At 41.4% G+C, this 144,179-nt stretch overlaps 2 protein-coding genes across 6 annotated transcripts; both read left to right on the top strand.

Annotated features, from left to right (window-relative positions):
• Positions 1–1,045: 1,045 nt before the first annotated feature.
• On the top strand, positions 1,046–26,682 carry KLHL26 (kelch like family member 26). Of its 2 annotated transcripts, XM_087952684.1 has the most exons (5): positions 1,046–1,313; positions 14,749–14,931; positions 22,361–24,625; positions 24,760–24,960; positions 26,478–26,682. In XM_087952684.1, exons 1-3 carry the CDS (start codon positions 1,243–1,245, stop codon positions 23,940–23,942), a joined length of 1,836 nt encoding a protein of 611 aa, XP_087808810.1. In that variant the 5' UTR covers positions 1,046–1,242; the 3' UTR covers positions 23,943–24,625; positions 24,760–24,960; positions 26,478–26,682. The 2 variants fall into 2 exon arrangements, with proteins under 2 accessions (XP_087808810.1, XP_026543407.1); XM_026687622.2 differs by lacking the exon at positions 24,760–24,960.
• Positions 26,683–43,889: 17,207 nt separating this feature from the next.
• Positions 43,890–136,684, top strand: CRTC1 (CREB regulated transcription coactivator 1). Of its 4 annotated transcripts, none has more exons than XM_087951660.1 (14): positions 43,890–44,167; positions 98,510–98,626; positions 99,292–99,429; positions 99,980–100,041; positions 103,618–103,712; positions 105,883–105,968; positions 106,812–106,855; positions 109,252–109,472; positions 110,809–110,945; positions 112,340–112,597; positions 116,303–116,404; positions 128,125–128,211; positions 130,805–130,985; positions 133,255–136,663. In XM_087951660.1, exons 1-14 carry the CDS (start codon positions 44,021–44,023, stop codon positions 133,464–133,466), a joined length of 1,887 nt encoding a protein of 628 aa, XP_087807786.1. In that variant the 5' UTR covers positions 43,890–44,020; the 3' UTR covers positions 133,467–136,663. The 4 variants fall into 4 exon arrangements, with proteins under 4 accessions (XP_087807786.1, XP_087807793.1, XP_087807781.1 ...); XM_087951655.1 differs by having other exon boundaries at positions 43,999–44,167; positions 130,790–130,985; XM_087951667.1 differs by lacking the exon at positions 116,303–116,404 and having other exon boundaries at positions 43,930–44,167; positions 133,255–136,684.
• Positions 136,685–144,179: the final 7,495 nt, after the last annotated feature.

Genomic DNA, 144,179 nt, shown 5'->3' with positions numbered 1-144,179 from the left:
GGGAAAACTCCATATATCCTAGGTGCTGGTGGTCACCACTTGAAAGGACACAATTCGAAATTCTGTACAGGACACAGGGCAGGGAAGAGAAAGCAGCCTGGACGTGTGTGGAGTCTGTTCCCCTGTTCAAGGAACATCTGCAGCTCTTGCGTCAGCCTTCACAAGCACCATCCATGAAAGACTAACAGCAGTTGGAGAGTAAATTCGATCAGGGTTAGAACATATAATAAATAATAAGAGTTGGAAGGGGCCTTGGAGGTCTTCTAGTCCAACCCCCTGCTCGAACAGGAAACCCTATACCATTTCAAGTTAATGGTTGTCCAGGCTCTTTTTGAAAGGCTCCAGTGATGGAGCACCCACAACTTCGGAAAGCAAAATATTCCACTGACTGACTGCTCTCACAGTTAGGAAATCTCTTCTTAATTGCAGGTTGTTTCTCTCCTTGGTTAGTTTCCATCCAATGTTTCTCACCTTGCCTTTTTGTTCTGGCACTTTGGAGAATAGGTTGACCCCCGTCTCCCTCGTCTTTTTTTGCTGCAACACCGGCTAAGGCCCCTTCGTCCTAAGTAACCCCTCGTCTTTTTAACACCGGTTAAGTCCAAAGTGGCTCCTCCGGGGCGACTCCAACCAATGCGCTTGCCAGGCTTGTGCAAACCCAACCAAAGGAGGCGCCGTGTGAACGCAGCCGGGGAGGGGACCCGGGTCTACGCCTTCCCAGCGGCTCAAGGAGCCCCTTTGGTGAGGCGCAGCGCTGCCCTTGTGAGGCGGCTGCAGAAAGCGCAACCGAGGCCCCCTTGGCGCGCCCTCTCGCCCCGGGACGCGTTATTTTCACGCCGCTTTAATAATTAATAATAATTAATAATTAATAATTAATAATTAATAATAATAATAATAATAATAATAATAATAATAATAATAATAATAATAATAACAACAACAACAACAACAACAACAACAACAACAACAACCAATTCCTCCCGCTTTATTCTTTCTTCCTTCGAATACAGAGGGCGCCTCCTTCCCCCCACCCTCTCCTGCTTTCCAGGGGTTCCCCCTTTTTGGGTTTTGCGCGCGCGGGAAGCTTCTTCTCCTCCCCGGACGCTCGCGCGCCCTGCGCTTGGGGACGCGCCGAGCGCCCTCTGGTCCGTCTCTCCCGCGCCCTGCCCTTCCCCTTCCCGGCGTCCCACTCCGGCCGAGCCCCTGGCTGGGGCGGCCTCCAGCAAGCGGAAAGGCGGCGGGAAGATGGCGGAGCCCGGCGGGGCCGAAACCTTCGCCGAGCGACCGTCCACGCCGAGCGGCAGCAGCCTCAGCAGGTGAGGACCGGAGGGAAGGACGAATCCCTCTCCTGCCTTCTCCCCCGCACCCAGCCGTCTCTAGTCCCACCTCCTTGGGGAGAGGGGGGAGGGCGCACCTTCTTCTCCCCACACCCCCGCACGGGACTCCGCTCCCCCCACGTCGGAGAGAGCCCTGAGGACGACGCGGTGCCCTCTTTCTCCCGCGGCCGGGTCCTCCCCCCGCGCCCCGCAGCTGTTTTGCATTTTAATTTTGATTGCGCTTCTCGGATATCTGATCCACCTCTGGAAACTGGGCGGGGCTGTTGCCAGGAGGCTGTCGGAGTGTGTGTGTCGGGGTGGGTGGGGGGGTTACCCCAATGTACTGTATTGGCACGTCAGGTTTAATTAACCAGGTTACCGCATTAGCCCGTTTTCTACCTTTTGCACAGGATAAGGAAGTGTACCCACCTGCTGGCTGTGCACTCCAGGCTGAACTAGGATAGAGCCCGGCATAATTAAAGCTAAATCAAGGATAGGGCTCTGTGCAAATGCATGATGACTGACCTGGTTACGTAGGTTGTGTGAACGTGGGCAATGTAATCCTGGGTGAAGGTGGATCATCTTCCCCAGCTGTCATAGTTCCATATTCTTCTCCTCCTGTGTCCATCTGTCAATGGTATGATGAACTCCAGATCTGCCTATGTGTAAGGATCCATAAGGCTGGTGATGATGGAAGGTGTAGTCCATCACATCTTAATAGTGACTTGGGAGCTTTTGGGTCTTGCTTCCACTCCATAGTTCTCTGCCCTAGAAATATTTTTCCTCCTTTTAATGTCCTATGATGGTCCTTGACTCTTTTGTTTTGCCTTGTAAAGGTGGTTCCTCTCTCCTTTTAGTGCAGTCACATTTGTTGCTGAATGACTTCCCAGCAACCTCAACTAGTGTGACCCAACATCTGGAGAGCTACAGGTTGCTTTCACACAAAATGTTGATCACCCTTGCTAAATTAACCCAATCCTTTGCTGCTGTCTAGTGGCTGTGTCAATTTTTATAACCTAAAAGCAGGGGCTCTCAACCTTTTCTTCACCACGAAAATACCTTTTGTGGCCACAGACCTTGGCTTCGGACCTCCAAGACTTAAGATTTAAATAATAACATTTCTTCAAGCCTTCGTGGATTCCCTGTGATGACATTGCAAACCCCTCAGGGATTCATGGACCTCAGGTTAGGGAACCACTGACCTAAAGTATAGTTGTGGATCTCTTGGTGTCTTCTGAGCTTGGTTGTTTGCTTGTAGACGTTTCTAGGTAACATCATCAGTGCTAGTAAGTGTGAGGTTTGCTCCCTGTTTATATCCAGTAGCTACTATATAAACAGGGAGCCATTCTGGTCTAATGGTTAAGGCAAATGACTAGAAACAAGGGGACTGTGAGCTAGTCTTGCCTTAGGCATGAAATCTAGCTGGGTGACTTTGGCCCAGTCATTCTCTCAGGTCAACCTACCTCACAAGATTGTTGCTGTGGGGAAAATAGGAGGAGGAGCCAGAGTATTAGTTATGTTTGTTGTCTTGAGTTATTTATAAAGTAATAAAAAATATTAAAGTTGGGCAATGAAACATCTGCAAGCAAGCAACCAAACTCAGAGAGAGCACCAAGGGCTCCATGGTTCAACCCTCAGCTAAAGATATTCTCTTCTGTTGAAAAATATGGTGGTCCTAATCAAGTTAAAACATTCTCACTTATTTTGACTATTATAAATCATCTCCGGGTATTTTGTGTTGTGTGAAGCCAGTTGCTATGCATCAGAGATGTCCCTTTATCTCATTATGTGATCATGTCCCCTGCAGCATTATTTTTTCTGCCCTCTCTTGTTTTTCCTCATATTTCCTATTTTCCCCTCTCTGGGAGGTCCTGGCTGTTCTCTGCTTGCATTTTTGTCCCGGGAAGTGAAAGGAGGCTTACTGGGTAAGAGGAAGGACCAGGCTGGTTCAGCATGCTGGTCCCACAGTAGCCACGGGGATGTCTTTGGGGAAGAAGCCCACAAGCAGGAGGAATGTTGTAATTTCTCCCATCCCCATCTAAGTGAAAATGCTAGGCATGGCTACTTTCAGGACCATCAAACATCCACAACTTTTTCGGTTATATCTATTTTAAAAAAAAACCTATCGAAGTTCATCTAGAATCTAGATAAAATTATCATTTCATCCAGTGACCTGTGCTCAGTTTCACTGCATTCCCTTTCTTTATTGATCATAATCTCCTACAATTCTTATTCCCTCCACAAAAGATTCTACAGTTGTTTTCCTTTAATTGCTCCCTTGTCCCCATTATGTTTCCTGGTTGTAGGTTCTTTCCATAATCTTTTATTAAATTCTTATTTCCTAGATGAACTAGAAAATAGATCCCCTGACTCCCAGGTAGAGATTCCTCCCATTTGTTCTTTTCCACCTCATTTCTTATTTTCCCTTGAAGATAATTATGTGTTTTTTTCACAATTATTCTCTTTATTCTGCTCAGCTTTTTCCCTCTCTCGTATACTCCATTGGCCTGTGAAAACCGCTTGGTTTCAGTTTTCACCTAACCTGCTATATTATACACTTTAATTTCCTTATTTGCCTGTGTGATTCTCTCCTCCAGTCTCTTACATGTTCCCCAATACAGGTAGTCCTCAGCTTATGACCACAGTTAGGACTGGAACATCTGTTGTTAAGTAATGTGGTTGTTAAATGAATTGCACTCAATTCTTTTTGCCATGGTTGTTAAGCAAATCCAGCTTTCCCCATTGACTTTGCTCAACAGAAGCCAGCTAGGAAGGTCTTAAATGTGAACCCGGATGCTGTAACTGTCATAAATACACGCCAGTTGCCAAGCATCCAAATTTTGATCTCATCGCCATGGGGATTCTGTAACAGTCATAAGGTTCAAGTGGTTGCTAAATAAGTGGTCCTAATTCGAGGTATTTTCTTTAGCTTTAGGTGGGAAATGAACAGACGAAAAGATCTACTTCCCAGCCTTGCGTTAGACTTAGAGCTAGTTTGGTCTAGTGGTTAAGGCACCAGGCTAAAAGTCAGGAAATACTTCGCAGGGTTGTTGTGGAGAAAATAGGAGGAGAAATGAGTATGATATATGTTCACTGCCTAGAGTTACTTATAAAGTAATAAAGGGGGATAAAAACATCTTTTTAAAAAAGATGCTTGGCTTCTTAATTGTTTTGTTCATTGCAATCCTTAATATTAGAGTGTCCCATTCAGTGCTCTTGTATGATACGTTGCTATCTTGCTAAAATTTTAATAAATAGCATAAACACCAGGATCAAGTTGAATTCTAAATATATCTACTTAAAATAGCTAGATTCCTCTGTGGTTGTTTTAATTGTGCCCATTGAGTGTGAGAGGCCTGAGTTTTACAGGCTCACAGGTGTGTGTGCATTTTATGGTGGATTATTTTCTTGATTTTCCGCCAAATGATTTACAATTAGCAGGTTTAGACTGATTAATGTACAATAGGGATATCAACTTTGTTCCTACAGCATTAATTGTTAGCAGAGGTTAAAGTGGGTTAAACTCCTAATGGTCAGCGTTCCAACCAAACTCTCCATCCCAATTCAGTGCTCAGAGACAGAGGCCATCCAAATAAGAATTTATGAGAGAAGTCATATTGGCACATCTGGGAAAACCCAAATCTGAATTCCCGCATTTTCCCTGCTATACTAAACTCACACCCAGCTCCCTACTGATGACCCTCGGGAGTCACACTCTCCCATCCACTTCCATTCTGAACTCCCACCAAGTCCAGCCACTCCCCTCCAAACTCCAGCAGCTTGAGCTCTGGCGAAAGAATGTTGTTGTGGCTATCGCCCCTTCTCACTTCACTCTCATTCCCACAGCTACCCATCCTCCCTTGTGGCAGCCCCAGGTCCGATTCAAGATGGATCCAAGATATTAGTGACACTAATATCTTAATTTGGAATTTCTAAAGTGTGTCTGATAGGTCCTTAAATGGCACAAATTTGGACAGATTGATCTTTAACCTGATTTAGGTTTTTTTTAAAAAAAAATTGAAGCAGATGAGGCTGGTACTATTTTGGGCACTTTCTGAGTTTCAAAATTACAGTATATAGGGATTTCAATCCAAACATCCTCTTTCAGGCCTTGCGGCCTTGCCACATACAAGTTGAACTTGAGTTACAATCATAATGGAGCGTGTCCATCCTGGTTGCAAGTTGTGACAGTTGTAAATCAGTCATCGACATGCAGCATTCATTAAGCAAATGCCGTGGTCATTAAGTGAACCAATGGTCTTAATATAGGCCAGTTACAAAGCAGCTGATATGCAGTTACATGAGCAGCCTTCAGAACATAAGAACAGGGTCGTAAGCACTCCAGAGTGGTCCATTGTAACCAGTGGTGGGCTGCAACCAGTTTAACAACCGGTTCTGTGAGTGCGTGCTTTGCGCGCCCAGCATTCAAAATACAGCAATTTGAAGCTGAAATGCTTACCTTCTAGGGCAGCCCCGGTAAGTAGAACAGCTGAGGTGAATCAACTGAGCCAGAAAGAAGGAAAGGATAGGGCAGGGGCAGATGGGCGAGACCAGCTGATGGTCAGAGCTACCAGTTCACTAGAACCAATCCAAAATGGCAGCATCCCACAGATTGTAACTTTGAAATTGATTGTAAGTCATGTTTGCCTAACGAGCACAAAAAAGGTTGTGAAATTGGGTTGGTCACATGATCCATCTGTTTTATGACCATCACAAGAAACTTAACAACTGTGATTGGCAGGCTCCATTGTGGTCATATATTAAGTATTATCTGTAGACTCTTTAGTCACATTTATTGCAGTAGATTATGTCTGTCTTATCACTTGGTACCTGATTGTTATCTAATGGGTTGCCACAAAGAAGGGAGAGTCAAGCTATTCTCCAAAGCACCTGAAGGCAGGAGAAGAAGCAATGGGTGGAAACTAGTCAAGGAGAGAAGCAACCTAGAATTAAAGAGAAATTTCCTGACAATTAGAACAATTAATCAGTGGAACAACTTGCCTCCAGAAGTTGTAAATGCGCCAACACTGGAGGCTTTCAAGAAGAGATTAGACACCATTTGTCTGAAGTGGTATAGTATTTCCTGCTTTGAGTAGGGGGTTGGACTAGAAAACCTCTGAGGTCCCTTTCAACTCTATTATTCGGTTATTTTGTTTTTAAGCTGGGTTAGGAAAAGAATGAACAAAACATTCATGGTACATCTGAGCAATAGTGCAAAGGTATTATGGGACCATTTGAAAGTGATGCCACAATATCAGAAGTAGGGATTGTATTGTTTTCCTTAACAAAATAAATGTGTGGAACCCATAAGTCCTTCTTATGAAATAGCAACTGTGAGGAAGTGAAGACATTGATTCTTATCCTTATGAAGTTTTGATCCCTATTGATTCACTCCTTTTGCATATAATTGTAAATGAAATAAAAAGTAAATAGGGTCTTATGTTACTTTTAAAAAAATGTCCTACCTTTTTGCTTATTAGGCATGAGATTTATTCATTTCTTGTTTAATCTGTCCTTGGAACAACATAAATTCTAGTTTTATAGTAAAGGAACAATTGCAGTGTGCATTATATGCATATAGAAAAAATTTAGCAGGACTCTTGCTGATGTGCAGAACTGGCCAGATTTAGAATATAATCTAACTCTAAATCCTTCTAGGACTTACAGGTTATCTTGAATTATATCCTATGGGCAACTGGAAAACAATGGAGGTCTAGAGTCCATCCTGGTCAAAACCTTGTCAATTATAATTTTGCAGGGATAGACCCCAAATTGCATATTACCACAATCAAAGCAGAATCAAGGTGTAGATTACCTTTTCAAAATCTAGCCAGCTGGAAAAGGATTGAAGTTGGTGCATTATTTATTGATTTGTTTAGGTAAAATGGATATGTCTTGCTCATCCTAAATGCAGAACACTTTGGGGGTGGGGGCTAACAAACCACACCACAGGAAAATACTGGAAAAACAATATAAACTCCTGTGAACAGAATAAAAGTTGAAGTGAAGGTGATGAAACCTGCTGCAATTTTACAGATATGCATTCATGGCTGGACATTGTGATTGTCTAAACCAGGGGTCCCCAACCACCGGTCTGCGGACCGGTACCGGTCCGATGGAACAAGTCCTACCGGGCTGCTGGTTTGCTGGGCACCGCCATCTTTTTGATGAAAAAGTGCTTCCGGTGAGCTTTTCCGGTAGAAAGCTCACCGGAAGCACTTTTTCATCAAAAAAATGGCGGCGCCCAGCTAATGCCGGTACTGGGCCGCGCCATAAAAAAGGTTGGGGATAATGGGCCGCGGCATAAGAAAGGTTGGGGATCACTGGTCTAAACCATCAAAACTGCCTGAGAGTTATTTCTGCATTGGCAAGAATCTGAAAAATATGTTATTTTATAGTCTGAACTATCCTTGAGTTACGTGCTAAGAAATGCTACCTAACTGTAGACTTATAACATAAAGGGGATTGATGGACTTGGAAATACATTAGTTCATTAAAAGGGTGTTCTGTTAGCATTATTCAGAAGTTTGGCCTAATGTTTTCCGAAGAGGAAAAATTAGTATTGGAGGCCAACTGTGAAAGAGAACTTGCTGACCTACGGTTTTTCCATTAGAATGATCCTGTGCTTTCTTGCTTCAGGAAAAATGACAAGTCTGAATAAGACATAATATACTGGAGAGGATTTTTTTAAAATCACATGCAATAGGGCAGATTAAGAGGGGGAAAACTAGGCTACAGACAGTCCTCAACTTACTACTATGATGGAGTCTCCTGCATCATTCATCCCCAATAGCCTGTCCCTCTGTTCAACAGTGAAAGGGCAAAAAATATCCTGCAGGAAGCACAACTCCACAACATAGTCCTTTCAGCAGTCCCAAGAAGGCTCCACGCCCAGTTGCACTATTCAAGTGACCTTGAAGACACAGACAAATCTCCAAGTGGTCTCAAGGACTCTCTAAAATAATGCAAATGACCCGCTGTCTTCAAAGAATAAAAATCCTTCCATTCCCCATCATTCAATCAGAGCTGAAGAAGCTTCTTGGATGAGAAGCGAAATGTCTTCAAAGAAAAACCAGAAAGTCCAGTTGTCTCTTGAAAAAGCACCTTTGGGACAACTATGACCTGGATGACATGCACTTTGGGATGAACACCCTTCGAATGGTGTAGGGATAAGAATGGATTTCCAAAGAATTTTAGACCTCAGGAACCATTTGTGCTTCAGTTTGAGATGCAGACAACACAGACTCATCCCCAACAGCCTGTGCTGGTCTTCAACAGAGAAGAGACACAGGGCAGAAAGCATCCCGCAGAAAGAACAGCTGCATAACACAGTCCTTTCAGCCGTCTCGAGAAGGCTCCATACCCAATTGCACTACTTAGGTAATCCTTAGGTGAACACAGACAAGCCTCCAAGTGGCCTCATGGACTCTCTAAAAGAATGTAAATGACCAACTGTCTGCAAGGAGTATAAATCATTTCCCACCATGGAGCCAGAGCTGAAGAAGCTTCTTGGATGAGAAGTGAAACATCTTCAAAGAGAAACAAGAAAGTCCAATTGCCTGTTGAAAAAGCACCTTTGAAACAATATGTGTAGCTGATTTATGCTCATGTACTTTCCAGATTTGAAAATGACCAACACGTCTCTCCCCTGGCCCCCTCCCCCGGTGAAATCCCGAGGATTGGGGGTTTGCAAGGGTATTTAGCAATCAGGTGTAAAGATCTCAAAAGTTTCAGTCATTGTAGCTACCTCAAAATCATCTGAAGGAGGCTGGGTATTTTACATGTTTTTGTCTTTATTTTTAAATTGTCATTTACATACTAACCATTAACTGGGCAAATTTTTTCAACCAAGCTACCTCATATGGGCAGAAGTTACAGAAGTTTCCAAAATCTGGGACGCGTGACTCACGTGGAATTGAAATGTGGCCAATTTTATGAAAATATTTTTTGATATAAAAAGTTATCAAAACAGTTTATGACATTATACAAAATGTCATAAAACAGTCTTGTGCTGATATTTGACTGTGCTATATAGTTCAAAATGGACTATTTTCAAGGCAGATACATCTCTGAATATATCCCAACTTTTCCAGTGAAGGCAATACAGGTAAGCTCTTGACTTACGACTATAATTGAGACTGGACCTTCCATTGCAAAGTGAAGTAGTTGTTAAGGGAGTCATTCCAGATTTTATGACCTTTTTGGCCACAGCTGTTAAATGAATCGCCTCAATTAAGTGAATCTCATGGTCATTAAATTGATCCATCTTCCCCTATTGACAGTTGGAAGCCAGCTGAGAAGGTCGCAAATGGAGATTTGGGGACCTTGGTAAAATGTTTACCAAAAATAAGAAAATAGGAGAAATGTTTTCTGAGATGTAAAGGCTTAATAGGAAGGCAATATATAATACATGGTCTGTTGATAGGCATGAATGTTGAAAGAAACAAAAATAGCTTTGTACAAGAGCACTCATGGTTGTGAGGAATACAAAGAAGTTGAATGCAGTGGGAAGGGGGCACTGGAGAATTGTATGTGGTAAAATAAGAAGGGAAAGGGGTCAAACATAAGTAGATGCTGAATAATGTGATTTGTATGTAAAAGTAAGGGACTACATTGAAGTGGTGCAGTTACGTAATGAGAATGAATGAAGATTAAGCAGCAAACAAAATACATTAAGAAAAAATACAGATAGTTCTCATTTAACTACTGAAATGGGATTAGAATTTATGTTGGTAAGCAAAGGGGTCATTAGCTGAAACACCATGTGATCACACCCCTTAATGAAGGTAGCTTTGAGTAGTCACGGTTGCGGTCATTAGGCAAGGATCTGATGCTTTTCTTACCCTGTCATGCTCATCTATCCTTCAACTCTCCCCAATTGCCTATTCCCCCTCCACCACCACCCTCTCTGCTTTTTTGGCCACTCTGCACTCCTCCACCCTTGCTGCCCCCAGTTGACCTTTATCTTCTGTTGCTGATAAGGCATGCCCAGCCTGGCTTTGCAAAGTTTTCCCAAGATCTTGCAAGGGCTTCTCAAGGCTCAGTGGAGTTCAGGGTGGCCAAAAGGGCTAAGATAGAACATAGAACATAAGAATAATAGAGTTGGAAGGGACCTTGGAGGTCTTCTAGTCCAGGCCCCCCCCCTTTTTTTTAAATAAGGGCCCCTTCACCTTTATTTTTCCCCCCCCCACACCACCCCAAAATCCCACCCCCCCCCCCCCCCCCCCGGCCCCCCCTCCCCCCCCCCCCCCCCCCCCCCCAACCAAACCCCCACCCCCCCCCCCCCCCCCCCCCCCCCCAACCCCCACCCCCCAACCCCCCCCCCCCCAACCCCCCCCCCCCCCCCCCCCCCCCCCCCCCCCCCCCCCCCCCCCCCCCCCCCCCCCCCCCCCCCCCCCCCCCCCCCCCCTCCCCCCCCCCCCAAACCCTGCTGAAGCATGAAACCGTAAACCATTTCAAACAAATGGTTGTCCAGTCTCTTTTTGGAAAGATCCCAGTGATGGAACACCCATAACTTCTGAAGGCAAGCTATGCCACTGGTTGATTCCTCTCACCATTAGGAAATTTCTCCTTAGTTCTAGATGGCTTCTCTCCCTTGGTTAGTTTCCATCCATTATTTCTCTCTTGCCTTTTGGTGCTTTGGACCCCTTCATCTTTGTAGGAGCCCCTCAAATATTGGAACGCTGTTATCATGTTTTATATATCTTATAAGATGGGGGGAGACAGGTGGGTGGCGAGTTGAAGCACACCCTGTGGATGGAAGGAAGGAAGGAAAAAAAGAGGAAAGAAAAAAGGAAAAGAGGGAGGGAAGAAAGAAGGAAGGAGGGAGGAAGGAAGGAAGAAGAAATAAAAAGGGAGGGAGGGAGGAACGAACGAACGAAGGACAGAAGGAAAACTAAGGAACGAAGAAGGAAGACCTGGGTTCTATTGTTGAGTTGCTACTGTGAATGCCTAATTCCTCTTTTTGGGTGGGAGCCAATGGAGGCATTGGTGGTGGGTTCTCATTCCCAATACCCTATCAGCAAAACTTCAGTGCCTCTGGCTGTAGCTGCTGAACCCCAGGTGGGTTTCTAATAAGACCTCCCTTCCATTAATCACTGATGCCGGCCTTAGGGAACAGTCTCTACCCACCTACCCCACCCCGGAGGCTAAGTTAGCCCTATCCCTGTTACTACAGGTAGTCTTCTGCTTACGAGCACAACTGAGCTCAACATTTCTGTTGCTAAGTAAGATAGTTGTTAAGTGAGTTTCCCCCCATTTTATGACCTTTCTTGCCCGTGTTGTTAAGTGAATCTCTGCAATTGTTAGTAACATGGTTGTAGAGTGAATCTGGCTTCCCCATTGACTTTGCTTGTCAGAAGGTGATCGCATGACCCCTGGGATACTGCAACCATCATACATATAAACCAATGGTCCAGATTTTGATCACACGACCATGGGATGCAGCAATGGTCATCACTGGAAAATGGTCAGTCACTTTCTTCAGTGGTGGTGTAACTCTGAACAGTCACTAAACGAATGATTATTATAAGTTAAGGACTACCTGTATTCAAAACCTATTTGCAAGACTTGGTTGTGTCATCAGGCTTGTAGTGTCCCAAGGAACATTTTAAGATGGCTTCTCTATTATGAGTGATATTTCTGTATGGTTTGTATATTTTATTTTTTAAATTGCTTTTAAATTTTTAAATAAGGGTTTATATATATATGTATTTTATAATGAGTGTTTTATAATGATTGTTTTTTGTGGCTTTATCGGATTGTTCTATATTGCCCAGAGTCACTTCCAGTGAGGTGGACGACTATATAAATTTGATCAATCAATCAATCCATCCCTTGAGGGAGAGGATTTGATTTTTAAGAGAACAGGAAAAACTGAACAGTTTTGTACACTGCCAACTACTTGAAGGCCTGTCCTTTTAGTAGGGAAGGAGTAAAGGAGTCTTTAGCAGTTGTTTGAAAAGTGGTGGATTATGATTCATTATGTACCATCAAGTTGTTTTTGACTCCTAGTGATCAGTGTTTCTCAACCCTGGCAGCCTTGCAGATGGGTGGTCTTCAACTCCCAGAATTCCCCAGCTAGAATAGGTTGGGAATTCTGGGAGTTGAAGTCTACCCATCTTCAAGCTGTCAGTGTTGAGAAACACTGACATATATACTAGATCTTATCCAGGAGAATCTAGTATTTGTTCCTTCATGTTGCTGCTGGTCGTCGTCTTCTACATTTCCCAGTATTAGAGCCTTTCCAGAAAAAAAAAAAGCTAAGCTTTCTTAAAAGAATAAACTCTTTTTAACTAAAAACCAAGTTCCAGTTTCTTCCAGGATCCCAAAGTAAGTTCTAAATTGGTTGAAACAGTACTGTATGTATGCAGCTAAATGCAAACATCACCAACCAATCACCACAATCATGGCGTGTGGGCTTTGGCAAAGAATCACTCAAGGTTTTCTTTTGTGCCTTTCCTGGAACCTCTGCCAAGGAACAGATGCTGTTCTGTATTTTTTCCCCCAAAACTATAGTAACACAAACAATGGGACTGCAAGGCCACAAGGCGTAAAAGTGTTTTTTTTTTTAATGCCATTATTTCACATTCTGCAGTGTGACTTCTCTCTCTCTCTCTCTCTCTCTCTCTCTCTCCCAGGGCCCCCATTCCTCATTCTAAAGTCTTTTCAATGAAAAGGTCAAATTATATCATGCTACCGGTTGAAACCATAGTTTCAGCTTGGAAACTGTGAGTATCCTAGACCAAGCCAAGTCCAAAAATGCTAGAGAATTCCTGGAAGCCTGGCACTCAAACAATCAGCCGTCCACAGGCACATGGACATAAACAACATTTACATACCATTCAAAAGAGACAATCAAAAAGCTAAAAAGGAAACAAAAGACGAATACATCCTCTCTTCAGCAATCAACACCCAGATGAGCAGAGATTAGCACCAAAATTAACATTAGATTAACAATAAAAAAGCAAACAATACCCCAATCAAGGAACTGCCAAACATGCTAACAGTAAACAACAGCCCAATCGAGGAACCACCAAGACCCTTCTGACCAACTCCGAGAGGGCAAGCCATGAGTATATAAAATGAGAGCAAACCCAACTCCCTCCTGGCACTGATGATGTTTCCTAGTTAGGTAATGAAATGTCTGCAAGAAAACCACCAAGCTCAAGGACCCCATATATCACGCTCAGTTTCATATATTCCAAGATTACTTTTCCTGTCTTCATTTTTATTAAAGAAGTGTAATGTATGCGTGTGTATGGTTAGGGTCCATTGGTAATCTTAGTGGAGTTTGAAGCTGTTTCTTGAATTATGACCTTGAAGAACGCTTATATTTTTGTAAGAATATGGGGCCTTGTTCCCTTCATTCCTGTACAAAAAGGGGTAAAACAGTGGTTCTTAACCTGTGGTCTGCAGACCCCTGGGGGGAGCTTGATGTCACAGGGGATTCCATGAAGGCTTAAAAATTGTTATGATTTAAATCTTGAGTTAAGTCTTGGGGGTCCGTGGCCATGATGCATGGCCATAAAGGTTGCAAACCACTGAGTAAAAGGTTTCTCCAATTTGAGAGACCATTACAGAGTAAGCAGTACTAACACTTCCTTGCAAATTGGTGGTCTGGTAGTTTTGAATAGTATATATTGTCCCTAAAGTGTGTATAAATCTGTTCCCTTCTCTACAGTAGTCCTTGATTTATGACCGGCCATTTAGCAATAATTCAAAATTATAACAGACCTCTCTGGGATACTTACAATCAGGATTTGAAGTGCTGACGGCTGCCCTGGTCATGTGATTGCATTTGGGGCACTTGGCAGTCAGCCCTCATTTATGGCTGCTTGTAGCGTCCTTCAGTCACATTACCATAATTTGTGATGTTTTTTTGGCTGGAAACCTAAAAACGTCCATTGCAGACAATGGATCTGCTTAATGACCATGGCACTCATTTAATGACTGTAGGATTAGTTCAACGATTGGTGCAAAAAAGGTAGTAAAATCAGGTTCAGATACATGGTGACCCACTTAATGCCTGGCACAACTTAACAACTGTAATTCTGGGCATCCCAAAGGTGCTTTTTTCAAAAGGCAACTGGCATTTCTTTTTTTCTTTTTTTTCCTTCTTGAAAACATTTCGCTTCTCATCCAAGAAGCTTCTTCAGTTCTGCTTCTTGAATGAGAAGCAAAATGTTTTCAAGGAAAGCAAAAATCAAGAAAGTTCAGTTGCCTTTTGAAAAAGCACCTTTGTGACCTGGATGATTGAGAATCTCCTGCATAGATGTAATTCTGGGTGATCGGTTGAGGACTGCTTGTATGGTACAGCTGGAAAAACTGTAGGAAAGGGTAATAAAAAAAAAGGCCTGGAGCTACCTGTATGACCAATTGAAGAAAGAAAGAAAAAAGCACCTTGTAATTTATCCCTCTCTCTCCCCCTTCCTAGCATGGCGGACAAGAACAGCACATTGAAATGCACTTTCTCTGCTCCGGGCCATAGTGTTACCCTTCTGCACGGCTTGGCTTCTCTGCGGGCTCAGGCCCAGTTGCTGGATGTCATCCTCACCATCAACAATGAGGTCTTTCAAGTGCACAAAGTTGTTTTGGCAGCCTGCAGTGACTACTTCAGGTGAGAGGCTCAAATGTCCGTAGGGAAGCTGTTTTCTGCTCTTTCAAACCACATTGACGGAGTTGGTCGTGGACAAAATGGTGGGTTTGTGTCAGGGAATTGGGCAGCCGATGGCCAATTATAGATATAAATTACAGATATTCAGAGTTGGAAGGGACCTTATAGGTAATCTAGTCTAACCCCCCACCCAAGCAGGAGACCCTACACCATTTCTGTCAAATGGCAGTCCAATCTCTTCTTGAAAGCCTCCAGTGATGAAGCTCTCACAACTTCCGAGGGCAACTTCTGTTCCATGGGTTGATTGTTCTCACTGTCAGAAAGTTTCTCCTTATTTCCAGGTTGAATCTCTCCTTGTTCAGTTTCCATCCATTATTCCTTTTCTGGCCTTCGGATGCTTTAGAAAATAGCTTGATCTCTTCCTCTCTGTGGCAGCCCCTCAAATATTGGAAGACTGCTATCATGTCTCCCCTGGTCCTTCTCTTCACTAGACTAGCCAAGCCCAGTTCCTGTAACTGTTCTTCATATGTTTTGGTCTCCAGTCCCCTCATCATCCTGGTTGCTCTTCTCTGCAGTTTTTCTAGAGTCTCAACATCTTTTTATAATGTGGTGACCAAAACTGGATGCAGTACTCTAGGTGTGGCCTTACCAAGGCTTTATAGAGTGGTGTTAGTATCTCACTCACGCCAAATGGAGTCAGAGATTCTGAACTTTTGGTTTTATATACATTTTATAAAAAATAAATATATTTCATCTCTATATCCAACCGACAAGATACTCAGGCACATCATGAGATCATGAGGTAAATTGTCAGGTAAATCACAGAATAGCATACAGAACACACAGAAGAAAAAAAGGCGGGAAAAATGGGAACTCCCCCTTTACACCCACAGCAGAGCAATCATAATTAGATTATAAATAGATTGCCTCATGCAGGAGCCAACTCTCTCCGACCAACCTGGTCCAGTTACTAAATTTATATATCCAAACAGTTTGCAAGCGAGGGCTATTATTAGTCCTTGACTCACAATCATTATTTTAGCGATTGTTAACAGCAGTGTTACGACCAGGAGTGGGATTCTACTGGTTCGGACCGGTTCGGGCGAACTGGATGTTAAATTTGCATCTGGTTCGCTGAACCAGGATTTGAACCAACTGGCTGGCTCCGCCCACCCTGCCACTCCCCTCCCAGGAGTCTCCACGCAGCCCATTTTCGATGCAGGTAAGCGCAGTGTAGGCTCTGGGAGGGAGAAAATCGGGCCGTCTGGAAGTCTGTTCCGGAAGTCCTGTTTCTGGCTTCCGGAGGGTCTCCAGAGTCCGGGGGAGGCCTGAGGGAAGCCTCCGGACGCTTGGGAAGGCAAAAAAATGGCCCTACCGGAAATTCCTGCAGGCCACGGCCACCATGGCCATGCCCACCCAGCAACTGGGCAGTGAACCGGTTACTCGGATTTTTGAATCCCATCCTTGGTTACGACCAGTCCTTGCATTTATGGCTCTCGTAGCATCCCCCAAGAACACATGATCAAAAGTCAAAACTAGCATGTCTTTATTGCAGTTGCAGCATCCCAGAATCATGATTGCCCTTTCTGACTTTCCCAGATGGCTTCCGATAAGCAAAGTCAATGTGGGAAACCGAATTCATGTAATAACCACAAGATTCATTTAACGAATGCAGTGATTTTCTTAACCATGGTGTCAAAAAAGGTGTAGTTTGCCGTGACTCACTTAACAACTGCCTTGCCCGGACAGCTGACAAGCGCTGCGCGTGGGTGCGCAGCATTTGAAAATCCTCTTCTTTCCTGCTTTTTCAACCTCAGCTGTGCTGCGCAAAGCAGTTGAGGTTGAAAAAGCAGGAAATAAAGGACAGCCAAGAGCCCGGGCGGGCGGGTGGGCCAAACAGACGACCAGAAAGTCATTGCACCGAACCGATTCGGTGTCAGCTGCTCTTCAGAGCTACCGGTTCTATAGAACCGGGCTGAACCAGTAGCATCCCACTCCTGCATTGGAGATGATCAAGGCTCTGAATCATTACTCAAATGCAGTTGGATTCACACCTGTCCAAAGTGACCTCCGGATGTTGACCATCTCTTACCTGTTTCTAACTTTGTGCTTCCCATCTTGTCTGTTTGTGATTACGCTTGCCTTATTTGTGCCTGCTGTGTATGTATCTGTGAACATCTGCATACACCTTGGTCCTTGTTTTTTGATTGGTGTTTGTTTCCCTAGTAACATCAACCCCAGAGGTTTATTGCTCTTTATAATAAGGCACAATTAAGGGGGGGGGCAGAAAATCTCCCACCAGACACTAATGGCTCTGTCGGATTCTGTGCACCACAGGTTGGCACCGGTGTGGCCTTGCTGCTGAGCTATAATTGCTTCAAGGGTTTCTCTTGTAACTTGGGTGTTTGGTAGGGTTGTCGTGGAGGAACAATGAACAACATAATCTTCCCTTTGGTTTGTAGCTCTGGTTTTGATGCAAATGAAGGGTAAAAGAAAAGAGGCAGCATTAAAGATGATTTGGCAGCTGTTGCTCTACTCTGGATTTCAAGATTACAAGACAGTTTTTCTTCAGAAATCAGGATAATTATAAGTTGACTGTGCTTTTCTTGGTATTCAGCTCTTTTTTTGTAGCAACAAAGCATTTTCAGTCCTTCCCTATAAGAGGAGGGAAACAGCAGCTCATAATTTTCTTTAGGGGGCGGGAGGCTAAAACATACAAAGAACGGTTGCAGAAACTGGGTATATTCTAGTCCAGGGGTCCCAACCTTTTGGACCCCAGGGACCACCAAACTCATAATTTTAAATCCCGCAGACCAGAGACCATGGGAAAATCCAAAAAAAAGTCAGCAGGAAAATTCCTTACCCCATTTTCCTACTGATCAATCATTCTTTATTTGGGATTGCAGGATACCGTCTCCAGCTCCGTTCTCTGGGGGAGAGAGACTTTTGGCTTCATGCAAGGAAAGCAGGAGAAGCAGCAGAAGTCTTTCTTTCTTTCCTCCCAAATTCTGCCAGAAATGAGTCTTTGTGAGACTTGTTGTGCCGGCACAGCCTCTTGGAGCAGGATGCCTTGCAGGGTCCCAAAGACTCATTTCTGGCGGAGTTTGTGGGAGAGAAAGAAAGACTTTTGCTGCTTTCCTTGCATGCAGCCAAAAGCAAAAGAAGAAAGAAATGGAAAGAAGCAGCCTGGTAGCCAGGCAAGGCGCGTGGGGCCCTTCCCGCCCTCCCCTCGCTACCTCGTCTTGTTCGTAATGCAAATGACGCAAGCCTTGTGTTCCCGTGGGCCATGTGGGCAGCGCAGCCTTGTATTCCCACGCAGCTTGGATTATTTGCTTTGGGGGTGACATTTCTCTGCAGACCACCAAAATTTTCTTGCAAACCACCCGTGGTCTCCGGCCCACTGGTTGGCGACCACTGTTCTAGTCTAATGAAGAGGACTGAGGGTGACATGATAGTAGTCTTCCAATATTTGAGAGGCTGTCACAAAAAAGTGGTGGTTGACCTATTCTATAAAGCACCTGAGGGCAAGACAAGAAGTAATGGATGGAAACTTATCAAGAAGAAAACCAACCTAGAATTAAGGATTAATTTCCTGACAGTGAGAACAATTAACCAGTGGAAAGGCTTGCACTTCAGAAGTTGTGGGTGCTCCATCACTGGAGGTTTTTAAGAAGAGATTGTCCAGAATGATATAGGATCTTCTGCATGTACAGCTGGGTGGGACTAGAAAACCTCCAAGGTCCCTTCCAATTCTTGTTATTCTGTATCTTACAATTAATCCTTGACTTATTATCACAATTGGGACCAGAATTTCCATCGCTAAGCAATGATGAGTTAAATAACATTGCCCAGCAAGGTGGGTGCTAAGTGAGTCAGGCCCCATTTTACAACTTTTTCCATGGTTGTTAAATGAACCTTTGCAATCTTTGTTTCAGCATTCCGAGTAATGCATCTTCCAAAAGCAGAACTCTGAGGCAGGTAGATTCCTCAAAGAACATGTTTGTTGGATGCATCAGATTGGCACAGCTAGTGAAAACCAACTCTAAAAGTTCCCACGGTTTTTCCCTAATTAAAAGAGCAAATATTTCCCTCCCCAGATGTCACCGGTCACATTGTCCAATGAAAGTAGCTGGCAGGCTGCTTGGTCACTACTCTCCTCCTTCAACTGTCACCTACTGGGATGACCTTGGTTTCCACAAGAAAACTTTTTGTTTTGACTGTTAGCCAGTCTACTTACTTCCCCTTCCCTTCTCCTTCTCAGAATTCATGGCAACTATGAGGCGGCAAAAGATGGCTTCAGCCAGGTCCGCATCAGAGTTGACACTTTGGATAGGTCCTTTGCACTTTGTTGTATGAATTCAATGGAGCACTCAGAAAATGGCAGCCGCTCTTGGAATCTCACCATGTGGCCGACCGAACAGTTGTGGAAACCTCAGGAGATCTTCAAAATCTGCAGAGCTCGGGTGTTTTCTGCAACACTGTGCAGATTGCATTAGCAAAGCAGAATGAACGCCATAGCCCTTGAGTCTGCTTCTCCCACCCTCCAGACTTTTCCCACCCATCCCCACTGGGTCCCTGCAGGGCTTGGGCTTCTTCCCCACATCCCATCACGCTTGCCTTTTGAAGATCTCGGGAGCTCTGGAGCTTTCCACAGTGCTTTGAGATCCGGATGACAGCGTGATATGATTCTGGAAGCAACCATCATTTTCTGAGTGGCTGCACTGAATTCTGGTCACTCAGAAAATGGTGTCCACTTCTGGAATCGCACCATGCTTACCTGATGTCGCGATTCATTCTGATTCCCTCACTCGGTATGTACAGTGGTGCAGAAAGCTCTGGAACTCGGACAGGTCTTTAAATGATTTATTTTTTTCAGGATTTATTAGTTTTGACGGCTGTTTACTATTTTCTGACTCATTGCCTCCAACTTAAATCCTGGAGTTACGACCCCAATTGAGCCCAATGTTTATGTTACTAAGTGAAACATTTTGGTAAGTGAGTTTGCCTCAATTTTACGGCTTTTCTTGCCACGGTTGTTAAGTGAATCATTGCATTTGTTAAGTTAGTAACACGGTTGTTAATTGAGTCTGGATTCCCCCTTAACTTTGCTCTTCAGAAAGTCTCAAAAAAGGAACCCCATGACCCCGGGACACGACAACAATCATACAACAGTTGCCAAGCATCCAAAATTTGAATCACGTGACCATGGGGAATGCTGCAACGGTCGTAAGTGTGAAAAATGGTCATAAGTCGCTTTTTTCAGTGCCATTGTAACTCTGAACGGTCACTAAATGAACTGTTGTAAGTCAAGGACTGCCTGTATCGGCTGTATATGAGCCGCTGTGAAAGAGAACTGTTCTGGCTCTCTTCTCCTCTCTTTACGGAGGCGTCTGTTTTGATACGTCAAGGAGGGCTGGATGGACTGATATAGCAGGGTGGTTTTTATGTTCTTGTTTTATGTCCACTAAAGCAGCTAAAGTACTGGTAGTCCTCAACTTACAATTATTCATTTAGCAACCATTTAAGGTTATAGTGGCCTCATTAAATGGTTATTAATGAAAAAAAACTGACTTACAACTGGTCCTCGCACTTATGACCACTACAGCATCTGCACAGTCTCACGATCAGAATTCAGGGGCTTGGCAACAGGCGTGTGTTTACAAGGGTTGCAGTGTCCCAAAGTCATGTGATTACCACTTGCAGCCTTCTCCGTCAACCTCTGACAGCGAACTCAAGAGGGGGAGCTTGATTTGCTTAATAACTATATGTTTCACTTAACAACTGCAATGGTTCGCTTAACAACCATGGTACAAAAAAAAATTGCAAAATTGAGCATGACCTATTTGCCCTTGCCTTGGTTAGCAAAGGAATTTCTCATCCAAATTGTTGTAAATCGAGCACTACCTGTAATTCTCTTTTTGTAATCAGTAAAGTTTCTTGTGAGATTTTTCTCTCATATCAAAAAAAGGACTCTGTATGAATGCCTATATATATTTTACAGCTTCCTATTGTCAGCGTTCCAGCAACCCTCTATTCCAACCAATAACTCCGAGACAGGCATCTCTCAAAGTTCCTTTTATTTGGATAGTAACTGGCACATCTGTGGAATCCTGAATCTGAAAGTTTGGGGCTTTCTTGCAAAAGTAAAAACTACAAAATCCATCCTCCCTTAGCCATCATCACATCACATAGCCCAATCACCATCCGTCCCAAAGTAAGATTCCCATTTCATTATGCGCAACACTCCGTGACCTTGAACCAGCAAAAGAATTTTATTTTGTCTAACTAGATATACTCAAATGAATTCCCCCCACTTCCACTTTCTCAGGCTCAATTGTGGCAGCGTGGGAGCATCGGATCTCAATATGGCTTCCAAAGCTGACACCTATGCTAATACATATCCTACAGTTCTATTTTAATAGAGACACTTGAGACAGTCTTTAACATAAAGCTAAATCGAAGTTCATCAAAGCTCATTTAAAAAGGCAGTGATTTGAGAAGATATAAAGGGTTCGTCAACGTTTCATAGAACCAGAAAAACAACATCTGCACGTGTCGGATCCTTCTGGAAGGTCTTACAAGCTGGTGTAAACAAGGAAGGGTTGAGACAGATTTTCTGAGACAAGGAGCACTTAGCCTTTGCACAGGAAGGAAACTTACATTTTTGTTAGTCATTTATAATAATTTAAATATACTTATTCATTGAGTAAACAACCTCAAAGCAGATTCACACATAATTCAAAGTGAATTATGACCACAACTGGGACCAGAATTTCTATTGCTAACTAAGCAAGGCAATTGTTAAGTCAGTCCTGCTGCCCGATTTTACGACCCTTTTCATCACGGTTATTAAGCAAATCACTGTAGTTGTTAAGTGAATCATGCAGTTGTTAAGCAAATTTGGCTTCTTCCATTGACTTTGCTTGTCAAAAGCAGGCTGAGCAGATTGCAAATAGCAATCACATGATCTTGTGATGCTACAGCCATCGTAACCATATATCAGATGCTAAGCGCTCAAATTTTGATCAAGGGACTGTGGGGACACTGCAATGGTTGTAAGTTCAAGGACCTGCTTACTTTTTTCAGCGCCATTGTAAGTTTGAATGCTTGCTAAACAAATAATCGTAAGTGGAGGACTATATGTGATTTACTTTGATGCATCAATCAATGAAAAGGCAAGTTATTTGTTGCACACTTTTCTTGGTTGGCAACCTGTGGAAAATTTATTTATCTGTCAAATTTCTTTCTTTCTCAATTTTACTTATTAAATGTATTTATTTATCAAATATATTTGTTTCTTTGTTTTTTATCAAATTTATTTGCCATCTGTCATGTAGTTCAGGCGACTCTGAGCACCTTATATTCCCCCTGAATATAAGTCCAGGAATGGTGAATCTCATCCATGTCGTCTCCTGTTCTTTGATTCTTTCAGGGCCATGTTCACTGGTGGGATGAGGGAAAGCAACCAAGATGTGATTGAGTTGAAAGGAGTCTCTGCCAAGGGCTTGAAGCACATCATAGAGTTTGCCTACAGTGCCGAAGTCACCCTTGATCTGGACTGCATCCAGGATGTGCTGGGAGCGGCTGTCTTCCTGCAGATGGTACCTGTGGTGGAGCTGTGCGAGGAGTTCCTGAAATCAGCCATGAGTGTTGAGACCTGCCTTAACATCGGGCAAATGGCCACCACCTTCAGCCTTGCCTCCTTGAAGGAGTCCGTCGATGCCTTCACCTTCCGCCATTTCCTTCAGATTTCCGAGGAGGAAGACTTCCTCCACCTTCCTTTGGAACGACTCGTCTTCTTCCTTCAGAGCAACAAGCTCAAGAGCTGTGGTGAGATCGACCTTTTCCGGGCTGCCATCCGATGGCTGCAGTACGACCCAACGCGCTGCAGCAGTGCCAGCCAGGTTCTCTGCCACATTCGCTTCCCGCTCATGAAATCCTCGGAGCTGGTGGACAGCGTCCAGACCTTTGACATCATGGTGGAGGACGTCTTATGCCGGCAGTACCTCCTCGAAGCTTTCAACTATCAAATATTGCCTTTTCGACAGCATGAGATGCAGTCTCCCCGCACGGCGATCCGCTCCGATGTCCTCTCTCTCATAGCTTTTGGTGGCACGCCGTACACCGATAACGATAGGACCGTAAGTGGCAAAGTCTACTATTTGCCTGACAGCAGCACACGCCAATTCAAGGAGCTGACCGAGATGGAGGTGGGGACTAGCCACACCTGCGTGGCTGTCCTAGATAACTTTGTTTACGTGGTTGGGGGACAGCACCTGCAGTACCGCAGCGGCGAGGGAGCCCTTGACATCTGCTACCGCTACGACCCCCACCTGAACCAGTGGCTGCGTATTCAGGCCATGCAGGAGAGCAGGATCCTGTTTCAGCTGAACGTGTTGTGTGGCATGGTCTATGCCACGGGGGGCAGGAACAGATCCGGCAGCTTGGCATCCGTGGAAAAATATTGCCCCAGAACCAACGAATGGAGCTTTGTTTGCCCCCTCAAACGCAGGACGTGGGGCCACGCGGGGGCCACAGTGGGAGGCAAGCTGTATATCTCGGGCGGGTATGGAATATCCGTGGAAGACAAAAAAGCCTTGCATTGCTATGACTCTGCACTGGATCAGTGGGAGTTCAAAGCTCCCATGAACGAACCACGGGTCTTGCACGCGATGGTCAGCGCCAACAATAAGGTTTATGCCCTCGGGGGCCGCATGGACCATGTCGACCGTTGCTTTGATGTCTTGGCCGTGGAGTATTACCTACCAGAAGCCAACCAGTGGACGATGGTGAGCCCCATGCGGGTAGGACAATCTGAGGCTGGCTGTTGTTTGCTAGAGAAGAAGATCTACGTCGTGGGCGGATACAATTGGCACTTGAACAATGTCACCAGCATCGTGCAGGTGTACAACACGGAGACGGATGAATGGGAGAGGGACCTCCACTTCCCGGAATCATTTGCTGGGATTGCTTGTGCACCGGTGATTCTACCACAGCCAACACCCTGGAGGTGACCGTCGAAAGCCACCTGGTCCTCTGAACCATCCTGTGCATGCTCTTGCCTGGCTTGTTTTGCAAAATAAAGTTGTGTATTCATGGCAGACAGGTGAACGTTTCTGCCTACACTCTCCTGGTTTATTGTTTTCCAGCAGCCCCTTCCGACCCTGTTGGGAAGGGGAGTGTGATATGGAAGGCTGTCCTGAGTAGGGAATCTTCTCAAGAAGCAGCCGGTGGTGCACAATCCGGTTTCTCTTCCCTAACAATATCACGTCTGTGGATGTTGAATAAGTTTAATTCTTAACAAGTTCTTTCTTTAATAAGTTTAATTCTTTTCTTTCATTTATGAATAACTGAGGGTTTCTCTGTATCTCAAGAGTGCCATTATATGGAGGTGTGTGGTAGTTGGACAATTTGAAGAAAAGTCAAGAAGATTAAGATCATCCGGAACTTCCCAAGATCAATAAGACGAACAATTGAAGGAAGAAGACATCTCTAGGTGTCAACAACCTATGAATTCGTACAGGAGTATTTTCCTGAAAAGCAGCTTTGAATAACTGTACAGAACATACCTGTTCTGTGGTTAGACATGTTTCGGTAAGACATGTTTCCCTATGCGGAGATTTAGGAAAGTGCCAAAAAGACTCCACAGAAGCTTGGAATCTATGGAGTGGAGGCCAAAACGGGATTATTAGCACAGGTAAATATGACTTCCATAAACTGACAGTATAGGTAGTCCTCAACTTACAATAGTTCATTTAGTGACCATTTGAAGTTACAACGGCACTGAAAAAAGTGACTCATGACCGTTTTTCACACTTACACCTGTTGTAGCATCCCCTGTGGTCACGTGATCAAAATTTAGATGCTTGGCAACTGATTCATATTTATGATGGCTGCAGTGTCCTGGGACGTCATCATGTTTTCTAACCTTCTGACAAAGTCACTGGGGAAGCCAGATTCACTTCACAACCATGTTGTGATCACTTCACAACAACTAACTTAACAATTGCAGTGATTCACTTAACAAATGCGGTAAGAAAACTCTGGCAAGAAAGGTAAAATAGGACAAAACTCACTTCACAAATGTTTCATTTAGCAATAGAAATTTGGGGCTCAGTTATGGTCGTACGTTGAGGACTACTGCTTTTTTTGTTGTAATCATTGTTGAGGGAGATACATGGAGACTCACACTTTAATATGGATGTGTTCCTGGTCCGCATCCTTTCTTGACACTCGAACACTTTCTTGAGTCAAGAATGTTCGCTATTGGCTAGGATGGACAAATGCCGTCTGAACAATCGCTTGATGGGATGGTTATATTTATCATTCCTCTTAATTGTCGGTTATGGAAAACCCTTTATATGCCTGCAGCTGCTTGGAAAGTGAGATGCGCAGAGTAGATTGACATTTCATTCTGCAGGGTGAACTCTGGGGATAAGATGTGTAACGTGCTGAATGAATATTAATCTGCCAGTTCTTTGCTCGCATCTGCTGTGACTACAGTACTGAATTGGCAGATTATTTCGAGTACAGGTGGCGCTCGACTTACAACCATTGGTTTACTGACCATTCGAAGTTACAATGGCACTGGAAAAAGTGACTTATGACTGTTTTCCACAGTTGCATCCATTGCAGCACACACACCCCAGGGTCATGTGATCAAAATTCAGACGCTTGGCAACTGTTGTGTATTTATGTCAGTCGCAGTGTCACTTTCTGTGACCTGACAAGCAAAGTCAATAGGGAAGTCAGATTCACTTAACAACCAGGTTAGTAACTTAACAACTGCAGTGATTCACTTAACAACTGCTTTGCTTAGCCATATAAAATCTGGTCCCAATTGTGGCCGTAAATCGGCTTATTTTTTTTCTAGCACTCAATGCAAAGCAGCTTCATAGCTGCCATTTTAACTTTCTTCAACGCCTTGATCATATTGGCACCCCAGGGCATTATGGGAAGTAAGAAGCCAGAGTCAGCCAGTGAAATGCCAGTGCTAGAATGTCTGCAAAAGGGATCCTTGAGGGGGAGGGAGAAACCAGAGGGTGTTTGATGGTGGGGAGGGGAATGCTTGGTCTAGAAGTAGCTGAGAGATTTTCAGTCATCCAGGTCATGATTGTCCCAAAGGTGCTTTTTCAAGAAACAAGTGGACTTCCTTTGTTTTTCCTTAAAAGCCTTTCACTCCTCATCCAAGAAGCTTCTTCAATTCTGACCGAGTGGTATGGAATGGAAGAATTTATATTGTTTATAGGGCACAGATAAACCTCCAAGTGGCCTCAACGAACAACTCTCCGAAAGAGTGCTAATGACCTGATGACTTCAAGGAATATAAATCCTTCCATTCTCCACCATTCAGTCAGATCTGAAGAAGCTTCTTGGATGAGAAGTGAAACGTCTTCAAAATGAAGACAGTCCAATAATTGCCTCTTGAAAAAGCACCTTTGGGATATTCCCTGAATAATTGTAATGCCTGTACTCACCACTCTGTCAGAAAACTGCCGCTAACACAATTGAAACTCATTTCTTCCTTTGGTTTTTCTGTATTTAAATAGCCACGTATGCTTCAGCGGCAGCCTGGAACAGCAAACGAGGACTTTGCATTAAAATACATAAAGCCAGTGAATTGCAGCTTTTCAGAAGAAACTTGAATGTGTGCGCTTGGGAGTTTCACATCTTGCTGATCAGGTTTGTTTTTGTGTTACGGAACATGAAATTTGGAGCATCTTCCAAGTGTGGAATAAAAACATACTTTTCATATATCGACCTCCTGAATTATTTCAATGCACAGTGTACAATCTATTTGCTTGATTCTTTGTTTCGCCCTGGGAAAGGAACCAAGAAAATGCTGAGATATCGTGTTTATATGCAATAAAGCACATTTGCTAGAAAAATAATGTGTGTCTAAATTGTGTGTCTAAAACTTCAAATTTTGTAGATGCTTGAAGTGAAATAATGCAGATAGTCCTTGACGTAACAACAGGTTGCATTGTTCAAAGTTACAGTGGACCTCCCTGGGCTACTTATGAACCAATTTGAAATTATGATGGCTGCCTCCTTCTTTTCCCTTGCAGCCATATGATCACATTTTGGGCATCCAGCCCGTTTAGAGCTGTTTGCACATTTTATGTTGTCAGGGACAATTGTCTGTGTGGATCTTCTACTCCATCTCTTTGGGGAAAGAGAAGGTCATTATCCCAAAGGTGCTTTTTCAAAAGGCAACTGGACTTTGTTTTCCCTAGAAGACATTTCACTTGTCATCTAAGAAGCTTCTTCAGTTCAGTTCTTTAGAACTAGACCTAAAAAGAAATTTTCTGACAGTTAGAAAAATTTATCAGTGGAACAACTTGCCTCCAGAAGGTGTGAATGCTCCAACACTGGATGTTTTTAAGAACAGAAGGGACAACCATTTGTCTGAAATGGTATAGGGGTTCCTGCCTGAGCAGGGGATTGGACTAGAAGACCTCCAAGGTCCCTTCCAACTCTGTTATTATTATATTACCGTATTACAACATTTTTTCCTGGAAAATGGCATTTGCTTCCTGTTTCTGGCAAAAAAAATGCCCATTGTGGACAATGGATATGTTACCCATTGCCACATTTTGCTTGCCGACTGCGGCTTTTGCTTAATAACCATGGTGTTTCACTTAACAGCCACAAAAATGGTCACAAAATCTCTAAATGGTGTATAGATTCAGCATATTGCCTCCAAGAATCTGAGTCCTCATTTTATTGACTGCGGAAGGATGGAAGGCTGAATCAACCTTGAGCCAGTGAGATTTGAGCTGCCAAACTGCTGGCAATTGGCAGTCAGCACTATTGGCCTGCAATACTGCATTCTAACCACTGCACCACAACATGAGGCTGCATGTTGCCTACAGTTTGCAAATAGACAGCTGAGTGTACAACAAAGATGGCAATGTTTTGTTCAGAAGGGACACTCTTAAAGTTTGGATGGAAATGAAAAACACAATGGACAGAGCAAAAGTCAGGAAGAATCTGGTACAGTAGTATTTTTTAATTTGTTAGTCCGATAAGATGTGACTGAATGTCCTTCTGATTCTGTAGACTTATCATGGCTGTCCTACAGATAGGCAGGGCAGTGATGCAACAAGGAGCAGAATGACTTCACCCAGATTAGTAGAATAGGGCTGGGCAATCTTTAATATCTACCTTAGACTTTTCCCAGGTCTTAATGTCAAGACTGCTCTGTCCCCTGTACAATTTATTTTTTGAAGATAGGGAAAACATTTACTGTCCTCCCATCGTCTGGCATTTCAGGATTTTCCAGACAGTTCAGTCAAACCATCAATTCTTCCAGCATCAATTCTTCCGTCGTTGTCCTAGAATAGATGCAATTCAACTGCTCCCGGAGATTTAAACACATTTTAAATATAGAGGAATCTCTTTTTCAGTTTCACACTTAAATCCTTCTTTCTGCCCTTCATAATTTATTGGTGGAATGCATTTCCCCCCTTGGAAAAATAGTAAGCAAAATAAGAATTAAAACATTCAGCCTTTTCTTCTTAGTTCTTAGTAATTTTTGTTCTTCATTGAACAGCCGATATACTGATTATGTTAATTTTGATTGTTTCTAAAGAAGCCCAATTGTTCTTGGTATCCTTTGCTAATCAACTTCACAGCTTTCACTTTCTTATTACAAGCCAGCTCTACCTGTCTATATTCTCCTGCCATTATAAACCAACTCCCTTTGCTTTTCCAATATGGCTCCTTTCCCTTTTTTAGGTTTTAAAACCTTTTTCAGATTTTACTAAGCTTTGGGGGGTAATTACACTGGCTTCTTTGGGGTCCTCCAATTTTCTCCTCCTCACTGCAGTTGTTTGTATAGATAGTCCTTGACTTACAATAGTTTATTTAATGACCATTCAAGGTTATAACGGCACTGATAAAAGTGACTTATGACCATTTTTCACACTTATGACTTGCAGCATCCCCATGGTCAAATGATCAAAATTCGGTCGCTTGGCAACTGACTGATATTTATAACGGCTGCAGTATCCTGGGATCATGTGATCCCCTTTTGCAACCTTCTGACCAGCGAAGTCAATAGGGAAACCAGATTCACTTAACAACCATGTCACTAACTTAACAACTTAAGTGATTCACTTAACTGTGGCAAGAAAGGTTGTAAAATGGGGCAAAAATTCACTTTAACAGTCTCACTTAGTAACAGAAATTTTGGGCCCACTTGTAGTCGTAAGTTGAGGACTAGCTGTAATTGTGTTTTTACTATAGTACTTCTGTGATGACCCGGGACATGGCATAAAGGCAACACAGCCAGAAAATAGGTATGAGTCCCTTTATTTGCTCCAACTTTGCCCCCAACATTCCGGTTACTCTCCGGCCTGGAGAAAAGCTCTCCCACGAACCTGCAACAGCCTCTGGCTGCAGATACTCCAGTCCAAACACTATAAGCAGAATGACTGCAATCAATCACTCCAGCAGGGCAAGATAATGAGTCCAATAATTCCAGCAAGGCAGGTAAGCACAAAGAAGCACAGCAATAATTCACACAGACATGAGGAATGCCAGGAATGCAGGCTAAAACTCACACCACTAGATGAATTCAGTGTTCGCTCCCGACAACCGCCCCTCCCAACTGCCTCACCTTTAAACTCCATCCCCAGGTGTGCCTTGTGAAGGGAATCGGGACCCTTTCCTTCCTCATAAGCCACGCAACCCATGTTGCTCTCTTCTCTGTTCTTCCCTGCGTGCCCTAGGACAGTGATGGCTAACCTTTTCAGCTTGGTGTGTCGAAAATCGGGAAAAAGTGTAGCCTTCCTCGGGTCGTGTGTCACTTCAAGAAATATCAATAATTTGGTTTATGACGGACTGGGCTGGGGTGATCACACAGGGCTGTGAAACTCGTCTCCCTGGTCTCAGGGCTGCAGGTGCAGGATGTGGGGATCGGAAGGCCACCTTACAGGGCTGTGAACCTCATGGATCTCCTTTCCTCCTGTAGCGTTCCTGAGGTAATGAAACTGACAAACCTCAGTTTATGGCGGTTAAAACTGGTTCTCTGCTGCAAAGATCTCGCGGCAGCGGTGACACCACGCCTCCACGCAACAAGCAGGGAGCAGGGATTGGAGCAGAGCACAGGCAGCCTCTAAATGTGCAGGTTTTCCCCACACCAACAGGCGTGTCAGTCAAAGTGCCTCGGTGTGTCACGAGTGACACGCGTGTCATAGGTTAGCCATCACTGCCCTAGGATGAAGAGGGGGTGGGCCTTGGTCTTCCTCTGAACCCCCTCTCCCTTGTTCTACCTCTCCCCTGCTCTTCCCAGCCAGACTTTGCCCTTCCCCAGTTTCCTCCACAGCCAACGGGGCCACTCCCACTCCCTGTCAGCTGTTCATCTTCCTCCTCGGATTCAGACGCCGATGGGAGCATGACAACTTCCTTGCTTAAGAACTCTCATAATTTTTCCACTTTTATTATTAACTTATTCTATCATGTTTTGACCTCGCTAAAATCAAAATGGTTATACTCTTTTTTTTTTTTTGGAAATAAGTCTGTGTTCACTCCTGGTAAATGCCTGGACTGATTCCCTACAGTTTTCTTGACAAGATTTTTGGGAAATGGTTTGTCACTGCCTCCTTCCTAGGGCTGAGGGAGAGGGACTGGCTCAACGTGACTCAACTGGCTTCCTGTTTAGGACAGGACTAGAACCTACGGTCTCCAAATTGCTAGCCTCTGTGCTTTAACCACTGCGCCAAACTGGCTCTCATACTCTTTAAAACAAGAATTTCACTTTCTTCCAACCTACTTGGCATTTCCTTAACCAAGTGCTTTGTATTGGTTTCTAGTCAAGAATAGCGGGTTTGCTTGCTTCTTCCAACACCCACTGAATGAGAAAGCCAGCAACAAGACACGTCAGGAATTTCTTGGAAGGACTGAGCTCAAAGACATTTGTATCCGAACAGATGTTGGGGCTAATTGATGTTTCCCATCTCGATGACTTCATGCCTCTTGCAAAGATCTGCCGTTTGTTTTGGGAAAGCATCATCCACATTTCCTCTGTAATTGGTTGGGTGATAGTAGACCTCCTGGGCCATATTGTTTCCATTTCATCCTCCACTTATTTCAATCCAGATGCTCTCCAAAGCATTGCCAGGTTTATCTGTTTTTCTCTCTCTCTCTCTGTCTCTCAGCAGGAATAGCTACAAATGCTCCTTCACTTTCTTTTGCTTCTGTCTTTAGAACAAGTGGCATCCGTAATTTGATATATACCGGTCCTGGTGCCATCTCACCAGGCCTCTCAGCCTCGTTCAATCACATTTGCCCTCCAGTGCTAAAAGCTCAACCTCATTGTGTTCATATTCCATACTCTGAGCATTAGATAGTAAAGGCCATGAACTTTTTGAGCCAACGGTTTATTTTATTTTATTTTAATTTGAGTGGTTTCAGAGACCTCGTTTCGGCAACGGTCCCATTTATTACAGCGCACAAGTCTTTATCTGAGGTTGTTATTGCAAAGTCTGTTGAGATGCTCAGTCATCCAGGTCATAGTTGTCCCAAAGGTGCGTTTTCTGGATTTTCTTGTTTTTTATTTTGAAGACGTTTCGCTTCTCATCCAAGAAGCTTCTTCAGCTCTGACAAGATAATGGGGAATGGAAGGATTTATATGGAAGGATTTATATTCCTTGCCAACAGCTGGTCATTTGTATCCTTTTAGAGGGTAGTTGAAGCACTTGGGAGTTTATCTGTGCCCTCAGGGTCACCTGAGTAGCACTCTGTGTGGGTGTAGGAATGGATTTCCAGAAGAAAAATTGCAGACTCCAGCTGTCTGCAAGGAATATAAATCCTTCCGTTCCCCACTATCCTGTCAGAGCTGAAGAAGCTTCTTGGATGAGAAGTGAAATGTCTTCAAAAGAAAAAAAACAAGTAAGTCCAATTGCCTCCTGAAAAAGCACGTTATTGGGTGTTATTGCAAATATTTAATCTTCATTCCTCTCTTTTTGAAGTCCTCCTTGGTAGATATCACCTTCAGCCTATGTGCATAGGTCAGCAGTTCTCAAACTATGGTCCATGGACCCTTCGGGGATTGCAATGTTGTCATGGGGTCCGTGAAGAAATCTTGAAGATTTAATTCTTGAGTTACGTTTTGGTGGTCTGTGGTTAGGGTCCATGGCCACAAAAAGTATTTAAAAGGGGCCCCCGAGAGAGGGCAGAGCTCGCGTCGCAACGATATGGCATGCGATCTTGGAGGTCTGAGATCGCTGCCGATATCTTTGCTCCTGGAGGGTCCTATCGGATCTAAACTGTCCCAAAGAGACAGTGAAAGTGTCGATTCCAGGGATACCGCAAAGTCCCTGGTAGATCCAGGAGAAGCTCTTCTTGCCAGCGGCAAAGAGGCAGCCATTAAAGCTGCTGAAATTGGGACAGCTCCGAAACGGAAGAGAACAGAAAGAGAGAGTGTGCCGGTTTGGTGAGAACTTTTTTTTTATTCTAAGATCTGAAAGGACACCGTAAGGAAGAGAAAGAATCTGTAAAAGTTTTGACAGAAGTGATTAAGCAGCAATTTTAAACAGGAATGTCAAAGTAATGTTTTTTTTTTCCTCATTGCTGGATTTTCTATACACAATCTTGTATTTTAAAACTGGACTGGTTTTTCCGTTTACATCTATTTTTTCTTCTTCTTTTTGATTTTGTAATATTTTAGGCTAGAGGCTCCCTTTAGTTATTTCTTTTTTTAAAATATCTGTTTCTTTCTTTTATTAATTCTTATTATATCTTGCTCAGAAAAGGAGGGGGAAAGTGAGAGCAAAGAAACTTTGTAACACTGCCAACTAGAGGCTTGAAAATATTCTATTTCTTTGTGACCAGACAAAGCTGACAAAGAAAGAACTGAGACTCTTTTTCAAGGACATTGCTATTTGATAAGATAGGGGGAAGAGCATGGGAGAGTATTATTGCAGGTGCTCTTCTGGGTTTCTATCAACAGCTGGAGTCTGGTGTTGAAACCTAGGGGGAAAAGATAAGTTTTTGGAGAGAGAGCTATAATAAGAGCCTTGGATAATTAAACAAAGTGCAGTGTGCCCTTTTTACTTTTTCTAAGTTGTGCTTTCCCTCCTCACCAGCTTTATTGTATTTCATTTTATCTTTTTCTTCTTCTAATAACTATATGGGTTTTTGGCTTCGTTGGAGCTTGTCTTTGTTTTTCTTTTTTTTCTTTGGAAGTCCAATCTCTATGTTTGCTTTTTATTTTAAAGGGAAAGCCTTAAAAGCCTTCCCCCCTTTCCTGGTATTTTTGTTTTTTCATCTACCTTTCTGGTTCATTCTTATGCACTCTTTTCTATTTGAGACCTTTCAATTGGATTAAAGTGTTGAAGAACCTGAAGAATTTTCCTTTTCCTTTTTTTCTTTTTTTTCTTTTCTTAATCCTTTTTCTTCATCTAACTATTGATTGGATTAAGGTATATAAGAACCTGAAGAAATTTTGTCCTCCCTTTTTTTTTTCTTTTATCATTATTATTGGGCTTCTTTTTTTCTACTATTTTTATTTTGAACTATAATTGGTTACTTCACAATTGGATTAAGGTTTAGAAGAACCTGAAGATTTTGAATTGCTTAAAATGAGTAGGAAATTCACAGCTCCTGGTCCTTCAACTTCTATTTCTTCCTCTCCACCATCTGGAGGACAACGTTCAATACAGACAATGTTAAAGCAAGAAAAAGAACAAGAAAAAGTGACTCTGCAGATGATTATTTATTTATTTATTTATTTATTTGATTTGCCAATTGTTTACAAGATAATAAGTATAAATGTATACATAGTTGTGAAAGCTGAAAAGCTGCTGAAATTGGGACAGCTCGAAACGGAAGAGAACAGAAAGAGAGAGTGTGCCGGTTTGGTGAGAACTTTTTTTTATTCTAAGATCTGAAAGGACACCGTAAGGAAGAGAAAGAATCTGTAAAAGTTTTGACAGAAGTGATTAAGCAGCAATTTTAAACAGGAATGTCAAAGTAATGTTTTTTTCCTCATTGCTGGATGTTCTATACACAATCTTGTATTTTAAAACTGGACTGGTTTTTCGTTTATATCTATTTTTCTTCTTCTTTTTGATTTTGTAATATTTTAGGCTAGAGGCTCCCTTTAGTTATTTCTTTTTTTTAAATATCTTTTTCTTTTTTTTTTATTAATTCTTATTATATCTTGCTCAGAAAAGGAGGGGAAAGTGAGAGCAAAGAAACTTTGTAACACTGCCAACTAGAGGCTTGAAAATATTCTATTTCTTTGTGACCAGACAAAGCTGACAAAGAAAGAACTGAGACTCTTTTTCAAGGACATTGCTATTTGATAAGATAGAGGGAAGAGCATGGGAGAGTATTATTGCAGGTGCTCTTCTGGGTTTCTATCAACAGCTGGAGTCTGGTGTTGAAACGTAGGGGGGAAAAAATAAGTTTTTGGAGAAGAGAGCTATAATAAGAGCCTTGGATAATTAAACAAAGTGCAGTGTGCCCTTTTTACTTTTTCTAAGTTGTGCTATCCCTCCTCACCAGCTTTATTGTATTTCATTTTATCTTTTTTTCTTCTTCTAATAACTATATGGGTTTTTGGCTTTGTTGGAGCTTGTCTTTGTTTTTCTTTTTTTCTTTGGAAGTCCAATCTCTATGTTTGCTTTTTATTTTAAAGGGAAAGCCTTAAAAGCTTCCCCCCCCCCCCTTTCCTGGTATTTTTGTTTTTTCATCTACCTTTCTGGTTCATTCTTATGCACTCTTTTCTATTTGAGACCTTTCAATTGGATTAAAGTGTTGAAGAACCTGAAGAATTTTTCCTTTTCCTTTTTTTTTCTTTTTTTCTTTTCTTAATCCTTTTTCTTCATCTAACTATTGATTGGATTAAGGTATACAAGAACCTGAATAAATTTTGTCCTCCCTTTCTTTTTCTTTTATCATTATTATTGGGCTTCTTTTTTCTACTATTTTTATTTTGAACTATAATTGGTTACTTCACAATTGGATTAAGGTTTACAAGAACCTGAAGATTTTGAATTGCTTAAAATGAGTAGGAAATTCACAGCTCCTGGTCCTTCAACTTCTACTTCTTCCTCTCCACCATCTGGAGGACAACGTTCAATACAGACAATGTTAAAGCAAGAAAAAGAACAAGAAAAAGTGACTCTGCAGATGATTATGCAAGGAATTCAAAATATTCAAGCAAGATCAGAGAATATTGAACAAAGAACAGAGGACATTGAACAAAGAACAGAGAACATTGAACAAAGAACAGGGAAAACCGATGAAAAAGGAGAACATCCAACAAATGATGTTGAAGTATGATGAGAGATTCCAAAAAATTGAAGAAGATAAACAAAGAGACAATAAGATTAGAGATATTGATAATAGATTAACAGTGGTTGAACAAGATAAAAGTGGTATGTTGAGATAGGAGATCTATCTTAGATTCCAAAACGTAGAGGAAGAAAAAGGACAAAACTTAGCTGAGATAATGATAGAAATACTGGCTGAAGCTTTGGAAATAACTCAAGAGAAGATGATGGATGGAATAGATGAGGTTTATCGAGTTTTCACAAGATATGGATGAGAAATAGCTTACCAAGAGAAGTTCACATTAGATTTACAAAGAAAGCCATTAAAACGCAAATATTGCAAGTGGCAAAAGAGAAAACATTGAAATATAAAGACAAAGAGATTGTGGTCTTGAAACAAATACCCAGAAGAGTGAGAGAGATGAGAAGAGAATACCGATTCCTGACTAAAATGCTACTTTAAAAAGAGGTGAATTATAGATGGCTGATTCCAGAAGGTTTAATGTTCACATGGCAAGAACAGAGACATAGAATTGACTCAATTGAGAAAGCGGAATTATTTTATACAGAATTTTTTGGAGGGAAAGAGGAAGAGGCAGAAAAAGAGATCTCACTAATTGAATTCCAAGAGGACTGCCAAATGGCGACTGAAAAAGAAGGTGCAGTAGGTGGAAAGGTGGAAGCCAAAAGAACAACGTGAACTAAGATCTACGAGAGCTGCTAAACCTAACTATAAAATATAACCATGGAAGAGAAAAAATTGGTTACAATTAATATAAATGGACTTAACTCAGCCGTTAAAAGAAGGAAAACCTTTCATAAATGAGAGAAATTAAAATTTGATATAATTTGTCTACAAGAAGTACATATTAAAAAACAATATGAACAATTGTTGGTACAGCCAAAATTAGGGAAAATATTTACTTCCTTGACACAATGTAAGAAAAGAGGAGTGGTTTTATATATTAAAGAGACCACCCCAGCAAAATTGATTTATACCAATGATGATGATGGAAGAATACTAATGGTGGAAATAATGGACAATAATACGAAAACACTTCTGATTGCAATTTATGCTCCGAATGACAAACAAGAAGAATTCTACAAAAAATTACATATGAAAATAATCGAACTGGACTATGCTAATATAGTTATTATGGGAGATTTTAATGGAATTGTAGACAATAAATTGGACTATACAGCACAGAAAACAATAAAGCAAAACAGAAAGACTCTCCCTAAATCTTTTTTTAAAATGGTAGATGAAATAAACTTAAAAGATACATGGAGAGAAAGAAATTCTAAAACTAAACAATACACCTTCTATTCAAATAGACACTTATCATGGTCCAGAATAGATATGATATGGATGTCAACAGAATTAATAACTAATATTCAAGAAATAAATATTGAAACAAGTACTTAGGCAGATCACAATCCAATGACAATTAAATGGAAAGGACAAAAAAGATCTAGATGGATGTTAAATAATACTATTTTAAAGGAAAAAGACTTCACACAGTGGATGGAGAAAGAATTGGCTTTTTCTTTAGAGAAAACAAAAAAGAAGATACATCAATTCAGAATGTATGGGATACAATGAAGGCATATGTTAGAGGGTTGATAATAGACTATACAAGGAAAAGGAATACTATGAAAAGACTAGCCTCTAAGGCCTTAGAGGATGAGCATAAAAGACTTGAAAAAGAGCTACAGAAAATGCCACAGAAAAAGGACATCAAGCTAAAAATGGATATAATTAAACACAAAATGGGTCAAATAGAAAAAGAAGAATTAGCACAGAAAATTAGAGGTGCTAAACAGAACTACTTTGAAGACGCAAACAAACCAGGTAGATGGTTAGCATACAAATTGAGAAAGGAGAAAGAATCAAGGAAAATATTGCAATTAATAGATGACCAAGGCCAAGTTTGCCATGGCAGTAAAGAGAAGAAGGAAATCATTCGAGACTTCTATGGGAAATTATATATGCAAGATAATATTGATGAGGAAAGAATTAAACAGTACTTACAAAATGCTAATTTACCTCAGATACCTAAAGAGATTGAAACAATGTTAGAAAGCAATATAACGATGATGGAGTTAAATGAAGCACTTAAGAAGCAAAATAATGGAAAGGTACCAGGCCCAGATGGACTTCCGGCAGAATTTTATAAAACATTACAAGAATCGTTGAATCTTCCATTGCTAGAAGTTATGAATGAAGTTATGTTAAAGAAGAAGATACCTAAATCATGGTCAGAAGCCTATATTACACTTATTCCAAAAGAGGAGGCCGACCCATTACAAATTAAGAACTATAGACCCATTTCTCTACTAAATGCAGATTATAAAATCTTTGCTTCAATATTGGCAGAAAGACTTAAAAAATATTTAAATAATTTTATCCATCCTGATCAAAATGGATTTCTGCCAAAGAGACAAATTAAAGACAATATGAGAATAATCTTGGACACCTTGGAATACTACGAGGCACATCCTGAGAAACAAATGGCTCTGATGTTTCTAGATGCACAGAAGGCATTTGATAACGTGAATTGGCGATTCATATTATTACTGTTGGAACAGATGGGTTTTGCTAGAAAATTTATTCAAGCAATAGAAGCTATATACTATAAGCAAACGGCAAAGGTAATGATAGAGGGAGAGCTGACAGACTCTATCAACATAAGAAAAGGAACAAGACAAGGGTGCCCACTATCACTTTTGTTGTTTCTGTTAACTTTGGAAGTGCTAAACAGAAATATTAGAGATGGAAAGAATATAAAAGGAATGAAAATCAAAAAGGAAGAATTTAAGCTGCAAGCATGTGCAGACGATCTGGTTTTCATCTTAGAAGACCCTTTAGAAACAGCATCAAAATTGATAGAAAAGATAGAGACATATGGAAAGGTGGCTGGTTTGAAAATAAATAAAGATAAGACAAAGATCTTGACAAAGAATATGCTATTAAGACAAAAGGAAGAACTGGCAGACCTACTGAAAATTCAGGTCATGAATAAGATCAAGTACTTGGGGATATATTTGACAGCAAGATGTAGTACATTAAAAGAGAATAATTATATCAAACTTAAACAGCAGATAGCGCTAGATCTGGCGAAATGGGGAAATTTACAACTGTCACTAATAGGGAGAATTTCAACAATCAAGATGAATATATTACCCAGAATTTTATATTTGTTTCAAACAATTCCAATTAGGCTTGGAAAAGATTACTTTGACGATCTAAATAAAATTGTGTTGAAATATATATGGCAAGGTAAGAAAGCGAGAATAAAGTTAAAACTTTTGCAAGATGCTAGAATTAGAGGAGGATTTGGTTTGCCTAATTGGGAGTTGTACTATCAAGCTACAAATCTGATGTGGGTTAAGGAATGGATAACACTAAGAAACACTAGATTGTTGACATTAGAAGGACATGATTTGTTGTTGGGGAGGCATGCTTTTTTATGGTATAAAGGAACTAAAACACAGGGGTATTTTAGAAGACATTATATATGGGAGTCTCTGTGGTTAAACTGGGAGAAGATTAAAAGACAAATGTTATTTGAAAATTCCAGTCTAGTTATCGACTATTGAAGCATTTTCTTATCCTATAATATACAAAAATGAACAAACAGTTAGATATGGTGAAATATTGAATGAAAAGGGTGAACTCAAATCTATACAAAAACTAGAGGAACAAGGTATAAAGATGAATTGGTTTTCATATGCGCAAATACATTCAAGGTATGATAAAGATTCTAAAATGGAAGGTTTCTATGATAAATTGACTGATTTAGATAAGATTTTGACAGGTACTGATGAAAAGGTGATTAAAAAACTGTATGGATATTTATTAGAAATTAAATTAGAAGAAGAACAAGTTAAAGAAACTATGATTGCTTGGGGGAAGAATTTTGGATATGGGATCGATTTAGAGAAATGGCAAAAATTGTGGTCTCAAAATTATAAAATGACAATGTCAACAGCATATAAAGAAAATTTGTATAAGATGTTTTACAGGTGGCATTTTCCCCCGACAAGAATAGCAAGAATGTTCAAGGATAAATCCGAAAAATGTTGGAAATGTCATCAGACACCTGGCTTATATTACCATATGTGGTGGACTTGTGCGGATGCTAAAAAATACTGGACTAAAATCCACATGTGGTTGGAAAAAATGACAAAAAAACATATAGACTTGAAACCAGAGATATTTTTATTGGGAATTTTACCTGAAATATATAGTAAAGACTTGAAATACCTGATTGTAAACGTATTAACAGCGGCTAGGATTGTATTTGCTAAAAACTGGAAAAATGAGAAAATACCATCACAGGAGGAAATCATTATGAAAATATTGGAATGTGCTGAAATGAGTAGTTTTGACATTTGAAATTAGAGAACAAGAGGATAAACAACTTTATAAAATTTGGGATCTTTTCTATCAATGGTTAGATAATAATATACAGTAATGAAATACGTAGACTTTTAGAAAATAATAAATATATAAAGATGTACTTCTTTCTTATTATATCTACAAAATGATTTTAGGATAAATTTGGGATGATAATATGAACTGTTATAAAATAAACTAAGTAAATTATGATTATCTTGTAAAACATGAATGAATAAAAGTATAGTCAAATGATTGATTAATAATGATACTATGGTATTTAATTTTTGATTGAAAATATGAGATTATATGCAATGTAATTGTAATTGAAGACTACGAAATGGAAGCACAAAACAATTTGTAAACCAACCGACACACTGTATGTACACATATGGAAGATAGCTTGATGTTTTTATGTTTTGTTTGTTTATGTTTGTTTTTAAAAACCAATAAAAATTAAAAAAAAAACGGGGGGGCATGATGAAAAAAACATTGGGAACCATTGGCATAGGTCATCTCTAGCCATCTGTAAAGTTACCATTCAAATGTACAAAGGCACTGAAAAAAGTGACTTAGGACCATTTTTCACACTTACTACCTTTGTAACATCCCCATGATCATGTGATCAAAATTCAGATGCTTGGCAAGTGGCTCATACTTATGACCATTGCTGTTTCCCAAGATCATCTGCTCACCTTTTGCAATCTTTTGACAAGCAAAATCAACGGGGAAGCCAGATTCACTTAACAGCCATGTTACCAACTTATCAACTGCAGTGATTCACTTAGCAACTGTGGCAAGAAAGGTCGTAACCAGGGGTGGGATTCTACCAGCTTGCACCTATTTGGTAGAACCGGTTGTTAACATTCTAAGCAGTTCGGAGAACCGGTTGTTAGAAGAAATTACTGGGCTAATCCTGTATGGAAGGCAGGAAGGAAACATTCTGGTGTTGCTTACAGAAACTGCCTCTCCGTTAACCCTTATTACATTCTTGGCAGGACTAGACTTCCTGTCTCAGGAACTTCTCTGGAGTTTTTTTTCCCCTCCTTTGCTTTGCTTGTGTGGAGTGACCATTCAAAGTTACAGTGGCACTGAAAAAGGTGACATGACCGTTTTTCACACTTACGACTGTTGCAGCATCCCTATAGTCATGAGAGGCCAGGCGAGGAGATGCATGCCTCGATGTGAGTGATATTGAGTTCGCCACACCCAGCCAATAACATGACCACCAAGCCACACCCACCAAGTCACATGACCACCAAGCCACGCCCACCAACTAAGCCACGCCCACAGAACTGGTTGTTAAAAAATTTGAATCCCACCCCTGGTCGTAACATAGGGCAAAATTCACTTAACAAATGTCTCACTTAACAACAGACAGTTTGGGCTCAATTGTGGTCGTAAGTCAAGGACTACCTGTACGTTATGACCGCACCAAGAAGAGTGCCAAGTCAACAATTTCCCATATGCCTTTTCTAACTGTTAGCAAAGCTAAGTTAGTAGAATTGCATCCCAAGGACAAAACCTGTTCCTCCAACACAAAATGCATTCTTTTCCCCCATAGGATGGTGTATATGTGGGTCTACAAAGATACCAGTGCTAATCTCTCCAGGGAAATGGCAGTCTTCTCTGCCTCTTATATAACAAAAGTAAGTGGCTGAGTCACTCTGGGTGTCATATCACAGATGTGTGAGACCTTGCACACAACTTGTATATTGCTGTCTGGCTTTGGTGACATTCTATCCCACTTTTAAGCCAAAATTGCTACTCAATAGGAGCTTAAAGCCCAGCATCACAACAAAAATGTGACCCGCAATGGAGGAAAAACAAGGTTAGTGCTGTGATAATAAAGGTTCTGCTCTACAAAAAAAATAAAAATTAAATCTTTCATCACTCCTCCATAACAACCTCTTCTCAACTCTATTCTCACATACAAGGTTAATTAAATCTATGTCATCAATTTAAATAAACCCTGGATTAAAGTAAATCAATAAGGATTTTGTTCTGTCTCCAGTGCCTTCAACTTGGCCCAGGCTTGTGAAGAATGTTCACCTAGAAAGGGATGCCAAGAACACTATAATTTTTGCCCTTTGTCTTGTTTTAAGCTTTTGGTGAATCCTAACTAAGAGTTGTGGCTGGTCGGAGATTGGATGACTGTAATAGAGTAGATGTCCTGAATCATAGTTAATCACCCCTTACTGCACAGGAAAACCAGTTTTCAATCATTTGTTTCAGTGGTCCTGTAGGAAGTTAGCACCCACACCTCTTCTAGAAAATTGAAATATCCTAGGAAATATTAAAAAGGCAGAATATTTTCTCTAAAAAGAGTAGAAACTCTGAAGCAGAAACTTACCTCAGAAGTAGAAGCTCACCCCCACCTTTTTTAATGGGTGGGACATTAAGGCCTGGGCCAGAATACTTTACATAACAAAGATCTCCAGGTAAAGCTATAGCAATTGCTCAAAAGCCTTTTCAGGGCATCATCATCATCCAGCAAGGCTCAACCAAGCCTGGAACTCAGGACAACCTACAGAGTTGCCCCTGCATGGCCTCATGGGAGTCTGAAAACCAATCAGAATACAAGCTCCAATTCAAATCCCAACAAAGGTTATAAAACTCAGACACTCTCAGCAGCTCAGCCCTTCTTGACCTTCTCTTCTCACCTTGAAGTATTTGGTCATCCTTCCTTTTCACTTTGGAGCTCCAAGCCATGTGGTCCTGCTGTCCACCATTAAACCATCTTTCCAAACAGCCTCCATGTTTCCAGTGTCTTTTTCCCCACTTGGAACTGAACCCAGAAGGATTTTTCTACCAACAGTCTGGTCAAATATTTCCTCCATTGCTAGCCACTGAAATTCAGAAGTATCCTTTTTCTAATTCAGAAGGATTAATATAGCATATAAATGCTGATCAATGTTATAGTGTAAAAGTACTCTGTTATTAGCAGTATCATATATAAGTAGCACACAAATCTGGATATTATCTAGTGCTTGTTGTCCTAATATCATTGACTATTTATTTCTGAATAATTTATTTACAGTTTAAATTACTCAGTTTCCAAGAGATCAGAATGATTAAAATGAAGAATTGAAGCAACCAGAATACCAGATGTTTGTATGCCTTTATTTATACATTTTTGAACTGTCAATCTCCCTCCGAGAATGCATTTCAACTCCCAGAATTCCCTTGGTGGCATGGGATTCTGGGATCCCATCTTAATTCCCTGAGTTCTGGGAGTTAAATTCACACAACTTAATGATTGCAAAAATGAGAAACACTGGGTTATTTTATAGCTTTGAAAAGAGTGTGCAATAAATCCATGGAAAGAGCCTCCATAGTTAAGAGAATGATTGTACTGTATTAACATATAACTGCTCAGGTAGGTTAGTTTGTTCTAAGTTTGTTAAACAAGCCATGGTAACCTGGGTTGATAGGAGAGTCTTTGAAAAAATCTTGAAAGTATACAAATATCTTAGTGTTCTTCTGAATCCATTTCATAGCCAGAGTTTAACATTGGTTAGGGGTTCATCCTTAGCTTGGTGCAAACTACTTGTTGGCTTGTTGGCTCATCTAATTATTCTCAATCTTAAGAACTTGAAGATATGTGGATTTCAACTCCCAGAATTCCCCAACCAGCATAGATAATGAATGACTTGGGAATTCTGGGAGTTGAAGTCCACACATTTTCAAGCTGCCAAGGTTAAGAAACACTGAACTTAAGACTAAGCTGCTGAAGATGGTGCAAATGGAGAAAGTATCCCAAAAAATAAACAAATCCACGCACCAATTTAAAGCTATTGGATAAATGCAGCTACTGAGGAATAGGAAAGAGACATGTGAAGGGGAATTTTTTAAAGAGAATAAAGTCCCCCTAATAAGAAAGGACAACTAGAGAGAACGGAGACAGACAGCTTCGCTCTTTAAACAATTTTGGATAGACGCTCTGAGCATGCGTGACACAGCCCGCTTACTTGCCTGCTAAGTGTGAAGGGGGAAATGAGAAGAACCGCCGCGCAAGCGTAGAAAGAACTACTCGGCCCATAGAGATAGGGAGGAAAAAAGTCCGTTGTGCGCCTGCTTCAAGGAGTTGCGACGAAGCCAAGGAAAGTACCGCGCGTGCGTCAAAGTGCCTCGCCTCCAGGTTGGCTTCGCAAGTCGCGACTCTGCCCTCCTTCCACCTCCCTTTCCCTAGTCTGCCTGTTCTTACGCCTGCGCAGTTCGGGCCGGGTTTTTTTTGTTGGCTCGGGCAGCGCACGCGCAGATTTTCAGAAGTCCTAGCCTTTCAGGCGCTCACTTCGGCCTCGTCTCTCTCCTGGCGCGCCTGCGCAGTTGGCGCCGCCTGGTTGGTGGTGGTGTCTGGAGCCCGGTGGGAGGGGGAATCAGGGGTTGGGGGAGAGGAGGAGGAGGGATGCGGACGGGGAAGATGGCGGCAGCGTCGTCGAACAACCCGCGGAAATTCAGCGAGAAGATCGCGCTGCACAACCAGAAGCAGGCCGAGGAGACGGCGGCTTTCGAGGAGGTCATGAAAGACCTCAGCCTGACGCGCGCCCACCGGGTGAGGAGGACCCGTCGGAGGAAGGGAAGGATGGAGAGCGGGAGGGACCGCTGGACTGACGCGCTGCCCGAGTCCCCTCAGAAAGGACGGGGGGTTGCATCGAAATTCGCTCCTCTTCACTGTGGGGCTTAGGCAGGGGGCCGTTTTTTAAAATTTCCTGAGGGGAGGTCGGGGGTGTCTAGGGGCACCCTCTTTTTTCCTTTTCCCCGAGAAAAGGGGAGGTGTTTAAAGACCACCCCCTCAATTTGGGGTGGGGGGTGAGAGAAGGGATTAAAATAAGTGTGGCGTGGGAGACGCCGGATCGGCATCCTTTCCCCCTCTCACCGAGTGGGTGTGGGGGGGAGAGAGAGAACTGAGGGGGAGCCCGTCGTTTCAAGTTGAGGGGGGGCAATTAAAAGGGGGGGGGCTGACGCCCCCTGATTAGGGATGAAGCTGGGAATCAAAACAAAAAAAACAACACCCACCCTGTTTTAGGAAAAAGGGAGAAGTTAAGCCCCCGGTTACAAAAAAAAAAAAAAAATCCCGTCAATGTTGTGATTATTATTATCCTTATAAGTAATGGCTTATGTTATTTGCCAACGGGCCTTAGTATTTGTGATCGGAAAGGCAGGAGGATGTCGTTTAATACGTGTAAAAAATGCTGCATGCATTCTCTCCCCTTGCAAAAGGAATTGGAATTAAAAGACATTGAAATTAAAAGGTGCAGACTTTGGGTGAGAGATGGAGTGCAAAGATGGGTAGACTAAAGAAAGGAGGTCAAGGGGGATGAAATGACCTACCTGTATGCTTATCTTGGTACAAGGATGGAAATTGTGCTTTCTCAATCTATCATGGAGTTATTAAAAGATGGATGAAGGATAGACAGACAGACAGACAAGCTTGGAAGGTGAGTGGGTCAGGAGAAGGAATCTTAATTCCTTTCTGCTTCAAGTGAGGGATACTGGATTAATAAGAATAGGGGTGGGGGAGCATGGGAGTGGAGTTAACCCCTCCAAAACAGAAGGGATCATAACACCTTTGTCTTTCATTTATTAAATATCATAGGAATAAAAGAGAATGAGTGGATTTTGATGAAAGAGGTCATAATGACGAACTACTCTTTCCTCAAGGGATGGGCCAAATTAAATTAATATTTCAGATATCTAATCATATAGCAGGACTGTTTTACTATTATCCTTCCTACTCTTATTGGTATCTTATTACTATCACTTTGTTGGTTGTATCTTATGATTTATGATTGTATCTTATGATTTATCATTTTGTTTGCTTGTATGTGTATGCATACTGATAGCTTGTGCACCGGAGACAAATTCCTTGTGTGTCCAATCACACTTGGCCAATAAAGAATATTTTGTATAATGGCAAATATGGGGAAGAGGTTAGCAGTGCCTATAATTTTAGGCAGATAGTCCCTGCTCAATGTATAGATAATAATTTATACATCTTCTTTATAAATATATGAAGAAGTTATAGAGTAAATCCCCTCCAAATGTAAGGGAAGGAAATAATAGCAACTCTCTTCCCAATTTATGGGCAGGGAATTGAAGAGTCTTGTGTATATTGGGAGGAGTGTTTAATTAAAACATTCAAGACGTTGTAATTACATCTCATGTTGTTATGTTTGTAGTGAGGAGGTTCATAGCTCCCATTCTCTTATTTGTATAAAAGACAGGGCAGTATTGAGGGATAAAGCAGTATTGTGTATTTGTGGAAATGGAACTGGGAAGGAAATTAATTAGCCCTTAATTTATGCATAAGGGAATCAATTCATTCTCCCTGTGTGCGTTTAGGAGCAAATTAAGAAAAGGGGGTTAAAAATCTTTTCCTGGATAAAAGAGAAATGTGAAAATGAAGGCAATGCAAAATTAGAAAATGCTTACATCCTGTGTGTGAATTGTTGAAAGGATGACTTCTATCCATCTTTCCTTTTAGATGGTATATATTTTCCTATAGGAAATTGTGAGGGCATTGTGAGAAGAGGCTCTCTTTCAATTTGTTTAAGCAACTGCTTAATGTTAGATGAGCAGGGAGAATTACAAGGAAATTCCAATCTATAGTATGGAATATTTATTCATTTAAGGAAACAGGTATCCAGTCTTTAAGAATCTGTTACTGGGTTTTGTAATGTGGGTCAGTGTGATCAAGTATCACAATACACTTAATGAAGTATGAATTGTCATCAAGACACTGCTGTTACATCAGGGAGAATCATTCTTTTCCATGCTAGAATGCAATTAATGCTCTCCTGCTTGGGTGGAGTATCTGGATTTGAACAAATAGAAAATATCTTTCCCTTGTATTATGTCTGTCTCTGGCTGGAAATATATGAGATCAAGCATATTTAATATCCACTTGCTCTTACTGAAAAAGAAAACGTTGGAGAAAATAATTTTATTTCCTATCCTTGCAGAGTTGTGTAATTGTGAAAATCAGAGAGATCAAGATAGTGCTTCTATCATTTTAGTGTATCTTATCTATTCAACAAAGCACTTTAAACAGTTGATTCCTTAGGAGTTGGTTTGGGTATTAGCTTATGTAGATTGCTTTATAACTACCCCAGGAATTTGCAATGTGTGTTGTAGCTATATTAGTAATAAAATGTTACTAGAACTTTGAATTGTGGTACACAGCTCTTTTCTGAAGTCACTGTTCTTTCAGTGAGAAAAATTGGCTTTGTGTTGAAATTAAGTTATTAACTAAAGGGGAATGTTACATTTTCTAAATGAAATATCAACAGAATGATTAGCTATCATCTTCTAAGAAATGACTTTAACGATGGGAGAATGTCTGTTGCAATGCAGTTAGATGCTTATAAATGTCATAATTAGAAATATTACAGTGGGACAAAATGAACCTTCTTAAAATGCTGGTTGTCATCTAAAAAATTCTACATGGCCCAGTTACTTGGGAGACTGCCTGTTTCTCATAGGATGTGCCCAACCATTTTGTTCTTGCAGGGTGGGCACACTCCATAAACAGTTTTGTCTACTGGGATTCCAGAATCACACATTATTTGCAGTACTTTTGCATTCCCCCAGCCATCTGAATAGCCCCCAGAAGAGAAAATTCAGAGATTATTGTTGAGGAGAATGAATACCTGGTTCCTCACACAGCCAAGGAAGGTGAACATCTTTGTTTCACTCCGTCTGGTCTGTCCTTTCCACCTTTTCTCTTTTACTGATTTTATATGTCTTTATTTCTTTGTTGTGAGCTGTCCAGGGTCATTAAGTGGGGTCATTAAGATAAGTTTAATAAATTATTTTATTTTACAAATGCAACTTTATTTAATCAATTTGTATAAGAGCCCATCTCAGCCAAGTGATTGAATGGCTTAAATTCTAAAACTATAAAAGTTAAAATAATTAAAAACAATAAAAATCATTCAAGAAATAGAATTCTTTATTGGCCAACTGTGATTGGACACACAAGGAATTTGAAGTGATGGGATTTGCAGCATGTCCACAAAGAGTTAACAATGGAAATAATTTAACCAATGACTTTGTTTCAGAAAATGGATGGGATGAGCATAACAGGATTTTACTTTTGCTATTATCAAGTTATAGCCTGCTATCCCATGAAAAGGTCACCAACACTGTGCAGCATTTTTTTGAAATAATATAAAAAAGGTGCTTCAAGGTATATCGGAGGTGTGAACATAGCATCTGTCTGCAACACTTTGAAATAGCAGTATCTTTTCTTCGGTTTGTGTTGTTTTCTGCAGCTGCCATGTGACCTTAGGAAAGATAGATCAGCTAAGAATTGTGAACCCATGCCTCTAGACACCTTTTTGGAATTAAATTGAAGGCTCTGCATGGCTGCACTCATCAGTATCTCCTGTTTGGCAAAGAAAAATATTTCTACCAATGTTTGTTTTTAATGGTTATTGTGGTTATTATAATTGTATGTCAACCAAAAGGAAACATATTTATAATAAATGAATACATATGGTCTAATTTTTGGTGGAGCCACATTGTGTGCTTACAGTGAAGATTCATGCTGGTAAGGGCCATCCTGTAAGTTCTTCCCACATATTAAAGATTACAGCCATAAAAGTTCCTTCAGAGTTGAGATAAAAATATTTGATTTTTTCCCTTGTAAGAGAAGTGGGATGATCAGCTTGTAAATGCCAGCAGGATATTTGGGATCCTAGTTAGTGTAAAGACATCTAATTTATTAGGGGCACCTCAGAAGAAGGCACTAAGAATGAAGTAATTTGGAATGTGGTATAAATTACATTACAAATTGGAACAGTAGATCAAAGCACACTCTTCCCTGTTGAGTGTGTGTGTTTTCCCATTTATGGATCTTTTATTGTAGTAACTTCTTGCAGCCTTAAGTCTTTATATAGAATAAATTCCTTTATATATAAAGTCATTTCCACATTTTGGTTAAATTCTTAATACTGATATTTCAATACAAATGCTATATTGTATTATCATGTGTCAGAATATAAGTATTAGAAAAGCTCTGGGCCAGAAGTAAGGCAACACAGATTTAAAATATCCACCTGATTATGAAGCTTGCTGGGTGATTTTGGGCCATCTCTAATTTATCTTACAGGGCTGATATAAGATTCCCCCCCCCCTTGTAAATTTGGGCTAAAACTATATATGTTACTTTGGATTTCTGAAGGAAAATAAGGATATGCATTTGAAAAATCAAATAAGACCCATGATAGGGAATTCCAGTTGTATCCCATAGTATCTGACAACAAATTAATATCTAGCTACACAGTATGAGCTATTTGAACCAGTCTGGACTCTGCATTTCTTGTTACCTTCACACTGGTGTTCATTGTTGCAGAAGAACAGATGTAGTTGATATAGAGAATTAAACAGGACGTGCTGTGGGGTGTAGGAGACATTTATTGGGCTATATTGATGGTAGTGGTTTATAGAGGGCTGATGAAAGTGATGTAGCTCTGTGCTCTGCTGTTTAATGTGCCCTTTTCTATGAGTTCTTAATGTCATTGACAACATAGTTAAATCAGTGTGCTACTTACTCTTACTGCATTTGGCAAATCAGTAAGAGTTATGAGGGTTTCTTCTCCCTCCTTCCTCCCCCCCCCCCTCCTTAAGCAAACTTTCTGATTGTTCTTGTATATTGAATAAATTCAAACATAGAATTGTAGCATCCATGGCAAATGCAGTGCAGATACGGCACTGTAATATTATTGTAATATCTTAATTGGCAACCAGTGCTTGAAAATACATTTTCCTCCAGCTCCTCCTAGTCCCTTGTGGTTTTTGCAAAAAATAAAATAAAAAATCCAGTAACTATGAATTACAGAGTGATTATTCAAGCTGTGAGTCTGGCTTTATACTCATCCAGGAACAGGTTTTTTAAAAATAATTTTTATTGTACTTTTCCACATTAAAAAAAACTCATTTACAATCTTCGCAACATTGTGACATTGACATTTCCATTTACATATTTCCATTAATTTTTGTTTCTACTATCTAGCCAATTATACCACTTTTCACAGACCATATAATATTCCATACCTTCTCTATCTTGCAGTTCCAATGTGAGTTTGACTATCTCTCTGGAATCCATTACTTTCTTTATTATCATACTTTTGGAAGGGTTACTAACTAGTTTCCAATTCTGTCCATAAGCAATTCTTGCCGCCGTCAATATATGTATTATAATATATTCCTCTAATTATTCCTAATAGAAACATTTCAGGTTTAAATGCAATTTAGAGACCAATAATTTCTTGTAACCAATTCCTTATTTTATTCCAATATTTTCTTGCTTCGGGACATGACCACTACATATGAAGGAAGGTACCTTGTTTGTGCTTACATTTCTAGCATTCTGGACTCGAATTTGGGTATATTTTTGCCAATCTTGCTGGTGCTAGATGCCAACGGTAAAACATTTTATAAAGATTTTTCTTATAGGCAGCAGACATTGTTAATTTGTAATTTTTAGTCCACAGTTTCCCCCATTCCTCTAACTGAATACTGTAACCAAAATTTCTTGCCCAGGCTATCATATTTCCTTTAACTACTTCCTCTTCCCTATCAATTTTTAATAAATAACTGTACATTTGATTATAAATTTCTCTTCTGGTCCTAATAAAATTTTATCAATTTGTTATTGCTCTTTATCAATGCCAAATTCTTCTATATCTTTTTTGTATCTCACCTGCAGCTGTAGGTATGGCCACCAATCTATAATTATTCCCTGTTCCAGGAAAATTTTACATGGATTTTTGAAAAACGAATTTCCTTCTTAAATTTTATGGAGCCTTGTTTTTTCACTGTCATTCCTTTCTCTGTATTATCTTGCACTTCATGTCCATTAGTATTTGTGTGCTTTTTCTGAGGGTGTAAGATAGCCAAGTAATAAACAAATTATTACATTTATCATTTGTTTTCCAGTGGATATTATAAATGGATGTGCCAGGGTTCAGCTACTTGCTAATATTGTTAATGTTACTTTTTGGTAGCTCTTTATTTGAAGTAGCTTAATTGTTCTGCTAACTTGGTTTTTGCCTCTGCTCTAGAACAGTGGTCCCCAAACTTTTTTGTACCAGGGACCAGTTTCAAGCACAAACACTTTTTCAAGGACCGGGGTGGGTGGGGGGAAAGAGTCCGAGTTTGGTGGTTTGCTTGCAGACGTTCCATTACCTGGCTAGGTAACATCTGATGTTGTTACCTAGTCGGGTAATAAAACGTCTGCCAGCAAACCACCAAGTTCAGGGAGCGCCTCGGCCCTGCCTCCCTCAGCCCCATCCCTCAGGTGTCTCCCTCCCTCCCTCAGGTGTCTGCCTCGTTCCTCTCTCAGTCGCTCTCTCGCTGCTCCACCAGCCCAGGAAGAAACTGCTTCAAAGAAGCCGGGGTGTGTGTGTGGCTTTTCCTGTCGCCGCAGCTCCTCCGAAGCGCCCGTTTACCCCCACCCCGCCCGCCCGCGCGCGGTTCAATCCACAGTGCTCCGTTCTGCCTGCCTGCCTGCCTTCTTCGTTTCGGAGCAGCTTCGGCTGATAAAAAGAGGCGAATAGTTATTATTCTCAGCCGAAGCTGCTCCCAAACAACCAGACAGGCAGAACGGGGCACTGAATTGAACCGCGGGCGGGCGGGGTGGGGGTGAACGGGCGCTTCGGAGGAGCTGCGGCGACAGGAAAAGCCACCCCCCCCCCTGGCTTCTTTGAAGCAGTTTCTTCCTGGGCTGGTGGAGCAGCGAGAGAGCGACTGAGAGAGGAACGAGGCGGGAGGAAACCGAAGCCGCTGAGCCAGAGAGCAGGACAGGCTTCGGTTGCTTCCTCCCTCCCCTTCTTTCATTTGTGTCCTTGATCCCCGATCCCAGCAGCATTCACCGAAGGCGAAGAAAGCCGCCATTTTTTTAATTTTTTTTTTCTTTGCGGCCCGGTACAGAGTGCTCCACGGACCGGTACCGGTCCGCAGCCCGGTGGTTGAGGACCCCTGCTCTAGAAGATCTTCAGAAGAATTTATTCCTTCAACTCCATACTTACTTCAGTAAAATCCCTTATCTCTATGATTGAAGCATGCTAATGTTCCTTTTTATCTGTATCCCTTGAATGGCACCTAAGGGGATGCAAATCCTTTGCATTCTTTGAAAGGCTCTGAAATTTTGGTTGAGAATCATTTGGGCAATTGATTCATATGTTTTCATGACAGAAAAACAATGCTGCATAGAGCTTTATTTGTCATTTTATGCAGCATTTTAAAGATACCTTCTTGAAGCAATTGCAACCAATTCTTTTTATTATTATCACATTAATTATTGCAAAAATTATATTGCCGAATCATAAAACTCTGGTAAGTATGCAACAATAAAAATAATATATAGGAAATAAGTCGTACACAATTAAACTACATTATGGCTCATCAATATAGCTCATCAATATATTATGTACCAAAATCTTGCTTAGAAAAAAAGGTTTGGCATCATCATAAATGCAAAAAGGAGAAAGGGCCAGGCATATTTTGGGGATAGAAAATTCCATTTGTTTCAACATTTCTCATGAATTGAGATTTCTCCAGGTTTTTTAAAATATAAATTTGGTGCTTCTTCCATTCATCTTTATAAAAATTAAATAGCATGCCACAAATGACCAACTAAGCACAAAGGAACAGTCCAATATCCATTTGCATATTTTTCTATTCACTCCACCTGAAGAATTTAACCAATTATGGAATATCTGAGCCAACAAAGAGTAGGCTATTCATATTATCACCAAGAGTCAAGCATAAGGAAGTTTTAACAATTGATTTCAAGCATTTTGAGTTTTTGCAATAAAGATGCACCAGCAATGGCATTCTACATTTTTAAAAAATTATGTCAAATAATTGATGAATTAAAAAAATACTTGACATATTTTTAAAATATCATTACTTTAAAAATAACACAAGAATAAAAATTCTGTTCATGAGCACAAGTGTAGCAATTATATTCCACAAAATATTAAAGGTAGGACTTCTATGGAGATTCTCAGTCATCCGGATCATAGTTATTCCAAAGGTGCTTTTACAAAAGGTACCTGAACTTTCTGGTTTTTTTTTTTTTTGAAGACGTTTCGTTTCTCATCCAAGAAGCTTCTTCAGCTCTTCTCATAGCTGAAGAAACTTCTTGGATGAGAAGCAAAATGTCTTCAAAGAAAAACCAGAAAATCCAGTTTCCTCTTGAAAAAGCACCTGTGGGACATTAAAGGTATGAGTTTTTTTTTAATGTGTTGTGTGAATGTTGCCTAAATAGTTATGAAATATATGGTAACTGCAAAAAAACAACCCTCTTCAAATTGTGACATTTTTCCTTAGTTTGGTTAGGGTGGGATCAGTGGTGGGATTCAGCCAGTTTGCATCAGTTTAGGAGAACCGGTTGTTAACTTTCTGAGCAGATTGGTGAACTGGTGGTTGGAATTAATAATTAGGGCAGAGAACTGGTTGTTAAATCCCACCACTGTGTGGGATGCATAGTTTATCCTTCTGTCAATTGTCACAGACACTCTTTGAGGTAGTTTAGACTAATAAGTGTTGTCCCAAGGCAATGAGCTGCTTAATTAAATATTCAGTTTGGGTCCACATAGAACTAGCCTTACTCCTTATTGTTGATGAGATTTTGAATCTATCCATTGAATGATCATTTGGTGAAAGTGATTGTGCTATGGTGCCATAAAGTCAGTCAATTGGGCTGATGGGATTGATGGCAAACATACACAACTACTGTGTCTGAAACTGGAGCTCTTATTCTCCTTGCATTGGGGATTTTGTTGCTTGTCAGCTCTGCACAGCGAGGCTTTTGCCTTGCTTTAACTTCAACTGTGTTTAAGTAAAATATTGCTAGTTAGAACAGAAGGTGCTTTAGGACATTATCCCCATTCATGTCCTGCCAACTAATTGTTTCTTCATGACTGAACAGAGAGCACAACCATTCATGTGGTTACTTTGCCAATTGTAGTGTATCCTCTCATCTTCCTGGTAGGAAAATATATTGTAAACAGTCAGCAGAGCTTCACAAAAGAGAGTGACAAAAAAGTCAGTGAAAGAAAGAAAACATGTTTTGCAGGGGGGGAAAGTATTCAGAAAACACATCATATGCGCACCTGGTTTGTCTTGGCATGGATTCTGTGTGTTTCATGGACATGATTTTGATTTCCTCTGCACAATAATATTTAAGAGAATAGGTCTGTGGAAGCATCTTCAGCTTAGTGCTAAGTACAGGTTTGCATGCCTGAATTCAGTCTCCAAAGGATTAGGTGACAAATTATGAGAAAGACTTTTACTTTAACACTTGAATTGTTAATTCTAATCATGTTTTGAATCTAAAATGAACTTGGTAAAAGGGATGTTGTTATTTGTATCTTTAGGGTGGATGGGTTAAGAAGATAAAAGTTTCTTGATGTTGAACACCCAAAGAATATATGTCAGAGGCCAGTTTCTAGTGCTAGTGTCATGCTTTTTAGCTCACAGCCCAATCGACTCACGGGGTTGGGGGGAAAAATAGGCAGGAGCATTATGTGTGCTGCTTCGAGTTGTACAAAGTAAAGGTAGGTTATTATTATCTGTTCACAACAGTGTGAAGTCACAGCTGCGAGTGGTGTTTACTGGTGTTGGCATTCAGATGCATCAAGTTGTTCCCATTAACCTAGGATGTTCTAATCTAATGTATCAAAGTAGTGTATGTGCAGATTCAGCAGTGTGGTCTTTTTGTCACTGACAGATGGAAATTTTGTCAGTGTGCAGATTTTCTAAGTGCTGTTCGATTTTTTTGGTATGATACCCAGTGTCCCGATAATCACTGGGACCACCATGGCATGATTCAATTTCGATTTTCAGATCTTGATACTTTGTGATCTTTTCCAATTCTTCGTCTTCTGTTCAATCTCAGTTAAATATGATGTGTTATGAGTTAAGACTTTTCCAGTTTGTGTTCAGAAATACCACGATATTTTATATTCTCACCAAGTTTTCATTACCAGAACTTGATAATTTTTACAGATGTTCTAGTGAATCATTTTGGCAACTGGTTTTTGTTTTTTTTTGTTCTCTATAATCAGTTTGTGGTATCTTCTTGCATGATCTGAGCATATAATGTGGTGATTCTCCTGCCTCTTTCCACAATCTGCACTTTGAATTATTTCATGATTTTTCAGTTTTCTGACCTTGATTGCAATAGTTTAAATAGCTTGTTCTTGAACAAGCTAAATCAAGCCCTTGGTTTCTTTTGTTTTTAATGTTTAATGCTCCATTTATAAGGCATTGCCAGGTTTTATCTTTATCCCATTTCCCCTCAATCTTTGTCAGCATTCTGTTTGGATTTTTTTTACATTATTTCGATATTCACCACTTGTTTCCTGCACATTCAGTAAATTCCAATTTTAATTTGCATCAATGCTTGTTCTTGACTGCCTTTTACATAATCAGCCAATGCACTCTTTTCTTCTTTGACAGGTTTTTTTTGACCTGAGTTAAACTTCCGTCTCCATTTCTGTTGGGCAGGATAATCTACCAATATCACTAGAGTGACATAGTTCATAGGGAGTATCATTACCTTCCTTTTTTCAACCTAGATTGTCTAATTCAGCTTGTGTCCAGTTAATAATTCCAATTGTGTATTGTATCAGAGGTATGACACAGATATTGATGGTTTTGGTGATGTTTCCACCATTCAATTATGTTTTTAACACTTTTCTCACTTGTATATATTATTTGCTAATCACATTTTTTACCTATCCATGCTTGATGTTATCCAACTGTAAAATGCTCAGGTACTTGTAGACTTTATCTTGATGGCTCCTGATGGTTTGGCCATTCAGTGTTTAAATTCCATTACTATTTGTAATGTCCTTAAATCATGCTACTGTAACACATTTCTCTTGGCCAAATTCCATTGCTATATTTGTGCTAAAAAAAATTACGGTATTTGTCAATGACTGGATTTCAGTTTCTGGTTTTCCATAAAGCTTCAAATCATCCATATAAAGCAAATGTAAGACTTAGTAGCACTTTTTGCTATTTGGTAACCAAGATTTGTTTTTGTCAAAATCACTGAAAGTGAGATCATAGGTAAAGGTAAAGGTCCCCTCGCACATATGTGCTAGCCGTTTCCGGCTCTAGGGGGTGGTGCTCATCTCTGTTACAAAGCCAAAGAGCCAGCGTTGTCCGAAGACGTCTCCATAGTCATGTGGCCGGCATGACTAAACGCCGAAGGTGCACAGAACGCTGTTACTTTCCCACCAAAGTAGACCCTATTTTTCTACTTGCATTTTTACATGCTTTCGAACTGCTAGGTTGGCAGAAGCTGGGACAAGTAACAGGAGCTCACTCCATGGAGCGGTATTGAGGATTCGAACCGCCAACCTTTCTGATTGACAAGCTCAGCGTCTTAGCCACCGCTCATAGCAAAGGCAAATAATAAAGCTGGTCCTGAGTTACCCTGGAAGATGCCTCTCCTAATGTTGACAAATCCATATTTTTTTCATCTATAACTACCAATTCTGTCTTCCACTGATTCATTTTTTTTCTATTAACATTGTAAAGTTTTACTGGCACCAGTTCTTTCCAAACATTTTATGATCCAACTATGTGTAATGAATCAAATGTCTTTTTATAATCTTTCCATACCTTATGTATGTTTTTCACCTTTTGCTATTGTCTAAAACCATTTACCAATCAGTAGTTGATCTTTTGTACTTATACTTTTCATTTATTTCCTTTCTGTTCTACTGCAAGAATGTTATTTTCTTCTAAATAATCTTAGATATTGTCTGTTATTATGCCAGTGAATAATTTAAATATTGTAGGCAAATATGTTATTGACCTGTAGTTTCCTGATGATGTCCCTTTCCTTATCTTTTGGAATCAGATGGATTTTATCATTTATTAACCAGTCGCTGATATTGCCTTTATGCAATAATTCATGAAGCTATAACTGTATGTAAGCTAATCAGATATTTGAGCCAAAAGCCATGCAGTTGGTTATTTCCAGGAGTTGTCCAGTTTTGAATCCTTTTCAGATAACAGATAACAGATAATCAGAATTGGAAGGGACCTTACCAGGTCATCTAGTCCAACCCCCTGCCCAAGCGGGAGACCCTACACCATTTCTGACAAATGGCAGTCCAATCTCTTCTTGAAAGTCTCAAGTGAGTTTCACTTGATTTTTAACCATTTCTGCTGTTGTTATTAGTTCTTCCATTTGATTTTTACTAAATTAATCTTGAAATTCTTTTATCCATCCAGCATTTTTATTATAGCTTTTCTGAGTCTCCCATAGATCTTTTCAAAACTGGATTGTTCTCTTTTTGTTTGGTTTTCCATTTTCAGAATTTTTTATTCCCATTTATACTTTGGTAAAATAATCTCTGCTCTCATTGAAATACCATAGCTGATTTTGCTTAAATTGGATTTGTGCATCATAATGTTAAATTTTGCCTGCTATTGCAGTTATTTGCTGTTTTATTATTTCCAAAGTTGCTTCAATTTTTCTGCTGCTAAGCCAATTTTTTTTTTATTAGGCTAGACTTGATCGTTACATTCTTCAATTTTTGTTTTTTCGTGTTCTTTAAATCACTCACATCTGGTCTTAATTCCTTTACCTTGACCTCCAATCTGATCTTCCATTTTTCAATTGAATATGATTTTAATTTTGGATTTCTCATTTCGTTATCTAGTTCTTCTGTAACCATCACAACTGCTGTACTGAAGCAAGCTGATTGTTCTGTTTGATAGATATTATTTTAACTCCTGCATGGGCCTTATTCACATCCTTCATTAGGTGCCAGGTCTTTTTTTAATGCTCTGTTCAAGGCTGGCTTTCTTTTTTCTTTTAAATTTTCTTGATGGGGAGTCAGTTCATGGGTGGTTTCAGTGCTGGCCTGTGCTGCTCTGTTGTTGTTGCTTCTTCTAAGTTATCAGTTCTTTAGTTTGTATCAGCTTTTCCCTTTATACTTGCAATTTGTTGATATCTGAGTCCCTTCCACTAGTCGTCTAGTATAGTGGTCGCCGACCAGTGGGCCACAGCCCACTGGTGGTCCGCAAGAAAATGTTAGTCCGCAGAGAAATGTCACCCCCAGAGCACTCCCCAAAGCAATTAATCCAAGCTGTGCGGGAACACAAGGTTGCACCACCGACATGGCCCGCAGGAACCTTCCCCGCTCACTCATTCCTTAACTGGCAAACTTGCCTGCTAAGTTGCTGTTTTTCCTTTTTTTTTTTCTTCTGATCATGAGCTGTTCTGCTGTGCCGGGAGATTTAGATTAGCTAGGAAGCAGGAAATGGTTGGATTTCTTGCTTTCTAGCTAATCTTTAGATCTTCAGCTCTGCTTTTAAGCACAGCCGAACCTCCCTTAGGACTGAAAGTTCTATTCAGTTGCAGACTCAGATAGCTGATGGCAGAAACACAGATGTCTAAGTGAATCTGTGATTCTGTGTGCAACTCAATCTGCCTGTCTGCCTGATTTTGGGTAAAAGTTGCTCTTTTTTTTATAAATAGTCAATATTTACATGCATGGTGTGTAGTGAGTTAATTTTGTGAGTTTGCTTACTAGCAAATTTTTATGAATTTGTTTGCAAGCAAATTTTATGTGACAGACTCAGGTAATAGCAGAAATATAGATCTCTGAATCTGTGATTCTGTGAGCAACTCAATCTGCCTGCCTGTTTTGCCTGATTTTGGGTAAAAGTTGCTCTTTTTTATAAAAAAATAATAATAATTACATAAATATTTATAATATTTACATACAAGCCATGCCCAGCCAGTCACATGACCACCAAGCCACACCCACAAATTAGGCCATGCCCAAGAACCGGTTGTTAAGAAATTTGAATCCCACCCTTGGCTCTGTGTGTTTGTGTGGGGGTGGGGGGGTGGGGGTGTGTGTGTGTGAGAGAGAGAGAGAGAGAGAGAGAGAGAAAGGTTAGATCAGATCTCTCTCTCCCACCAACGTCAGTAAGCCACCGTCAGTCAAAATTCATATTAGTGGTCCCCGGGATTTAAAATTATGAGTTTGGTAGTCCCTGAGGTCCAAAAGGTTGGCAACCCCTGGTCTAGTATTATTTTGGGGTCTTCTATTTTCAGAATTTTTCTGAATCTCTTCCATCCCTGAATATTTTATTTCTGGTAATGAATCTCCTTTTGTCTGCTAATAGTTGTTCAGTGATACTTGATTCTGGATAAATTCTTTTCCAATGTTCAAACATTCTCTTTAAGTATCCCCACCCGCTTTGTTGGTTCCGATTTATAATAGCAGGCAATAATGGTGTAATTTTCAAACAGTATACTTTTGTCTGTGGTTGTTTTTTCCCCCCAGTAATCTTACAATAGTAGGCCTTGGTTGCTCAACCATAGCTCTTGAATCTTGTTGCCCACTTGTCGACATATGCTCGGGAACTTTGACATCTAACACAATACTTGTTGATCCAGACAATCCAGTTATAGGATTCTTTTTCTTTTTTCTCATCATGTTAAATGGATTAATGGATATACTTAGTTTTGGCTCTACCACTGAGGCCTATCTGGCATGGGTGACCTTCTGGTAGAATACAATACTGCGAAGATAGCTCTCAACCACATCAGAGCATGGCAGATCAAATCTCACCAGGCTCAAGATTGACTCAGCCTTCCATCCTTCCGAGGTCAGTAAAATGAGGACTCAGATTGTTGGGGGCAATAGGCTGCTTAGAGAGGGCTGTCAAGCACTGTGAAGCGCTATATAAGTCTAACAGCAGTTAATTATTACTTTGGTTTGTTGCACAATCAGCCAGATGTTTGGACTGATTGGTATTTTTATCCACCTATCAAATCCTTCCCCAGGATCTGGGGGTAGGCAGATGTTGTTTGATGGTATTAAAGGTATTGTTGCAGGGTGTTAGCTGTTCTGCGTAAAGCTGCAATTGACTGATGATAATTTTATCAGTGGTGATTATGGTGTTTTAAGTAGTGCTCCAGACGTTTTGGAATTGCATCTAAGGCACCTATTACTATTGAGATTATCTTTGCTTTGTTTTGCCAGACTTCTACTTCTATTTGCAGATTTTTGTGATTTTCTCCAGTTCTTTCTCTTCTCTTCTGCTGTCTCCAGGTATTGCCATGTCCACTGTTCAGACTTTCTTGTTTTTCCTATTGGCAGTTGTTAAGTCTGGAATGTTATGGGGCATTTGCTTGTCTGTTTGAATTGCAAAATCCCAGACCACTTTAGCTTCATTTTCTATGATTTTGTCTATTTTGTGGTCCCACAAGCAGCTGGTATTTCTTGCAGATATTCCAGTGTACTTATTGTTGCTGCTTTTTCAGGCCATAGTTTGTGATCATTCTGGTTATTTATATTTTCAGTTTGCAACAATGTGTAGTCAGTTTCCAGTTCTTTAGCTGGTGTTCTTCCCAAAAACCTAGGATATCATCGTGAATCCAAGTAGTGCGGCCTTTTGTAATTGACAGATGGAGATCTTTGTCAATGTGTGTATTTTCTAAGTGCAATCCAAGATTTTTTTGGTATGGCACCCAGTATACCAATAACCACTTGGACCACTCCTGCTAGTTTATGCCATAATCCTTCAATTTTGATTTTCAGATCTTAATACTTTATGATCTTCTCCAAATCTTTGTTTTCTATTGTACTGCCCATAGATATTGCCACATCATAATTTCTTCTTTTCAAACACAGTTAAAGCTGGTGTGTTATGAGACAAGACTTAACCAGTTCATATTTGGAAATTCCACAATATCTTTAACCTAAGCAATTTTGACTACTTTTTCAACTCTTTACTTTCCCACCAATTTTTCATTACTGGCACATGATAACTTTTACAGATGTCCCAGTGAATCATTTTGGCAGCTGTGTTACAGTTGTTTGTTTATAATTAGTTTGTGCTATCTTCTTGCACAAGCTGATCTACTGTTCTACCTCTTTCCACAATCTGCTCTTTGAATCATTTGATGATTTTTCAGTTCTGGCCTTGATTGCATTTGTTCAAATATCTTGCTTTTTCACAGCCAGAATAAAGGCTTCATTTTTTTTTAATGTTCCAGTTGTGAGGCCATTGCCAGTTTTTATCTTCATCCTTTTTCCCCTCCATCTTTTGTAGAAATTGACTATGTAGTGCTTTTCCTTGCCAGTATTCTGTTCGTGCTTTTATTACATTAGTTCAATATTCACTTTTTATTTCCTGCACGTTTTGTAGGTTCCAATTTTTAACTTGCATCAATGCTTATTCTTGGCTGTCTTTTACATAATCAGATAATGCACGCTTTTCATCTTTGATAGTTTGTTTGACCTGAAGTAAACTTCTGCTTCCATTTCTGTGGGGCAGAATCTACAATATCATTAGAAGGATGTAAAGCGTAGTGAATAGTCATCAGTTTTCTTGTTTTTTTGTACCAAACTATCCAGTTCAACTTGTGCCCACTTAATAATTCCAACTGTATCATATCACAGGAATAGCCAAAGTTTATTCCATGGTCATGGTCATGTTTCCACCACTCAATTATTATTATTCATGATGGATTGGAGTAAGTAAGACAATTGCTTTCATCTCTGTTGATGTTTGGATTTTCACACATGAAAATCTACATATAAGATGCCTTTAAGATATGAATCCAGTAAAGTGTAAAATATCCTTTTCTTGAAACATTATCAGGATACAATGGCACTGAAAAAAGTGACCTGTTGCAGCATCCCCATGGTCATATGATTAAAATTCAGCTGCTTGGGAACTGATTCACATTTATGACTGTCATAGTGTCCCGGGGTCATGTGATCCACTTTTGTGACCTTCTGACAAGCCAAGTCAGTGGGAAAACCAGATTCACTTAACAACTGTGTTACTAGCTTAACAACTGCAGTGATTCACTTAGCAACTGTGGCAAAATATTATAAAACGGAGCAAAATTCATTTAACAAATGCCTCACTTAGCAACATAAATTTTGGGTTCGATTGTGATCGTAAGTTGAGGACTACCTGTAATGTTTGAATCTTGGCTTTTGGAACGATGGGTGATAATAGTTCTACCCTTGGGTGTCTTTAAGCTAATTTTCTTTTCATGCTTTTTTTTAAAAAAAGATGTGAAGTTAGAATCTATTGACATTAATTTCAGTATCTATTGCTCTATTTTTTATCCTATTTGCTTTTTTGTGGCAACAAGATGCTTTGCTATTCCATGTCTGGGATGGTGCATCAGAGTTTGCTCTCGAGTATTCTTCCTTGTTGACTGTATGCCTTGTCTTTTCCCTCTCCCCCTAGTATTTTTCTTCATTAAGCATTGTTTACCATCATGCTTTTACTCTCCCTCGTTAACAGCTCAGACTGTGGGCTGTTGTCTCACCACATACACCCTTCTTCATCTTCAATCTGGAATGCCTGTTTTCTTTCATGGTCCTCGCATTGCTGCCCCCCTCCCCCCAGCTATGATTGTGGATGCAATCTTGTGTTGTTGGGCGGTGATATCTTTTTATTTGGTCTCTTATTATGATTTGATTAGAAATGCAGAGCTTTATTTCAGATCCTCTTTCCCTGGAAACAGTTTCACTGTGAAGAACAGATAAGCCTTTGAATGAGGGGGTGGAGGGGAGGCGGCTAAGTGTTAGCAGGCAGTATTCTGACATTCTGCTGTATTACTTAGTGTGGGAGGCAGATGGCTGATGATCAGGACCGTGCAGTAGTAAGGATGCTTTGAAAGAGGAGGGATTTGCTTTTGTGGTACACATCTCTTAAGTAGCGGGAATCCATCTTGTCACAGTGGGGGTATTAAGAGAGAAATAGTGCTTTGAAGTGAACATATGAGTGTTGGTCATCAGGAGGAATAAATGGCTATTCCTAAAAAGAATTCGTCTGTAGAATGACTCTGCTCTGTTTTGGGTCTCCCCCCCAATAATTTTATTGAAGATTATACTATAAAAGAAGGAATAGTTAGTTTACTTTATTGTCATTGCACCTCGTACAACAAAATCAAACACCATCTTCAGTGCACATCATGACCATGAAAATAAACACAAATACTCATCCTTCACACTCCACACATTGAATTTAAAACCCCCCAACACCGCACCAACACTGCACTATACAGTAGAATTCAACAGAGTTACTGCCCTGGGATAGAATAGGGGTGATGTGATAGCAGTGTTCCAATATCTAAGGGGTTGCCACAAAGAAGGGGGGGTGTCACCCTGTTCTCCAAAGCACCAGAAGGCAGGATAAGAAGCAATGGATGGAAATTAATCAAGGAGAGAAGCAACCTAGAACGAAGGAGAGATTTCCTAACAGTGAGAACAAATAACCAGTGGAACAACTTGCCTCCAGAAGTTGTGGATGCTCCATCACTGAAGGTTTTAAAGAAGAGATTAGATAACCATCTGTCTGAAATGGTATAAGGTTACCTACTTGAGCAACTTCAGCTTCAACCACAGCAATACAAGAGCACACAACACATACAAACTCAATGTAAACCACTTCAAACTTGATTGCAGAAAGTACGACTTCAGCCACAGAGTGGTCAATGCCTGGAATGCACTACCTGACTCTGTTGTTACATCCTCTAACCCCCACTCCTTTAACCTCAGACTAACCACTGTTGGCTTTGCCCCATTCCTAAGAGGCCTGTAAGGGGCGTGCATAAGTGCACAGTTGTGCCTACTGTCCCTATCCTATTATCCCCATTTATTTGTACCTATTTCCTCTATTCTTACTCATGTTTATACTTATACCTATTTTCTTGTAAGCGATTGACAAATCAAATAAATCAAATAAATAAAGGGTGTGGACTACTAGAAGACCTTCAAGGTCCCTTCCAACTCTGTTCTTATATTATACAAATAAAACTAATCGTCTACATAGTATAGAAACATATTATAGGAAAAGAAAGTTAAATGTAAAAAGTGCAGAAAGAAAGGAAAAGCAAAAAGTAAACCTTCCCCTTCATCTTGGGCAAATATAATCAGCATTAATCAATTATAACTATTTCTTAAAATAAAACCAAACACTTCTTCATCCCATACTCACCCCATTCTTTTACTAAGACAAGGCCTTCTCTCTCCCTCAACCCCAAAAGCTTCTGCGCTTAACCTTTTGTTTCTCGACCAGAAAAGTCTTGTTAGATTCTTTTTTAGGAATCTATTAAAAAAAAACACCCTAAATTACTAAACATTTTGTTTTATCGAACTTGAGACCTGATGGAATACAGGTAACAAAACGAGCAAAATAATTTCTAGTAGGGAATATATGTAGCATATGTGTCCCAGGATAATGATGCGAAATCGAATTTGGATGAGGAGATCCAAACTCATTGGTAGCCTCACATTGCAGTGAACAAGGACGCACATTTAATTTTGCAGCAACTAAGATCATTGGCCATGCAGGTACAAAGATAACCATGCAGGTACAAATGATTGAAGCCTGGGAAACGATGGGCCCCTTGGAAGTTAACAGGAGTTAATTACTACCAGCCTATCAAATACTTAGGAGCCGAGAGCTTGACAGCACAAGGAAATGACAGCCAATCACCAGCCATCAACACACCAATCAGCCAGTAGGAAGGCGCCACATAAATATGACTCACAGAACAGCCCAAAGCACGTATTCCAGAAGAAGGAAGTTCCCTGAAGATGGGCTCCAACATGAGTCCAAAAGCTCAGAAGAGTAAATTTCCGGTCCCCATGACTGACCTAAATTCAATTTCACAATATAGGTCGTCTTCGACTTACGATTGGTCGCTTAGGGACTGTTTGAAGTTACAACATAAAGGGTGTTTTATTGTCTGTAAAGAATTTCCAACTTTCACAAAATTTCACATACTCATGCGGCCACCAGATTGCGATCACTTGACAGTCCATTTGCACTTAGCTGCTGGGGTTTCGCAATGGTTCAGGAGAACCCTCAAATCCCACTCCTGGCTGGCCCCACCAACCCCTCTCCTCCCAGGAGTCCCCACATGGCCTGTTTTGGATGCAGTTAAGTGCAGGGAACATGTGGAGCCTTGGGGAGGGTGAAAAACGAGCCTTCTGGAAGTTTGGAAAGGCCGGAAATGGGCCTGTTTCTGGCTTCCAAAGAGCCTCCGGAGCCCGAAGAGGGCAAAAACGTCCCCCCTGCTGTGGTGCAGGAGGCCAACTAGGCCATACCCACCATGACCATGCCCACCCAGAAACCGGGCAGATAACCCTTTGCTAAAGTTTTTGAAGTCCACCCCTGCTTACAACTGGCTACGAAGTGTCTTGTGATCATGTGACTGCCCTTGGCAATCTTTCCTGCCGGCTTCCCCAGAAAGTCAATGCTTTACACTAGGATTTCGGCAGTCCACATGCCTTAGTTTACTACTGCCTCTCTGCCAAACCTCCAATTGCGTCCCTCCTTAGGATAGTGGAGAATTTGCTGGAATAAGTTTTCAAAAGAGCCTTGGCTCCCAGCAAAGAAACAATTGGGTACAGCACGTTGCCTGGGTGGAAGGAAAGACAAGGCATAGCAGAAGAGACCCCTCCTCCCTTCACACACACACCCCGCTTTTTTTTCTTGCTCTTCTTGCTATTTTGTTTGTTTGTTTGTTTAATATGCTGCTCATCTTGCAGTTTGAGGTGACCTGGAAACTTACCCATCCTTGAGTTGCAACAGTTAATTTAGTATCCGTTCAAAGTTACAACGGCCCTGAAAAGGGTGACTTATGACTGTTTTTCACACTTACGACTGTTGCAGAATCCCCATGGTCCCATAATCAAAATTCAGATGCTTGGCAATGGATTCATATTTATGACGGTTGCAGTGTCCTGGGGTCACGTTATCAAGCTTTTGCAACCTTCTTACAAGCAAAGTCAATGGGGAAGCCAAATTCACTTAACAGACATGTTATCAACTTAACAATTGCAATGATTGATTTAATAATTGTGGCAGGGAAAGTCGTAAAATGGGGGCAAAACTCACTTGAACAAATGTTTCACCTAGCAACATAAATTTGGGGCTCAATTGTGGTTGTAAAGCGAGGACTACCTGTACTGTAGATGCACATGCACACACCGTCTGAATGCCCCCACCCCCTGTGCCAAGCCAAGTCTCTCTCTCAGCTCCTTCCATCCTTGTCATCTCTCTTCCATACCTTCCTAGGCAGCCACCATAACAGAAAGAGGATGGGCAAGTTTGAGAGGGAGCAAGAAGAGCAGAAAAAAGTGGAGGAGGAAGGAGGGAGACTAGCCAGAGGGCGAAGAGAAAAAGACAGGGGGGAAGAAAAGGAAGAGGGAGGGAGTATGCTTAGTTGCTCTTTTCCTTATGTGCTCTCTCCCCCCACTCAACTGTACCTTTCCAGCTGTCCAGGTCAGAGGCACACATGCTGTTCCTCAGGGAGAATGGAGGAGGTAGCACCATGCAGCAGCGGCCACCAGGCCCCAACTATTTCTTGGCTAGGGGTCAAAGATTCTTTTACAAAGTTGTTCAAGCCAATTCCAGTTGCTTCTAAGCAGTCCTGCCTATGAAGGTTTAGCGTGCTTGGATTTTGGCAAACAGGATTTTCAGCACCAGAGACAGTGGTAGGTAAAGCATGTAGGAGAGTGGATGAGGCCCTGGGAGGCTTCCTACAGGCGGTATGTGAGTGTCTGCCCCCACCCTCTGAGGCACCTTGTACTCCTTACCTGCCTCTGCTTAATGACCCATGAGATCCCTCAATGACTGCAACCAGCAGTGCCAGGATTGTGATCACTGAGAGAATCGGTCACGTGTCATCTTGCTTAATGACTGCTTCACTCACTGACCAAGATTCCAGTCCCAGTTGTGATTGTATGTCAAGGACTACCTGCATCTCCATGCTGGTAGGGTGCTGAGATTAATTTATAAAAGTGTGTCATGTAGTCTTACCCTATTTAATAGCTTACACAACTTTCAGAGGAAATTAATAGAAGAAAGGCTTATCAGTTTAGACTAAATGCCATTGTCAGAATTACCCTGGTTATCTTTGCAAATTGATGAATAATAAAACAATTTAAATCAGACACACACACACACACACACACACACACACCAGTCTAACTACAGTATATGGCTTTATGCCAGATTTACTATTGGCACTACTTTCTCTGCCTTGTATTTTCTGCATATTTTCTTTTTTATTTGTTGAGGGAATGTCTTTAAGTTATTCTATATCAGATCTTTGTTGAAGACAGAGGTGGGTATTCAGCAGGTTCTGACCAGCTCTGGAGAACCGATAGTGGGAATTTAGAGTAGTTCAGAGAACCAGCAAATACCACCTCTGATTGGCCCTGCCCCCATCTATCCTCTGCCTCTCGAGTCCCAGCTAATCGGCTAGGTCTTGTTTTGTTGCCCTGCACAGGAGAATGGAGCTGGAAAGCAGGTTAGTGGGGTGGGGAGAGAATGGGAAGAAAGAAAACAAGGTCAAGTATGTACAGTTAGGAACTTGTGAACTGGATAGTTCTGTTTTCCTTTTTTGATAGTTTTACTCCTTTCATCTTCACTCTAAATTTTTTTAGCGCCTTTCCCCATTGCAAACAAAATATAATCTATATGACTAATAGAGCAAAGGAGGCCCTAATATTGGGTAGATTAAATCAGATGAAAATAAAATGCCTATGCTTGATAAATAGTATCTGAGTGTGAAAAACATTTGAAAAATGGCCAAATAGATTCTATCTACATTTTGAAAAGTGCCTTTAATTCAGTACATCTGGTGTGGCTTTACTTCTATTTAGAGTGTTAACTGTACACTAATGTGCTTACATTCAGAATATTTTATTTCCTGCAGTATGTAAGGAAACTTAAGAATTGTGACCAAAGATATTGCTGTGTTAGCAGAATGAATTCTTATTGCAGGAAATTCAACACTGAATGCAGCTTAACAGAGCAAAACGTCCATTCTTTGTGGGGAATAAAGCCTTTTTCCACTTACTTTTTATTATCAGAACTCCCTACCACCACCAGTAGATAAATATGAGGAAAATCCTATTGTCACAGTTAATTGATAAAACAATTAGGCTGCAGCATAGTTCATGCTTAAATTCTGCTTAATTATTATTTTAAAGAAATGCAAGAAAAATAGAAAACAACTTTATCTGTTATATATTATCCTGCTGATTATAATATATCAGAGGTAAGCAAATGTTTTTGGCTGGGGCACATCTGGAGTTTTGAAAACGTGAAGAATACAATCATACGGGAGACTTCCCAAATCACAAGATGGCTGCCTTAAAGGGCTCTAGCGTCATACAAAATGCTTGGTAACCAGAAGCTGAGTAGTTCTTTATGATTACTAAATACATTCCTGCAAATAAATATGTTGGTGAAAGATGGTGCTTTGATCCATTTATCCCAGTTTTCTGTTTAATTTCATTTAATTCTGATAATTCTTAAAATGGTGCTGGGAAACCTACTGAATACCAAGTAAGTTTTTTGAAGACACAAACTTCCCTGCAGTGTAAAATAAAACGTGACTTGTTTGTCAATTTGTTTAATAAGAGCTGATTCTTAATGTTCTATTTTTTCAATTTCTGCTGAATCCAAGCATGTTAAAAGACGTTTCTGTCCATGTGGATCTTTCTGATAGCCTGTTCAGATAATTTTACAAATTTGATTGAGGAAATATTGAGAATCAGGTGGTTGTTAACAAATCTTGCTTTCCCCATTGACTTTGTTGGAAGTCAGTTGAAAAGGTTACAAATTGTGATCATGTGATCCCAGATAGTGCAACTGACATAAATATATGCCAGTTGCCAAGTGTTTGAATTTTGACCACATGACCATGGGGATGCTGCAACGATCATCAATGTGAAAATTGATCATGTCCCTTTTTTCAATATTATAACTTTGAATGATCATTAAATGAATGGTTGCAAGTCAAGATTATCTGCAGTCAGTTGTTAATCTAAATCAAAACCAGAAGTTGTTAAATTACCTAAAATGGCTGAATTCATAAATAAACAAATCAAAGTTTCTTTTCTAACTTGTTTAGCAAACTCATCTTTTCTTCATACATAACAGCAAACCAGGAATTTGCAAAAATGAAAGTTTTTGATTTATTCATCTAGTTAAATGGGAAAAGGGAACTGTTTCCATGTGGCCATTTGTGCAGGCTCAATCATGCATATAATATCAAATATTGGTTTATTATTGTGAATTGGGCCACAATGGTGTTTTTTTAAAAATGTATTGGTTAAATGATTAATTGAAGGAGTTCATGAATGTATTGCAAGTGAACTCCACTGATGTTCCTATGTTGTATTAAATGTTCTGATGAAGGGATGGGGAACCTATAATTTTCCTAATTCTTGCTTAGCTATATGGGAACAAACAAAATAACCAGAAGACACATAATTCAAATGACCCAAAGGTGCTTTTTCAACAGGCAACTGGTCTTTCTTGTTTTTCTTTGAAGTTTCACTTCTCATCCAAGAAGCTTCTTCAGCTCTGACTGGATTGTGGGGAACGGAAAGATTTACAGGTCGTCATCGACTTATGACAATTCATTTAGTGACCATTTGAAGTTATAATGGCATTGAATAAAGTGACTTTATGACCGTTTTTCACACTTATAATCATTGCAGCATCCTCATGATCACATGGTTTAGATTTGGATGCTTGACAACTGGTTCATATTTATGACAGTTGCAGTATCCCAGTGTCATGTTTTTGCAATTTGACAAAGTCAATGAGGAAGTCAGATTCACTTAACAACTGTGTTACTTAACAACTGCAGTGACTCACTTAACAAACATGATAAGAAAATTTGGAAAATGGGGCAAAACTCACAGAACAAATTTCTCATTTAGCAACCTAAATTTGGGCTCAATTGTGATCGTAAGTCGAGGACTACCTGTATATTCCTTGCAGACAGCTGGTTACTTGAATTCTTTTAGAGAGTCATCGAGGCCACTTGGAGGTTTATCTGTGTGACCTGGATGAATGAGAATCTCCACAGACATAATTCAAATCACATAAACAACTAAACTTTGGATAGCAAGGTGAAGGAATGAGGTTATAAGTGATGTTTTCTTCCACCTTTCCCAATCTAGGAACAAGAAGGGAAAGTACAATCCTGATAATGAATAATTAACAAGATGGTGTTGTCAAAAAAAGTGTTAATTCCTTAACCATGGTCTGCATTACTAGCACTTATAAGAAAGAATTCATAAGAAAGGAAGGGTTGCATCCAACAGAGGCAAAGTAAAAGGTACAGTTAGTCCTCATCTTATGACCTCAATTGAGCCCAAAATTTCTGTTGTTAAGTGAGTTTTGCCCCATTTTACGACCTTTCTTGCCACAGTTGTAAAGCGAATCATTGCAGTTGTTATGTCAGTAACACGGTTGTTAAGTGAATCTGGCTTCTCTGTTGACTTTGCTTGTCAGAAAGTCACAAAAAGGTGATCACATGACCCCGGGATACTGCAACCATCCTAAACACATGCCAGTTACCAGGCACCCTAATTTTAATCACATGACCATGGTGATGCCTCAACAGTCGTAGGTGTGAAAAATGGTCATGAGTCCCTTTTTTCAACACTGTTGTAACTTCAGACGGTCACTAAATGAACTGTTGTAAGTTGAAGACTGCCTGTATTGTGCTGCGATCCTTTTGAAGGGAGTTTTAAACTAAATTGGAAAGGGCAAGAAGACAGAGATGGGCTGGGACAAAGGCTCTGGGCCCATCTGAATCCCAGATGCCTTCCAGAGAGGCTGCTTCATCCACAGCAGTCAGCTCATGGACCAGGGTGGTGGAGTATCCTGCCCACCCTTTTAATTCCCTCAGCCTTGCCATGCATTTTTCCCCCTACTCTATTATCCTCCTGCCTCACAGTCCAAATTAGGTGTGCTGATCATTGCTTCCGAGGGAGCAATCAGTCTTTATTTGGTGCGGAATTGATTGATTCTTCTGGCAGACCTTGGTGCTTGCAGTAACTGTCTCCATATCCATAATTTGAAGGTTTCCGTTTCATTCATTCTCTGTCCAGCTTTCTTAGCCATCCATTGCCATTGGAAAGATCAGTGCTTTAACTATCCTGATCTTTGTTGTCATAGAAATAGCCTTATCTTTTGTGATCTTGCATAAGATTGTCTTTATTTCCTCCCTCAGATTAATCTCTGCTTTGCTTCATGGCCCTCTTCACCTGTTTTGAGTCCAAGAAAATAAAACTACCCACACCTTCGCTTTTTAATCCACCTGAAAATTCATTAAATATGCTAATTGTATTGTAACTGTCTTGATGTTTAACCTTAACCCGGATCCTTCTACTTTCCATTTTTGTTTTCGTGAAATCATGCAAGTTTTCTTTACCTTTCCCCAATAAATAGGCATCATTTACTTATCTCAGCTTGTTAGTGTTTTCAGACCCCTGTTTGATTCCAAAGGTCATCTTTTCTAATCCTAACATTCTTATATTTGCTGTGTGAGTTAAAAAGATATGGCAATCATATGGATCTTTCTCTTACAGATAGTACTCATTTAATGACCAATTACTTAGCAACTGTTCAAAATCATGACGGACCTATCAAAAGCCACTTATGACTGTGTTCCAGAGATCCAATGGCTGCACACACTCCTATAATCACATGACTGCATTTCAGGTGTTTGACAACCATCTCACTTTTATGGCTTTTTGCAGTTCCATAGTCATGTGACCATGATTGTGGTGGTGTCTAGCCAAACATGTCCATAGGAGTAATTTAACAGCTACCACATTCACTTAATGACCACTACAAAAAAGTCATAAAATCAGGGGTGGTCATGTGGGTGCCCTGACTTATGACTGTCATCATAATTTAATTAAGTGAGTTTTGTCCCATTTTACGATGTTTCATACATTTATTAAGTGAATCACTGCAGTTGTTAAATTAGTAACGCTGTTGTTAAGTGAATCTGGTTTCCCCATTGACTTTGCTCGTCAGGTCGCAGAAGATGATCAGTTGACCCTGGGACACTGTAACCGTCAGAAATGTGAGTCAGTTGTCAAACATCTGAATGTACATCACGTGGCCATGGGGATGATGCAATGGTCTCAAGTGTGAAAAATGGTCATGTCACTTTTTTCAGTGCCGTTTTAACTTTGAATAGTCACTAAGTGAACTGTTGTAAATTGAGGAGTACCTGTAGTTGAGAAAGCCAAAGAATGCATCCAAAATGTTGTGGCCCACTGGCAGCTGGCGGAGCTGGCAGCAGATTCGGACAGTAGTGAGGAGGTTGGGAAGGAACCTGGGCCAGTCCTGGAGGCTGAGGAAGGCTCGGACGAGGGATCTGCGTCAGAGGCAGAGAAGGGGCCAGGGCAGGCTGGCAGTCATCAGCTGCCTTCGGGCTCGGACAGCAGTGAGGCGGGGGAGCAGCTGGAACCGGTTCCCAGCCTGCACATGCGCAGAGCTGCCAAAAGGAAGGAACAATTAAGAACTCAGGGTCAACATGGGAGTAAGGCCACAGGTGGACAATGAATGGCCCCTCCCATCAGGATTAAAAGAGGAACAAAAGGGGAACTAGTTCGTTTGTTCCAGCTTTGTGAAGATTTGTCTGTATAACCCAGCCCTTCCCTGTCAGCACTGCGTGTGGAAATATTTACTGGGCAGCTTTCCAGGATAGATAAGGTCTGAGCTAATTAGTATACCCTTGCAAGACTGCTTGCCAACCTGTTGGCTGAATGTGAATGCACTAAATTCACATTAATTTAATAAAAGAGGTTTTGACGGGACTAAGAGTTGGCTTAGTGCTTTTTGGGGAAGCCTAGGACAGAACACAAAACAAGTCAGTATGTGCTTCAATTTTAGAAAGGCCTTAAATTGTGTCAGAGTTGTCAAAGTGTGCAATGTGCTTACAAAAAGACATCTCATTCTTGTGCAGTATCTTTGCACAGTCAGGAAACCACAGAATGGACAGAACAATTCAAAACAGAGTGGCTTCAAGTTGGCCAAGGAGTGAGACAAGCATGCATCATCTCCCCTTATTTATTCAGCTTATGTGATATATGGTTTTAAAATTAGAGAAGGAACCATCAATAACACTCTGCTGATGACATTATGGAGATAGCTGAAAGTGCAAATGAACTGCAAGCTGTGGTAATGACAGTCGGCAAGCAGAGGGGGAAATGGGACTAAGATTAAATATAAATAACACCCAACTAATGACAGCAAATACAGCAAGCAGTCTTAGAATTGACAATAAAGATGTTGAAGGGGTGAAGAGCTTATGCCTTTTAGGAGAAGTGAAGCATCTTCAAAGAAAAACAAAGGAAGTCCAGGTGCCTCTTGGGACAACCATGACCTGGATGGCTGAGAATGTCCATAGACATTTTTAATACTAGAAGGGGGAAAGGGAAGAAGGTATGATAAGCAACAAGGTAGATGGATTCAATTACAGTGACAGTGGACGCACCATTGGAAGACCTGAAGTACAGGTAGAGGCAGATCATGCTGGAAAAAAATCTGTGTATTTTTTAGTTTAGGTTACTTTATTGTCATTGCACCTCGTACAACAAAATCAAACACCATCTTCAGTGCACATCATGACCATGACCATGAAACTAAACACAAACACACATCCTTCACCCTCCACACATTGAACTGAAACCCCCCGACACCGCACCAATACTGCACTATACAGCAGAATTCAAAAGAGCTACTGCCCTGGAATAGAAGCTGTTTTTCAGCCTATTTGTGCTTGTTTTTGATATTCTGTACCGTCTGCCAGATGGTAATAGTTCAGAAAAAAAGAGTTCCCAGGATGAGATGGATCTTTGAGAATATTTTGAACTTTCGTAAGGCAGCAGGAGCTATAAAGCTCTTCCAAAGAGGGGAGAAGGCAACCAATGATCTTCTGGGCAATGACGTCAACCCTCTGGAGTGCTTTCCTATCTGCCATTGTGCAATTGGCAAACCATACAGAGGTACAGTAAGTTAAGATACTCTCTATGGTGCAGCGGTAGAAAGTCACCAGCAGTTTTTCGTTCAGTTGCTGTTTTCTGAGAAGTCTCAGGTAGTATAATCTCTGCTGGGCCCTTTTAACCAGGGCTGCAATGTGAGCACCCCAGGTCAGGTCCTCTTTTAGGGTAACACCCAGAAACTTAAAACTGGCCATTTGTTCCACTCGGTCTCCATTGATAAGCAAGGGCTGGATGTCTGATCTGTTCTTTCTCTAGTCCACTATAAGCTCCTTGGTCTTATTAGTGTTGAGGACCAAGTTATTGTCTCCACACCATGAAAGCAACCGGTCCACCTTATCTCGGTAGGCAGACTCATCCCCCCACAGAGATGAGTCCCACCACTGTTGCATCATCTGCAAATTTAGCAATAGTATTACTAGTGTGAGTGGGAATGCAGTCATGCACATAAAGGGTATAGAGTAAGGGACTCAACACGCAACCCTGTGGTGTACCAGTGTTAAGAATAAGGGCTGAAGAGGTATGATTACCTAATCTGACCCTCTGTGAGCAGCCAGACAGGAAATCCATAATCCAAAAGCAGATTGAATAAGAAAGTCCAAGGTCCAGAAGTTTAGACACTAGTCTATGTGGAAGAATTGTGTTAAATGCAGAACTAAAATCTACAAAAAGCATCCTCACAAAGCCCTCCCGCTGTTCTAGATGAGTCAGAGTAGTGTGAAGAGTGATGGCTATAGCGTCCTCTGTAGATCTATTTCTTCTGTATGCAAACTCGTGTTTATCAAATGTATGCGGAAGACCAGAAATGATGTGTCGGCAGACCAGTTTCTCAAAGTACTTCATGATGATAGGAGTGAGTGCCACTGGTCTGTAATTGTTGAGGTTATTGGTAGGGAACTTCTTCGGCAGCGGAACAATGGTGGAAGCCTTCAAACAAGATGGAATAGTGGACTGGGATAAAGACCGATTGAAGATCCTGGTAAAGACTCCAGCCAACTGATCAGCACAGTCTTTAAGCACTCGGCCAGAGATACAGGACCGGCAGCCTTTCTCGGGTCCACAGCTCTCAGAATGTTCCTCACCTCCTGTTCCTCCACAATGGGGTGGGGGCTACATTTGGCTGGTGGTCATATTTTAGCTGTCTCTGATGTCTTCACTAAGAATTGATACTGGCTTGATGTCACATAATCAAATCACTTATATTATCTTGTTCTCTGCATTACTGTATTCTTTTTTGTCTGATTATCCCTTTTTCTTTTCTAAGCTTGCCTGTTCATTTAGCACTTTTTCTCAATCTGCCCTTTTTAATTTTCTAAATTGAATAGATCACACTTATCTATCTCCTGGTTTGGCTTTGAGTTTAATGTTTTAAATCTAGTGCTTAGAGTTTCAGTTTGTGTTGCTTAAAGTAGCTATTACTAATAAACAGAATTTACATCACAGAATTCAAACTATGCCCTATATTATTGCCATTCCCAATCCTTCTGTTATTCGAAGTCCCTTTGTGTATCCAGTTTAAGCTTCCTGATCACCTATTAGTAGTAATGCAAGTTTTTTTTTAAAAGCACTGTTTATTTGGCCACTTTGGTATAGTGGTTAAGGGGCCAGGCTAGAAACCGGTAGAATTGCGTTCCAGGCTCACCTTAGGCACAAAGCCAGCTGGGTGACTTTGGGCCATTCACACTCTCAACCCTGAGAAAGAGGCAGTGGCAAACCACTTTCAAGATCTTGCCAAGAAAATTGCAGAATTTTGTCCAGACATCAAAAACTAAACTCAAAGGCACACAAGGCACAATATTTAGCACCTGTTGAAATTTACCATAGAATTCCAGTGTCTTCCACTGACAGTAATTCACTAACCTAGTAATTCATTTGCTTATGCAATATTGATGATCATTAAATGTAATAAATATAATCCTGTCATTTATTGGGTTCACAAAGCACCTGTTTAGCAATGCCTTTTGAACAACAGCAATAGCAATAGCACTTAGACTTATATACCGTCTCATAGTGCTTTGTAGCAGTCTCTGGGCAGTTTACAATGTCAGCTTACTGCCCTCAACAATCTGGGTCCCCATTTTACCGACCATGGAAGGATGGAAGACTGAGTCAACCTTGAGTCCCGTCAGGATCAAAACTCCAGGCTGTGGGCAGAGTTTGACTGCAATACTGCATTCTAATCATTGCACCACCAGGGCTCCTTTTTAAAGTCTCCCTGACATTTTGTTCTTTTGTAGGATGTCATAACCTGAATCCTCATGCCATTAATAAATATTAGAAGGCAGATTTGGAAGGGACCTTGGAAATCAACTCTCTTGCCTCGTGTAGTTTTTTTTTTAAAACAACCCTTTAATCTCTTTTATTTGGGGTGGAGTTGGGGCGACTGAATGGAGCTGAGCATTTACTGGCCGGATGCCCTTCCTGACACCTACGTGGAGTTCGCAGCAGGTATTTTCTCTTTGGACCCTCTAGAGACACATCTGCAGCTATGTAGGATTGAACACTCAACCTTCTGGGTAGGAGGCAAGCATCTTCACCTCGAGGCCACCACTCCACTCACTCTTGCCCCATGTAATCATCCACAATTACAATATCCCTGAAAATGACCCTCCAGCCTCTCTTTGAATCTTTCCAGTGAAAGAGAGTCCCCCACGTTCTGAAGCACTCTATTCAATTGTTGGACAACTCTTTAACACTATCAAACTTTGCCTAATGTCCAGCCAATGTATTTCCTTGTAATTTAAACCTATGTGTTTCTTGTTCTGCTTCTAAAATCCTTCTGAACAATATTGATCTCACTTTTGCATGACAGCCCATCTGACTCATGAAGACAGTTACCATGAGTCAGTTACCATGCTTCCCCTCAATCTTCTCTTCTCCAGGCTAAACATATTCAATACCAACTGTTGTGATAATGTTTTTCCTTCAGGGTCACTTGTCATTTTGATTTACCTACCTAAAATGTGGTGTCCAGAATTCAATGCAGTATTCCACGCAGGGTCTGGCCATCACGGAATAGAAAGGAACAACTCTTCCTTTGGTTTTCTTGCCCCTGGATGTCTCTTGATAATACTCTCAATAAACTTTTTTGTGTGGTTGAATCAAATACATGTAGTCCTTGATTTATGACCACAATTGAGCCCAAACTTTCTGTTGCTAAGTGAGACAGCTGTTAAGTGAGTTTTGCCCCATTTTACGACCTTTTTGCCACAGTTGTTGAGTGAATCACTGCAATTATTAAATTAATAACATGATTCTTAAGTGAATCTTAAGAATCTTTCCCATTGATTTTGCTTATCAGAAGGTGGTAAAAGTTGATTACATGACTCTGGGACATTGTAACCATTGTAAATATGAACCAGTTGCCAAGCATCTGAATTTTGATCACGTGACCATGGGGATGCTGCAGCTGTTGCAAGTGTGAAAAATGGTCCTAACTTACTTTTTTCAGCGCCGTTGTAACTTTGAACAGTCGTTAAATGAACTATTGTAAGTCAGGATCTACTTGTATTGCTTCATATTACAATCCACCAAAATACCCGGAATCTTTTCCCGTGAACTGTTGCTCAAAATGGTCTTTCCATCCTATACTCAAGACTTTACCCTACTGAAATACATCTCACAGGTTGCTGCCCATAGTTCCAGCTGTGCAAAAGGGATATTGTGCCCACCATCCAAAATTTTGGAGCGCAAAACTTAAAAATTGGAATGAGGAGAGAGCTCTGCAGGTAGTACCAAATAGATGATTTGCTGGTGTGAAAAGTTTCCTATTTATATATTGCTGGTGTTAGTGATCTAATTTGCCCTGTTCTACCTGGAAAACCGTGTGAAACATTTGCTGCCTGATTGTGGCTCTCACTCTTAGTAAGGAAAACTGTACCTAAGCACCCACCCTGGCATCACTAACTCTGGATTCTCACTTTCCAGGAAGAGCAAAAATTGTCAAGAAGGATCATAGCAACCTACTTCCTTAGGATTAACAGGGTCAAATCCTCCTAGGTGTATTTGAGCACAACTGTGTCTCAATCCACTCTGTAGGACCTGCATGGCTTGAAGTGGAGCTCTGTGAATCCAAGCAACTTTATCCACCAAGTGCCAAGCAGCAGTCCTAAATGATTGCTGATGATCAATTCTACATGTAGGGTTTCATGCTCACCTATCGGCGTGGTAGTGCCCTGACAGCCTCCAAAGTCTCCTAGACAACCATAATTACTCCCTTGCCCATCTTCTGGAAGGGTCTATGACAAATAGCCGTAGCCAACTCACTGCAACTAACTTGCCACGGCCAACTTGCTGCGGGACAATTTGCCACGGCCAACTTGCCACGAGACAAGAGTTACACTAATATAGAACAAACAGTCAAATAGAATCGTTAAAAAAAGGATACCAGGGGAGGGACGAAATAAAATGGGAATGACAAAAATTAAAATAATTTTTAAATTATTTTAAAAAATTAAATTGTTGAATTGTCCCACAGCAAGTTAAGCATGTTGAGTTGTCCCTTGCGAATTAGCCATGGCAAGTTGGCCTTGGTGAGTTGTCTGAGGCAAGTTGTCCTATTCTGCTCCAGGAATTGTAGCTGGCACAATACTAGGATGTCCAGATGGTCACTCCCTCTTTGCCCAACTGGGTGTCAAGTAATGTATGCCAAGCCAGCCCTCTCATCTTTAAGTCATGGATATGGTGAGCCTTGTTCGAGACGGATGGAAATGATCCATAAGGACCTATTTTAAAGTTCATTTAAATAAGACCTTATTTGGAACACTGTGTATATTTTTAGTCACCACAGTACAAAAGATGTTGAAATTCTAGAAAGGATGCAGAGAAGAGCAACAAAGATGATTACTGGACTAGAGGCCACTAAAATTTATAAAAACGGTTGCTGAAAGTGGGTATATCTAGTCTAACAAAGAGATGGATTCAGGGATGATATAATAGCAGTCTTCCAATATTTGAAGGGCTCTACAGAGAAGAGGGATCAACCTACTTTCTGAGGCACCTGAGGTCAAGAAAAGAAGTAATGGATGGAAACTTACTAAGGAGGGATGCAACCTTGAACTAAGGAAAAATGTCCTAACAGTGGGAATCAGTGAAATTGGCATCATAGATTGTGGGTGCTGTATCACTGGAGGTTTTTAAGAAGAGATTGGACAGCCATTTATCTGGTGTGGTATAGGGTCTCCTGCTTGAGCAAGAAGCAGGAAACCCTCCAAGGACCTTTCTAACTCTGCTTTTCTGTATTTTTCCCAGTGTTGACATTAGCTAACAGGTTTACAGTTCCCGAAAGCCAGCTTTTCTTTCTTGTTGGAAATGGGGGAGGGAACGTATAAATCATCTCCAGCCTTGCACCTCAAGAGATTATCCAACATGAAGTAAATGGAATAATGTCAACAAACTCCTTTGGGCTGTTTCCAGGCAGACCTTTTATTGTATAGCATTCATTATGGTAATTTCCTAGGGCTTCCAGATGACATTTTTATCCTATTTTCTTAATTAGGATAATCCATTTAGGTTGAATGGCATGGCACAGAAGAGCAGATCTCTGAATGTGTGCAGATGATTGTTTATGCTTTGTGTTTCTAAATTACAGAGCTTTTGGCATCAGTGACAATAATTCCCCTCTCCCTATCATTTACCTGAGTTCCATAGGCATTTCATACGCCCTTTGCATTTTAATTTTTTATCCTGACTCTTCAGAATTCTACAATTGCCTTACTAGCTTAGCTCTGTGCCACGTTTTTCTTTATCTTTTCACCTTTGTGATAGATGTAAATAATAATAGGTGATATACCTGCAAACTAGCAGAATCCCTTTTTTAAAAAAAACAAACCCAATATGATTATAAGATCACTTCAGTTCCATGGAGGTGAATGTGAAAATAAGTCATCATTATTCTGTCAGGAAATAATCTAAGCCATTGCTCCTTAAGGCAGTTCATTAATCTACCTTAGCTAGCCTTGTGATTCTGTTATTAAAGCTTTCATTTCAAACGGCAGCTTCTTTTCAATCTTATAAACACAGAATAACCAAACTATGATAAATGAACTCAGAATTCAGAAGGAGGAGCTGGCGTCGCGACATCCGTTTCTGTTTGCTGGAAAGCAAGAAAGATTTAGGGAATTGCTTCTTGAAAGAAGAGATTGCAAAAGCTGGTAACTAGCTCAATAATGTGTTCCTAATACAGATAGCTGGATAGGAAGTTGAAATAATAACAAACCTTTATATTCCCAGCTTTCCAAATTCAAAGAGGTGATTATATCCGTGAAATAAAGAGACATCTGTCCTTGGATAAAGAGTATGAGAGACCTATATAGATATACTCCTTGACTTACGACCACAATTGACCCCAACATTTCTGTTGTTAAGTGAGACATTTATTAAGTGAGTTTTGTCCCTATTTACGAGCTTTGTTGCCACCATTGTTAAGTGAATCATTGCAGTTGTTAAGTTAGCCACAAGGTTGTTAAGTGAATCTGGCTTCCCCATTGACTTTGCTTGTCAGAAAGTCGCAAAAGGGGATGACACAACCCTAGGACACTGCAGACGTCATAAATATGAGTCAGTTACCAAGCATCTGAATTTTGATTACGTGATTGTGGGGATGCTGCAATGGTCATAAGTGTGAAAAATAGTTGCAAGTCACTTTTTTCAGTGTCCTTGTAACTTTGGACGGTCACTAAATGAACTTGTAAGTCGAGGACTACCTGTACTAGTGTTTCTCAACCAGCCGGCTGGGGTATTCTAGGAGTTGAAGTCCACAGATCTTAAAGTTGTCAAGGTTGAAAAACACTGTATAGAATATTAACATACAAGATATCACAACAAAAAGGCATCTTGCCACTGAGGGTTTTCACCCACATTTTCATCCTCCCTGCTTTAGGTAGCTTGCTTAGGTTTTTCCTTGACTTTTTGTTTTTTTTGCACCTTGGACTCCATCTTCATATTTCTGTTTTGTAAGAGAGGGAAACGAAAGGTAAGGTAAATCTTTGCCAGGAGGAAGTTCTGTATAGCTACAATTTGTGTGTCACGTTGGGTGAAGAACAAAGGGTATGTATATTTGTATACGTACAAACTGTATGAAAAGAAATTTAAGTAATGTGCAATTATGGTATAGGTTGCAAAACCTCATGTACGTTTGCTGGCCGAGTCAAAGTTTGCTGGATTCCACATTACCCTGATTGCTAATTCACTTCAGGAGTAGAAAGTAGCTGCCCACTCTGGCTGCTTCTTCCTCGATATAATTTCTTGGTGCAAACGTGTGATTTTGCATTCCTCACATACGGCCCACCTCCCTTTGCCAGTAAATTCTTATAAATGATGTATAAGCCAAATGTGAACAAAATACTTCATTTCTGCTATGTTTATTACTGTGCAACCATTTTTTGAAATGGGATTGTGGGGAAAAGGTCTATTTTAAAGAGCTAACTTTCTCGCCATGATGGCTAGGAAGAGGCAATATATTTTGCTAGTAACTAGAAGAGTCACTGCTCCGGACGCCAGTGCTGCTGTTAATTCTGGTGAAATGGCATTCCTTAATATGTTCTCTTAACACTGCTCAAAAGATGACAGCTTGTTTAGGTCAAGAGGTCACCGTACCAGAGTTATTAGAGGCCAAGGATTGCTACCCTTTTCTACATTGTAAATGAACTTCAGAGAGGAAGATAAAAATAGCCAGATATTGGTTTCTTTCTTGGAATTCAGATCTAGAAATTATACAGTGGTAGGAGGGAGGGTGGCATTAGAAATGTACATCTGGCACTGTCTTCCCCATTTATCAGACCCACATTCAACCTTTTCAAATGTATAATACGGGTATAGTCCTCAACATACAGCCATTCGTTTAGCAACCGTTCAAATTTCAATGGCATTAAAGAAGGGACCTACAATCGGTCTTGCACACTAAGCAACCATTGCAGCCTCCTTACAGTCACGTAATCAACATTCGGGTGCTTGGTAACCAGCATGTATTTATTTACATTGGTTTCAGCATCCTGGGGTCAAGAGAGCACCATTTGCAACCTTCCCAGCAAGCTTCCAACAAGGAAAGTCAGTAAGGGAAATTGGATTTGCTTAACAACCACATGGTTAACAACTGCAATGATTCACCTAACAGCAAAATTGGGCTTAATGATTCACTTAACAACCGCTTTGCTTAGCAACAGAAATTCTGGTTTCAGTTGTGGTTATAACTCGAGGACTGTCGGTAGTCAAGCCAGTTTGTTTGTTTACTTATTGCAAATTTAGCAGCAGTCCTGGAGTAGCAAGGCCATCCAGTTCAGGAAGGCCAATCTGTTTCCAGTAGTCAAAGCAAACTGGAAAGTCATAGCTTAAAGTTCTGATAGTGACTACAGGCAGTCCTCGACTTAAAGCCATTCCTTTAGTGACTGTTCAAAGTTACAATGGCACTGAAAAAAAGTAACTTATAACAGGTCCTCTCACTTACAACCAACACAGCATCATTCCAGTCATAGGATTAAAAATGGATGCTTGGCAATTGGCATGTACTTACGATAGGTGCAGCATCCATGTGGACACTATTTGTGAACTTCCCAGCCAGCTTCTGACAAGCAAAGTCAATGGGGGAAGCTGGATTTGTTTAACAACTAGGTGATTCACTTAACAACCTCAGTGATATGCTTAACAACCCTGGCGAAAACGGTTCTACAATTGGACGTGGCTCACTTAACCACCTTGCTTAGCAATGGAAATTCTGGTCCCAGTTGTGGTCATAAATCAAGGACTACCTGTACAGGTTTTAAATTGCTTCCAGATTTTCTGTTGGATTCATTTATTATAAATGTACCATGTAAACTGCAGACAGGTTTCAAAAAGGAAGGTTAGGCCCTACTGACCAAGTTCCTGTTTTGTCTGAAGAGATACTCAGACAGCTCACTTACTTTCTTTTACTGCAGCCTGTTTGCAGCCAGTTTAAGCAGAGAAACCCTGCCTGGCCTCAATTGTACGAAAGGCTGACTACATAGAAAGCACTTAATAGATTGACAGAACACCTGGCTTTGCATGCAGAAGTTAGTTTCTGGCATCCTTGGTTAAGATTGCCTCTCCCCTTGAGGATTTAGAAAACTGTTACCATTCAGAGTAAAAGTGCTGCACAATTCATGAAGTGAATGTATACACACTCTCGAGTTAAGTTCTTGGCATCCCTCATGGGACTGGTCTGCAAAAGCACTTAGACTTATATACTGCTTCAAAGATCTTTACAGCACTCCCCAGTTTTACAGAGTCAGCATATATTGCCCCCAACAAGCTAGGTCTTTGTTTTACTGACCTCGGAAGATGGAAGGCTGAATCAGCCTTGAGCTGGTCAGAATCAAACTGCTGGCAGATGGCAGAATTTCATTGGATTGTGTGTGAGTGTGTGTGAGAACGCGAGAGGGAAGGAGGGATATGTATAGCAATAGCACTTAGACTTATATACCGTTTATAGTGCTTTTACAGCCCTCTAAGCGGTTTACAGAGTCAGCCTATTGCCCCCAACAATCTGGGACCTCATTTTATCTACCTCGGGAGGATGGAAGGCTGAGTCAACCTTGAGCCTGGTGAGATTCGATCTGCCAAATTGCAGGCAGCTGGCTGGAGCAGAAGTAGCTTGCAGTACTGCACTCTAACCACTGTGCCACCAAGCTCTTATGTATGTATGTATGTATGTATGTATGTATGTATGTATGTATGTATGTATCGGTTTGACAGCTTGGCAATTGTCATATTTAAAGCCGTTTTCCTGTTCTACATGGAATAAGAGCCAGGGTGGCGCAGTGGTTAGAATGCAGTATTGCAAGCTAGTTCTGCCAACTGCCAGCAATTTGATTCTAATCAGCTCAATGTTGACTCAGCCTTCCATCCTTCTTTCAGTAAAATTGCCCTATATTGTTGGGAGCAATATGCTGATACTGTAAACCACTTAGAGAGGGCTATAAAGCACTGTGAAGCAGTATATAAATCTAAGTGCTATGGCTATTGCTATAAGAATTCAGTGTCAGTAGCGTCTTTATTTTTATGTGCTGCCTGCCACCCAGTGATGGAACAATAGCCTGTGTATTCTGTCACCCAAACACTGTTTACGCAGGCTGCAGAGCTACTATGCTCTAAAACAGCATGCTGGCTGGAGCATTCTGGGAGTTGAAGTCCACACTTCTTACATCTGCCAAAGTTGAGAAACATTGCTCTAAAGAATATAAACATCCCTTATTGGCTCATATCAGAACTATGTTCAGTTACATAAGTGCATATTTATTCTGCTGCTAAAAATAAAAATGGGAGCAGAAAAGCTATTTTAATCTTGCCCAGCAGTGGGCATGTCTGCTTTTTTTGTGTTGGATTTTCATTTTGAGTAATTTTGTATGCTGAATAGATAATTTAGTTAAAAGGGTAGGTAAGTTGACTGTGGATAACAGCATAATGGTTGCAATTTGAGCTATGAATTATGAAGTCTTCAGCTTGAGTATATCTTCTGCTAAGTATTTCCTTGGTGGCTTTACACATATCACAAACAATAGTTATCCCACTTGTAATAGGGGATAATAATACTTACAAGGAATTATGAAAATTACAGCCTTATATAGATGGAATGGCTTGAACACTCAAGTGTTACTTTCTATATAAAATTTAGCCAATGAGACATATAGAAAATAGAACTATATATCTGGGAGTTATTTCTATACCTAGTTTTTTAAAATAAGTCTTGAATCATAATTTGCTATTCAAAAACTAACAAACAAGCAGGTCCTACTTAAACACTTGTAAGTGAATAAAATATAAGTTTTATTACTGTATGTCATAAATTATCACTGAATAATATTTTAAGGCCAGATGGCTAACTTGCTGTTTTCCACACTACAACTAATAACAGTACCAACTGCTAGTTCCAGAGATGCTGGAAATTCAACAAAAAGTGTAGCTTAAGTTCCAGACTTGTGTTTTACAACAGGGGTCCCCAATCACCGGTCCGCGGACCGGTACCGGTCCGCAGAACAACTCCTACCGGGCCGCGGCTTGCTGGGCGCCGCCATCTTTTTTTTCATGAAAAAGTGCTTCCGGTGAGCTTTTCCGGGTAGAAAGCTCACTGGAAGCACGTTTTCATCAAAAAAAGATGGCAGCGCCAGTGCTTCCGGTGAGCTTTTCCGGGTAGAAAGCTCACCGGAAGCATGTTTTCATCAAAAAAAGATGGCGGTGCCCAGCTGATGCCGGTACCGGGCCGCGGCGCCCAGCTGATGCCGGTACCGGGCCACGGCGTCAAAAAGGTTGGGGATCACTGTTTTACAAAGTACACTATAACATGTTCTGCCAGGTAGAAATTATCTAAAATGTTATGCAAGGGAAAATAGTGACCAGTAGAAATAGGAGATGATCAGATACTTTGTTAAAAAAAAAAAACAAGCTGTATTTCCTAAACTAAACAGAGAAACAGAAGGACCAACAATGGGCAAAAAAAGCAGTGAAAGTAGGAACAATTTCTGACTTTGTGTCAACTTCCTTGTGGGAATCTGGCAGGGAGCTTTGGAAATCTTCCCTTTCCCTTTCCCTTCCCTTTCTCTTATAAATGGCTGCTAAGGGATGGGGGAGGGAGCAAGGTATTGTGAGACTGGCTGGGAAACTGTCACAGAAGTTAGACAATGAATCACATGACTATGGACTGCAAATGAAGAAGAAAAAGAAGACGTTTCGCTTCTCATCCAAGAAGCTTTATCGGTTCTGGCAGGATGATGGGGGCTATGGAAGGATTAGTTCTGACAGGATTGGAGGGGGAGGGTGTTGGAAGGATCATATTTGCAGTCATCTGATCGTTAGAACTCTCCCTGAGAGCTCTTGAGGCCACTTGGGGGTTTATCTGTGCCTTTAGGGTCACCTATCAAGACTGATTCGCACTTTCACCTATATTTTTCATTCATTCATAGCTTGACAATAACAGGGAGAGGGATGGATGGAGTGCAAGAGAGGGAGAATGGTGTTCAAGCATCTGTTGGCACAGTGGGACACTGCTGGCATCTCAAGGACACACCGAGCAGATGTCCCGGTTCGGCTGGCTGTTTCCCATAACAAAATGAACAGGAGTGATTGGTGGACGTTTTGGACTGTGGGTGGCCTGTAGGGAAAAGGGGGAATTAAATATGCTTGCTTTTACGTGGGAAACCCAGAGCTGGTTCTGCTTCTTCTATACCAATGTGGTTTATTCAGTAAAGTTCTTGGTAAAATAATGCCCCAGGAGTTCCTTTTTTTCTGGATTCGCCAGCTGGACAGTTGACATCAGCTATATGAGAGTGCAAATGGGAATGGCATCTTCTTGGAACTGCTGAAAGGACTGTATTGTAGACAGGAGATGGGGGTGTCTTATCCCTCCCCCTCTGTTGAGAGAGGGCTGCTAAATGTTAACATAAATGGCCCATTTTACCCCTCTTTCAAACCAATGGTCCTCTCTATCTGGAATGTAGCAACTATTCTTCCATCACCCCCACCATCCTGTCAGAACCGAGGAAAGCTTCTTGGATGAGAAGGGAAACGTCGTCTTTTTCCTCAAGGAAAAAACCCCTTTTTTCCTTTTGCCTTTTGAAAAAGCAACTTTGAGACATCTAATAAAGATATTTCTTAGAAACTGGTGTGTGTGTGTGTGTGGGGGGCACATATGTGTGTGTGCAGGCAATGCAATTTCCAGTTTGCCCCACCTCACCTCTTCAATTGGGAGTTTGGATTCCCCCTCCCCTGTTGTTCCAAACATGTTAAGCTGTCAGAGGCTCAATCTGCCCATTTTCCTTTTCCAGAATAAAGCAATTGGGGGGGGGATTGCGTAACTCTAGTTAAAGAAAAACATTACCGTAAACCAGGCTTTTTTCTCCAAATCAAGGAGCACCAGATGTCCAGCCCCAGCAAACGGGGTAGCCTTTATGGCTCTACTTGCAAGCTTTCCAGAGGCATCTGCTCTGCTTTAGAAAGCAGAATGTTTGAGTGGGTGGACCTTGGTCTGATACAAGGCAATTTTTCTTGTCCGCCCACGAGGTCCTCTTCGACGCCTTATCCTTAGCAGATCAGACATGCAGTGTGGTGAGTCAATGAAAAGGACAGAGCCTTCTGTTTGTTTTGGGATGGGGAGCGCACCACAATTACCTCATTAGGTTCGGGATTCAAGCTGGCAGGGTGGCCTGTCAGCTGATTGACAAAATACTTGGATCTGAATCTGCTGCTGCTGGCTTTCAGCAGTCTGCATCGCTCTTATTTTTATGCATTAATAATATAAAAGCAGTTTGAACATTTCTCAATCTTTGCTTGAAACGGGTAGGAGGAGATATTTCATATGCAATTCTTGGTGAAGTAGCTTGTATGCAGCTGCTTTTATAACTTTTTTTTTTAAAGTACTGTGTTGCATAATCAAAGGACTTCTATGTAAAATATGACATCTGAAGCTACAGTACAGGTAATCCTTGACTTAACAACCCTAATGGCGACCAGGATTTCTGCTGCATAAGCAAGGTAGTTGGTAAGTGAGTCGTGCCTGATTTTACAACCTTTCCCCCCTTAATAAAAGTGAACCATTCTTAAATGAATCGTTGTAATTAAGTGAATCTGGCTTTTCCCATTGACTTTATACTTTTCTGAAGCCAACTGGGATGGTCACAAATAGTTTAGGGTCTCTTGCTTGAGCAGGAGGTTGGATTAGAAGACCTTCAAAGTCCCTTCCAGCTCTTATTCTGTATTCTCTAAATCAGGGGTCCTCAACCCCTGGTCCATGGACCAGCACTGATCTGTGGCATGCCAGAAACCAGGCTGCACAAACAAACGAAGCCCCATCCATGGGATGCAGGCAGCATTTGAAACCACGCCCCCTTTGGGCCACGGAAAAACTTTTTTCCACGGAACCGGTCCCTGGTGTCCAAAAGGTTGCCACTGCTCCGAATGGCAGTCACATCACCACGGGATACCGCAACTGTCACATACGCTGGTTGCCAAGCAACCAAATTTTGATCATGTGACTGTGAGGATGCTGTGATGGTCATTAAGTGTGAGGACTGGAATAAGTCACTTTTTTTAGTGCCGTTTCACTCATTAAATGAATAGTTGTAAGTTGAGGACTACCTGTATTTGAATGAAGTACATTTCCCACTCAACTGATGGGATAAAGCATTTTGGCTACCTGGCAATCATCTGCTGGTCATAACAAGAATCACTAAAGACCCCCTCTAGGATAGATGTTTATTGCAGGAAGAAAAACAGGAATGAGTGTAAAGTCAAGTCCATCTAAATTTTGTCCAAGTTCAGAGAAGAATATGGCTATCTCTTTTTTACTCTAAAATGGTGCTTCCAGGTTTTACCATTACGTTTTGTTGATTCTAGGATTGATGTGCTCAAATTCTGTTGATAAGTTACTGGCAAGTCAGTGTTCTCAGAGTAATTAACAGAAATAGAACTCTTAAAAGGGAGGGATGTCATTTGGAGTGGGAGAAAAAAGAATTGGGAAATTATTTTCTCTATTTCCCAATTCTTTTTTCTCCCACTCCAAATTACATCCCTGTCCATCCTAGATGAAGTCTATTCAGAAGCAAAAGAAGAAGTCTATTCAGAAGCAACATCGTTTGAGTTCAAGAAGACTGACTGATATGGCTTGCATGTTAATATCTGCACCATGAGTAAGATGACTGAATGAGAATGATCATTTAAAAACCAATGGAGATTTCTCCGGTAAAATACTATACAGGCAATCTTCAACTTACAATCACAATTGACCCCAAAATTTATGTTGCTAAGTGAAACATTTGTTAAGTGAGTTTTGACCCATTTGTACAACTTTGGATCGTTGCGCCAGACTTCCCCCCAAAATTAGACCCGGTGTTTCTTTTGGCAAGCAAAAATGTATAAGACTGGGTCTTATCTTCAGGGAAACATGGTAGTAGTTTCAATGTTTGGTTCTCTGAAGAGTGGGGATGTGAGATCTTTCCTATTATACTTAAGAGCCTGTTAATTGCAGATGCTAAGAAGATAAGCTGAGTTTTTCTGCATGCAAATTGGATCATAATATCATCCCACAACATTTCGGAAAAAGATGACTTATGATCGTTTTTCAGTGAAGTTGCATGTTAAACATTACACCATCGCAGTTGATGAACTGTGTTGACTGGGACTTTTTTTTAACTTTAGTAATTGTGTGGCAAATACATTGTAGTATTTTCTTCCATTTCTGCTAAATTCTACATTCTGCAGTAGCCTTTGGACATGTCTGCCCACAATCTTTTCTTCTTCGGATTAAATATACCCGCTGTCAGCAACCATTCCCATAAGGTTTCTCTTTTTCCCCTTCTTCAGAGCCCTTGTCAGTTTGATTGCTTTCCTCTCGACACTTCAATTTGACAGTGTCCTTCCTCAAATTGGCCTAGCGGTGGATGTGCTTGGGCCTGAGTCCCTGAGCATGTGAAGAGATTAATATCTTGCTGTGTAAGCAAGTCACTGGTTATCACATTTCCTCAGGTGTTGTGTATTTTTAATTTCTGTAGTTCTTGGTGTAATTGTTTGGTTTTTTCTCTTAATGTTGTTTGCTATTCAGAACCCCTTGTCAAAATGGGTAATCCCTTCATTCTCCACCATTCAGTCAGAACTGAAGAAGCTTCTTGAATGAGAAGCAAAACAACTTCAAGGAAAAACAAAGAAAACCCAGTTGCCTCTTGAAAAAGCACCTTTGGGATAACCATGACCTGGATGATTGAGAATCTCCATAGACATTCCTGCAAAAAGATAATTGCCAGAGTAGGGAACATTGCCAATACTTTGGCACAAGAAAGTAGTGATAGCTGGCTTTTTATGTGTGACAGAATGTCTTACCTGTTTGGATGTGGATTGTTTTAGTTTTTGCACCTATTTCCGATTGGCCCACCCAGCTCGATTGGTTGCATTGTTTCATCCTGGATGGTTCCTGCCTGTTGTATTTGTTCTTGCTTATCTATTGCTGTGTGTGCGATAAGGAAGAAATCCTCTTGCTTGCTTCTTCCTTGGTCTTTGTTTGCTTTTGTAATAATTTATAGACCAGGTTTATGCTCATGATATTATTGGCTAATCTACTAAAACATTAGGCTTCTAGGAATTCTCTTGCATTTTTTGATTTGGGTTAATCAAAAATGATTACCATTTCTTGGTTGAATTTATCTGTGTTTGTGAAATCAAAGAATTTTCGTCATAATATTGATATTCATAGATATGTATTCTGTTTAAATATAGTAGTGACTTTCCCACATCTTGCATAAGTTATAAATAATGATTATTCTGTCTTCGTGATGGATCCTTGGGGGAGGGGAATGGCACTTTTTTTCCTCCCACAATTTTATTTCATTATGTGAGAGAGTCATTTTTTTTAACAATATACATAAAACAAAAAGGAACCACTCACCACTCAAAAAGGAAAAAAAACAACAGCAGAGTGCAACAAATAAAAACATGATAAAAAGACAAAAATACTATAATTATAGATATATTCTAAGTTCAATTGATTTTATACATCTTCAAAAAAGGAAACTAAACTCTCAGTATTCACCAAGCTTTCCAGTATTTTTTCTTCAGAGAGAAAAATATTGTAAAATTTTCTGATTGACAAGACATATAATTTTGTCAAAAATTGTTAGATAACATGTTTTTAAAAACCAGTGTGTTATATCTTTTCACCTCTGAAGGATTATTCTTTTTGCTATTCCTGGAATACAAAAATGGCATCTTTCTTTACAACATTTTAAGTTCCAAGTCATGGAATAAGCATGGCCTTGAAAAACAAAGTTGGATCTTTGAGTTTCTTTGCTTAAGATGCTTTAGAGGGATTTTCACAGTTTGTGGGCTGCTATTATTGTGGACTGAGATTTGGCTGACCTTGACCTTGTTAGCCTGACTAACAGGCTAGATAAGAGGTTAGATAAGCTCATTGTGTAATATATGTTGGTGTGCCTTACTAACAGTGTATCTTGTGGCTTTTGCATTGCCTCTCTATTGTGTATTGTAATTCTGCTTTTATTCCTGTACACAGCCTGAGGTCGTATCTTTTTGGAATTGGACAATGATACAAATCTATTAAGTAAATAAATACGCCTAGTTATTTGGTGGTTTCTGAGTTATTCTTCGTGTATGGGAGAATTATTCTTTTCATATCCTTCAGATCTTGTATTCCACTCGTAAACTTTATTACATATTTTGTCTTCTTGCATTTAAACTTCTAACTCAACCTGTTTTTCTGCAAACAGAATAGAACAGAAGAATAGAATAGAATAGAATAGAATAGAATAGAATAGAATAGAATAGAATAGAATAGAATAGAATAGAATAGAATAGAAATAAAATAAAATAAAATAACAGAATTGGAAGGAACTTTGGAGGTTTTCTAGTCCAACCCCTTGCTTAGGCAGGAAATCCTATACCATTTTAGACAAATGGTTGTCCAATCTCTTCTTAAATTTTTTTTAGAAAACTTCTCTTCTCTCTATATACCAGTGACTACATCTCAAAAGATTCCTCTGTTAAAGTATTGAAGTTTGCAGATGATACAACAGTGATTGATCTCATTTGAGATGATGCATCTGCAAACAGGCGGGAGGTTGAACAACTAGCCTTGTGGTGCAACCAGAAAAATCTTGAACTAAACACACTCAAAACCATAGAAATGGTGGTAGATTTTAGGGGAAAGCCTCCTATACTACCCCCTCTTATAATACTAGACCAGTGATGGCTAACCTTTTTGGGCTCCTGTGCCAAAAATCATGAGCGCGCCAGCACGCCCGTACTCACGTGCCAGCACCCAGAATGCAATGTGCATCCCCCCCTCCCCACGCCCCCTGCGCATGCATGTGCAATCCCCACCTCCACCCCCTTACCTGCACTGCGCCTCACAGCTGATTTTTCAGTTGGTTTGAGGCCTTTTTCGGCCTCCCAAAGGCTTCAAAAAAAGCTTCTGCAAAGCTTCTCAGGCCAAATTATAGGCCCGTTTACAGGAAGTGATGAAATGGGCCTATAATTCGGCCTGAGAAGCCTTGCAGAGGCTTTTCCCAAGCCTCTGGGAGGTTGAAAAAGGCCTCAAACCAATCAGAAAAAAATCAGCTGTGAGGCGTGCGCATGCGCAGTGAGGTAAGTTTGCCTGCGGATGCGTGCCAACACAAATGGCTCTGTGTTCCACTTGTGGCACGCTTGCCATAGGTTCTCCATCACGGTACTAGACAATACAGTATCAACAGTAGAGACCTTCAAGTTTCTAGGTTCTATTATATTTCAAGACTTAAAATGGACACCTAACATAAAAAACGTCATCAAAGAATGTTCTTTCTGCACCAATTCAGAAAGGTCAAACTGCCCAAGGAGCTGCAGATTCAGTTCTACAGAGGAATTATTGAGTCTATCATCTGCATCTCTGTAACTGTCTGGTTTTGCTCTGCAACCCAACAAGACAGACACAGACTTCAACAGACAATTAGAACTGCAGAAAAAACAATTGCTACCAACCTGCCTTCCATCGAGGACCTGTATACTGCACGAGTCAAAAAGAGGGTTGTGAAAATATCTACAGACCCCTCACATCCTGGACATAAACTGTTTCAACTCCTACCCTCTAAATGACACTAGAGCATTGCAAACCAGAACAACTACCGTAGACACACAGACAGTGTTTTTCCTGAATGCCATCACTCTGCTAAACAACTAAATCCCACAGAACTGTCAAATTATTTACTAAGAATGTATTACTATTATTCTTATCATCCTTCCTATTACCAACCTCCTCCCAGTTATGACTATATCCTTTTTGCTTATATCTCTACAATTTATATTGTTTTATTTGTTTCCTAGTATGATTTGATTGCTTATTTAGTAACCTATGACTATCACTAATGTTCTGTCTTATGATACTTGATGAATGTATTTTTTTTCTTTTTATGTACACTGAGAGCATATGCACTAAAGGCAAATTCCTTGTGTGTCCAATCACACTTGGCCAATAAAGAATTCTATTCTATTCTATTCTATTCTATTCTATTCTATTCTATTCTATTCTATAAACTTCCAGATAGATAAATAAATAGATAAATAAATGATAGACAAACAAACAAATATTTTTCACTCTGTTCCTGGGCCAAATTCCTCAAGAGATAAGAGTGAAAAATATACTGTCCGTACCTCCTTCTCCCTTGCATTGTCTTCAGGGTTGTGTCTGATGGTATATTTTGTTCTAACAGGGATAGAAGAGTAGTAGTAGAAAAGAATATTTGTCAGTGGGCTTCAGAGTGATGAGATTTTTTTACTTTCAGATAATGGATTTTGTCTGTAGTTGACAGACTGTCCAGCTACAGATTAGTGTTTCATTTCCATTCTTTCATTAGGGAGATTCCAGTCATCACTATGACTCCATTATTTTCTCCTCATTAGAACTAAAGCAGGAATCTTGTTAAATGGCTTCCTCGGTCCCAGAGGTTTTTGACAGCTGCTTTTCATCCAGGACTCTAGAAACGTGATCAACATAGAGGCCATGGAATCGTTTCTGAATCTCCAGAGTATAAGAACTATCCTTCAGAGACTTGGGTTATTATGTCCCATTCCCCTTTCTCTTCAGCCTCTCTGCTTGCTGTCTTCCATCGTTTGGAAAACTTCTTGAAGCGCTTCTTATGTCTTATTCAAGAATTATAAACTGAACAGCTTATATTCCCTATGCCATAAAGAAAGTTAATAATATGCATAACAAAAGTCAATTTACACTTATCTGCTAAGAAGCCATTAAAATAAAACTCCAAATGATAAGGAGGGACAAAATTAATCACATATCTAACTCGAGCACCTCTTGAAAAGTCAGGATTTAATAGTCTTTCTAAAGCCCAGCAGGATTGGGGCTGTACTGATCTCAGGGGGAATACCGTTGAGGCTCTTAAACACTACTATAATCTGAAAATTTTATGTGTGAGCTTATCTTTCCACTGTTTATAGTTCCTTTGTTATCCACAAGATTTTTCCTTATTTGCTGTAATGGTAACCTAAATCTGAGATCACGTTTGAACTTAGCCATTTGCAAATGAAATAAGGTATAACTTAAAAGGTCTCCATTAGGTCACAGAGGTGCTTTTTTCAAAAGGCAGCTGGACTTTCTTTGTTTTTCCTTGAAGATGTTTCACTTCAGTTCTTCAGAAGAAGCTTCTTGGATGAGAAACAAAACATCTTCAAGGAAAAACAAAGAAAGTCCAGCTGCCTTTTGGGGAAGCACCTTTGGGACAACCACGGCCTGGACAACTGAGAATCTCCGTAGACTTTTAGGTCACAAGAGAGATGACCCTTTCTCTACAATCTAAGAATTAGGGTTTATTATTTTATTTTTTTAGAAAACAGCAGTCCCAAACACAGCATAGTAGCTGCTGATTTTTATCAGTGACAGCAACCAGGTACATGGATCAAATTTTCACACATCTTTGGGAAGCCTATTATGATTGGGGGAGGGGCTCATCCATTGAGGAGTAAGGCACTGCTTTACAATTAATTTAGAGTGTTTAATGTTATGCTTAAAAATCTGCAAGGAAGCACTAGGATACATCAGGTTATACTTAAGCAAAACTGACTCTTCCTGCCCAGTCAGCTGATCTAGGACTTATTTAAGGATCTCTTTCCTTTCTAGTATGTGGGATGTGATCAGGATAATAGTTTCTGCCACTTTGTAAAACTCCCTCCAGAAGTATAAATGACTTCTACTGTGTTACATTAAACAGATTAAATCTGTGTCCTTTCAGCAAGACTGCAGAACAGACTTGTTGGCAAAAACTTATATACAAGTCCATAGTAGGGACTACATTGTGCCAATAAGAACAACAGGTAGTTAGGGGTACTTGGTACTCTCTAAGCTCACACAAGGATGTCACACAAGGATGTGAAAACAACCAAGCTCAGAGAGTACCAAAAACGCCCCACTTCAGCCCTGACCTACAACTATTCTCCTTTATTGGTAACATGTAGTTATTTTACTACACAAATGAAGGCAAATATACATGTCCTAGGATCATGTTGCAGGGGTCCAATCTGGGTTGGCCACCTATACCAGAGATACTCTCTTTGCATTGTTGGGCTTTCAGGACTCAGTACATTTCCCCGCTCCTAATCAAAAGCTGGATGGGGCCATTATCTGAGCCCCTCCGGCTGTGTGGCTCCAGGTAGCATCAGTGTGCAGGCAATATTCAGTTGTGTATCTCAACCCTTGATCCTCAGGTGATGATATTATGGACTTATTCTAGTGCAGGAAGGCTGTTAAGAGTCTTTTGGTAGGCTGTGTGATCATTGTGTTGTTTCATTGATGCAGGTTCTTAATACTTCTATTGTGACTGTTTTCTCACTATTTTGTTTTAAATTTATTTATGATTTCCCATTATCTAAAAGTTGCTATGGTGATTGAGGTGGCTTATAAATTGAGTAAATAAATAACTCTTTCAGTTCTTAGGTGGTCTGATTGATAGAATCTACAGCTGGTGATATTTGTTATCACTCTTTGTTTTGTTTTTGTTTATTTGCTGTTGTACCCCAGAATCTTTTGAGATTTGGGTGGATTACAGAGATTGCTAATAAATAAACAATCAAGCAAGCTTCCGTTAGTCTTCATTTACTTTGCTGGATCAGAGTAAAGATTCAGCTAATCCCATTCTTGAGTGAATTTTATTTTTTTTTAAAAAAAAAAAACCAAGACTGCAGTTATTTGAGGCTCATAGAAGTAACATCAGGCAAGGTTAGATTTTGGTAGGGAGAGACCTAATAAAACACCCAAATCTCTGCAGTCAAGGATGGGTCAAGTTACATATTTGCATCACAACAGGCTAGAGTGAGCCAAAAGCTAAAACCAGAACCATGGATAGCTCCAAGCCAGCCTCTGGCCTTGAAATTCTCTTTTCATACATCAATAGGAGAAAATATCTCAACTAAAACCAATTGAAGCTTTAATTAGGCAGCCATAATAGAAGCATAATGAGCTCCATTCTCAGGGAGTTAAATGGATTGTTAAAAGTCCTTCTCTTGACTCTATATTCTCAAATTTGTGTATAAGACCAAAGAGATGGAGGTACCATTAGGGTTTTTTTCCTCCAGAACTGCAAGATTTTGTTTTCTGCTCGGGAAGATGCAGAATAAGGGGTGGATTATATTCTCCTCTAAGCCACCACCTGCGCCTTGTTCACCATGGAAGGTCTGATGGTTCATGGGAAGAAAAATGCTGTCTTTCAAGCAGGTGTTCTACTTTTTTAAAAAGGTGGTTTTATGTATTTTCATGTACCTTAAAGTGGTAATTAAAATGACTGCTTTAAAATGCAGGTGATTTTGCTGCATCACTTATACTAAATTAGGAAATGAAAAGTTGAGGCACATAGATTGAAATATTTTATTTTATTGACCCTATGCAATGTAATGTTATTAAAATAAGGGCACAGGCTAGGTTCTGTCTATCGGTGAAATTTTTCAGGTACTTGGTTCTCGGATGGGACTGTGTGTGTGAAAGAAAGTAATGTCAGTTGTATAACCAAGACTTGTTATAATAAAATAGTTGTTAAAAGGTTTGAGGAAGGGGATCCTTTATGCCTTATACTAAACCAAGGGTCCTCAACCTTGGCAAGTTTAAGACTTGTGGGCTTCAACTCCCAGAATTCCTGAGCTAACATGACTGGAGGAGGAATTCTGGGAGTTGAAATCCACAAGTCTTAAAGTTGTCTAGTTTGAAGACCCTTGTACTGAACTCTTGAGAGTTATCTGGGTGCTGACAAATACAGGTAGTCCTCAACTTACAGCCATAATTGAGCCCAAAATTTCTGTTGTTAAGTGAGGCATTTGTTAAGTGAATTTTGCCTCATTTTATGACCTTTCTTGCCACAATTGTTAAGTGAATCACTGCAGTTGTAAAGTTAGTAACATGATTTGTAAGTAAATCTGGCTTTCCAGTCTTGTTTGTCAAAAGGTTGTAAAAGATGATCTCATGACCGGAGCACATTGCAGCCGTCATAAATATGAATCAGTTGCCAAGGGTCTGAATTTTGAACACATGACCATGGGGAAGCTACAGTGGTCGTAAATGTGAAAAACAGGCATAAGTCACTTTTTTTCAGTGATGATGTAACTTCAAACACTCACTAAATGAACTGCTGCAAGTTGAGCATTACCTGTATGCTATTACAATGAAAAAAGTGAGTGAAAATCTGTAATGTTTCGAGATAATGGGGATAGCAATTAGCCCGAAATCCATTTTGGTATGATAGATTGTTGATGGCTTAAAAAATAATCCAGGCATCATAAGAGAGAAAGAGAGAGAGAAGATAAAAGGAAGAAAAGAAAGTGGTGGAATTATTTGAAATCAAAGGAACATTGTTTTTCCATCTTCCTCCTACTCTTACTGTTCTTAAAGGCTCATTAAAAACAGATTTATTTTGGCTTTTGAGAGCACTGCAGTAGATCTTTGGGATCTTTACGTTCACGTTGAATTTTGAGAAAATCTAAATTTTTGAAAGATGGTTCTCAATACCATAATCCTGAATACTTTAAAAAAACAAAACACCCCATTGTTTGGGTGGGAAGAGTTGTATAGCAAGAGTGAGATAAGAGTTTTTGTGTATAAGGCAGGAGAAGCTTGGCAACCATAGCTGTGTCTACTGCAAGGAAGCTGCATCAAGAGACAGTTTTTGTTTATTACCAGCTGGGTGCTGTTAAGAAGGGGAGTCCCCCCCCCCAAAAAAGCCTTCTGAGATATGATGTACTGTGTGCGTGTTTTCTAGGATTAAAAGGAAAAGGAAACCTAAAAAGAGATGTGTTATTCTCCCATGAGGTTCTAGAGGTGTGAATACAATTCTCCTAGGATCTGTAGGGTGACGATATTTTCTTGACAATATGCCTTTTGAGCGGGGTGGACAGCTATGGCAACTTTACGATCTGTGGACTTCAACTCTCAAAATTCTTGAACCAACCACACTCGGTCAGGAATCTCTGGCAGTTGAAGTCCACAGTTGCCATAGTTGCCCGCCCCTGCTTTTGAGACTCACTCACTGCCTTCACCCGCCTCCCTAAATAATTTTGTGATCCCTCCACAGTCCCAGTCAGCAGGACTTCCAAGGCACGTGGGTTTATTCTGGGTTTAACACAAAATGCATTTTATATTTCTGGCATATCCGTAATGCAAAGCATATGTGCTGCAGTATATGTTTAAGTTATTGCAAAAAAGCAGCTCAAGGTGGTGTGTGTGTGTGTCTATGTCTGGTTGTGTGTGTTTCAGCTTTGAACCAGTGATTGAGTTTTTTTCACCCATTTCTCCACTTTCCAACTCTAAACATCTTTTTGGTTTGCTTGTTTGTTTTAAAGAATTTACAGGACTGCCAACTTGAACAGTGTATCAACTCATAAAATATTTCTATGGTCTTTTTAGAATTGCCAACAGAAAGGGAGGGGGGAGCAGCGCAGCAGCTTGCAAACCAAAACTGCATCCCATAAATGTTTTCAAAGATAGTAACTAGGTGACCGAAGTTTCTGCCTTGCAAAATTCTAACTGGAGAGCATGATTGATGACTCTTGGCTATGGATGTTTCCCATTGGAGAATATGAATTATGATATACCCAGGGGGTGGGGGGAAAACCAGGGTAAAGGGTGACAGTGAATAATGTGTCTCAGAGTCGGCTACACCCAGGCAATGCCGGACCTTTTAACTCCCAGTAAATCCTTTTGAAGTTTTGGAAGTTTGGCTCGAGACTTATGATTTAAATGGGGTTAAGTGCCGGAATCCTGACAGTGAGTTTCGGCAGCTTACAAGAAACAACCAGGGTAAAAATGGCAAATAGCAATAAAAAATAATAAGCAGCTTTATTCCAAGTCTGTTTGTTAGTACCTTAGCTTGCCAGTCTTGATAGCTGTATCTCTGACAGCCTGGGATTGAACCTGAACCTTGCTCAATCTTGCACATTCATTATGCTCAGCACTCAGTCTCCATCTACTGAAAATTTAACAGGAAGCTTTCGGTTATCCCTTCCTAACTAGCATGAGAACACTCCTTTTCTCTCACTTAATCTCTCCATTTTGTGTTTTCTAGTTACAGCTACAGAAAACCCAGTATTTGCAGTTGGGGCAGACCCGTGGCCAGTACTATGGAGGATCCTTGCCAAACGTCAATCAGATTGGCAGCAGTGCAATGGACATATCCTTCCAGGTGAATTTTATACCAGCTCTGCTCAGAAGAATGACGGGAACATTAGAAACCAGTGTCTGTGACCTGTACCAAAAGTTAAATGTGTCCCTATAAATTACAAGGTAGTCCTCGATTTACGACCACAACGAGCCCAAAATTTCTGTTGCTAAATGAGACCGTTGTTAAGTGAGCTTTGTCCCATTTTACCACCTTTCTTGCCACAGATGTTAAGCGAATCACTACAAGGGTTAACCTAGTAACACCCTTAAGTGAATCTGGCTTTCCATTGATTTTGCTTGTCAGAAAGTCGCAAAAAAGTGATCACATGACCCTGGGACACTGCAACTATCATATGCATGAATCGGGTGCCAAGCGCCTGATTTTTGATCACATGACCATGGGGATGCTACAATGGTCATAAGTATGAAAAACGGTCGTAAGTCATTTTTTTTGGTGTCCTTGCAACTTCAAACAGCCAGTAAATGAACTGTTGTAAATCACGGACTACCTGTATGTGCGTCTAAATATTAAATATTTTGAGAAAATAGAGGTTTCATGCTCTTTTTACAATGCCAATTTCCCCAGAGGTGAGACTGTCACGTGAGTTATCTCCCTCCAGCAGCCTGATCCTGTGGTGGGACATGCAGTAGGTTGTGTTTTAAGCTCTTTCTCTGTCTTTTCTTTAGACTCCCTTTCAGCCATCTGGGTTGGACACCAGTAGGACAACTCGACACCATGGGCTGGTAGACAGGGTATATCGTGATAGGAATCGCCTTGGATCGCCACATCGGCGCCCTCTCTCTGTGGATAAACATGGCAGACAGATATCCTTTGATTTGATAAAATGGCATGAGTAGGACGGGGTAAGCAGGAACGTTCTTAGATCTGTAGATGATTTTTATTAGATGAGCGAGGGTTGAAAAATGGTGATGACAAAACGCTTTTCCCGCTCCTCTTTAAAATAGAGTGATTAAATTAAGCTGGGGAGGATGAAGTACAGACTTCTGTTATTTCAAAACAATTCCTTGGCTAAATAAGCCTGAATTTCAAGGCACTTGTTCTTTAATCAGCCTTTTACGCTTTTAATGGGCATATAAATAGAGTCAAGTGGCTTTGCTCTAGCTGAATCTGCAGTGTTGTCACCTGACTATTTCTGTTTGGTTATATATCATTGTTTTATGTGATCCTGACTGGTTGGGATCACTAAGAGAACACAGCAGTCCTGGAAAAATAATGGCATCACACTAACAACAAGTCATTATTTGTTTCCAAAAGAAGAGAACTAATAGGGCAAAAGGTGTGGTGTTTTTTTAAAAGAATTCTTGAGGGAAAGACACATCTAAAAACCATTTCTCCCTTGACTGACTGATTTACGTGGACAGCTGTCCATATGGTACTGTCTATCTGTCTCCTCCTTCAGATACAAGCTGGAGAAGGTATGTATACGATAATTTTGAAATACAAAAATCTAACTTTTCAGTTCACACAGCAATCTCTAAAAGCATATTTTTCACCCAGTAAAGAATATATTATATATCATATCATCCAAGAAATATTTATTTACCTATCCAATTTATGCAGCCAACCAGATTCACTCATTGAGAGGGGCAGACATGTAATTCGGATAAAAATATTTGACAAAACAATTATAATCATTAGCTTAACTGTTCAAGTATATGTCTGTGTGTTTAACTATTTATTTATTTTATTTATTTATTTTTGTCAATTGCTTACAAGATAATAGGTATAAGTAAAAACATAGTTATGAATACATGGATACATATAAGAAAAATAAAAAAATAAAAGAAACAGTACGGTAGGCACGTTGGTGCGCTTATGCTACAGACCTCTTAGGAAAGGGGTGAGGTCAATAGTAGACAGTCTAAGGTTAAAGTTTTGGGGGTTTGGGGAAAAAAACCACAGAGTCAGGTAGAGTATTCCAGACATTGACCACTCTGTTGCTGAAGTCGTATTTCCTGCAATCAAGTTTGGTGCAATTGACCTTGAATTTGTATCTATTGTTTGCTCTTGTATTGTTATGGTTGAAGCTGAAGTATTCATTGACAGGTAGGACATTGCAATGTATGATTTTATATACTATACTTAGATCGGACCAAAGGCGGCGTAGTTCTAGATTTTCCAGGTCTAGAATTTTCCAGGTCTAGAATTTCGAGTCTGGTGGCATAAGGTATTCTGTAACGAGTAGAGGAGTGGTGAACTCTTCTTGTGAAATATTTCTGGACTTTCTCAACTGTGTTAATATCAGATATGTAATGTGGGTTCCAGACTGATGAGCTGTATTCGAGTATTGGTCTAGCAAATGTTTTGTATGCTCTAGTTAGTAGTGTGATATTACCAGAGAAGAAGCTATGTAAGATTAGGTTAACAACTCTTAAATGCCTTTTTGGCTGTGTAGTTACAGTGGGCTCTAGCACTTAGGTTATTAGAGATGAGTACTCCAAGATCCTTGACAGAGTTTGGATCATCAACAAGGTCTTGACTATTGAGCCTGTATTTTATTTTCTGATTTTTTTTTGCCAATATGTAGGACTGAGCATTTATTTGTTGAGATTTGAAGTTGCCATTTGTTTGACCATTCTGATACATAGTCAAGGTCTAGCAGTATTGTCTGTGGTGTTGAATAACTTTACATCATCAGCGAAGAGAACGCAGTTGCTCTTGATATGATCACAGAGGTCATTTATGTAGAGTATGAAAAGAGTTGGTCCTAGAACACTGCCTTGGGGGACACCACTGTTGACAGGTACAGAATTTGATAGGACGCTCCCAATTTTGACCATTTGTTGTCTGTTTGACAGGAATGCTTCTATCCAGTTATGCAGGTGTCCAGTAAAAAATTTAAAAGCTAGTAGACTGCGAATCCTGGACCATATCTTATTTGATTAAATTTACCAAGAGCTTAAATGAGGCATGGCATTAAATAAGAACCCAGGTTAGGATTAGTAATGGTTTACTACCACAGTTAACTAATCACCAGAATTAAATCTGGGTTTGAAATGTGGGCAGTCCTTCCTAATGACACCTAAAGTGTATCTGAAATGGTTCAATCTAGTATTCTAAATTTATCTGCATATTCATGAAAATTGGTATCTTTCTCCTCACTACTTCTAAGGCAGGTAACAATTAGTATAAATATTTCACATAGTCAAAACAACATTAACAAAACAAATTAAAAACCACAGCGGCAGAATGAAATAATTTTAAAAGCCTAGGAAATTAATCTCTCTCTGAACATTTGGTTTCCCTGATATATAATATGAGGAAAACATTCCAAAGCATTCCAGAGGTAGGATAGATTGACCACAGTGGGGTCCTTGGTGCTCACTGAGTTTGTTGTTTTCTTGCAGATGTTTCATTACTTAACTAGGTAACATCTTCAGTGCTAGAAGGGAATGGGCTTTGCTCTCTGTTTAAATACTAGTGGCCACATGTTGACCATAAGTTGAATAATCACGGAGGACATCTAATTCAGTCCAGTACTCCACGCAAATTCTGCAGTCCAGGATTCATCTTCCATGTCTTCAAAATAGCTTCAGTTGAAATATCTCTAGCAGGAAAACCCTCCAGCTTCAGTAGCATTTCCCTGATTTTTAAATATTTCCCTGGCTTAAGATCCTTCCTTAAATTTCTTCCCAGCAAGGTCCCCCCACCTAATTCCACCCTCTGAAGCAGTGGAGATTGCTCTATCTTTTTCATTACAATCCTTCACATATTTAGAGAGAGTCCTTAAACATTTCTAAGACAGACAAAAACAGAAATGGCTTCCAAATTGCAATCTGCTTTTTTTTCTAGAAGGCAAGGAATAGAACTTCAGAAATAACACTACTGGTGATACCAGTAGAAGGGTAGCCTCATATGTATGACCGTGGTCTTTGATCAGTACTCTGATCTCAATGTACATACAATTGTAAAAGTAAGGAGCAACATTTTGAACGTTGATGGCAAGAAAGAGTCAGATATTTTAAGGAAGAGGGTTGCAATCAAGATGGGGATAGTTATAAAAGACACAATCACATAAATTCACCTAGTATTGCTGACATATATGTTTCACAATAGAAATAAGATAACCTTTATTGCCACTTTTTTCTGTGAACACACTATACACATACAAACACACACACATACCTACATGCTATACACACATGTGCACACATACCTGCATGCTATATATATACACACACACACACATGTTGTTGTTAGTTGCAAAGTCATGTATGACCCATCATGACCCCATGGACAACGTTCCTCCAGGCTTTCCTGTCCTCTATCATCCTCCAGAATCCATTTAAGATCACGCTGACTGCTTCAGTGACTCCATTCAGCAACCTTATTCTTCTTCTTTTGCCCTCAATCGTTCCCAGCATTAGGCTCTTCTCCAATGAGTCCTTCCTTCTCATTAGGTGGCCAAGAGTTTCATCTTCAGGATCCAGCCTTCTAAAGAGCAGTCAGAGTTGATCTCCTCTAGGACTGGCCGGTTGGATCACCTTGCAGTCCAAGGGACTCGCGGGAGTCTTCACCAGCACCATAGTTCACAGGCCTGAATTTTTTGACGCTCAGCCTTCCTTATGGTCCAACTTTCACAGCCATACATTGTAACTGGGAAAACCATGCCTTGACTCTACACACTTTTGTTGGCAGGGTAATGTCTCTACACACACATACCTGCATACACCCACTTTACTTTAGCTGCTATGAATTTAGAACAGATCTCTGCAGTCAGTTTGAATGGCTTGCTGTGCTCATGAAGGTGAAAACAGCCCTTTTAGGTATTCCAGTAGTTCGCCATTTGTATCACTTGCATTATGCGTGGATATCAGTTCATAAAGAACCATGGCTATAAACGCTATCCAAGGCAGAGTATATTATGGAATATAAGGAATACTTAGCAGCTCCAGAGCTAAATATTTACCTTTGGTAAAAAAATGTATGCATTGCAAATGCGTCAGATACTTGGCTAGTATTTTAACAGTTTTCTTCCCCTTTGTCACTAGGACCAATTCTGATTCTGCCCTACACCAGAGCACAATGACCCCTACTCAGACAGAGCCTTTCTCAGCTGGGTCACAGGATATGCAGCAAAAAAGAGGTGATTAAAAAAAAAAGCAAGCACAATCCAGGAGTTGTGAAAAAAAAAGCTGCAAATTTGCCTGTAAACTTTGTTAGAGGTGGGTGGGGGGAAGAATTAGAGAGATGCAGAGAAGATTGTGAAATTTCACATTAGAAAAATGTCATCCAAAAGCTGAAGTTATTTTGGCTATTTATGTATTTGATCCTGAAGAGGAATTAGAAATGGACTCGCTGAAAATACTGGAAAGTATGCTAATGCTCATGTTCATACAAAACAAAGATAATGTATCATAACGAATCATGACAAATAATAGTTGGGTTCCTCTCCCATCCCCCAAATTCTTGAATCTCCAAATAAATAAATAAAGTGAATAGAGTAATTCAAATTACTAGGCTAGTAATGTGATCAAGTCCAAGGCAACTTCCTATATTCATCTGACTTTCAGGGATATGCTGAGAGGATCAGCATTTAAGAGTACAACTCTGAACTTTCAGCTATTTCTCAAGAGTCATACAATGATATAGGTCAGCGGTCGCTAACCGATGGGCCACGGCCCATTGGTGGGCCGTGAAAATTTTTTGGTGGGCCGCAGAGAAATCTCACCCCCAGAGCACCCCCACAATGCAATTAATCCAGGTTGTGCAGAAACACAAGGCTGCCCCTCCCCTATGGCCCGCGGGAACCCTCCCCGCCCACTCATTCCTTACCCGGTAAACTTGCCTGCTAAATTGCTATTTTTCCTTTTTCTGACTATCATCTGTTCTGCTGTGCCAGGAGATTTAGATTAGCTAGGAAGCAGGAAATGGTTGGATTTCTTGCTTTCTAGCTAGTCTTTAGCTCTTCGGCTCAGCACAGCCGAACCTCCCTTAGGACTGAAGGTTTGCTTGTAAGCAAATTCAGTGCAGACTCACGGCAAGCACATTTGAGAGACTGAGCTAACCGATGGCAGATAGATAGATCATTGAATGATTCTGTGAGCAACTTAATCTGCCTGCTTTGCCTGATTTTGGGTAAAAGTTGCTCTTTTTTTTATAAAAAATTCAATATTTACATGCATGGTGTGTTGTGAGTTAATTTTGTGAGTTTGCTTGCTAGCAAATTTTATGAATTTGCTTGCTTGCTAGCAAATTTTATGAATTTGCTTGCTTGCAAGCAAATTTTATGTGACAGACTGAGCTAGCCGATGGCAGATAATAGATCTCTGAATTAATCTGTGATTCTGTGAGCAACTCAGTCTGCCTGCCTGCTTTGCCTGATTTTAGGTAAAAGTTGTTCTTTTTTTAATAAAAAATTCAATATTTATATAAATATTTATAATATTTACCTACAAGCCATGCCCAGCCAGTCACATGACCACCAAGCCATACCCACAAATTATGCCACGCCCTCAGAACCGGTCAGTGGTCCCTGGGATCTAAAATTATGAGTTTGGTGGTCCCTGAGGTCCAAAAGGTTGGCGACCCCTGATATAGGTAAGCTAGTGTCCATCATATCTGAACTTCACACCAAGTTAGTATTAAAGTTGGATTTGGCCTACTACTTGTTTCTTGCTGACAAGTAGCAGCCCTTCTGGACTTCTTGATGTGTTTTTTCTAAATTGAAGATGCCAGAAGTTTTGTCACTGAGCTGTGTATGATCTTTGAAAAATGCCCTCTGCTGAATGTAACTCTACCTGAGTAACAGCGGCCTTTACTTTCCTGATAAGAGTGAATCGATCTTCAAGTCTTGGTCTTCTTCCCTCCCCGCTGTAGCCCTTCACAACTGTCCACTTGCTTCACATGAGCTTTGAAGAGTGGAGGGACTGTATACAGGCACACAAGCCTTCTCTGAGTTTTGCCCTCACTGTCCTTCTAAAAGGATTTTTACTTAACATTTCTTTGATTGTGAGGAAAATGTTTCCTAATAAAAGCAGAGCGTTCAACTGTGCTGAAGCTTCTTCTTTTATTCGAATGATGGGGGAATCCCTTTTGTTCCCTCCCTTCAATATTGGGATCAGAAACTGAGGAGGTGATGTGAGGGACACAGCCTGCCTCCATTTTTAGCATGCACAAGAACTATAAAGTTAAGAGAGCTCATAGAGAACAAAAGAGATGGGATAGCCCTACAAAGAATCCTTTCTACTCACTTCTCCTCTTTCCCAGGCATTTTCAGAGCACACTTGGCTGATATATTCTTTCTCACACTATAGTCTTATTACTGACGGTTCCAGGCATGGAGGAAGATGCATCAGAGACAGAGAAAAATCTTTCAAAACAAGGATGGGATGCTAAGAAGGTACTGGCACTAATTTTATGGAGTATATGAGCTACGGACACCATTGAACTGTCAGAGATAGCAAAGCTTTCTTCTTAGAATACAGCACATACATAGAAGTGAAAGGAGCTACTTCAGACTTTAAAGTGAATAGTATGTTTGGTGTATAAACCAGGGCTGAAATTCTGTAAATGCTTTTTAATCTAATTTTCAAGCAGCCAGAAATGGAATTTTGTGTAACCGATTATAGCATATTCCAACAATTTGGTTTTCTGTCATGCCTGGTTTCTCAAGGGAGAGGGGGCAACATAGAAATCCCCCTCTTTCACATCCCAGCTCCCCAAAAATATGATTTTTATCATCCACCGCACTCTCCATTCATGTGAAAGCATGTGTGGTAGAATTGGCAGCTGAAGTGGAAGGTGGAGTTAAGGGACTGGTTAGCTTTCAATTCCTGCAAGGGAGGAAGTGACAGAAACCCTACCCCACTCTCTCACCCTTCTAAATCCTTGGAGTGCTTATCTGGTTGTTCCCAAGAGAGTGAAGTCAGTTTGGTGAGATTCTTGTAAATAGGCGAGCAGCAATAAAGAAACTTCTCTGATCAGCTAACGGTGTTGTCCTGAATCCTTGCACCTGACAGCATGAAATAATTGGTTGTTAGTTGGAAAAGGTAGACTAGGAGAATCTCCCAGTTCTTCCATAGAGACATTTTTTCCATCAGTAAATAAGTGCAGTTGCAGTACAGCTGTCTGGGTTGGTCCAGATGGGAAGAAGCTTGACATCTCTTCTTTGATATAATGACCTTTTGTTTGTTTTTGCAGCTGAGTGTCTCATGCTGACCTACTCTTCTCTGTTCTCTTTCAGACAGGATCCTCAAGGCCTAAATCTTGTGAAGTTCCAGGAATCAAGTATGTTTAAGGGGAAGGGTATATTTGCTTTCTGGGTAAATATGAAATCAGCATCATCATTTTGTGAAAACAAATCTGTGTCCTTTGGTGTGTATGTGTTTTTAGTAGAATGGAATAATTGAAAAGCCCAATGTAATGGCTTGCAATAATTTTAGTAGTTGCAGTTCAATAAGGAATAGCAAGAATAGCAAAGCAAGATCATGCCTCTTTTATATCTGGCTTAGCACATTTTCTGCAATGCCTGAAATAACAAACCATGGTTTTTTGATGTTATTGCAAGTCACGCTCCCTATTAAATAAAGTTGGGGATTGTAGTTGTATCAAACAATTCACACTTAATACAGTTCTCTATAATTCAAGTCAAACATTGTGGCTTATTGTGATAGAGATAAGATTTGACATTAGGGACACGCACAAAATAGGAACGTTGCTTTATTTCAAACCTGAAATAAGTGATTGTGGCCCAGAAGTTCAGCTGAATAGAAATTCAGAACATTTTACTTGATGGGAGTTTTGGCTACTCCCCCCCAAACCTAGAGTCTTCTTAATGGGGTAAATATGATCTGGGTTTTAAATTGTACTCAGGGCAGATCTTGTTTGTAGAAACCCTCCAATTTCTGTAATAGGCACTTAGCTTGATTACATTTTTTTGAGAAATCTTTAAAAATAATTATCATTTTCTAGAAAATTATTTTAAATACCTATCTATTTAGACTCCATTGTATTAGATAGCTAACTTCTGTTAAGATGGTGGTTGTTTATAAGTGCTGTCTTGAAGAAAATCCTTACTTTTTGCAAGAAAGGAGGATGCAGTAGATTAAATTGTCATGATCCGGATTCCAGGCAGGAATCATCACCCTGTTTATCCCAAAGGTGCTTTTTTTCCCAAGAGGCAACTAGATTTTCTTGTTTTTAAGAGTTGTGGTGGTGCAGTGATTAGAAGGTAGTACTTCAGGCTACTTCTGTTGACTGCCGGCTGTCAGTAGTTTGGCAGTTTGAATCTCACCAGACTCAAGGTTCACTCAACCTTCCATCCTTCCACGGTGGGTAAAATGAGGACCCAGATTGCTGAGGAGCAATATGCTGATTCTCTAAACCACTTAGAGCAGTGGTCACCAACTGGTGGGCCGTGGCCAACTGGTGGCCACGAGAAAATTTTGGTGGGCCGCAGAGAAATCACACCCCCAGGGCACCCCCACAAAGCAATTGATCCAGGCTGCGCAGGAACACAAGGCTGCGCCGCCCACATGGCCCGCAGAAACCCTCCCTGCCCACTCCTTACCCGGTAAACTTGCCTGCTAAATTGCTATTTTTCCTTTTTCCGACCATCAGCTGTTCTGCTATGCTGGGAGGTTTAGATTAGCTAGGAAGCAGGAAATGGTTGGATTTCTTGCTTTCTAGCTAGTCTTTAGATCTTCGGCTCTGCTTTTAAGCACAGCCGAACCTCTCTTAGGACTGAAGTTTCTATTCAGTGCAGACTCACAGCAAGCAAAGTTTATGTGACAGACTCGGGTAGCTGATGGCAGATAGATAGATCACTGAATGATTCTGTGAGCAGCTCAATCTGCCTGCCTGCTTTGCCTGATTTTGGATAAAAGTTGCTTTTTTATTAAAAAAAAAATCAATATTTACATATATGGTGTGTTGTGAGTTAATTTTGTGAGTTTGCTTGCTAGCAAATTTTATGTGACAGACTGAGCTAGCCGATGGCAGATAATAGATCTCTGAATGAATCTGTGATTCTGTGAGCAACTCAATCTGCCTGCCAGCTTTGCCTGATTTTGGGTAAAAGTTGTTCTTTTTTTAATAAAAAATTCAATATTTATATAAATATTTATAATATTTACCTACAAGCCATGCCCAGCCAGTCACATGACCACCAAGCCATACTCACAAATTAGGCCACGCCCACAGAACCGGTTAGTGGTCCCTGGGAACTAAAATTATGAGTTTGGTGGTCCCTGAGGTCCAAAAGGTTGGCGACCCCTGGACTAGATGGTGAAGAATGGAAGGATTTATACTCCTTGGAGACAGCTGGTCATTTGCATTCTTTTAGCGAGTCATTAAGGCCACCTGGAGGTTAATTTTTTTGACAATTTTCTAAAAGGATGCAAATGACCAGCTGTCTGCAAGGAGTATATATCCTTCCATTCCCCACCATCCAGTCAGAGCTGAAGAAGCTTCTTGGATGAGAAGTGAAACGTCTTCAAAGAAAAACAAGAAAGTCCAGTTGCCACTTGGAAAGAAGAAAAAAGTACCTTTAGGACAAGCATGACTTGGATGACCTGAGAATCTCCACAATCGCTCTGTTTACTTCTGTGAGTTCCAATAAATCAGTAGGCCTTGGCCTACATTTAACGAAGTATCCTTTTCTCTTGTCTTTGTCATCAATGCAGCATCTTTCCATCAGCTGACCAAGAAAACACTACTGCCCTTATCCCTGCGGCTCACAACACCGGGGGCTCACTGCCAGACCTGACAAATATCCACTTCCCTTCTCCTCTCCCAACACCGCTAGACCCAGAAGAGTCCACTTTTCCCTCCTTGAGCAGTTCCAACAGCACCGGGAACCTCACTGCCAATCTGACGCACATGGGGATCAGCACAGCCAATCAGGGTAAGGTGTTTGCAGGCCCGTACAAATGCATTCTGGCACGACATCTTGCAGTCTTGCCCATGTTATTTATTTTCAGCCAGGCAGGACTGTTTTCTTAGTGATGACTGGACTGGAAAAAAAAGTGACTACAGCTGGTCCCTCATACTTATAACCATTGCCGCAGCCTCACAAAATTTGGGCACATGGCAACCTGGCATGTATTCACACCAGCTGCAGAATCCTGGGATCAGGCAGTCCTCATTTGCAACTTTCCCAGCAGGCGTTTGACAAGCACAATCAAGGAGGCAAGTAGGATTCACTTAACTGCAGTGATTCGCTTAACAACAGTGGCAAAAAGGTTGTAAAATCTGGCACAACACACTTAACAACCAGTTTGCATAGCAACAGAAATTCTGGTCCCAGTTCTGATCGTAAGTTCAGGACTACCTGTATTAGGGTTGGGGGCAATTTGCTTTAGATTTTCTTTATCCCATCTTTTTTATTTTTATAAATAACTCAAAGCACAAAGATACCTAATATTAAATACTTAGACCCACTCCCAGCCTGAAACCATCCAGATTCGTTTGACTGTGACGTCTTATTCAGCATGCTGCCTGATAATCATTGATATTTTAATGCACAGCAGATCTGGAGGGTACAAGTTTGGGGAAGAGTCATTTTATTGATTTATAAAATGTGTATGCTGTTCACCTCACTAATCAAGTGTCTCTAGAGATTGGAGGAGGAGCAAAACTCAGGTCCTCCCTCCTTTGAAACATTTGATTCAGTTTGATCCCGATGACATTTTCAAAAGCTGTTTTTCAAGCCTGTTTTGTGAGAAAAGATGTGATAGAAATATTAATAGTATTCTGACTCTGCCCCATAAGAACAGAGGTAGCTCTCGGCTTTCAACAACAATTGAGCCCAAAATTTCTGTTGCTAAGCAGGACGTTTGTTAAGAGAATTTTGTTCCACTTATGAACTTTCTTGCCACAGTTGTTAAGTGAATCACTGCAGTTGTTAAGTCAGTAACACAGTTGTTAAGTGACTCTGGCTTCCCCACTGACGTCGCTTGTCAGAAGGTCACAAAAGGGGATCACATGATCCCAGGACACTGCAACTGTCATAAGTATGAACTGGTTGCCAAGCACCTGAATTTTGATCAGATGACCAGGGGATGCTGCAGTGGTCATAAGCGTTAAAAACGATCATAAGTCACTTATTTAGTGCTGCTGTAACTTTGAATGGTCACTAAATGAACTATTGTAAATCAAAGACTACCTGTAGTTTTGAAAATCCTTCTGGAAAATCCCTCTGAAATCTGACTGCTCCTGATCATTTTCTCTGTTGGAGACAGGAATGACAACGTCGTCAGCCTCTTCCCAGCAACACCGGCAGCCAACCGTCAGTCCCCTCTCACTGAACACAGATTCAAGGAGAAGCCAATCCCAGCAAGTGTCTCCTACGCTTTCCCCTCTTTCACCGATTACTCAGGTACAAGAGGGAATTCTACGGGGGTGGAGGGTGGGGTGGGCTTGAAAGCTGTTGCATAATAACATCGTAGACCCAATCCGTAATGAACGATCCAAACTGGGAACCTTTGCCAGTATAGCAACTCTGATAATAATGTTGCTTGAATTTGTAATTTTCCCTTCAACTGTAGATTTGGTGGTTTTGGGAAGGATAAACCAGTTATAATTCCATATTGTCCCTTCGATTGAGGTTATTTAGCCATATCTAGGTGGCATGCCAAACCACGATGGGCAATCTGTTACCCTCCAGATTTTGGATTTCATCAACCATCATGAGATTCGCCTTCCAAAATGCCAACTTCTGGTTATCTTTGCACTGAGCCATTTTAAATGTACTTGTGTGGAAATCAGACATTCTATATGCAGACAGAAAGAAATTAATTAATTAGAAATCATTGTGCCCAATGCATTGACTTATCAACTGAACTCAGCTCCAGTGATTGAGGCGAGATGGGCAGCAAGCAAATCAAATAATAAATTTGTTAGTCATACTTAGAGTTTAGTATGCTCTGTGAATTCCAGGATTGGCCTGTAAGTAATGGTTTGCAGCTCATATTGTGTTAGTCTAGCAAATAGTAGTTAATGCATAATTAGTAAACTATTGATAGAAGAGAGTATTTGTAGGTCAAGGTTAAACTGTGGGTTCCTTAGTGCTCTCAGAGCTTGGTTTTTTCTTGCAGGCATTTCATTACTCAAGTAGGTAACATCAGTGTACTGATGATGTTACCTAGTTGGGTAATGAAACGTATGCAAGAAAACAAACAACCTCCAAGACCACCTAAGACCCCTTTAATAAACTATGGTTAAATAAACCATTGCACAGTGTTGTGTGCGAGTCTAGGACAACTCAGCATGGCCAATTCACCGTGGCCAATTTGCTACAGGACAATTTGTTGCAGCCAACTCACTGTGGGACATCTCGCTGCGGGACAAGAGTTACACTAATGTCGAAGAAATGGTGGAATAGAATCATTAAAGAAAGGATGCAAAAGGAGGGACAAAATGAAACGTGAATGACAAGAAGATAAAATATTTTTAAAAATATTTTAAATTGAATTGTTGAATTATCCTGCAGCAAGTTGTCCCACAGCGTGTTGTTCCACAGTGAATTTGCCGCTGCAAGGTTGGGCATTGCGAGTTGGCCACAGCAAGCTGTCCCATTCCGTTGCATGCACGCTCGTTCCATAAATAGGTCCATGGAGCCTGGGAAATGCTAAAAAGCCAGACTGTTAGAATAGGGACATTCCCGCTTCCCCAAAAGACTAGTAGAGTTGAGTGTGTTTCCTTCTGAAACCTTCACCCCAGGAAGTCTGATTCCACGGCACTGACGTCCTTTTCTGTCCTTTTCTTCTGAAGGCTGTGGCGTTGGATGCGCTCTCCATGGAACAGCAGCTTCCCCCCTACCCGTTCTTCACCCAGACAATCGCGCAGCAGCAGCAGCAGGCACAGACCCAAGTGGCGAGTGCTTTACCACCCAATGCTTCTCTGATGCAGACCTCGGGCTTGCAGAGAGGCGTTCAGCTCCCCCCGCTCTCAGTCTCCATCCCTTCCACAATCCCACAGTCTCCTCCGGGCAGCCAAACCCAGACTTCGATGGGGATAGACATCAATTCGGTAAGCTTGATTGGGAAGAGGAGTTGGGACCTCCAGCTTCCTAGACATCTCAGACAAAAAAGCATAGGAAACAAGAAGAGGCTTGATCAGAGCTGTCTGTTTCCTGAAAAGTGTACGGTTTGGGATATGTTGAGACTGCAATTCAAAACTGCACGGAAATATGTGATTTATTGCCAGTCCCCCCCTCGTAGCCTTTGGAAAACATAGTCTTCCAAATATCATAGAGACTTCTGTGAAGGGACTGGATTAGAAATCTTATCAGAGATGAATGTGGTTCTCAAAAGCCTTGGATAGGGACTGAGTTTTTGAATGATTTTGAGATAAAGTTTCCACCTGGAGGGAAATCAATACCTCCCACAAGTTGAGCTTGATGACCACGCAGATATGTTCACATTAAGTTGATCTTGGCAACAACATAGAAATGGTTTGTCTGGGCCATTTTCCAGAATGTTTTTTTCAGTCATCCATTGTATAGACTGTGAGTGCACTGTTGGAAATGCTGAAGGATCAGGTTAGAGATAGATCATCCTGGAGAAAATCTATCTATGTGGTTGCTAAGAGTTGACAACAGCTGGACTGCATGTAATTAATCAAGATAATTATGGTGTAAACCTTGGTCCCCTGCCTGAGGAGGTCAACCAGGCGCTGCCATCTGTGAGGGAGGTCTGCTCCTTCACCCCAGTCCAACAACTATGGAGTGATTTGACATTTTCCCTTTTTTTTTTTTAATGCTTCTCGGGGTAGAAAACATATCCCGAAAATGACACCTCACCTGCAATCTCACCTACAACTCCCCCAGCCGGGCTTCATGGAGGGCTAATTTATAAATGGCCACAATCTCACAAGATCATGGCCATGTTTTTTTCATTCATTTTTCATGCCAGGTGCCTGAAAATGTTTCCACCCCCTAACGAGAGAGAGAAAGAAAGAAAGAGAGGAAGAAAGAGAAAGAGAGAAAGAAAGAGAGAGAGAGAGAAAGAGAGAGAGAGAGAGAGAGAGAGAGAGAGAGAGAGAGAAAGAAAGAGAGAAAGAGAAAGAGAGAGAAAGAGAGAGAGAGAGAGAGAAAGAGAGAAAGAAAGAAAGAAAGAAAGAAAGAAAGAAAGAAAGAAAGAAAGAAAGAAAGAAAGAAAAAGAAAGAAGGAAAGAAAGAAAGAGAGAGAAAGAGAGAGAGAGAGAGAGAAAGAGAGAGAGAGAGAAAGAGAGAGAGAGAGAGAGAGAGAGAGAGAGAGAAGTGGGATCAGTGCCCAGCCATAACGAAATTTTCCCTTGGGTTTGAATCAGTGGTGGTAGGCTATACTGGTTTGGACCGGTTCAGCTGAATCGGTAGTAAAAAAAAAAAAAAAAGCCTCATCAGCTGAGAGGGGAAAGAAGAGGAAAGCGCAGGATCAGCCCTCCCCACCTGCCCCTTCCCTTTTCTCTTCTTTATCCTCTCAGCTGATTGGCGCTGCAGGCCCCAGCTGGTGCGGGGAAAGCTGTGGGTGCTGCCCTTGCAATCACCAAACCGGTAGTGGAACAGGTAGGATCCCACTGCTGGTTTGAATCATCTAAGTCAGGGGTGTCCAACCTTGGCAACTTTAAGACTTGTGGACTTCAACTCCCAGAATTCCTCAGCCAGCAAAGTTGGCTGAGGAATTCTGGGAGTTGAAGTCCACAAGTCTTAAAGTTGCCAAGGTTGGACACTCCGATCTAAGTCCAATATTTCTCAATCTTAGCCACTTGAAGATGTGTGGACTTCAACTTCCAGAATTCCCCAACCAGTGTGGCTGGCTGAGGAATTCTGGGAGTTGAAGTCCAAACATCAAGTGTCCCAAGTTTGAGTTACATTGATCTAGCTAACTAGAAGCTTCAGTGCCTATTAACTCCAAGCAGATTGTTAACTCCAGCTGAACATACAGAGTTGCTTGATGTATTTGCTGTTTGTTTCCAACCCCAAAGAAGCTTTCTTTTAATCTGTCACATAGAGCTAATCTTTTTTTTTTTAATTGGGATGGATGATTGCATCTCTCTTCCCCATTTTCTGCAGACTTTCCCCCTCTTCTGCAAGGAGTTTGGAAATGTCCATTTTAGGTTAATTGTAGCTTCACAGCTAATCCTTGAACCACACTTAATGGTTTGAAATGAGCCCTCAAGCCATGGCTTAGGGTAGAATTGTTTTTCCCAGGGAAAACATGCTTTACATCAGGGGTGTCCAACCTTGGCAACTTTAAGCCTGGAGGACTTCAACTCCCAGAATTCCCCAGCCAGCTGGCTGGGGAATTCTGGGAGTTGAAGTCCTCCAGGCTTAAAGTTGCCAAGGTTGGACACCCTGCTTTACATTAATCACATCTGTTCAGCTTGATTGTGTCCTAACCTGCAAAATCATTAAGATAAAAAAACAAAAAAAAAAAAAACGTAGTTGGCTGGGGAATTCCAGGAGTTGAAGTCCACAAGTCTTAAAGTTGTAAAGACCAGACAGCCCTGACTTAAAGTGTGGCTTTCACTCAGAATAAATTGCCCCTGCATTAAGCAATGACCTTTCATGATATTTAGACCCAACCACCAGCCAAGGTACCAATGATTTCGGGGCTGTGTGTGTGTGACAAAATGCTTTTCTCCCTGTTTTCCTGCCTTCCATATTCTAACATTAGGCATGCCTGGTGGCATTTTTTTTTTTTAAAAAAAAGAAAGATTGTATTATTGGGGCACTAGTCACTCTTAATACTTTGCCACTTTGCACGGCTGTGTCTGTTCTGCATCTCACAGTGGGCGGGAGGTTGGTCCCATCCTTTGGAGAAGGAGACTGTTCACCTAATAAATCTTTGCAAATTCAAACAGAAGCATAAGAATGAATGCGGGTTCCATAACCTTTTCCACAGGTTCCTCTGAAAAACAATTTGTGCAAATCGATGTCTTCCGCCTTATGGACCGCACAGATATGAAGGAAACACAAAAGTTGAAGTAGAGGGGGTTTCTCCCCTCCAAGCTGGGGTTTCAGAGTATTGTGGTTATATATACTCAGTCCCCACAAAGCTGGAAGAAGCATCTCAAAGCAGGCCACCAGAATCATCCTGGGTTGTAACAGAGTCCCCTTTCAGTCTGTGGAGATTCTCAGTCCTCCAGGTTATAGTTGTCTCAAAGGTGCTTTTTCAAAAGGCAACTGGACTTTTTTTCCTTAAGGAAGAAGACGAGTTTTTACTCCCTGTCCAAGAAATTTCATGGGTTCTGGAAGAATGGTGGAGGCAATGGGAGGATTGGGTCTGACAGGATTGGGAGGGAGTGGGTTGGAAGGTTCACATTTCTTTGCAGTCATCTGGTTGTTGGCACTCTCCCTGAGAACTCTTGAGGGCTTTTTTTCTGTGCCCTCAGAGTCACCCGTATCAGAGTGCAAATGGGAGTGGAACTGCTGAAAGGACTGCATTGTAGGCCTTGGATTGTGTTGTAGTCTGCATTGTAAATGCTTCTAGGATGAGAAGCGAAAGTCTTCTCCTTCCTCAAGGAAAAAACCAGTCCAGTTGCCTTTTGAGAGAAGAAGCCCTTTTTAGGTTCATGACTTATCCGAGCATTGTTGAACCGTACTGTGTGCTGCTGAATTCATCCAGGACTATTCTTGCCTTCTGTTCTCTTCTCATTTTCCTCCCCCGCCCCTACCTGTCCATGAAAGAAACCTGTGTTTTCTCTCCCTCTCCTCCTGTTCCCCACAGTCTCTAACGCTGTGTCCTTCTGTAGGGCTCACTCCAGCAGTACCGCAGCAATGCTGGCTCCCCAGCCAACCAGTCTCCCACTTCTCCTGTCTCCAATCAAGCTTTCTCTCCTGGCAGCTCCCCTCAAGTAAGGGACTGTATGCTTCTAAGGCCTTTGGATTCCATGCTTCTCATATATTTTCTTGCCTCTTCTTAACTTTGTCCCCCCACCCCCCCATCCAGCTTTTTGAAGGGTTTCCAAAATAACGCTCCGTCAAGTTGGGTGGGTTGCGTTTAAATGACTGGGATCCTTTGGGGAATTCCTTCTTGCTAAAATCTGATGCCACCTGACCTGACCTGTTCCTCCCATATGAATGTCTGCCTTATCGTGTTAATTACCTTTTGAATGCTGCCCTTCTCTAAAAAGGTTAGGATACCATTCTTGGCTCAAAAAGCATGCCAAAATATATCGCTGTTCAGAATTAAACGATGTTTTTAATGCACTTTATTTATTTCTTTTCTTCTTTTTTTTTTTGACTGCCCAACTCTGGTGAACTCTGGGCGGCATACAAAATACATTGACAGATGCGTATTGGAGGGGGGATATAAGTATGGGTCGGTGTGATTTTTGTGCATTTGGAATCTTTAAAACGTTTACCGAACAAACATGTAGCAGAACTGTGCCACTGTATATAAGCCAAGTCTTCTTGTTGAAGTTTGTCTGTTTTCTCTAGTACTTTTATGTGATTGAATATTTTGTTTCTTGTGTGAACCACAAAATACAACACCAATAGCTTTTTGGATAGCTTTTAAAAAAAAGAATATGTTGTAGAAGAAATTAGAGCAGTGTTTCTCAACATAGACAGCTTGAAGTGTGGATTTCAGCTCCCAGAATTCCCCAGCCAGCCATGCTGGCTGGGGAATTCTGGGAGTTGAAGTCCATACATCTTCAATCAGCCAACCTTGATAAAATGTAAGTTAGAATACCAATAGCCATTAGCACGGTAGTGGGGATAAGTCCCCATATTTAGAGTTTATCTAGTTTTAAATATACCAGCGAGCATGTAAATATCTGGAACAATAGAGATTTATTGAAAGCTATAATGAAAGCTATAAGAAAACAAGATATACTTGATATCAGATTATGGAGACAGGACTGGAAGAGATCTCTGGTCTTTATTCCTGGTTTATGGGCTTCTTGATTGATCCTGTATAGAAACATCGGTCCTGATGGTTTTTTGATGGAAAAAAGAAATTGACTGAAGGTAATACATTTAAAAAATAAAAGTTACAAGGTTCTTAACTTAGAAAACAAAAATGCAGTTGTATGGGATGGGAATATAGTTAGTCCTCGATTTACAACCACAATTAAGACCAGAATCTCCTTGTTAAGCAAGGTGGTTGTTAAGATTGTAAATAATGATCCCAGGACGTTGCACCCATTGTAAATATATGCCAGACACCAAGCAACCAAATTTTAATCATGTGATTATAGGGATGCTGAATCAATGGGACTTCTAAATGGGACTTTAGAAACAGTCCTCGAATTGTAAATTTGAGGTCTGTTTCTAAAGTCCCATTTTTCAGTGCCGTTGTAACTTTGAATGGTCACTTAATTAATGGTTCACAGTTGAAGACTACCTGTTGTATTTATGAGAATTATTCTGAAATAATAGTGAGTCCCAAGCCGAATACGAACGAGCAATAGAACTTGGATTAAAATAAAGCAAATGTTCCATGGAAGCATATTTTCCAAATCATTGGAAGGAATCATTCTGTTCATTCTGTTCTGACCCAGTTCAGAGAAGAGTAATTAGAATGATTGGGTAACTAGAAATTAAGGTTCAAATTAAATGTTGCACAGAAAAGGTTGCTTGTTCTCATTGCAGAGTGTAAGATTCAGAATAATGAATTTAAATTACAAGAAGGTTCTTCTTTATTATCCCCTCCTTCAAAATATTTTTTTAATAAACAACTCAAACAGGGCGAACCTATTTAATATCCCTTCCACCTCCTATTTTCCCCACAACAACTGAATGTTACCAGAGAAATTCCTCATAATAAGAACAGCTTAATAATGGGACAAATTACACAAGAGACTGAGTGGCTGCTTTTTATTGTCTATATTATTCAGAGGGTTGGACTCAATAACCTAATTAATCCCTTCCAACTCTATGATTTTCTTTTTGCCCACTTGGGATTTTATCGATACCCATGACAGTTCATGTGGCACAGTTAAAAAAAAAATGGCCCACTCAACTACATACACACACACACCTCCCTCTCCCTCTCCCTCCCTCTCTCTTTCCCCCTCCCCCCTCCCCCAGTTCATTTAGAGACCACTCAAAGGTACAACACTACTGAATACAGTGACTTACAAACATTTTTCACAGTTCGCATCCTTTGTAGCATCCCGATGGTCACGTGATCAAAATCCAGACACTTGGCAACTGCTTCATATTTATGACCGTTGTTGTGTCCTGTTGAGTCATGTGACCACCTTCTGTCATCGTCTGAAAAGCAGACTCAATGGGGGAAGCCAGATTCACTTTAACAGTAGTAACAGTAGTAACTTAACAACTTCCGTGGCAAGAAATGTCATAAAACGGGGCAAAACTTGCTTAACCAACGCCTCACTTAACAACAGAAATTTGGGGCTCAGTTGTGGTTTTAAGTCGAGCACCAGCTGTGTGTGTTTGTGTGTGTGTGTGTGTGTGTGTGTGTGTGTGGAGAGAGAGAGAATGAGAATGAATGGGTGTGTGAGAGAGAGAATGAGTGTGAGAGAGAGCTAGGCTGCATTCAGACTCTTTTGGAGATGTGATTGTAAGAGAAAGGTTCCGTTTGAGCAGAGGTCTCCAAACAACTTTAAGACTTGTGGACTTCAACTCCCAGAATTCTCCTAGAATTCAGGGAGTTGAAGTCCACAAGTCTTAAAGTTGCCAAGTTTGGGGACCCCTGTGCTTGAGGTTTGCAGCAGAGTCTCTGAAGCAGGAGATCAAAGTTGCACGACTCTGTTTCGACTGCCTTTGCTGTGCTGGTGGTGTCAAAGCATAGAGTCTCTTTACAGTTGCATAGGCCCCGTGGTCCTAGACTTGATGGAAGGACTGCACTGCATGCCAAGTCAGTTTCATTCTCTTTCCCTGACAAAGCAGTGGTGCGCCTCTTGGTTTTCTTACAGTGGGTGTTCAGCCAGTTTGCATTAACTGGGAAAGAGGAAAATTGTTGACGGAGCAAACCCTTCTCTAGTTTGCCCAACGTTCTCTTTGCAAAGGCAGCGAAGGGACTAATCTTGGATCCTGAAGTGCTGAACCAGTGAAAAACTTCCCTGGTTTTAATATCTTTGGAGCAGCTTTTGCTGCTGGTAGTTATTAAAGCTGCATTGATGATTCCATGGGGGCAAATTTATATAAATCCTACATCTATTCTTGCTGATCTACTGAGCCAGTTGAAAGCATTTATAACACGGTTTTTGCATCATTGCTCAGTCATGAAAAATGGAATGTTTTCAATAGCTGGGAGGGGAGCAGGACCCTGGGTGGTGAAATTATAATCTAGCAGATTCTAAAAATATTCTGTTTCCCAACACGGTGGAGCAGCTGGGCGTTCTTTTCAGAAGAAGGATAGCAGTCTAGGAATCTTTGTGATTGATTTCCAGGGTTCTGTTAACTCAATTTGTATATTCCTGAGATTGCGCAACAGGCCCGGGTAAAGGTGCAGCTGTCAGCATTCCAGCAAACCTCCATTCCAACCAGTAACTCAGAGACAGGCATCTTCTCAAACGTTCCTTTTTATTTGGATAGTAACTGGCACAACTGTAGAATCCCGAATTTGAAAGTTCCGGGCTCCCTTGCAATAAGTAAAAACTACAAATCCATCCCCTACACCCATCACTACATCACATGGCCCAATCACCATCCGTCCCAAAGTAAGACTTCCTTTCACTATGCGCAACACGACCTGACCTTGAATCAGAAAAAGAGTTTTATTATGTCTAACTAGATACACTCCAATGAATTCCCCCCTCCCACTTTCCCAGGCTCAATTGTGGCAGCGTGGGAGCATCGGATCTCAATATGGCTTCCAAAGCTGGACAGCAGCTTCTTTAAGGAGATTCTGAGAGGCATAATGCGCATGCCTGTAACTTTGCTCTGCTAGATCTGGGTTCAAAACTGTGCACCTCCCTTTTGCTGAAAGAAGCGACCTTTCCACGCAAAAGGGGGGAGGGGTCATGTGATCCCCGGACGCTGAATTTTGATCGCATGACCGTGGAGATGCTGCAGCGGTTGTGTGAAAAATGGTGTCACAAGTCCCTTTTTGGGGGGTGCCGTTGTAGCTTTGAACAGCCACTAAATGAATTGTTGCAAGTCGAAGACTACCTGTAGCTATTTCTGAAACTATATCCAGCGTTGGGCGTGCTGATTCCAGCATCTGTGACGTGGAATATTGAAGGCTTATCAGGTTTTTTGTCAACTGGAACAGCAAATATACAGAACGTCCTCAACTTACAATGACTATTAGGTCCAGAGTTTCTGTTGCTAAGTAAGGCATGTATTAAGTGCTCTTTTAATGGCCCTTTTTGCCATCGTTGTTAAGCACATCACTGTAGCCTCTCTCTATTAACTTTGCTTGTCAGAAGCTGGCTGGAGAGGTCACAAATGACCCCCAAGTGCTGCAACCATCCTAAACACACGCAGGTTGGCAAACACCTGGATTCTGATCACGTGACCGCAAGGATGCCATAGCGGTTTTAAATGTGAGAACTGGTTGTAAGTCACTTTCTTGCAGTGCTGTTGTAACTTCAAACAGTTGCTGAAAGAATGGTTATAACTGGAGGATTCTCTGTATTAGCATCAAAAAACCAAAACAAATGCCTTCTTTTGTGAGCTCCAGAATTCAGTGTCCCCACCATGTCATTAAGGAGTGGCAGCTTCACTGTTGAAGTGCCAGTCTCTCCTGGCAGGGTCTGCATTTGGCTCCAGGGGGCCTTGCCCAGGCAGGGCAGGCAAATGATAATTGCAACTCTAGCAACTTTTACCTTTATACTTTGGATCCTTTGAATATTACAGCGCTGTGAACCGGCTGAGGTAGTCTAATGTACAGGCTTTCGAGGCGACACTTTGCTTTCTTTTAGGCTACAGAATCAGAATAGAGCTGGAAGGGACCTTGGAGGTCTTCTAGTCCAGTCCCCTATGCAAGCAGGAAACCCTATACCATTTCAGACAAGGGACTGTCCAGCCTCTTCTTAAAAACCTCCAGTGATGGAGTGCCTACGATTTCTGGAGGCAAGCTGTTCCACTGGTTAATTGTCCTCACTGTTAGGAAATCTCTCCTTTGTTCTAGGTTGCTTCTCTCCTTGATTAGTTTCCACCCATTGCTTCTTGTCCTGCCTTCAGGTGCTGTGGAAAATAAGTTGACCCCCTCCACTTTGTGGCAGCCTGTCAAATACTGGTAGTCCTCAGTTTACAATGAACCTCTGCAAATACCGTGTTTCTCACAAAATAAGGCCGGGCCTTTTTTTTTTTTGACCTCCGAAAAAACGGCTAGGCCGTCTTTTCGGGGGTGACTTAATTTCCTCCCCCACCTAGAGCGGCCCATACGCACTCCCCTCGCCGCGAGGCCGCTTCTATCGGCTGACGAAAGCTCCTCGAAGGCAGAGTCCCCAGCCGCTTCGGGGCGTGGCATGGCTGCCCGTGTCCCCTCGCCTTTAGGCAGTCTCTTTCGGGCGATGGAAGCTCTCCAAGGGCAGCCACCAGCCACTTCCATCGGCCGGTAGAAGCGAGGGGTGTGTGTGTGTGTGTCCGCTCACCCCGAGGCCGCTTCTACCGGCCGATCGAAGTGGCTGGTGACTGCCGTAGGGGAGCTTCCATCGCCCGAAAGAGACTGCCTAATGGTGAGGGGACACGGGCAGCCATGCCACGCCCTGAAGCGGCTGGGGACTCTGCCTTCGGGGAGCTTCTATCGGCTATCGGGGTATTCTAGCCTATGCTACCTGCAGGGCACTCCTAAAGGCAGGTTTTCTCCCCATCCGCCCCCCCGCCCTTCCCCCCCATTTCTCTTCACCTCGTGTAGTTCTAACGAACAATGTGAGAAATGGCAGGGAAATGCATGGTTTAAATAGGCCTAAATTTTGGGGGGCGGGGCTTAATTTCACCTCATGCCTAGAAATCATGCTGGGCCTTCCTATTGGTGGAGGCCGTATTGTTGAAGGAACACGGTATTACTTACAACCCAGTTTCAAAGTTACGGCTACTGCAGCACCACCACAGCATTTGCTCTTACAACCGAGCACAGGGATGTGCAGTGCCCCCCCATCTCCCTGCCCCCCCACCATTGCACCTGGTCGGCTCTCTACAGACCTTGGCCTTTTTTGCCCCCTCATTGGGTCTCACACCCTCTTCCCCACTCTCCATCATGGATCGTGCACTTACCTTTCGGGTGCAACTCCAGAGCTCACGTTAGGGAAGAAAGGCAGGCCTCCGTGCTCCTAAGCCTTGGAGAAGCCAGAATTCACTGCAGCCATTTTGAAAATGGCTCCTGCTTCAGGGAAATAGCCACGTGGCCCAGAGGCATCAAGGGACAGAGCAGCCTGCCCTCCATCCCTCCGGAGCTGTGCAGATTTTTCAGGCCGATTTTTAACATGACAATAAAAGGCATCCGTGTATGATTTGGGGTTAAATCATAAATCCCTTGGTTTTATTCCAAACCCATTCCTTTAAAACGTACTTGGTATTGCTCACTGGAGATACAGACTTGCAGAATTTATTAACGAAGCAGGGAAAGGGCTTTTTCTTACCCACTCCACGTTTCTTGTTTCTCTTATCCAGGGGTGTCATTCAATTTCATTGAGGGCCGCATCAGGGTTGTGTTTGACCTCAGGAGGCCAGGGTGTCTGTGGCCAGCTCGACGTCACTCATGTCGGGGGTCACCTGAAATGGCCTGAGCGTTCTGCAGGGGAAACGGGCTCCCGAGCTCCATTTTCGGCTGCGACAGCCTCCTGCAACCCTCTGCCAACCAAAATGAAGCTTGGGAGCGCCACAGGCAGCCCTCGCAAGGCCCATTTTTGCTGGCAGAGGCACCGCGGGCCGGGCCTTCACTGTTTCCTGGGCAGCCCCATGGGCCAGTTCTAAACACCCTACGGGCCGGGTCCAAAACCCCCCCCCCCCGGGCCTTGAGTTTGACACCCCTGCTCTAATGGAACAAAAGGTACTTGCACGGCAAAAAGACTCACACATCAAAGCAGAAAAAGGGAGGGAAATCTTCCTGTTGCAGAAGCTTGCAATGCATGCATCTAATACTGTTGCAGAGTCTTTATTCTACGTTATGTGCAAGGCAGTTTTTTCATTATTATACAGCATATGGCCATTTCCCCCCAATTTGGATGCTTTCCAAATGTGTGGGCATTGACCAGCGGGACAGATGGGAATTCTAAAGATTAGAATCTAGAATAAGAAATAATGTGGCCCTCACAAAACGATTTGATTTATGTGTCTGTTTGTTTAGCAAATATGTTATCTCCACCCATCTCACATAACGTGACTCTGGGCAGTGTACAAAGACAGCTATGTTTAAAACAGTGTAGCCAATCGTATAACAGTGAACGGAAATCAAAATGCAAATGTGAAAAAAAATCCCAAAAGAATAACCATCACCTAGATTCCACAAGATTGCTGGATAAACCATGTTTTAGAGCAGGGGTTGCCAACCTTTTGGACCTCAAGGACCACCAAACTCATAATTTTAAATCCCGCAGACCACTAAGATGAATTTTGACTGAAGGTGGTGGGAAAGTCGGTCCCATATTCCAGAGCTGCAGTAGTCACAGGACCACCCAGGTGCACTGGCCTGCCATGGACTGGAGGAGCTGCTCCAGGATGACCAAAGGGCCAGTCCTGTGACTACCGCAGCTCTGGAATATGGGACCGACTTTCCCTCCAACGTCAGCAAGACACCCCGGGATGGATTTCCTTCCCCCAACATTGGTCTTACCTTCCAGTTCCAGCTCTATTCAAGGTCAGGTTTGTGCTCAGCTGAAGGGTGGGGGCCAGCGGGTGGGCGGGCCACGTGGGCAGCGCAGCCTGGATTAATTGCTTTGGGGGGAGTGCTGGGGGTGGGTGGGAACGACATTTCTCTGCAGACCACCAAAATTTTCTCACGGACCACCAGTGGTCCCCAGCCCACTGGTTGGTGACCCCTGTTTTAGAGGATCTGATGGAAAGCTAACAGGGATGGGCCCAATCTCGCCTCGAGGGGAATTCTGACTGGAAGGGGTTGATGTATAATTTGCTTCATGCCATGCCTGCTGAGGCTGATGCACGACCATCTTCTCCACAACCTTCCCTAAAAGGGAGGTGAGACACAGGACGAAAATTGTCCAGCAATGGTTTCTTGAGGATGGTGGTGGATTGTCCAGACATGATATTCTTCCGATTAAAATCGGAATTCCGATTTTTTTGGGAATCGCCCCCCCTTTCCCCCCCTTCTCCTCCTTCCCCTCCCCTCGGAGGCCCTGAGTCAGGAGTTGCTACCGCTGGCGCGGCTCTGCGTGGCTCCAGTCCCGCGTTGCCTCAGGAAGGGAAAGGCAAAAAGGAAGAGCCGCGGCGGCGCTTTGCAACGGCAGCAGCGGCTCCTGGTTTTGCCTTTCCCTTCCCGAGGCAACGCGGGACTGGAGCCGCGCGGAGCCACGACGGCGGTAGCAACTCCTGACAGCCCCAGCCGGATACCTGAGCGGAGCCCGGGCGGACGGTGCAAGCGGAGCCCGGGCGGGCGGGCGGTGCGAGCGGAGGCCGCTGAGCGGCAGGAAAAGGGAGCGCGGTGGGGGGTCTCTTTTGGCCGGCCCCGATTTTTTTTTCAGAGGGGAATATCATGCCTGATTGTCCTTTTTTCAAAGAGCAATTAATGACCGCTGGAATCTAACCTCTCTATGCTCCCCCCTCTCTCCCCTCCTCCCCCCCCCAGCCTTAACTATCCAGGAGGGGCATAGAGGTAAGGAACAGGCGGCTGAGCTCACAGTCATCATGGCCCTGTTCCCTTCCTCAGGTCCAAGAGGTTCAAACTGCTTCCAGATAACTGGGCAAGACTGCACCCCAGCCCCTCCCATCACATCTATATCCAAACCAGCATCCAAATGGGAATAGATTCAAGTACAGGTAGTCCTTGACTTACAACTATTCACTTAATGACTATTTGAAGTTACAGCAGCCGTGAAAAAAGGGGGGTTTAAGACTGTTTTTCATATTTACAACGGTTGTAACATCCCCATGGTCGTGTGATCAAAATTTGGCTGCGTGGCAACCGGCATGTATTTAGGACGGCTGCAGTGCCCCTGGGGTCACATGATCCCCTTTTGCAACCTTCTGACAAGCAAAGTCAATGGGGAAGCCAGATTCATTTGACAACCGTGTTACTAACTTTACAACTGCAGGGGTTTACTTAACAACTGTGGCAAAAAAAAGGTCATAAAATGGGGCAAAATTCACCTAACTCTCTTGCTTCGAAGCAGAAACTTAGGGCTCAGTTGCTAAGTTGAGGACTACCTGTAATGTTGTCCAATAGATCAGGGGTGTCAAACTCGATTTCATTTGAGGGCTGCATCAGGGTTTGGTTTGGCCTCAGGTGGTGTGGCAGGGGGGGCATGGCCAGCTCACTGTCACTCGGGTCGGGGGGGCACCTGTGGTGGCCACAAGTGCTAAGGCAGAACTTCCCTCAGACCCTCCCTCTCATAATCCTTCCTTCTTTCCTTTTCTCCTTTTCCCTTCCCTCTTCATTCTCCTTTCTTCTTCCTTCCCCTCTTTCCTTTTTTTCTTACTTGCTCTCTTCCCTTCTTTTTCTTTGTCTTTCCCTTTCTCCTTTCCTGGCCCTTCTTGGATGCTCAAATGCAAAAGGGGAAACATTTTGTTTTGTTTCCAGTTTGTTTTGCTAGCCCTCTTCCAGCGAAAAGTGTGCGGCCCTCCTGAGCTCCGTTTTCGCTGGCAGAAGCACCGCAGGTTGGTCCTTCACTGTTTCCAGATCTAAGCACCCTGCAGGCTGGATGCGGGCCACAGGCCTTGAGTTTGACACCCCTACAATAGATGATCTGCAAATTCCTCTGCATAACCCTGTTGGTAAACTTCTGAGTACCCCTTTCCCAGGAGAACTTGTGTCAGGGGGAGGAGGAAGAGGAGGCTCTCTGTGGATGCAATAAGGGCAGAGTATTTGCTACCCTTAACTGCCACACGGTAGGCCTTAATAGTGGCTCCAGACCTGCCTATCCCCAGTCTCTCATATACCTGTCCTTTCCATGATGTTCCCACCTTGAGGTCCCTACTTTCCACCCTCTGGTTCTCATAACAGGATCCCAACATAGTCAAACACACATCAGAGGGCCAAGAAACGGAATACTGGGCTATTCATTCAATTTCTATAGCCGCCCAAGTCAACCAAGTGACCTTGAGTGGCTTACAATTCTAAAATTATAAAACATTTTTTTAAAAAATGTAAAACAATAAAAAGACACCCACAAGTAAATAAACAGAGCAGCAGCCAAGCAAAACCAAGTAACGGGGCCTCTAACGCATTCCGAGCCTCAGGACTGGGTACATAGATAAGTTTTTAAAGCTTTGCAAAAAACCAACAGGCTTGGGGCCATTCTAACCTATCACCAACAAACAGCAACAGGGTTTTGCTGCAATGGAGCCTGAACGTCTTTGGATGCATCATGTTTTCACAAATTTGGGGCTTGTACAGCATATCTGGTCCAGTTCTGGGATGGCGATATCTATATCTTTGGGATATTAATGATACTTCATTTGAAATCAATGTATGTCCTCTCCTGGTGGTTTCATATAGATGTTAAATATCCTTGGTCCTTGGTGCTCTCTGAGCTTGCTTGCTTTTTTTGTAGACGTTTCGTTACCCAAACTAGGTAACATCATTAGTGCTAGTGTTAAGTAGCATGAAGGAGAGGATCATGCCTTGTGGCACCCCATTTTGGGACAGCCACAATCACTTTGGGTGTTCCATGCTCTCCAACTGGAGTCTCCCAGTTAGGAAGGAATGGAGCCATGCCTCATTCCCATCCCTTGTAGATATTGCAGGTGGTCCAGAGAGACAGACCATGGTCAGCTGAAACCTGACTGAAAAGGTTATTAGATCAGTGGTGAGCAACTATGGTCCTTTACAGCCTGTGGACTTCAATTCCCAGAATTCCTGAGTCAGTCAGCTCAGGAATTCTGGGAGTTGAAGTCCACAGGTCTTAAAAGGGACCAGAATTGTCCATCCCTGTTTCAGATGATACATTTCCTATAGAACCCTCTGAAACTGAAGCTCCATTACCAGAAAGGAAAGGTTGGGGGTTGGCCAAGAATTGTCCAAGGTGGCTGGAACTTTGATTGATGTAGGTCAACAATTTCTGGAGGGCTCTATGTGATTTATCCATCAGCATGTAATTGTCCTCTTCAGCAACTGCTACTTTTGTAATGTCATAAGGCTACGTTTGTCTGTCCCACGTGTTTAAAATCTTTGTGCAGAAATGTTTCTGAATGGTCGTGTTCTTTCCCCAATCTATGTTTTTCTTCTACAGTAGGATGGATAGGGATCTAGGATGGACAGGGCTATAAATGCATTATTTTCTCTATTCTTTTTTTCTCCCACTCCAAATTATCCCCCCTTTTAAGAATTCTGTTTCTGTTAATCACTGAGAACACTGACTTGCCAGTATGTAACTTCTTATCAACAGAATTTGAGCAAATCAATCCTAGAATCAACAAAATATAATGATAAAACCTTGCAAGCACCATTTTGGGGTAGAAAAGAGATAGCCAAATTCCTTTCTGAACTTAGAAAAATTAGATGAGCTTGACTTTGCATTAATTCTTGTTTTTCTTCTTGCAGCAAACCTCTATCCTAGGGAGTGTCTTTGGTGACTCTTGTTATGATCAGCAGATGACTGCCAGGCAAGCAAATGCTTTATCCCATCAGGTGAGTGGGAAATGTACTTCATTTATGTACAGGTAGTCCTTGACTTACAACCAATTCATTTAGTGACCATTCAAAATTACAACGAGTGACTTACGACCAGTCCTTGCACTTAACCATCATTGCAGCATCTCCATGGTCATGTGATCAGGATTCAGGTGCTTGGCAACTGGCTCCTCTATAAATATGACGTTTGCAATGTCCCAAGGTCAAGTGATCTCCATTTGCGACCTTCCCAGTTGGCTTCTGTCAAACAAAGTCAGCGTGGAAGCCTTGCTTCATAACTGAAATTCTTGTTCCATTTGTGATTGTAAATCGAGGACTATTTGAGCAACCAAGCAACCTGGTCTAGAGCAGGAACGTATCAACCATCTCAGCAGATAGTTGGTCAACAGAGAACTAATTTCACGAAGTGCCATTCTGATTTTGCCTCTTTCCAAGCAGCTTCCATAGGGATTCCTCTTCTTTCCTGCATTGAATTCAATACTGAATTTTCCCAGTGCTGAAATCCTGAAAGGGTTGTTTATTGTGAATTCTGCAATATAATGGGGAAGTAGATTTCTCGTAAGGAAAAGAGATTCTTTACTGCTCCACGTTCTCACGCGCACACTTTTTGAGTAAATCTATTTTAATTGGAGAGTGTGATTAAATTAATCCATTGGCAATTTTGGAAGATAAATGTCACACAGATTATTTCAGAGGTTCACCTATCTCCCTAAATTAAAATGAATGGCCTCTTGTTTCTTAAGTCAACCTTTTTTTTTTTTTAGATTTCTACAGTTCTGAGATTATTGGTGTCTTGCTGCAGCTGAACAATAGAATTATCTTTTAAATTTAAAAGATAATCTGAAATATTTCTTACAAAACAATTATCAACAATTATCAACAATTATCTTTTAAATTTAATTTAATTTGAAATATGATAGCATATGTCACTGGCTAAAACCCATTCATTCTGCTATCTCCGTCTTGAAGGCTTTGAAGTGCAAATCTCATGGTTACAAACTTTTGCACTTTTCTGTTTCTTCTGATTCCCATTCTTTGTGCATCACAAGAGTGAATATGCAAAGTATGAATGCAAAAAGATAAACAAGATTAAAAATTGACCTCGATTCCTGGGATTACATAGATCCATCCATGCAATTTGTGTGGCATCAACGTGGATATAGATTGTTCTTGCCTCGTGCAATTCCTTCCCACCCCAAATTTCCTAATCTAGCTCAGAGCTCTGGAAACCACTGGCGGTTTTTCATCCAAGTACTGGTGAGGCCTGATCCTTCTTAATTTACAAATCCAGACAAGGTCAGCCAATGCTGAGAAATAAACAGGATAGAAGAATTTAATGGAACAAACAGGAGGGCAATAATTCAAGGTCTCCTGTCCAGCTGTGGGGGGTTGCTGCCCTCTGGTGGGAAGATGCAGAAAGTAAGGATACCTGCTAGACCAGGGGTGTCCAACCTTGGCAACTTTAAGACTTGTGGACTTCAACTCCCAGAATTCCTCAGCCAGCTTTGCTGGCTGAGGAATTCTGGGAGTTGAAGTCCACAAGTCTTAAAGTTGCCAAGGTTGGACACCCCTGTGCTGAGGAATTCTGGGAGTTGAAGTCCACAAGTCTTAAAGTTGTGATAAAAGCATATAGCAAAGTGGACACGTTAAGACTTGGGCTGTGTTTTGCCAAGTGTCAGGGCAATGATCAGTGTCCAGTTGGTTCTTTTGGATCCGAAAACAATTGAACGCTCCAGTGAATAAAGAGATTTTGTGCATTTATTAGTCCAAGCAGAGTTAAAAGCATAACATAAAAAAGGATAAAATAAAAAGCATACATACCAAGCAAGATGATACCCAAATTTCTTATAGGATGTTAGGAGCTCTTTCATGACAACAGCAGAAATACCTCAAGGGCACCAATTTCCCTTAATGCTAGGTTGTTCCAAAGGTGCTTTTTTTCAAAAGGCAACTGGACTTTCTTTGTTTTTCCTTGATGAAGACGTTTCCCTGCTCATTCAAGAAGCTTCTTCACTTCTTCAGACCTGGATGACTGAGAATCTCTGTAGAGACTAATGCTAGGTTCCATGCATAAATCCCCCACTAATAACAACCACCCCAACAGTTTTTAATCAAAATTCGGCATTGTGAATTCATAGCCCTGCTATGATCAGGAGACTGCAAGACCTGATCTTGATTGGGTGGCACATGATTCTGGGATGGGAATCGAAAGTCTGAGACTTCCACAGCGGGAGATACTTTATAGTTATGGGAAGATTCGACTGCAACTGGGGGATTCTGGTAATTGGAGTCCACAAATCTTAACAGCTGCCAGAGCTCTAGAGCAGAGGTGGGGAACTATGGCTCTTTTGTGACTTGTGGACTTCAACTCCCAGAATTCCTGAGCCAGCACAAAGGGCCATAGTTCCCTAGCCCCGCAGAGGGCAAATGATGGAGTCAAGTGGGATTTATGTCTGTAGATGCAATCTTATCTCAAAGGAGGTTGTGGGGGGCGGGGGAGAACTAGGGAAGAAATGGTGTCCTTCACATCCTACCTCTGGTGGCCTTAGAAATAGGCCTTTGATCTGATCTCCAGGATTCCTTCCTTCAGCTCGAGCAGTTCAACATGATTGAAAACGCCATCAGCTCCAATAGCTTGTACAGCCCCTGCTCTACCCTCAACTACTCCCAGGCAGCCATGATGGGGCTGACCGGGAGCCACGGGAGTCTCCAGGACCCACAGCAGCTCAGTTACACCAGCCACGGGAACATCCCAAACATCATCCTTACAGGTAACGAAGCACCCGTGGTTTTCGCTCCTTGGGAAAATGCAGGTAATGGGGGGGGCTGCTAAACCTGTAAGTTTGGGGATAGGTAAACTTTCTCGCACCCAGGGGCAGCGCTTAAGTTATTTATTTATTTATTTATTTATCTATCTATCTATCTATCTATCTATCTATCTATCTATCTATCTATCTATCTATCTATCTATTTATTAGTGTGTTATAAGAAGTGTTTTTTTTTCTGTGTTAATGGGCTGAAATGAGTACTTCAAACCTTGTAGGAAACTTCAGGCATCTATTTTTGCCCCATTCCCTGGGTGGGGGGCGGGGGATGGCCTGGGTTGGGTTTTTTTGGTAATCTTTTTTTTTAAGAGGTCAGATCACTAATTTCACTTTTTAACTCCCTAACAATCCAAAAGCATTCTGAGTTGGAGGTTAAGGGGGCTGCACAGGGAGTCCTGGTTCCTACTGCCTATGATCTGTAGCAGGGTGTCCAACCTTGGCAACTTTAAGACTTGTGGACTTCAACTCCCAGAATTCCTCAGCCAGCTTTGCTGGCTGAGGAATTCTGGGAGTTGAAGTCCACAAGTCTTAAAGTTGCCAAGGTTGGACACCCCTGATCTGTAGTCTTATGAACTTCCAACTCAGCTTGGAGAAGGAGGCATTTTGCCAGCCAGGCTTATGTCCTCTCTGATGGCTCTTTTAAATATACATGAAGGGACAGCGATGGGAGTCAGAAAAGATAGAACAAATAGGAGGCTGGCTGGGTGGGGACAGCTAATGAATCTCCTGAAAGGTTATTATAAAGAAGAAGAAGACTTTATTGCATTCTGTGTTGGAGGCCCAGACTAGATTAGTTTGTTTGTTTTTGCTCCATTTAACACAAGGAGAAACTTCCTGATTGCCAGAGTAATTTAAAAATGGGTCCTGTTTTACCTGGAGCAAAGATCAGAAAGGGAATTGAAAGCTCCTCCCTAAGGTCATGTGTGAGTTTTTGGCAACGACATCCCCAACATTTCAGAAGTGAGAGCATTAAAAAAAAATTATAAAATATTTCGCGAAGTCCCTGCTTTTTATTTATTATTTATAAAATGGCTGAACCTTGAATTCAAAGAAAATCGAGCTCTCCCCCCTCCCCATTTTGCACCAATCCTGAATTGCCTTCCCTGAACAGGAGATTGGTTGAGGTGTCTTCCTTGGTCATCCTACAGCTCTGACACGAGAGACCCTGGCTCATGGTCATTGGTCATCCACTTGGGACTTGAAATAGCAGGAGGAACCATCAGTTTCCAGTGTGAAGGACTTGAACCCACTTTAAGTCTGAGTAGAGACCACAGCTGACTAGCAAGTTACCTTTAGGAGGAGTTAAGATGTGTTTTGACCAGTGGATGAAGAGCCATTAACTGAGTGCCAGTTAAGTCCCTTCGAAAAGAGTCAAAAGCCAGGCAGAAGTTCTTTATTAAGCCTGCTCATCGGTAGGGGGGAAAAAAACCCCAGGAGCCTTAGCAGGTTCTGTTTTCTGGGGCCCATCACAGGTTTACTGGTGAGATAATCAGCTAGGTAAGAATTTTTTTTTTTACCATACCTGGAATTTGTTTGTTTGTTTATTACATTTCAGAACTTTCCACCTTTGGGTAGTATATAACAAGGTATTAAAATTGTAAAAGCGATAGATAAAAGGGATAGAAAATTTAAAAAGAGGTGAGGATGATAAAACACTGTTGAAATGATTTAAGAGGCAACAAAGGGAGGGATCTTAGAGCACTAATCAGCCCCACAGCTGCATGATCCCCATGCAAGGTTGTAGGCGCCATGTTTTAACTCTGTTTTGGAAGGCCAGGAGATTGGGGGGGGCGGCTCTTACCTCTGGGGGAGAATATTCTGCGGGGATTATTCTGCAGGCAATGGCAGGGAAAGTTGTCTTCCTGGGCCCCACCCCAGTTGAAGTATTTAGCTGACAAGGTCCGCAAACATACCTTCCCTACCAGCCTGACTTGGTGGGATGGGCTGATGTAAAGATTCTTTTGGTAGCCCGGCCTTATGCCATTTGAGGGGAGATAGGCTAGATGCGGAAAAAAATAATCCAGGTAATAATTTCAAAAGATTCCTCTTTGTTTCCTTTTAATTTTTTCCTTTACTTGTTTCATCGGGTGAGAGCAAATAGCTCAGATTGAAGGAGAAACTGAGCAAACTTGATCAAAATTCTCTCTCTCTCTCTCTCTCTCTCTCTCGCTCTCACTCTCTCCCGTCCCCGCTCTGTTTTTCTTTCTCCCTGTAGTGACGGGGGAATCGCCTCCCAGTCTGTCGAAAGACCTCACCAGCTCTTTGGCCGGGGTGGGGGATGTCGGCTTTGACTCAGATTCCCAGTTCCCTCTGGACGAACTAAAAATCGACCCCTTGACCTTGGATGGGCTTCACATGCTCAACGACCCCGACATGGTTCTTGCGGATCCTGCCACAGAGGACACTTTCCGGATGGACCGGCTGTAGTGGGGGTGGAGAACGGGAAAGGGGTGTGCCGTGCGGTCCAAAGGAGCGCATCCAAATCACCAAGTCCCGGAAAGTCTATGCCACTCTGGTGCTCGGAGGGAGATCGGGCCGAGCCCGTCTCGAATCTCTTGCATCCCATCAGGGTCCCTGGAGAGCCGCAGCTCCACTGTGTGTGTCCAATTTAGCAATCGCTCGTTCTACACTTGCCCGGCGGCTGTCCTGCTCGCCTCTCCTCCCCCCAGCACCAACTTAAAACCTTGGTTCATGCCTTGCTGTTGGGAGAACGTTCCTCAAAGAGCTGCCTCTTCTACCCCTTATCTCCCCTCCCTCTATCGCCAAAGTTCCAGCATTTTTGGTCCTTTTTCGTCCTTTGCCCTAAATTAAAAGCTTCGGGCTTTGCGTTGGGGAAGTGGAGTGGCAGCGAAAGTTATATTCCCCACCCCACCCCACCCCACCCCACCCCTTCTTTCCAAGGCAGAGGAGCTATTCAGAAGATAAAATAGGTGTATTGTTTTGTTTTCCTGTGTACGTAAACTATCCAACCTTTGGCTTCTGTTACAAAAACAGACACCCCGCATGGAACTGAGGGCTTTCCCCCCCCCCCCCCCCCCACCCTGGGGGAGTTAGGGGACCGCTTGATGATAATTGGGCGTTGCGGGCGGGGAAGAGAAGGACATGATTGCTAAAGCTACTTTGTGTATACCACTGCCTTTCCGTGGAGAAGGACTGGACTTGGAGAGTGGAGAAAGCCAGCGGTGGCTCGCCGAATAAACTCCGTAAAGCCAACCCGCTTGCATTGGGAAGTGGGAAGTGGGAAGTGGGGTGGGGCGGGGGGGAAGAGTGGCTTGCAATTCTCTGCTTGATTTTCCAATCCTTGACTGTTTTCTGGAATCCCATCATGGCCTGTTAGCTCATTTGCCTGTGTGCATGCAGCAGCTTTCAGAAACAGCTGTCTGACCGCCACCACCCCCGTTTGGGAGATTTAGTTGCATGAGCCACATAATTCCTCTCGGCAAACTGACCGTGTAAAACTTGTTCTTTTTTTTTTTCCTTTCTTTTTTGTTGTTTCTTCCAAAGAATTTTCAGGGAGAGGCAAGGGCAAGCCGAGGGAGGAAAAGAAGGCACAAGCGTTTTTCTAATTATACATGGAAATTCTGCAATTTGTCTGAAGGGATGAGATCTGGGTCGTCTCCTGCAGGTTGTCGGGTTTTTTAAATAACGTTTTTTAAGGCAGCAATCTCTCCCCTTCCTCCCCCACTTGCTCGGGAAGAAGTAGTTCTTGTTCTGCGTATTTTTTTTTTAAAAAAAACACCCCACCTTTCTCTAGTACATGAAATAATCTTCCTCTGACCAAAACAGGGTCTGGTTATTATTATCTTTGTGCTCCAAACTGATTTAGATGGAAATCCTTTAAAATGGCTTCCCCCATACAAGGAGGCCCATGACATGTTCAGGTTAGGGCATCCAGCAGGCTAACCCATCCGAGGTGTGTGGATTCAGTGGCCCATAAACCAAGGAGTCTCCGAACTTGGCAACTTTTACGACTCGTGAACTTCAACTCCCAGAATTCCTGAGCCAGCATAGGGTCTCCTGCTTGGGCAGGGGGTTGGATTAGAAGACCTCCAAGGTTCCTTCCAACTCTGTGATTCTGTATCCTCTAGCTTTGCAGGACCTCCTTTCTGGCCAAAGCTGGAGGGTCCTGTCCCCAGACTGAATATGCCTCTTACTATTTGTTTCTTACCCTGTTTTCAAACTCTTACCCCTCTCCTCCCCCAATGAATTATAGCTAGATCTTTGTGTGTGTATAAACACACACACACATGTGCAGGTAGCAGGGATATCCATTCTGAGTACGTGTTATGTTTTGTTTGGGCCGTGGTCAGTTTATAATTTTTGCACTAAAAAATACGGATTTTTTTTTAAAAAAAGTGTTGTAGGTTCTTTGTGTAACGTTTTTGCTTTGATGTGTTCCTCTCCCCCTCCCTCCTCCCCATCTTCTAAATTCCGAAAAATGCTGTCTCCATTTCATAACCCTTGTCAGTATTTTAGTTCAGCCGCCTCTAATACACCCAGGGGGTCTGCGTATTTCAAATTTTCCATGGCTGTTTCTCAGAGGAAATCCATCCGAAAAAATAAAAAGGCCCTGTGTCCTGCTTTAAATAAGAGCCCCAGGTACTAAACAGGCCAGTTTGCAACACTCTTTCTCGTTTCCGACAACGCAGTTTGTTGGTTTTCAGTCAGATCTCTTGTCTTATTTCATCAGCATGCCAAAATTTCCTTTGAACGTTGACCTGCAATTTTGGGGCAATTGGAAAGCAAAATGCAGAATCCAGTTTGGGGGAAATTCATTGATTCTTGAGCTGGATTTTTTTACATGGAGATATAAATGGCTATTTTCTTTCTCTCATTTTTTTTAGATTTACACATGTACATAGGAAAACTTGTGTATTGATAAATTGTAAGTAGTTTTACAAAATGGCCTTAATTTACTATTTATGTATATACATAACAGGTGTATGGTTGTGCATGTATATGTGTGCACATAGTCACACACATAGACATCCACGCAAACAGACAAAACCTGATCTGAATGCAATTTAATTTGAAATAGCCAAGCATCAGGGACCATTTGCTTTTAACAAATATTATTTCAGTTTTCCCTTGTTAGGCTGGGGGAAGCTGGAAATACATGTTAAAAAAATAATTTTAAAAATGTAGAAGAAGGAAGAAATTGAAGACTTAAACAGCCAACCTAAGCTGTATTGTGAATCTGATTTTTCTGGCTGAGGTAGTAATTATGGGCCCGATGGTTATCTCTTTTACGCACCTTACTTTCTGTTGCTTTATAAAATGGAAAACTTCCCTCCCTCCCTTCAATTCTTGAGTAAAATCTGCATTAAAGATTAAGGAGGTGGGGGAGGAGAAAAATAATAAATAAATGCACTAGAGCTCCAAGTTACGGGATCTGCAATTTGCCAAAACTGAGGCGAGGTGGGAGGAAGGCAAAGGAATCTTGTTATTTGTAGGGCTTAGAAACCCCAAAGCTGCATTCTATCTTTTCGGGTTCCGCTTTGTGTTTTTGTTGTATGAAAAAAAAAAAAAAAGGATTGTCTGGGGAAATAAGCCTTTTTTACGGTTGTTGATGTCTGCATGAATGGTGAAGAATCTGTCAAAAAAGTGGTGCCTGTTGTTTAGGTAGAGAATTAAGACTTTAATTTAAAAAAAAAAACCAGATACGTCTTAACTGTGAGCTGGATTTGACTCCGCATTGGTCCTAGTTATGAAGCGGTCCTTCTTTATTTTCATTCCTTAAAATCTGGTTTCATCCCATCATCCCCCCCCCCCAAAAAAAAGTTAGGGTACTATTGACAATTCTCTGCCCCTTCCTTTCATTTTAGCCTCATGATCAGCACAAGAGAGAACCTCGGCCAGGAGAAAATTACTGGCCCAAGACCTCTAAGTAAGTTTGGGGGCGAAAAGGAGCTCCTGTATTTCCAGTTGGAGTCAGATACTAAAAATCCAGAGGGAGGAAGCCAGAGGCTCTCTGGATGTTTTTCCTGTCCATTTCCAATCGTCCTGCCAACGTGGTCAGTGGCAAGGGATTGTGGCTTTTGCCACCCAAACCATCTGAAAACCAGCAGTTTGCGAGGCCCTCGGAGTGTCGTTGTTTTCTTGCAGACCTTTCATTACCCAACTAGGTAACATAATCAGTGCTTGCTTTCTGTTTATATTATGAGTTGGCTTGCCCTGTCGGTGTTGGTGGGAGGGTTCTTGGTGATTCTTTGATTAGGCTGTTAGGCCACTAATAATATAAACAGAGAGCAAAACCCACTCCTTTCCACTACTGATGACATTGCTTAGTTGGGTAATGAAATGCCTGAAAGTCTGGAGAGCGCTAAGGACCCCACAGTTCAGTTATTGGAGCTAAAATTGTTCTCTTCTATTGGAGCCACCAGGTTGCCTATTATTCAGAACTTCTGCTGGGTCTATCAGCTTCCAGGCTGCCATTCATTAGGTAGACGCCAACTCCTACGGACTGGGGTGACATGCATTAATTTGCCCTGCCCAGCTGGCCTTAATTCCCCCCCTCTGTCCTTAAAGCCAAGCCCAGAGTGCCGCTGGTCAGACTGAAGGAATATTATGTCCGAATGAGGAATATTTTGTGAATAGAAACATCCCTTCTAGGAAGTTTTTGGAGACTTTATTTTCTTCGTGCTGGAAAATACATTCTTCCAATAACTTGTCCCCCTCCTGAGGCTTTGTTTCTTTTTTATTTCCATATCATTTCAAAGGAACCCCTTCATTTCTCTCTTAATAAATCTGTTAACGAAGGACTGGGTGGTATAAGCGGTGCGCTGCCTGTCTAACCCTAACTACCCAGGGCCAAACTTTCTTCCCTTCCCCACTTCCACTCTGGGCCTCTGAAGAAACAAGACGTCTGACATCTTTACCTTTTTACATCTTTTGATGCTCCGGGCGTGGGACATCAAAACGCGCACCTGGGGTTTGCTTTCATTTGTTGACATATCTTGATTTGTTTTTTTCTACTTGCTGTTGATTGGAGCGATCCTAAGATTGAGAGGAAGGGGAGTTCGGTGTAAATAGTCCTTTCTCTCAGGGGGAAACAGGGATTTGGTCCAAGTTGACTTTGACAGTGCAGAGGAGGGAGGACAAATTATTTCTCTGTTAAATAGTGTCTAGTCTTGTGTTTGAAAAAGAGAACGAGAGCCAGAGGGTAGGACATCCCCATTCGGTGGTGTTTCTCAACCATGGCAACCGGAAGATGTGTGGACTTCAACTCCTGGCTGGGGAATTCTGGGCGTTGAAGTCCACACATCTTCCGGTTGCCATGGTTGAGAAAGACGGCCTTACAAGAGGCACTTTTCCTCTGAATTCCAGGTCAAGGGTAAATCCCAGTTGCAAGTTGGCTTTTGGAAGACACCTGACCCTGGGACTGTCTTAGAGAGAAAAGGAAGACCCTTGTCTGTTTCAGCAGCACGTTTTGGATGAAGGTGGGCGAAGGGAGCAGCTCACCTTTTGCTCAAGGCCAAAGCTATTGCATGTTCAAAGAAACTGCATCTTGTTATTGTTACTGCTGCATGTTAACGAAACTCTGGGCTTTAGTCTCCTTGGAAACCTAGTTCTCCATGAGCATAATGTCTCCAGGTATTCCTGTTTTGTTTCTGTTTTTTAAGTAGTCACCCAAGAGATTAATATATAAATATATATATATGAAGATAAGTAGTTCTGTTTTTCTTTCATAGATGGATGCTTTGCAACCTACCTGTCTCTTTTCCCTTCTCCATTGGCTGAACTGTTCCAAAATATTCAAAACGAGGCTGCATCTCCCTGACCTTATAAAGCTCTGTGCTTTTAAACAGTGAAGGCGCTTTTCATTTTAGAAGGAAAAAAAAACCCCACCTCCCTTGTCACTGTGATGACATTGTGAAAGAGCAATTTTAAATATCTATGTATGCACACTTTTTTTTTAATAAAAAAAGGAAAAACTATTTTTTAAAAAACCATTTCTGTGTTTTATAGGAGTAGCAACGGTGGGTGTGACGCTACGGTTCATACCCACGCAAGGGTGTCATGATGACATTTAATAGCATATTATGAATCATTTTTATCTTTTTAAAAGCGGAGTTGTTCTTTTTTTCATTTTTGTGGTTCTTTGTGGCAAGATGTGAAAAGGAAGGAAGGATGATAAAAACACTACATCAAGGCACTTATTAATCTGTTTGTGCTTTCATTATTTTCTTCCTTTTTTCTTTCTTTCGGTGTGATATGTCTGTATGTAAAAATTAATGTGAGATTGGCCAGTTTTCACTGTTGAAAAAAAAAAGGGGGTGGTGGTTATGTATTAGTTCTTTGGAGGTGCAAACACACTCCCAACACAGTCACTGTTTGACAGAGCATTATTCTTTTTTATTGAAAGCAAAATTTGGTCAGAGTCAATATCCACAAGGCATATTTGGCCGAGGGTCTATAAATACTCAAAAACATCTGTGTCCCATGAACACAGAACAGTCTATAACAGTGTTTTTCAGACTTGGCAACTTTAAGATGTATGGACCCCAGTCCAATATCTAAAGGGGCTGCTGCCACAAAGAAGAGGGAGTCAAACCGTCCTCCAAAGCACCTGATATCAAAACAAGAAGCAACAAATAGAAACTAATCAAGGAGAGAAGCAACCTGGAAATGAGAAATTTCCGACAGAACAATTAATCAGTGGGACAACTTGCCTCCAGAAGTTGTGGATGCTCCAACACTGGAGGTTTTTAGGAAGAGATTGGACAGGGTCTTCTGCTTGATCAGGGGGTTGGACGAGAAGACCCCCAAGGTCCCTTCCAAGCTCTGTTTCTCTCTTAACACTACACTCCATTTAAATTATATGTAGCAAAGAAAGATAGTTACTAAGCTGCAAAGTTACTAAGGTTGCCCTATTTTGCCAGAAAAAAACATTGAAATCAGTGACATCATAATTCACTGACTTTAAAAAAAAAAAAAAGAATATAATAATCAGAATGACAATAATCAGCTAAGGAATAGAGGACTTCAACTCCCAGGATTCCTCACAACTTAAATTTGCCCAAGTTTGAAAAACACTGGCCTATAAGCGCTCCGGGGGAACAGAACATTTTGGTCGAGTTCCACCCTTCATGTTGGGGGGTGGGGGGCGCTTTTGCAAGTTATTAAGGGCTGAAAATACTCTTTGGTCTGCCTTCATCCTTATTCCCTTTGAAGTACCCCCTTCCTGGTATGGGACCCTGTGTTGGTATCTTCTTTGAGAAGCTTTCCAGAGGTTCCAGGAGCCGAGCACATCACGATGCATGAAAATGACGTATATCTATAAATCATAGCCCTCACCCCCTGCTTGTCCATAGAAATTTGATGGCAAATTGCTGAATTCATGTGGCATGATTTTCTTTTCATATTTAAAAAAAGTAAAATGGCAAAATGGGTGCATTAAATATCTGTAAGTTTAGTACACTATCACTGTGTTTATACTAGATGCTTTGCCTGGTTGCTATATGAATGTGTTTTCTGGGTTGGCTCAATATTATTGAACCATAAACTACCCAAGTGGCCCCGAAGAGAGCTAACCAAGTGCAGTATGTTGTGTGAATGCATCTGCTAGGCTTGTTAACGTGCGTTAAGCAGATTAAGAAACAACCTAATTTGTTGAGAAATGAATCACAAAAAGATGTCAAGACCAGGCTCCAAAATACCGCTTTTGCTCGCTGTCACATTCAGAGCAAATAAAATCCAAACTGCCTCCCCCTCCAAACTTTTTTTTGTTTTTTTAAGTTCTTCTCCCTCTTCCCCTGGCCCAGAAACGCAAGTGTGGCTACTGGAAATTGTGTTAGCGTCCACATTGCCACCCTTCCCTTCTGTGTTGGAAGGCACATCTGGAGGAACATTTTTGACTCCACATTGTAAGAGGCTGTTGTTGGCAAACTACCCAGCGCCTCCCCAAACAGGGAGAAGGGCAATATATAAAATTTAATAAATAATAAAATAAACGGAAGCATGTCCTGAGGGAAGGAATCTCTAAGAATCTGGGCAGCAGCCAGACCACTGAAATAAGAGCATTTAGACTGGAAAAGATCAAGGAGGGCCCAAGAATATGGAGTCCCTGCAAGGAGATCAGATCAGTCGATCCTAAAGGAAATCAACCCTGGCTGTTCTTAGGAAGGGCAGATACAGAATCTGAAGCTCGGGTGCTTTGGCGACCAGAAGAGAAGAGGGGGCTCGTTGGAATGATGTTGGGGAAGTTTGAAGGCAAAGGAAGAGAAGGGGACAATTGGGCAAACTCCAGGAGACAGAGGAGGGCACGGGGTCTGGCGTACTTTGGCCCACGAGGTCGCGAAGGGTCGTAAGCGACTTCTGTCTGAACAGCAGCAGCAACAACAAAAGAATTTTGTAAGACTTTACCCAGGATGGATAGGCTTGTTTTCTGTTATTCCAGGAGATACTAGAATAAGCAGCTGGAAAGAGAAGGGAGCTAACTGGTGCTAAAAATGAGGAGACATTTCCCCCCCCATCAAGAGCCATGTGGCGGTGAATCCCAGCTATTTCAGGAAAAGGTGGGCTCTCTTGTTTGAAAGTATGCAAGCAGATCCTGGACTCTTGGGAAAGCTGTACTCAAGTCTGGCCTAAATATTGATATTCAGAATCACATACTGGCTGTTGGAGTAAATGATTTTCAGCATTACCTCCAATTCTAGGTTGGCATTGCTGGCGCTGAAGTCTTACAGACCGTAGAGCAACTTCCTATAAAGGCAGGATGACTGGATCCCATCCGTGGGTCACAGGGGTTAAATTAGACGATAAGAGCAGTTCAGTTGCTCTGTTTGTGCAGGATCCAGTAGCATGTGCGTCAGTGCATTGTTTGAAACCCAACCACTGTCTTAGCAGCTGGTCAGGTTAGAAGGGTTTGCTTTAGCATAGCGTGTTACAAAACACATTTCTCGTGTTTGTTCACTTGGGATTAGTAGATTGTATGAACCCAGCCTTCATTGTTTTGGAGGGGAACCCGCAAGTACTATGAAATTGACCACTTTCTGGTTTATCAAATAAAAAGGGAGGCTAACATAATGACTGCCATAAAAATGCCATAACATCGGGTCTGGTCGTGAGGGAGCCTCGATTTGGAACCATCCTGAACTTACGATGGAAATTCCAGGCTCCATTACAGTCATAAGTCAAGGACTGTAATTCATGCTGAGAGCTACTCGTCAACAAAGAAAAATTGGCCAAGGGGGATGCATTTTTTTTTAGAAAAAGCATTTATAAAATTTCCACATCAAGCAGTAGAAGCAAAAAAAAGGCATATTTTTATAACCCCTGCCTGCAAAAACCCAGCCGTAAGAAATGAGCCAGCAGAGAAGCAACAAAGTCTCCACAACCCCACTGATGCCCAGGAACAACACAACAACATCAAGACTATCCTTTTCTAGCTATTAGCTTGAGAATTGCCAACAATGTGTCCATTGTGTAGCTTGTTCACTTGGCTAGCTACCTGGAAAAGAAAGTCCCAGAGATGTAGAACTTAGGGTGACAATATTTCACTTGCTGTTTTCCTCCCCTTTGAATTTCAGTAGCTTGAAAGAATTACTTAAGTAAAAATCCAGCCAGTTTTGTGGCCTCCAAACAATGTGGAATAAAAATTTCCTATTTTGTGGAGCTCAGAACATTTGGCCGCTAGCCTTACTTCGAAGTCAAGACATTTTTATCATCTTTCCTTTCGTTGTTGTATAAGCACGGACTCTTAAGTAGACTTTAAATGCAGGGTGCGTACACAAAGCTTCCACTAACTTAGGGAAGCTTCTCCCCAAAGATGCTTTTTCAAAAGGCAGCTGGACTCTTTCTTGCTTTTTCCTTGAAAGCAATTCACTTCTCATCCAAGAAGTTCTGAACTGAAGAAGCTTCTTGGATGAGAAGCGAAACATCTTCAAGGAAAAACAAAGTCCTGTTGCTTCTAGAAAAAGCACCTCTGGGACAACCGGGACGACTGAGAAGCTCCGTAGGACAGAGGGAAACTTGGTTTTGGGGAAAGGGGAAGTCAAATCTAATTTGAAGGGTTGGAGATCAAAGGTGAGAAATGTGAAAGGCCACGAGGCTGCTTTTCCAAACCGTGGCTCTGTCCGGGGGGGAGGGCGGGGGGAAACCTTCATTTTTAAAAATGGATCTTGTTTTAGTGGATTGTTGAAAAGTGTGAGGACTAGTCGCACCACTAGTTGTGTGTGTCGTCTTATTTGTTCCAAATAGAGCTGCATATCACAGTGTCGATAGACTGTCGATTATTTTGCATTTGGTTTCTGAAAGGTGATGACTAAATTTCTTCAGCTGCCAATAATTGTAGGCAAAAGAACTCCTTGCAATTCTGCTCGTGTCATTCCTTTTCTTTCTTTCTTTTGAAAGGTTTTTTCCCCCCTCTTTTTTTGAAAGGTTTTTTTCCCCCTCTTTTTTTGTGCTGTGAAAGGAAGGTTATTTATTATTCTGTAGGAAGCTTGTGGTGAGAGACTACACAAAGCAAGGGACTTGACTCTAAGGTGTGTGGCTTTCAGATGTGGTCTCTTGGTTGTGGTGGGCTTGGGCATCAAAGGCAGTGAAAAAAAAGGAGATGCAGAGGGCACCTGGGCCACTGCAGACTTCCCCAGCGCCTCCAGCGCCAAAATCTGAGATGTGAAATCAGTGCTTGAAGTGGCCACCCGATTCCACAGAATTTATTTTGAATTGGGGATGAACTGAGAAGGCCACTGCAGTTCAGAACAACAGTATTTATTCTAAATTATTGCATTTCTTTCTTGGGGAATGTTTTCCACCATTAAGTAGTTCCTAACTGTGGGCATAAGCACTTGCACATTTAACGTTATCTCTGTTTGTAGTACGACTTTGAACAGTTATTACTGGGAACACCCGGAACATTAGACTAAAAGGTAGCAAGGTTAAAATCTGATTAATTCTAGCTAGTAGCGTGGTAGCTAAGACATGGCTTTCTTTGGGGGAGGAAATTCGTGTCTTTTTTTTTCTTCCCTTTTTCAAATTTCTTACGGGGTATCTGAAATCATGAGGGGGAAAAAAAGTTTTATCTGAATAATGTAAATTCAACCTGCCCAGAGCAGCTTCTCCTATTGACAGGCAGCTAAAACAACGAACACACTTCATATTTGGGGGGGAGGGGGAAGGGAAAAGTCTTTATTATTA

This window comes from Notechis scutatus, chromosome 1, assembly GCF_049901735.1.
Source record: "Notechis scutatus isolate UNSWTSFEM ecotype Mainland chromosome 1, rNotScu1.2, whole genome shotgun sequence".
In the NCBI taxonomy this organism is placed as follows: Eukaryota; Metazoa; Chordata; class Lepidosauria; order Squamata; family Elapidae; genus Notechis; species Notechis scutatus.
The sequence above is the reverse complement of the archived record's forward strand: the minus strand, read 5'-3'. Positions and strand labels throughout refer to the sequence as shown.

What these genes read in the sequence shown, in the direction of transcription:
- KLHL26 (XM_026687622.2), top strand. Translation starts at nt 1,243, where the DNA reads ATGGCGGAGCCCGGCGGGGCCGAAACCTTCGCCGAGCGACCGTCCACG. An exon ending in AGCGGCAGCAGCCTCAGCAG is followed by an intron (nt 1,314 to 14,748) that starts GTGAGGACCGGA and finishes CCCCCTTCCTAG; the next exon opens with CATGGCGGACAAGAACAGCA. An exon ending in GCCTGCAGTGACTACTTCAG is followed by an intron (nt 14,932 to 22,360) that starts GTGAGAGGCTCA and finishes TGATTCTTTCAG; the next exon opens with GGCCATGTTCACTGGTGGGA.
- CRTC1 (XM_087951655.1), top strand. Translation starts at nt 44,021, where the DNA reads ATGCGGACGGGGAAGATGGCGGCAGCGTCGTCGAACAACCCGCGGAAA. An exon ending in CTCTTTCACCGATTACTCAG is followed by an intron (nt 110,946 to 112,339) that starts GTACAAGAGGGA and finishes TTTCTTCTGAAG; the next exon opens with GCTGTGGCGTTGGATGCGCT. An exon ending in CCCAAACATCATCCTTACAG is followed by an intron (nt 130,986 to 133,254) that starts GTAACGAAGCAC and finishes TTCTCCCTGTAG; the next exon opens with TGACGGGGGAATCGCCTCCC.